The sequence below is a fragment of the Siphateles boraxobius genome, unplaced genomic scaffold (genome assembly GCF_051911475.1).
Source record: "Siphateles boraxobius isolate OS27281-9 unplaced genomic scaffold, OSU_SipBor_1 30, whole genome shotgun sequence".
NCBI classification, from domain to species: domain Eukaryota; kingdom Metazoa; phylum Chordata; class Actinopteri; order Cypriniformes; family Leuciscidae; genus Siphateles; species Siphateles boraxobius.
In genome coordinates, this window is record NW_027508920.1 from 1,525,137 (window position 1) to 1,669,315 (window position 144,179).

At 40.4% G+C, this 144,179-nt stretch overlaps 2 protein-coding genes and 2 long non-coding RNA genes across 5 annotated transcripts in view; 2 read left to right on the top strand and 2 right to left on the bottom strand.

The window, feature by feature from the left end:
* Positions 1-11,573: 11,573 nt before the first annotated feature.
* LOC143757400 (uncharacterized) lies at positions 11,574-11,974 on the bottom strand. The gene is made up of 3 exons (XR_013210498.1): positions 11,840-11,974; positions 11,707-11,724; positions 11,574-11,625 (listed from the first exon to the last, which is right to left on the bottom strand). It is a non-coding gene; the product is annotated as an uncharacterized LOC143757400 (long non-coding RNA).
* A 22,662-nt stretch (positions 11,975-34,636) lies between these two features.
* Positions 34,637-111,395, top strand: LOC143757180 (putative G-protein coupled receptor 149). The gene is made up of 4 exons (XM_077248129.1): positions 34,637-35,874; positions 36,957-37,140; positions 37,404-37,843; positions 109,653-111,395. The coding sequence occupies exons 1-4, from the start codon at positions 34,936-34,938 to the stop codon at positions 110,241-110,243; spliced, it is 2,154 nt and encodes a 717-aa protein (XP_077104244.1). The 5' UTR covers positions 34,637-34,935; the 3' UTR covers positions 110,244-111,395.
* Positions 111,396-111,953: 558 nt separating this feature from the next.
* LOC143757199 (uncharacterized) lies at positions 111,954-114,098 on the bottom strand. Its single transcript, XR_013210439.1, has 2 exons — positions 113,991-114,098; positions 111,954-113,890 (listed from the first exon to the last, which is right to left on the bottom strand). It is a non-coding gene; the product is annotated as an uncharacterized LOC143757199 (long non-coding RNA).
* A 29,594-nt stretch (positions 114,099-143,692) lies between these two features.
* LOC143757190 (uncharacterized) overlaps positions 143,693-144,179 on the top strand; it is a 4,996-nt gene continuing 4,509 nt past the window's right edge. For both annotated transcript variants that reach the window (XM_077248155.1, XM_077248154.1), the window contains exon 1: positions 143,693-143,926. In XM_077248155.1, coding sequence (XP_077104270.1) covers positions 143,921-143,926 — 6 coding nt within the window. In that variant the 5' untranslated portion in view covers positions 143,693-143,920. The remainder of the gene's footprint in view (positions 143,927-144,179) is intronic.

Sequence of the window (144,179 nt, forward strand, 5' to 3'; positions counted from 1 at the left end):
CTTAAAAAATTTAAATATTTCCACGATTTAATTACTAACATGTAAAAATTAGGGAAGAAAACGTGTGCTTTTTCCTCAAAGGGCTTTTCCATTAAAAACAACTGTTTATCTAGGCCTATCCCACCTAAATCTTTCAATATAGACAACCCAAATGTAACCCATCGTAAAGGAGCAGAACAATACAAAAGCCTCTGTAAAGTTTGTAATCTCATTGCTAGTATTTTTGACTCTATATGTATTAGTCCTTGACCTCCCTCAGCCACAGGAAGGTAAAGTATACCTAGAGCTGTCGCGATAGTCAATATATCGACTTATCGCACGATATATGGAAATGAACGCGATCATTTTTGGTGCCGCGATAGATTGCAACTGATTATTTGTTTTATTATTAAAAATAATAATTAGATTCATTTTTACATTAAAATGAATGTCACCAACATTTTAGATGCTCGCGCTGCCTCTGTCATCTTGTCTGCACTCTGTGTCGGAGGCGGGGCTCAGGCAGCGTGTCCACACACACACACAGAGAGAGAGAGTGGACACCATCAGGTGAAGAGAAGGCGTGAATCAACTGCATTTTAAAGTGTTCTGTTTCGTGACATCTGCAGCGAGCCAGTCAGGAAGAACGAGTCCAACATGGAATTGATTTCAAAGGCGCAATCTTCAGCTCCGGTGTGGGAACATTTTGGCTTTAAGCCAAACGAGAGAGGAGAGCTAATTAACGTGAACGAGCCGGTATGTCGACTGTGTTTTAAAACAGTAGCAACGAAAAGAGGCAACACAACAAACTTAAAATCGCACCTAAAACATAACCATCCCACCCAGTTTTTCAACCTGGGAACAACAACTGCAGCTGGAGTTGGAGAGGGGCCTTCTTCCAGACAGTTATCTGTTGCAGATGCCTTTTCCCGACAGTGCAAATATAAACGTGACAGCGCGAAATGGCGTACACTCACGGATAGCGTAACTCGTTATATAGCCAAAGAGATGCAGCCATTATACACGGTCGAAAAACCAGCATTTAAAAATATGCTCGAAACTTTTGACAAACAGTACGAATTGCCAAAGAAAACGTACATCTCCCAAACTGCCATTCCATCCTTGTACAATAAAGTAAAAGACGATATTCTGAAGGAGATAAAAGACATCTTCTTTTACTCTGCCACTACAGATATGTGGTCAAGCTCAAATATGACACCTTATATGAGCTTGACCATACACTACATAACTGCTGACTGGACTCTGCAGTCAAAGTGTTTAGAGACCAGATACATACCCCAGAACCACACTGCGAATGTGCTTGCTGAAGCCCTTCAGTTTGCTTTAGCAGACTGGGAATTGGATGAGCGCAAAATGGCCTGTATAACTACAGACAACGGTGCTAACATTGTGGCTGCAATACGTAATCTTGGCTGGCCATGGCTCAATTGCTTTGGACACAACCTCCATTTGGCCGTTTCCCATGGACTGGACAGTGACAAGGATCGCACAACACGTGCCATGGGACTTTGTAGGAATCTTGTCAACACCTTCAACCTGAGCTGGCTAAAGAAGAGAGACCTGAGGAAGGCACAGACTGAAACCAATGTCCCCCAACACAATCTAGTTCTGGTGAGTGATGATACCGGTAACTTGTTATACAACACAAAATATTTAGGGTTTATATAAACTTAATTTAAAGGGTTTTTATTATTTATTACTTACTTTGGGGCCTGTTTGTATGTATTAAATAATTGGTTACATTATAATAACCATATTATTATTTGTTAACTACCACTATATAGTAGTACTTATTTGAGAAGTACTACTAACACTATAAAAATATTGTTGGTTTAACTTAAATAAATAAGTAACCTGGTTGCCTTAAAAAAATTTAAGTTCATTGAAATTGAAAAATTTAGTTAATACAATGAGGCAGATTGATTTAACCATCAGAAACTCAAACTATTATGTTATCTGAACCCCATAAATTATCTAAGTTGATTTGATAAAAGAAAAAAAATTGTGATTACATTTTTTTTTACAGTGTAGTAAAAGTAGCATTTGTTAAATAATGTTAGACAAAAATACACAAAAAAAAAATGTTATATTTTCCACAGGATGTCGCCACACGATGGGGTACCAAGCACAAAATGATCGAGAGGGTGCTAGAGCAACTCCCAGCCATAAGACGCGTCCTAGTTGAAGATCGAAAACATGGCCACCTCAACCCAACCTGGCAGGATGTTTCTGTGTTGGAATCCATTAATGCAGCAATGAAGCCAGTGGCTGATTTCACGGATGTCCTCTCAGGGGAAAAATATGTCACTGTGTCCTCAGTAAAGCCTGTGTTGGAACTTCTTAAAGGTGAACTTTTATCACCAGACCCCAATGACACTGCACTGACAGCAAACATAAAGGCAAACATGTGCAGGGTGTTGAAAGAGAAATACAGCCCACCTGAAATCCAAAACCTTCTGACAAAGGCCACCATCTTGGATCCAAGGTATCGTGGTACCATGGAGGATGCGGAGGTCTTGGATGATGTAAAAGAAAAGCTATTGCAAGAACTACTAGACATGAACGAGGAAGAAGGAAAAGGAGAATGTGCCAGTGGTGAGAACTGTGTTGAAACTGCAGGGGGAAATGAAGGATCTGAATCTGGACCTCCAGCAAGCAAGAAGAAGAGGCTGTGTGACCTTCTCCAGCACAGAAGAAACCTACTTGCAAGTCACCAGACTCAGGCATCGGTTCCAAAAAGAGTGCAGGCTGATGTGGAGCTGACCAGGTTCCTCCAGGAAGAACCAGTTCATGCATCATCTGATCCCTTAATGTGGTGGCGTGATAACCACAGAAGATTTCCCCTAGTAGCCAAGTTAGCACAAAAATACATGTGCATTTGTGCAACAAGCACCAGCTCAGAAAGACTGTTTAGCACAGCTGGTAACATTGTTACCCCTGTAAGATCCTGCCTTAAGCCCCACAAGGTAAACATGTTGGTGTTCCTTTCTCGGAATCTGCTAAACAATTAAAAAACAATTTGGCAGCAGAAATGTCCTGTTGATGGATCTGTGCCTTTGTGTGAAACACTTTAAAAGTTTAAATCGACATATTACTTTTTTTTTTATCTAGTTCTTGATACCTTGCACTTTTTTGTTAATGAAAGTGTATTTATTTACTTGTTTTATTTATTTGGGATATATTTTTTTCACATTTCACAATGTCTAAATATTGAATAGAATAAGAATAAAATGTTCTTTGTTCTTTGAAACAGTGTACTTGCATTATTATGCTATTATATTGTCATTATGTAATCAGTGGCATAAAATGGTCTGAAAATTACAATAATATCGTTTAGCGCAATTAATTTTGGTGCAATATATCGCATAACAAAAAGTAGTTATCGTGACAGCTCTAAGTATACCAGGAATAAGCCAATGGTAACCGTTCCAAAAAAAATCCACAAAAGCTTTTTGAATGGTAATAAGCAACTCGAGGATTTCGGAGGATTTAAAACAGTTACTCTGTGCCATAGCATTGAGGCAGCCAGATTATTGATAATCAAGCTCCTCCCTCTGAAAGAGAGCTGTGGGAGAAGCCATCGCCATTTCTGTAATCTATCGATCACCCGATTTGCTAATCCCTCCCAATTCTTTTCAGTGTATTGGGCTGTCCCCAAAAAAACACCAAGTACTTTAAATCCATCTTGAACCCATTTACACTGTTGTGGCAAGTGAGGTGGTCCTATATCCACCCAGTCTCCCGACAAAAAGGATGCACATTTATCCCAGTTAATACGAGCAGATGTAGCATTCTGAAACTTGTTCAAACTAGAAATAAGTTTAGTAACATCATCAGTGCTCTTGATTATTACTGTCACATCATCTGCGTACGCTGTAAGTTTCACCGGGGCTACTTCTGGGAAACCTGGGACACCAATACCACACAACTGTTTCCTCAGCATAACTAGCAGAGGTTCAATGGAGATAGAGTACAGAAGACCAGACAGAGGACATCCTTGTCTTATTCCCCTAGTCACAGAGAAAGGTCTAGTTAAAGACCCATTAATTTGTAACATACTGTAAATGTGACTGTACAGTAGCTTGACAAGAGAAATGAAATTGGCACCAAAACCAAAAGCTTCAAGGGTCTTGAACAAATAAAGATGGTCCACCCTGTCGAAAGCTTTTTCCTGATCCAAGGAGAGGAAGCCAATGTCCAATTTGTGCCTTTGTGCAACTGAAATAATGTCTCTTACGAGAAAAAGATTATCGAAAATTGTACGTTTAGGGACACAAAATGACTGATCTTCATGGATTACATTGGACATATATTTTTTAAGTCTATTAGTTAGTGTTTTGATAAAATTTTTAAATCAACACAGATCAGTGACACTGGTCGCCAGTTTTTAAGGAACCCAAGATCTCCTTTTTTTGGGATCAATGTTATGATTGCCCTCCGACAACTCAATGGAAGTTTCCCTCGATTAAAGCTTTCCAGGAAGACTGCATACAAGTCCTCTCCAATCAAATCCCAGCAGGCACGATAGAATTCCGATGAAAGACCGTCCAGACCATGCGACTTCCCAGGGCTCAGCTCCTGGACGGCACGAGAAAGTTCAGAAAAGGATATAGGGTTCTCAAGGATATGTTGATCTTCCTCTGATAACTGTGGTAAATCACACAGAAGTTGTTCTGCTGCTGATCTATCACATAGTTCAGCACAGTAGAGGTCCTCATAAAAGGAAAGTGCATGAGTGCGGATATCTTGCTGGTCAGTTGTCACACCAGCCTGTGGTAAATTCAGTTTATGGAAGTACTAATGTTCTCTTGGTTTTTTTTCCAGACCAAAGAAGCATGCAGAGGGAGTGTCCATTTCATTTAATTGAGAATATCTGGTCCTTAAGAGAGCTGCTTTTCCTTGCTCCTCCAACAAAGTCTTTAGAAGGAATTTATTCCTCTCAATGGAATCAACAGTCACCATGGTCACTTTGTCTCAGAATGTCTTCTTCAAGAGATCTCATTTTTTCTCTGAGAGTTCTGGTGTTATGGGCAGTATATTGTTGGCAAAACAACTTAATATGCACTTTGCCTATGTCCCACCACTGACTTAATAAAGGAAAACTACATCTCTCCTCTCTCCAAGATTGCCAAAAAAAGCCAAAAGAGTGAGTAAAAGAGTGATCCTGTAATAATCTGTTGTTAAAGGGCCAGTGTGATTTGTGAGTTTTAGAAGACAGGACAGAAACAGCCACGGAGATATAATGATGGTCAGATAGAAAAGATGGTACTATTAGGCTGTTATAAAACCTACCACTATTACTCTTTGCAACGTAAAATCGGTCAAGTCTCGCTCCAGACAAAGAATTTGAGTTAACTTTTAACCAGGTATACTGTTTAACCCCAGGAAAACTATCTCTCCATATATCAACAAGATCATGATAACCAATAACATTTTTTAAAACTTCTGCAGAACTTGGGTGAGGTTCATCGTGATTCCTATCTAAATCAGGGTTTATAGTGCAGTTAAAATCACCTCCAACTACCACAACATTATCCTGTGGCCACTGTGACAAGGCACCTGACAACTTTTCAAAAAATATCTTACGCTCTTGTCCAACATTTGGAGCATATACATTAAAAAAAGAAAACCCTATTTGTCCAACCATAATATCTGCTCTTAAAAGTCGACCAGGTATTATCTCAAACATAACTGGTTGATTAAAGACACATGGAGAAAAAAGTATAGCAACACCAGCACTAAGATTAGTCCCGTGGCTCATTAAAATATTTCCCTTCCAATCACAATTCCACTGTGTCTGATTCTGTAAGTCAGAATGAGCCTCTTGAAGCATAATAATTTCTGCCTTTTTAAGTTGCAAATAATTAAACAGAGCAAGTCTCTTTGTTGTGTCCCGACATCCATTGATGTTAAAAGATCCAATATTTATGGGTGCCATGGATAAGATAATGTTAAGGTATCCAGAAACCCAAAATAATAAACTGACAATCATGACCCCTATAGTCTTTGAACCGAGCTTTTAATCTTTTTTTTAACAGTGCTCAGGTATTTTTTGAGCCTGTAGCGTTTAGGCTGATCAAGCTCCTCCAGTGTTGCCTTTCTTATTGCCATTGTACATGAATCAACGAAGAGCTGTAAATCTGGGAAGTATTTCTCAAGTTTTGGTTTTCGCTGGTTAAAGGTATTGTCCAAAAAATTATTAATTTGACTAACATTATAATAAGGATGCTTTAATTTAAAAATGTGACCATTCTCTGCAGACCCTCCGTGAGAATTTGCAATAGTAAGATTTTCTGCTATATCAGAAGTGTCACCTTCAGAATCCATCTCACTTCCTTCTATCAATACACCAGCATCACCCTGAGACAGGCTAAATCCTGATGCCTGCGAATCGACCAACTCTCCGCCAGGCATCACAACCTCAGCCCGCTCTACTGGCCGCTCCGGTTCACCGATTTCGCCGGCGAGATCTGCGTCAGCGCGCTCTACTTCAGCCCGCACTGTGCTGTCATTTACACTTACAACGGTATTCACGGAAGAATGTGTCAAATCGTCAACATGCTCGTTCGTTATAGGCTCGTTAGCACTTTCTCCATCTTCAGAGAGAGAAGGCGCTTCAATTACCTTATCAATTCTGTCACTGCTAGCACCTTCATTATTTACTGGAGCAGAAGGCAAATGTTCCGTAGAATGATTAAGCTCATTCACATTAGTGTTAGCCTCATCATTCATTGAACATACCAGTTTTGTATGACCGTACTTCCCACAAGTAGAACACCTCATTGATTCAGTACTGATATAAATGGTATAATCTTTACCTAGCACAGTGGTTTTAGCTGACGTATTCAAGGATTTAAATTCAGAATCATGAAAGTCTGACGTCTAAATGACATCACATGTTTGAGTTCTGGATTTTTTAATCCTAAAGGGATCATTTTAATCGGCCCCACTAGTTTACCATAGCGTCCTAACAAACCCTCGAGTGAATCTTTAGAAATGAATGGGGGGACATTCGAAAGGATAACCTTCTTGGAAGGACTCGACAACAGCAGAACTGATAGAAAAGTATCTCTAACGGATAAACCATATTCGACTAGATGCTGAACCAAAGAGACTTCTTTCAAAAAGACAACAACAGCCTTGTTCATCCTTGATGCGGACACACCAATTTCGCTGCTAATCACAACTAGAGAATCCTCAACTGTTATGGACTCATCAGGTAGACATTTGCACCCATGTTGAGTGGTTAAAGTAACACAACCATCTGAATTTGTTCCCATTTTCCACCCTTAGGTGAAAAAACCGGCGACAATTAAATGAACACTAAACCAAAATATCTAAACAAAATAAAGAGAAAAGGGAAAAAAACTAACAACTCACTCAAACACGCCGCAACTCGCTCAGCCGCTCCTCAGACGCCCGCACATGCGCATGCGCACACGCAGAGAGAGAAGGAGAGAGAGAGAGAGAGAGAGAGAGAGAGACAGAGAGAGAGAGAGAGAGAGAGAGAGAGAGACCCAGCTAACAAAAAAACGTCCCCAGAACGTCCCCTGAACGTCCCCCACGACGGGACGTCGCGGGGGACGTTCGCGGGACGTTCGCAGGACTTCGCGGGGGACGTTCACGGGACGTCCCGAGGGACCTTCGCGGGACGTTTAGAAAACTTTCGGGGACCTTTACGGAACGTTCACTAGAAGTCCTTTTAACATCTTAACACCCTTTTATAGTGTAGCATTAGTCTGATAACACAAAATTGAACAACCAAGGAAACACACAACAAGGAATATCAGGAAACAAAAATACTTTTATTTTCATAAACAAAAAAAGTGCGTGTGTGTGTTTGCGTGTCCAGTTGCCAGGTTTCCAGCTGAAACGCGTTACTCCTCCACATCTGATTCCACCCGTAAGCTTGGAACCTAAAACAAATTAACAAAATTTAAACATTTAGGTTTTATTTTAAATACAGCTATTTTTACATAATTTAAATATTTTAAATGGGCTACAGGGGATCATTGTGCCCTAGGCTAGAAGTGATTTTATTCACGAACACATTGTGCTGTTATAGCCTACTTTGTTTTACGGTGTCATTGACAGTGTAATTATATATTTAAGTAATATTAATTAAGTACATGTACTTACTATAGTGTTAGGGTAGGATTAGGGTTTGGTTGAGGGTTAGTTGCATGTAATTAGGCTATGCATAATTAACTGTTAATACTATTGTAAGTACATGTAACAAGGACACTGTAAAATAAAGTGTTACCGCATCGTACCCACTGTCTGTTTGCATACACACACGACACAAGCCCAGCATCATAGAGATTTATGAATTCTGAGAGTCTCCTGGTACTGAGTACAAATTCATGCTTTCATTTTGCGTGCTCTTTACACACATAAATTACCTTTTACTTGCCGATACACAACTTTTTTAGTATAGCCTACGCACTTTTTTAGCATATACACACTCAACTATAAATTAGTTTGCAAAATAAGTCATCTTCAAAAATGCTTAAAGATCATACAATTTTACCTTATTTTTTTATATATCATATTAACAAGGACAACAGGTCTATATTTGTCAAGTTGCAAGACATGCATGAATATATAGGCAAACATTATATTTGATTAGACACATCGCAATTCACAGAATCATCTTGCTCAAACACTTTTGGAGCACCCAGGTGAAAAAGACGTATATAAATGTATTAAAAATGTACTTGAGTATGTTTTTAGTAAAATACACTTTTTGCCAGGGTTGATATTGTCCCCACCACTTTTTAAAACATCTCGCGGCACGGATACAAATACAATACAAATAAATAATTGTATGTAGCCTACTGTACGGGAGGTTTTTTTTTTTTTTTGGTGGTGTAAATATATTTATTCTGAAGCAATATTTTCAGATTTTACATACTTAAATCTTCGTATTTGTGATGTTTACCCCAGTGTGTTATTTATTTTTATAAAGAGAACTTTTATTACCTTATTAAATGTATGTATCATCTTTCATGTCAAATTCTTACATTTGATCAATAAATTCAGTTATAATAAGTAGACACTGGGCTGTTACATCAAATTAAATAATTCGCACTGCAAAATTACAACTGCAATAAATAATGTTATGAGATTGATGTTTTAAATAAATGTTTGAATATACAAATAAAAAAAATGCAATACTTAAACATGAAACTAAACCGCCAATAGGTGGCGGCAAGTGACCGTCTTAATTAGTGAGTCATTGAGTCATTCATACAAAAGATTCCTTCAAAATGCTGAATTAAAGCCCTGCATAAACCCGCTTACAAGAGTAAAAGACTGCAGGCTGCACCGTCTTTGCTAATTGGTAAGTGCATTATACAAGTATAATTTAGTAAGTACATTATAAAAGTAAACTGGTGTTGATGTCATGTTAGTCTGTTACATAATTATATCAAAAATAAAAGTTTACAAACGTTTACACTGACAGTCTGACAACCTGAGACGTGTCAGATAAGCTGGGTAGCAGGCAGTTAGCTGAAAAGAGTAGCAAAATTCAAGGCCCGAAATTTGAAATTGCAGTGACGGATTTGAGAAGTTGCAAGTGCCTAATTGAGGTTGTACTGCGATTAAAGGCAAATATATATTACAAGTTTGTGCGTGTCATTGTATTTCTGTGAATGGCATTTTACACATTTGTGACTATTTGTCTGCAGCTTCAAATTCAGAATACAGGTTTGTGACTTTTGTCTGCGAGTGCAAATTTCAACATTCAACTTCAGATTTTAATTTTACAGGTTTTCACATTGGAGCTGTGAGTGTAAATGTTCACGTACAAGTATGAATATTTATTGTACAAGTTCTCAAATTCACATCTACGTGCTCTCGAGTTTTGATACTCTTTTAAAATTAGGCCTACTTATATTGTGAGTTTTTGGTCAAAATCCTCTTACCTGAACATTTTTCTTTGCTTTCTCACGATGTGGAGCATGCTTAAGGTTCACGGCTATCATATCTTCCACACTCTGGGTCTTGTGGTGTGGATACACCTTACTGCAGGCACCTTCAAGTAATAGTTCACAGTAATTATAAATAGATCACAGACACATGTAGAAAGTATTATTCTCGATAGTATTAAAAATCCATCATGTTCTCATAACAGACCATTACTACTAATATTTATATGCAAAGTTTGAAGGAATATTTCAATCAAAGAGAATGAATCTATCACATTCCACTTGCGCTTTTTGCAACCTTGGAGACAGGATCTCTTGAGTAATGTTTTGAACTTACGTATGATCACATCATTGATCAGCAGTTGCTGAAATGCCCGTTTTCCTTTTCTCCCTTTGTAGCTGTATTCAGCCCAAAGGGAATTCTCTCCGATTTTTTTTAGCATTCTTCTAGTGCCATCCCCCAAACTGCCTGCACTCTGAAGACAAAGATATCGAATCTACAAACAACAACAATCAGTTATCAAAGAACAGTGCCAAGAAATTGCAGCATAACATAAAACAGCATTTGTTTCAGCACATACAATCTTCTTGCGAAACTCAACAGCTTTCAGCTTTTCGCACAGCTCTTCCAATTCCTCCACTGACTTGCATGGCTCCTCTAGCACCTCGAATAGGTCCAAGGCAGAGGTGCTTGGCTGGCTCACAGACTGCAGTCCAATTGCTGTTTTAATATCGGCATGGATTTGGTCAAGTTTCAGCAGTATTCTCCTCTCCAAACCATCAAATAGCTGAGAGATATCTGTGAAAACATTGTGAATACATTCTCTCTCTCTCTCTGATTTTTTTCTCAATTTTAGTAATTATAGCCATTCAGCATTACAGTATAATTAAAATCTATCAATTTTAACATTTATTTAATAAACCATCTTCAAATAACACTATTGTAATCAATGTCACAAAAAAGGCCTATACAAAAAAGGCCTACGCCCTTCAAAATATTATTATTATTATATTATTATATGAAGGCAAATATACTCATATATATATATATATATATATATATATATATATATATATATATATATATATATATATATATATATTAGCAAATGGCAAAAAGTCAAATTGAATAGAGCTGATTAAAATTAAATAAAGTGTGACTGTTAGAATCACAATGCTTGTACATATCTATCCAGGTCATCTGTATATATGTGTATAAAGTCTTTCTTCATACCTTGAATCTGCTGGCTTGTAGAACTGGACTGTGGCTGGAGTGTTGAAGCTGATGGAACTGTAACCACATCAATCAAAAAGTGCATTTATTTGATCAATATGAAAGTTGAAACCGTTATAATGTGAATTATTACTACATTTTTTGTACTGTAAATGTAAATTACTAAATGTAATTAATTTATGTGATGGCAAAGCTGAATTAGTATAGTCTTCATGATCCTTCAGAAATCATTAATATGCTGATTTGCTGCTCAAGAAGCATTTATTATTATGAATGCTGTAAAGAGTTGTGTTGCTGTTTTATTTAATTTAGTTTTAAAAAAGCCCCAACCTTAAACTTCTTTCTATAACTACTCAGTTACTGAAAAATTAAAACTCAAAATGTACTCACAGGAAGGAGCATTGGGCAACATCAAACCAGATTGTTTTTGTTTTTTTCTTTTTGGCTGCAGCTCCTCATCTAAGGTAAAAAAAAAAGAACTTGAGTAAAAAAGACATAACATTGTTTAAACCTATAAAAACTAAATAACAGTGGTCTTACCTTCATCAGTCTCCACAGCTGAAGAAAACAAAAAACAAACAAACAAACAAAAAAACAGTGACAGCAATCATGTAGGCAATATTGACTTCTCTTCATATATATATTTTTTAAGTGACATTCATTTTCTACTTACACTCAAGTGTAGTTTCTGCTAATGTTGATCTATTTTTTGATTTTTTCTTTTTCTTTGCTTGTAAGCTGGTAATGTCATCTTCCAGACCAAATGGAATAATGAAAATAAAGAATTAGGTTATATAGTTAAATATATTCTCCTTTTAAAAATCCTCACTGATATTTAAAACCCATTTTTTTGGTATGAGCACACCACAGTGAATTCACCTGGAGATGACCCACCATTCTCATGAACTGCAAAACAAAATTTTATTAAACATTAATAGAGAACACAAATTTTGGCTTTTCATAATCATTCTCATTTCAGTTATGGTTTATATGCTTACAGCTTTGAGTCTGTTTTGCCCATCTGGGCTGGCTGGGCAAGACTTCTTCCTCTGCAAAAAACAAATTTTAAATATTACCTTTCATAATAAATTAGGGAAGATCTTTAACCTATTTATTATAACATATCTAAATACCTCTAAATCGTCTTGGGGGAATGACTTTTCTCCCCGTATTCCCCCGTATTCTCCCCGAGTCCTCAACATGCGATGTTTCTTGGGCCTTTCTTGACCGAAATCTTGCCAGATCATAATTATCTGCTCACAAAGCAGCATAACTTATAGAAATATTTGATTTTTTTTGTCTTGATTAAAAAGTTTGTATGGTATTATTTTGCATACTTTACCTGTGTCAGAAAATATTCTGACTTGATGTTTGGACCATAGCTTCTTATCTGGTATGGCACATTTTTTTACCATAATACCAGCGTTCACGTGAGGCCAGTAGCAATACAATACCTTTCAGACATAGATGTATTTGTTTTCATTTGGACATTTACAATAAACCTGTTTAATATTTAACATTCATGTTTACATATATGGACACTTAGTCTTACCTCATTATTTAACTCCAACCAGCTGGATGGAGCCACCTCAACTTCATTGTGCTTAATGAAATGAAGCACAACATAGCGCAAATAATCCTGTATAAAATAGAAAAGTTAAAATATAAATTGTTGAAATTTTTATAATTAGCTATTAATAGATCCATAGGACATGCTCTAACCTCGTGAATAAATTATGATTATGGCTGTTATGTATCGGATCCATTTGTTGTTATTGTTCATCCTCCTTGTTTTCTTAAGTTCTAGACATTCTCATTTCATTTTTGTAGTTAAAATGTTCTTCTACAGAAAGGCTCGAGTCTTGTGACATATTTGATGATTTGGTTGTAATGCTCTGTGTCTTTAAATTAAACTAATAAATAACTATGTACATCTTGCAGCAGCCTACAAAGTATGAAGGATAGACACGACAATTCTGATTCCACCCTGGTCTTCCAACATGAATGCCCTCCTCTCAAGTGCCTTTCTGTCAAGGCATCGCATTTGTGAGTGCCTAATGCTAGCGACATACGCTCCATAAAGACGGGAATCACATGGCGTCATCAGATATGGCTGTAAATTGGTGAACACTCTGCATAACATTGTGTTGTCCACCCCTTCTGACACCACCTCACAACATTCTTCAGGGCTTAAAACAAACACATTGTTTGGGCTTTTCAATGACACAACTTTTTCCTTGTTTTCTTGCTTCAGCTTTGATGTTTCCTCCAGACGATTTGCTACTTGAGTTAAGACATTTTTTCCAGAGCGGACCATGTTCTTCATCTGATGTAGATAGTTTTCAAATTTAAACGCACTGCAGTTGTCAAGGCAGCCAAAGTTTTGAGCATCTTCTGAAAGGTGAAGCAACGAATGGACGTTGTACACTAAAAATGTCTCTCCGTATATCTCCCGTCCTTTCTCCACAAAGTATTGCAGTAGTTGGCTGGCATAAGGCCCTTGTGCCTTTGTAAGTTCTGGACTCACTAAGATGCACAGAGCAGTGCTAAAACACAAGAAGTGTTCGTACAGTTGTCCTTATAGTGCTCCCTTCAGAACTATCTTCCCTGTGTATAATGCAAACTGTCTGAATTCGGTTGCTTTCCAACGCTCAATTTCTTGCAACCCCCTTGGCTTTCTGGCAAAGCAGTCAGGAATTGTTTTCTTCAGTGTCACCAGCCTATTGCTTACACGGGCCACGTCTCCTGATGACATGCGGTACTCGGATCTACCTCTTGTCCACAATAGCAGCAACTTTTTCAACCGACCATCCCAGGATCCCTTCTGGGTGCATCTGTCGCACCCATAGTAGCCGGAGAACTGCTTGACACACTTGACCATGGCTTTGGCAGGAGCATCGCAGGTAACACATCTCAGTTGGATGTTTAAATGCTTGCCTTCCCAGGTCAGACCATTCTGCATTAGTTCTGCCAATTCCTGAACTGTGTCACTAATAAAGTCTTGTGTTTTAGGTTTGGATCCAGCAGTGGTGATGCAGAGGGGGAAGATACATGCTGGTGACAAATTAATGGAACAAAGAACTGGCCAGAGGGACACGTTTGAGCTTTTGAATAATGGTAGCCCATCAACGTTTAAGGAGAGGTCCAGTGACTGCAGATGGTCTGTCACAGCTGCAGGATATCTGCTCAGATGCTTTGAGAGCTGATCTGCCACATTAAACTGTACACTCTCAACAGCATCTTTGGTAGTAAGTTCATAATGCTTCTCATTTCCAAAGAGTGTCCTTGCAGTATGGGGGAGTTCTGCATGCCCATGTATTTTGAGGATGCTTAAGAGAGCATCCACAGCATTATGTTTAACTTGAAACATACATGCCCATTTTGAAAGTTCTTCCCTGAGAGTGGTTGTATCTTGTTCGCTATCAGAACTTGACAGGGCTGGATCTGTAAACATGCTAAAATTTTCCTCCTCAAAGAGCTGGTTGTGACTGTCACTATCAGCAATGCTGGCCATCTCAATTGCACTGATCGTTTCCTTGTTGGCTGCTGCCTTTTGTGCCCTTGACACTCTAGCCCAGATTTTATTGTACTGCCTCTTACGCTCTTTTGATGTCATCCATCTACTGTACTGGTGTCTCTGCCAATAATTCAATAAATTACGTTTTTCAGTACATTTCCAGATTTAATCTGTTTTTCCCTTAAACTATCAACCATATAACTTGATTGGTACTGAACTTACCTTTTTGGAGGACATATTGGCCAGAAGTACAAAGGCTGAGAAAACAGATATAAACAATTATATAATTATAATTATAATTATATATTATTTATGTGTATGCATATTATTTATGTGTATGTATATATATAATTATGATATTATAATTATTATATTATAATTATATATATATACATACACATAAATAACTATTTCAAACAAGATAAATTAAAAGATGTAGCCACACTGTTGGCTGTTTTTAACATCATAATACTTATTAAGTTTGATATAAACAATATTAAGTGTTATTTTTTGTGACGTATAGCATTTAAAACTTAGTCATAACACATGGTTTTGTTTTCAGGTAAACAATTTGTAAATTGTTCGTAGTTAGATTTTTTAATGTTTAAAAGTATTATTTAAATATACATTTAAATTTAATTAATTTTAATGTATAATAGGCTAAAGATTTAAAGATAATTCCAAAAAGATATGCATTATTTATACATAAATTCAGACTAAATCAATGTTCTGCACAGTCTACAGTTGTGACCTCAGGAATAGTTCATGAAGTGATCCACATCTTTCTACAAACACGGGAGGTGAATTATTATTCTGATTTGGCCCAAAAGCTACTTGCACTGGTTACTGTTTTTAAGGGCCACTTGAATCATTACTTTTCAGTGTGTTTGCACCATAGACTGTAAAACAGGATACAACCCAGATAGATATAACTCTAATTTCAATTAAACTCCAGTACAATAGGTGGCGGCATGCATTTAGTGTGCTGCCCGCCAGTAAACCCCATGTGATGAACAGGAAGAGCATATGCATACAGGACGGCTGGCAGACGTGTCGCTGGAAGACTGCGGGTAAGATTTTTTTCCTAATTTGAACGTTAAAATGTGTTTAATCGTGACTACAGTAACTTTGCTTTTCTATTATACAATAATCTTTTGACAGGTTAACGTTATTAGTCACAAACTAAGGATGATCTTGCTCACATCGCTCGCGCTAGCTGTAACGACGTTATCTCGCGCACGCGCACGTCACGCAGCGCATATTATATGTATGAAAGGTTAATATATTAATTAATTTAACGTTACTTACCACAGATGTAACTGTATGTCCACCGGTGTCGCGAAGAAAGTGGTGTAATTGACCTGCGACGTACTAACGCTCAAGTTCACTAAAATATGATTTAACTAAATCCTTATATGAACGCGAACAAAATCAAATGATATAACGTTACAAATCAAACAAATCAGTATAGATATAAATCTCGAATAAACTAACTTAACTAATCCTATTCACAAACACGTATGAACACACAACTTAACTAACTTAACGTTAATTAGCTACGAAAATAAACCTTATCTAACTTATCAAACTGTACACTATAACTAATATAAATACTATATATGGTAACTAAAACTTAACCTACAATGAAAACTAAACGAATCAACTAACTTGTCTAAAAATTAAGTACAAAATACACGCAATTTAAATTAGTGATCGACCGATGTATCGGTTTACCGATATTTTTCCCGATATTTAAGCATTTTCCCATAATCGGGAATCGGTTTTGTAATATCGGATTTTCCGATAAACGGCGCCATCTTGTGGCCGTTTTGAGAATTCCGCCATTGCAGCCCGCGTCTGAGGAGATCAGTCAATAACAACTCTGTGCACAGGTAAAGTATATGTTATACTTGCTTTGCTTTAATTATTCAACTTTATTTAACATAACAGACATGCATGCAGAAATGAGATTTGAGACATAAATGCCTGATATAGTTTATTTATGCAGCTTGGTTCTAAAAAATTGAGACGAACTCATTGAGCCACGTAGCGTAATCCGTCATGTCCTTCCCCAATAAAGACGTAACTTTACATTAATTAAATAAAACAGACATGAATGAGTGCATGTTGAAAATAAAAGTGCTGAATTTAATTCTCTATCTGTTGTATTTGCTCACCATTAGTCTCGAAAAAAAAGTTCGTTCATATTGCTGAGCACTCACTGGGTTGATGATCAGGAATGCTCAAGCACGGCCACTGAATGAATTTTTTGACAAGATTATCTTGTTTAAACACCCTAGATTATATTATCATTTACTACATAGCAATTATTTCGCTAATACACATCTAAATATACCGCTTTGTGGAAATTAATTATTTATTATCTGCACGCGCGATCGCGGTTGAGTAACGTATAGCCTAATGTTATAGTTATGTGTAAATGCATAGATAAACAGCACTTTGTCATAAAGCATTTCATGATCTAGACCGACAAAAATATTAATAATAATTAATAACATACTAGTTGGAAAATGCAATGATGTATATGCTGTTTTGTTTGTTACTTTACTGATGTTATAGGCTATTCCAGCTAATATTATGCAGTGAATTAATATTACCCATGAATTATTCCTCACTCTTAGTTTAAACCTATTAAACGGCACATAAACCTTCTAAAACTGTTTAAAATGAATTACATTTCTGCAAAGGTGATATGACTCCCCTGTCAATTATTTTTTCCATATGAAAACATTATGCTTTTAACATTTATTTTGCCTATTGTTAACATTGTTGCTGCTGATGCTTATAAATGATATGTATAATTTAGATATAAATTATATAATGTAATAATATAAATGTTTTTATTGTAATTTGATAACATATCCCCCCCCCCCCCCCCAATATGTTAGAATAGTTTTTGTGCTTTATTTTTTACCTCATCAAAGCTTTTATTTTTAAACAAAGACACTTAGTAACAGTGCACTTTATTTTTTGGACTCAGACCCCTCTATTTATATGTGTATAAATATAAAGGTTTTTTTTTGTATGCAAGGAGGGAGTGATTGTTATAAATAAAATGGTTTGTTCAGTTCATTTGTGTTGTAATAATTGTGCCAAAAACAGAAGTATAACAGTAAATAAATATCGGTTCTGCATATCGGTTATCGGGCACATACACATGCAAATAATCTGTATCGGTATCGGTTATAAAAAATCAATATCAGTCGATCACTAATTTAAATTTAAAAAAAATACGAAAATCTGCTTATATAATCAGGAGCTTGTCTATTTCCACCACCTTCTTTAACCAACAGACGTTTATTCCGTTATTTCAGTTATAAGTATCTCTCGCGAGGCGCATTTAAATTTTTGTATTCAAATGTATTTTATTCCCTCTCTGTCACCTATAACAATACACACAACGAGATATGATTTCATCTTTCCTGTTACAACACAATTCGTTTCCTTTCTAACGTTACATATTAGACAGGCAGAATTTGGTTAAATGGGTTCATTTGAAATGTCACAATTGACAGCAGCATAGCTTTTGGTTTGGCTGAATTTTAATTGTGACAATTCATCAAAGTGCTAGTGTGTTTTTTTTTCTTCTATAAATGGGTTCCCTATTAAAGGGAAGCTTTGCTGTTTATTCCAGACTCAACCTTTTTTGTGAACATACTGATGAATACCGTCATAACAATGGAGGATTGCAGTACAATTGTTTGTTTAGAGAGAGTATTTACACTTAACCTATCAATTGATGCTTATTAATCTAGTTTGTTTCTGTGTTCCAGTCCCTGGTGTCACGGCTTACTTCCTGAAGGATAATGCTTTAGGTAAGCAAATTCAAACGACACACCACTACCCGAAACCTTTCCTTTCTTACTATTTTAATAGCATATTAGGGCTGCAATGGTACATGTATCTGTCTGAACCAAATGGATATGGGGTGTTCAATACGGAACATGAATTTATTACAAATCTTAGCATTTGTTTAACACATATTAGGGCTGAACAATTAATTGCATTGCGATAATATCGCGATATATAATAAACAACCCTCTACGCACCTTGGCAATAGAATCGCAATTGGCTAGTACATTTTTTTTTGTTTACTCGTCAGACTGATATATATAGGTCTATATATATATATATATATATATATATATATATATATATATATAATTCCACCAATGTACACTCTTAACATCAGTTAATCAAGCATTATATTATGATAATCAAGCATTATTTAATGATCGAACTTTAGTAATTAGAACTAACACTCTCGTGAACACACGTGAAGAGTGAAGTTTTAGTTGCATATGCATGCAAGTGATTTACTCGCATTGTAGTGGGTTGATAAAACAAGATTTTTTAACCGCAAAGGCTGCGATTTACAGTCTGGTATATGATGCTTCTGAAATAAAACTCAGAAAGATGTGATGAATTGTTTTTGTAAATATGACACCTTATACATCATGTACAGTCTGTATAAGTGTATGATTTAACTTTTCCCCATGGTCTAGTGTTAAAAAAATAAAAAAATTGCAATATCGAATTTTAATACTTGTAGAATTGCAATTATTAAAAAAAACTCAATACATATCGTATCGGCACCCAAATATCGTGATAGTATCGAATCGGGAGATAGGTGTATTGTCCTAGCCCTAGTGGTGCATGATGATATATCGGCCGATATGGTCAATTTCTTACACAATATGGTTCCGATGTCAAAATAGGGCCAATGTGAACAGGCCGATAATCATTCCTGTGTATTTGACGTGTGTGTAGATTAGGGCTGCACCCAGCCCTAATTTATATATAAATTTAATGTAAGCATAACATTATATTTATAATATAGCCATTGCTGCTGATATGGCGCTAAATCATACATAAATATAGATTGTGCTGCATTTTAAAATCTGGTCACTTTGGACCTACAGAATCTGGATACTATTCTGAAATGATTTGTATTCACACAATGCAAGTCAGACCAATGTGGTAATGCATGAGAAATAATTCATTATTTGGACAACTGTTCTTTAAGGACACTTTTACAGCAGTACTTTTGGTGTTTGACATAAAAAAATATTTCAACCCTTTTCTGTGAAGTATGCCGAACAATTTGTATCTGTATTGACAATATTCAGTTTGACGTTTGTAGTTTATACATTTTTCAAAATGTTTCAAATGGACAGTCACATTTTTTTATTTTTTATCAAGCTTGTATTCTTGTAAAAAAAAAATTGTTTTTTTGAGAAAATAAGAAATTTCGGCTCAGATTATTCTGGGTTTTTAAAAAATGATAATCATATATTTCCACCCATTATTATGCATGAAACTGTTATTCATATTATGATTATTATTTTGGGACAAAAAAGACCTTATGTTGCAGCCTGACCAACAGTTTGTTAGTTTAAATGATGGGTGTAGAATGTGAAATTGCTCAAGTTTACATGAGGATGCATGTTTTACCTGTATCTTTTTCATTTTTCTTTTCCAGCAATTTCAGCATTTGAATGTTCCCATCCTTTTTGGCCGCCTCTCCTGCACTTGCTGTTTGGAAGTCATTCCTTGGATCTGATTCAGCAACTGTCATTCTACATTTCTGTTTTCATTCGATTTGCTTACATTTTGAACACTTAGCATTAATAAATATTTTCTATTTGGGCTATAGTTGTACATTTCAAGCTTGTTTTTCCTTGATTTAATGTGTTTGTGTGGATATTTGTTATGCAACAATTATCTATTTCACAGTACTTCATAAACATGGGCGGCGCTAGGGAGGGGCTAGCAGGTGCTTCAGCACCCCCAAGAAAGACCATAGCACCCCCAATAATTATTTCTGGAAGCAACATATCTCCTTATTTCAACATATGCTGGGACATTCTAATCTGCATTAAGCCAAGTGTTCTTATAATGGTTTTCTATGGGAGGAAAATGGTTAATGTGTAAGCTAATTAAACACGTTGCGTTTATTTCTGGGCTCATCTGTTTTTTTGTAGTATAACCTACTTTATTATGATTTTAGTATCATAATGATTAATAAATGCATGCACAATTATCCGTGAACTTGATAAACGTTGCAGATATGTTTAAATATGCACAAAAAATGCCTTTCAACGTGCAAAATTCAGAATTAAATGAATTTGCAGCAATTTGTACAAATAGAGAGTCTGTAGGCCTACTACTGTATACGTGTTGTAGCCATTGAATAAGAGCATTTAGTTTCATATTTGTTCAAATATTATAATGTTTTTTTTCCCCATGTTATGAAAAGTGAACAGCATGAGTAAGATAGGATATGCAATATATCGGGAGACATGAAGTGGGTCATTCATGATTTTGACTCATTAGCCTACGTTGTGTTTTGAAGAAAGCCTTTCTTTAAAGTGAATTTCGTTTTGTATAAATTGTATCTTAATTAAAAAAAAAAAATTTAATCAACCAATTGCCTGGATTTAATAAGCAAATATAGCAGACAATATAATCATGACATGGAGGCGTCAGCGCGGTCACTTGCATTGCACTGAACTTGAGCGCATCTCATCATAAATTAACTGAAATATGCCTCACAGACATGAGAAATATAGAAAGCTTGCAACTAAATCTTTAAACGAAACTATTCCAAACGAAAAGTAATAGGCTACTCTCTGATTATGTTGCACACGCACATATGTCGAAATAACGAGATATTATGTTGAAATAATAAATCTTTAAATATATTTGATTGAATGCTGAATGTTGTGCTTATTCAATTTAGTAAAATTAAAACTTTAGTTGTGATAATTAAAATGATTGAATATTAAATATTGAAGTTTTGCTCATTTAATAATAGTATATACAATATAGGCTATATAATTGCGCAGCTCCCCCTGTCAATGATCTAGCACCCCCTCAGCACCTGCGTTAAAAATTATCTGGCAAAGACTCTGAATGAGAAAACACATTAGCATTGTCATATATATATATTTTTTTAATCAGTTAATCTATAACTGCACAATGGTGGATACTTCCACTATTGCCTGAATATGTGTGCACTATGATTTTAGATTATGCAACACATTAACTGACTGTATTTAAAAGTCATATAGTAATGGTCATGGAAATTATTTAATGAAAACAATTACAATGTATCTTACCTTTTATTCATTTTAAATAGTGGAATTATTACAAATCAGGTTTAGTTGGATCATTGTAATACAATCATCAGTTATAAACCAATCTTAAGAAACATGATTTGTTCCATATAACTTTTTTATTAGTAAAGCCATATCCACAAATAGCCATGTTTTCTTTATATTTTTACTATGGTTTATTTGCACTAAAACCATATGTCAAAATGCAAAAAACAAAACAATTTCTCCGCATAGTGGACGTCCTTGGAATGTCCCCCAACCAACGTTATAAACAGGACCAAATGCGAACGTCCTCGGAACGTCCTCCAGCCAACGTTATAAACCGGACCAAATGCGGACCTAAGAAGACGTTCGCAACGTCCGGGGGACGTCCCCTGTTAGCTGGGGGGAGAGAGAGAGAGAGAGAGAGAGAGAGAGAGAGAGAGAGAGCACGTTCCCTCTCGCGTCTGTTACTGAAATGACCGTATTCACAGTAATAGGCGAACACACCTTTTTTTTGGCGGCTGGCTTGACCGTGTGTTTTCAAACCGCGGCTGGCTTGACCGCAGTCATTTAGACGGAATGCCCCGATAGTGATCTTCATTCTCTCTTATGATCGAATTATGCAATAAAATATGCAAATGTGTTTACAATTAGTTGCACGCACACATACTCCTCAAAATCCTTAGTTGACAACACTTGATTTTAACTATTATTTACATTGAACAAGCACATCTGCACATTCTCTCTCCATTAGAGGTTTTCCAACTTCCCGGAAAGTTTTTGAACAGTCCAAATCACGAACACATGCGGGGGTGTTTGGAAGAGTCCATTTCCAAAGGGGACTTTTTACAGTTTTGTAACAAATAAAATTATGTCGCAGAAGAAGTTGTTTTTAATTAAAGAAAAGTTTCGGTTTTTACATATATTTGAAAAGTTTACTATCAAATTTTTTTAAACTTTAAAAAAAAAGCTGTATAAAGTTAAAATACAAAGGTGATTCGTACATTTTTACTACGTTATCAGAAAATGTTAGAGAAAGTTTTTTCTTTTTTTAAATTATGTATCTTTACAGACCTAAAAGCATGATGCTTCAAAGTATGAAATAGAAGTTTTTGAACATATATACGATTTTGAACATTTATAAATGTGTGTGTGTTGCTAAAGCAGAAGTCTATTTTCTTTTAAATAAAGATTTACCTTTTATTTATGCTTTTATTTCTTTAAAACAGTCTGATGACATGCATTATTTCTGTGATTAATTGATTAATGTTGCGAGGGGGTTTCCTCACACGTGTAAAAAGCGTTTTAGATGTGTTTGTTTGTGACAAACAGATTGTATTTACTTAGACTTTTTAAATGTATTTAACATTTTAAATGTTTTTTCTTCTGACCAACTTACATTTCATATGAATTACCTGAGGCATTTAACAACCACATATAGGGAATGCATGTTGATTAGTAAGTTTCAGGGATAGTGCAAACATGCAATGTTCGAGAAAGCTCATATTGTTGTAATCTTTCAGAGGTCTCTGTCACCCACAAACGTAAAACTTTGTGTTGGGAATATCCAGGCATAGCTTTACTAAAAGAAACTTTATGGAAGTCATTTTCAAACTGTGAGTATGTTTTATATTATATATAACATATTTTATATATTAATATTATGGTTCCATGTTGCTTTAAAGTCAAAGGCAGTTGCTTTACCTTTTTAACTAACACCTCAACAAATTAAAGAAACATTTGAGCTAAGGAGCTAATCCCAAATAAACAGATAATGGACCGTTCACAATCAACAATATGTTAGATATTACTTAGTATGACACTGTTCACATCTTGTTTCTCAGACTGTATGTGTTTTAGGTGAAAACTTTTCTTTGAGAGCTGTCAACATTCAGTGTTTATAGGAATAAATGACCATTAAGAATTTAAGTGATAGTCTTTCTGTTTGAGAATGTTTGACTATCTATGACTATCCCTCTATCTATGATGCTGAATCACAAAATGTATTAACACGAAAATTAAGTGCATGCTGTTTTAGACTTCAACTATTAATCACGTCTGACTATTGCACTGAGAGATATATTCATTAAAGCTTGAGTTAAGTTAGAATCAAACATATCTTCATACCAATTGTGTTCTGACACAATGACAGACAAAAATTGTTCTAACAATTATTTTTGTTTTATAAATACACTTTTCTTATTTCTACAAATATCTGTGCTAAATATGGAGTTAATACACAATGAAAACGAGAATAATGCTACCAAATACGTCTGACACAATGTTTTTAAGAATAAGCAGTGTTTTAAAATACAGATGTTTTTTCTTTTGACAAAACTACAATTCAAATGATCTCACCCCCGTGGTGTTTAACATCCAAGAGCTGAAGCAGTTCTTTATGCAAAAGTCAGTTTTGTAATGCAAACACATTTGAGGGTTAACGTTACCTGTCCTTGTAAAGACTATGGATAAAATTCTAAGATAATGTTTGCACAAAAGTAAACTCTAGAGGTCAACTTGCTAAAAGTAAATACAGCATGAGACAATTAAAAAGAATATAGAAAAGCCACTTGTGATCAGTTTTGAATGTTTGTAACCGACATTTTATATACTAGCCGATTACACTGTTTACATCTTGTTTCTTTTTATTTTTGTACAGTGTGCAAAAACTATAATGGACAAACATGTTCATATAGGAATTTATGAAAAAACACGTACAAATATAGCATAAAGAGCATTAAATGGCCGTCCTTCTACAGAAGTATTTAAGACTAAACAAATCATATTTCTTTTACAACATCTTTCTGCCATGTCTACGAAACATCGACATTAAAGATGAGTATTGCTGTTGTTCTGTTACCTATAAAACTATTACACTTCAAACTCGCCTAACTATTACACTTGAAAATGTGCATTTCACAGCACAGTCGTAGATACACAGTTTTGTTGTGTATGTTACTAAACAACAGTTACGATAATGAATTATAAATAAGAGGGGGTTTTTTTAAGTGAAAGGTGGGATTATTCATTTTTATTCTGTCCATACCAAAACTTTGACACCAGAGTTTTAGATCTGATCCAGAAAACCGACGTTGTGTTTTATGTCTTAATAATTTGTTTTTCTTTTTATGAAAACATGTGGTAAGCAGCTTTGGCCTCATCAGCAGAATGCAAAAATGTTTTAACAATATTGTAAATTTCAATTGTTAGATAAATTATCTACCTATTATATCTAACTATAAACAGATATGTGAAACAAGCTCAATCGCATTAGAGTGGATTCCTGTTTTGAACATTGTTATTGAACCGCATGATTAACAGTGCTACCCAGCAAGCAATAGCCGTCATTTCACCGTCTCAGTTAAATATAGACCCCATATAGTCCAGCTATGTGTAACCCATTTGTAGCCAAAATAACATTGAATCTGGTTACACGTCATTTTTTCCAAAATAACTTGCGAGGATATTCAATCATATAAGCAAAGTCAACTGTGATTACAACAAGGTGTTTGGTTTCATTTCTTTGACATGTTTTTATGTGAAGGCTGTGCGTAACCGTCAGACCGGCTATTGTAGCCCAAATATAGTCAAAACTGATTAATTGTAGTTTTGTGGCCAGGCAGCGCATGAGATGGTTGATATCCCATCATGTTCACGTTGGTAATATCTACAAGATGCAAGGGTTATTTCATTAAATGGTCGAATGTATTGACGATTTAGCTCTGAATTGGACGGGCTATGTGCAATCTGCTTTTAGCCCACCCGGGGAAATCGAGGCAATCATTGGTCTGTGCTCAACGGCTTGGCTATAGCCCTGATTTAGACCAGCGATTAGTATAGCCAAAATAGTCTTACAATAGTTTTCGCATGCGCAGCTTCATGTTTGCTGTCACACATAACATGTATACACAATCTACGATATTATTTGACTGTCTTTAATTTAAAATGAAATAAAAATGGAATTACATTTCTCAACCGCTAGATGGCAACAGCCCTACTGAGACATAACTACTGGCACCGCGGGACTTGATAGTTAGTAGAGATAACTGTTCTCGAGATCACTCCATAAACATTTCCACCATTTTGAAACATTTTAAACGAGACAGAGCATAGCATTCATTTACTGTCGGTCGAAGAGAAGAGGTAAAATAAAGTCCTAACTTACTTTTGTCTTGTAAGTATCTGTGTTTTCGTTTTGACGTGTGCTCATTTTGTAACTAAATTATGAGTTATCATGTGTTGTTAGAATCGTTATGGAGATAAAGCCAACAATTAATTGTTGTTTTAAAAAAAGGTTTTGGTTTGTACTTTTTATTTTGTCATTCTTAATATTTGTATTATCTTAATTTGTTGATGTTCCATATTTTATTTGGTCATTTTTATGTTTTGATCTTTTGGTTTGTACTTTTTATTTTGTCATTCTTAATATTTGTATTATCTAAATTTGTTGATGTTCCATATTTTATTTGGTCATTTTTATGTTTTGATCTTTTTGTACGTTGTCTAAGTCATTAATGTACTTTTTCTAAATAAAACTTTTATATTGAATTTGTTTTGATGGATTGTCATTTATGAGAACCTGTTATATTTGAGTGAAAAATGATTTTAATCCTTTAGCCATCATTTTGTTGTCTATTAGACACATGTAGTCTTTCAATAGTCGTCTAATTGATGACTAGTCTATTCTTGAGGTCTGGTTAGACGTCTATTAGATTTTCACTGACAGCCCGAATTCCGCCTTATTTTAGACGTCTGGGCTGTGTTTTGACGGCTATTAGACGTCTTTTAGACGTAAAATTGCTAGCAGGATAGTGTTCTTGGCCTCATCAAAGTTTACACCGGAGCATACCGACTCTGAAACAAGACCAAATATTAGCATGTAACATTTTGAACATTTAGTTTTTTATGCATCTTTGTTTGGATCTCTTCTTGTTTGGATGCACCTTGTTTGGATCTCTTCTGAAACACTGTTCTACTGAAATTGTTTACCATTGTTTAAAGGTGCAATGTGTGAAAATTTTGAGTATCTATTAACAGAAATGCAATATGCCATCCATAACTATGTGTTCAGTGGTGTATAAAGAACTTACTTAATAAACCGTAATGGTTTTATTACCTTAGAATGAGGCTTTTATATCTACATAGGCGCGGGAATCCCCTTCTATGAAGGTCGACATATTGTGACGTCATGTTTCTACCGTAACCGACAGCGAACAAACAGCGTTACAGAGCGCGTTTCGTCACTACCTTGAAAGAGAAGCCGCAGAAAGCTAGAAGCTAGCCATAAACACCGTGAGTAGTGACTTTTCCCTTGTCAGTGGTGTAAAATATGTAGTTGGATTGTTTCATGTAACTTAATTCTTCTCCCTCGCTGTGTTATGGCTTTGCTATGTGGGGATAAATGTGCTGGTTACGTTCGTGAGACAGCTGATTAGCACTCTTGTCATTGACCGTAAAACAGTTACAGGAATCACCAACCCGTCGATCTTGGAAGCATTTTAAGTCGATCGAGTTTCCAAAATCAGAGAAAAAAAGCTATTGTGTGTAGTAAATGGTGTCTAGGGGATGCGAGGCGCGCGCCCTGTTACAATCACGTTATTTTTGCCGCACGCACCTTTGGGCTCATGCGGACGCATCCAGTATAAACAAGGCTTAACGCTTTAACCAGCTCAGCCACAGTAACAGCTCATATTAGCCATCTAAACTTTTACTACCCTATTAGAAAAAATATATAGTTGCATAGTTTCATGTGGTTCTTCTCCCTCGCTGTATTATGGGTTTGCTATGTGGGGGGAAATGTGCTGGTTACGTTCGTGAGACAATCAGCTGATTACTATTATTATATTATATATTAAGACCCTTGATCCTCACCTGACTATGGCTTTGTAAACTTTATCCATGATGTGGTTTATAATGGACTGTGGTACAGAAACTTTGTTTACTCTGGCTATTCTCTGCTGTCTCAGACGACGATGTTTGTCCCGTTTGAGACACGGTAGCTTCTTCGAAAGGGAGGGGTGAGTGGTGGGCTGAGCCCTTAGTGTAAACTCGCAACCGAACCGCTAGATGTCGCTAAAAGTCACACACTGCACCTTTAACATCACCATTATCAATCTATTGCAGTGTGTCTATTTTCCTTACGCTTTGAAAAACAAACTTTGAAAACAACTATGTTTTCTTAGAATGTCATCAGCCGTAGAAATATCTTGCGTATGTCTCTCACACACCTATCGCAGGGGTTTCCTGCATCACCTAATCTACAGCAAAAGAAAACATTTACAAGAGTTGTGAAATGTGCGTTAAATTGAAATCTAAAGTGACCCTCAAAATCTGTGTATGCAACAAAATACAGTGCATCCGTGTACGATGATTTATCTGAAAATTACTTTTGTCACTTTGTTTGAAGAAAAAAACTTAAATCAACTGGTGGTTAAAAACAACTTCTTCTGCGACATAATTTTATTTGTTACAAAACTGTAAAAAGTCCCCTTTGGAAATGGACTCTTCCAAACACCCCCGCATGTGTTCGTGATTTGGACTGTTCAAAAACTTTCCGGGAAGTTGGAAAACCTCTAATGGAGAGAGAATGTGCAGATGTGCTTGTTCAATGTAAATAATAGTTAAAATCAAGTGTTGTCAACTAAGGATTTTGAGGAGTATGTGTGTGCGTGCAACTAATTGTAAACACATTTGTGCATAATACGATCATACGAGAGAATGAAGATCGCTATCGAGGCATTCCGTCTAAATGCGTGAAGTTGGCCCCCCACCCAACGCAAAACGTCGTCAAACTATACTCAATCGTTTGTGCTCCGTTTGTGCTGTAAAAAGTTTCGTTTGTGCTGTTTCGGTTTTTTAGATATTGTAAAAGAATATTTTTAGGTCATTCTGAGGTCACTCAGCCCCCCACATGCTCCAAATTCACCCAAAATAGGCTCGTTCGTTTGTGCTTCGTTTGTGCTGGTTTGTGCCGGTACAATTTTCGTTTGTGCTGCGTTGGGTTTTAAAATATCGGAAAATTGAATTATAGACGATGACGTCACCAGCCCCCCCACATGCTCCAAATTCACCCAAAATAGACGCAATCGTTTGTGCTCCGTTTGTGCTGGTTTGTGCTGTAAAAAGTTTCGTTTGAGCTGCTTCAGTTTTTTAGATATTAAAATAATATTAGGTGGTCATTTTGAGGTCACTCAGCCCCCCACATGCTACAAATTCACCCAAAATAGTCTCGTTCGTTTGTGCTGGTTTGTGCCGGTAAAATTTTCATTTGTGCTGTGTCGGGTTTTAAAATATCAAAAATTGAATTATAGACGATGACGTCACCAGCCCCCCACATGCTCCAAATTCCCCCAAAATAGTCTCGTTCGTTTGTGCTCCGTTTGTGCTGGTTTGTGCGGTAAAAGGTTTCGTTTGAGCTGCTTCAGTTTTTTAGATATTAAAATAATATTAGGTGGTCATTCTGAGGTCACTAAGCCCCCAAGAGGCCAAGAGAACAGCAAAACTATCCACTATATATCCCCGTTAATTACGTGTTTACTGAGGCGATCAAAAATGAAACAGTGTTAGTGAATTTTACAGATACTGATGAATTTCATGTGTTCATCTTGATAATAAAACATTAAGCATGATGTGTGTGTGTGTGTGTGTGTGTGTGTGTGTGTGTGTGTGTGTGTGTGTGTGTGTGTGTGTGTGTGTGTGTGTGTGTGTGTGTGTGTGTGTGTGTGTGTGTGTGTGTGTAATTATTTCTTTAGACAAGGACAGAAGATCCGACCAGCTTAAAAAAAGTTGGAAACCATCACAGAAATTCTAATGGTTTCTATTAAAATACCAATAGGAACCATTGGCTTTTACCATTTAAACCACTACAGAATTCTTTTTTGTAGTATGTTTGGGTATATATTCCATAAGTATTTAATGCCCCCACCAATAGAACCCAACACATATCAGTAGAGACCCACAGAGACTACTATAATTCCCAATACAACCAATAAAATTCCCATGAAAACCATTAAATCCAATAAAATTTCTGTAATGGTTTCTGTATTTTTTTTTTTTTTAGCAGGGCAGTATCATGTGTGAAAGCATTATCTTGTTTCACGAGTTCACACGTACATGAAATCTAAAGTTGTATTTATGCGTATCTGGCTTGCTGTCCGGGGGAATTTTGCCCGAACCCAGAATACTCCCCCCTATACTGGGGTAGACCCAGCCTAGTGTGAGGTGATGGGGTGGTGGAGGGATACTGAGACACTTGTCATGAGACAGGAGGTGAGGAAAAGCTTTGTTTATACCGCCTTCTGCTTGAGCTGATTGGCTGATTACCTGAACATGCTCCTCCATGAACTTTGTTACATAAAACTTAATTTAGCTGAGGGAAGCAGAACTCTATAACTTGTTAACTGGTGGGACTGATATTTTTGTATGTTGAAAAGGATGTGCTTGTGTAACTGGTTGTACTTGTATAATGTAGCAGAGGGTTTTTTGAAGTTTCTGTCTTTGATGCATGTTTTTATGTAACAATGTTCATATGTTCTCTAATTAATAATAAAAATAAAAATAAACATTTGGCAGAGGGTGTGCTTTGGGTACATCATGCAGAAGGCTTAGACAAAGTGTTCATTAAATGGTATGGTTTTTATTCAGAAATATTATTTTCTCCAGTCTTTGGTGAAAGGCGATTTCTTTTTTTCTTTTTTTTTTATAATAACGCCAATCCAAACACCGACTACTACAAACCACGGTGTTGCCATGGTTTGGCTTCACTTTTATAAGAAATACAGCCGCCAGGTTTGAAACCTGTCAACACTGGATTGGGCTGTCAAAGCAGTCAGCCAGATGGTTCACTACAGGAGTGAACCAGTGTGTTTGCTTCAGACGTCATTTTCACGTGACTAGTGACGTAATGATACAAGCTCCGAACCATTGGTTCATTGCAAGGACCGTTCGAGTTTGAAGCAAGCTTCGGAGCGTCGGTGTCAGACGTAACATCACTATCTGAAGCCATTTCTGGCCAGGTCTCCTTAGTAACCAGAAGTGTTTTCATTGTGTTCCCCGGAGATTGCCTTACACGGCTCTATGCCTGTTTTAATTTTTTTTTTTTAATATATGTTTTATGTAAAATGTAACATTTTACAAATAATGTGCGAAAGTTAAATACTTACAGATCAACATTTTTAAAAAATGTATCTTTCTGTAATTAACATTTTTTAAATATTGTTTTCTATGTTTTAATAATAACATTTTTGATAACTTTAAGAAAATGCAATTTAAACACTTTCATTGATGTTTTAAGGTTTTAACATTTTACAAATCTATGAACGTTAAAGTACAACTTTTCTTCAAATGTATGTTAGAAAATAAAACTATTTGCATGATACAATTTTAATACATGTTTTAATTCTAGAACATGTTTGCAATTCATACTCTTTAACATTTAACTTAACATTTAACATTTTATAAATATTGTTTTCTATGTTTTAAAACTAATACATTTTGCAATTTAAACTTTTTTTCAATGATGTTTTAACGTATTACAAATGTATAAAACGCGAAGCTGGATAATAAGAGTTTTGGTTCTCTTTCAACAAGCGGAATTGTAAAAGAGTAAAGGCCTTTTTTAATACTATTTTAAACATGTACTTTAAATATGATGTGTTTGAAACAGTTTAAAAAATATATGTTTTATGTAAAATGTAATAGTTTTACAAATACTGTGTGAAGGTAAAAGATATATGGATCAACTTTTTTTTTTAAATGTATCTTTTGTAATTAACATTTTTAAAATGTTGTTTTCTATGTTTTAATACTAACACATTTTGATAACTTTAAGAAAATGCAATTTAAACTTTTTCATTGATGTTTTAACATTTTGAACATTTTACAAGTGTATGAACGTTAAAGACGTGTATTTTAACTTTGTACAACGTTTTTTAATACCTTTAAACACAAGTTAATTGTAAAAGTACAACTTTTCTTCAAACGTATGTTAGAAAATAAAACTATTTGCGTGATATAATTTTAATTCTAGAACATGTATGCAACTCATGCTTTTAAAATGTATGTGCTTTAACGATACACATTGTTTTAATGTATTTTTATATGTGATTGTGAAAAGTACAACTTCAAATGTAAATGTGAAAGACCTCTTTTAAAATAAAACACACTGATCTGACCTCTGACTATGGCTTTTATTATACATTTTCTTTAAAAAGATTAAAATATATTGTTATTAATTGTTTTTTTCATCATTTTGAACATTTTTTACATTGAGCCCTAGTGATCGTCGGAGATTTTCCACGCTTAATCTGTTCAGACCATAGACATCATATAGGTAGACGCCCTATCGACCGCTACTGCCTATTGGCACGGACGAGAATTGGAGCCGCCATCTTAAATCGGTCACCCGCTCCGCTCAGTGTAATCTGAATGGCAGGTGAAATGAGCTGTCAGCGCATTAAATTAATCATATTTCACTGAATACTGAACTGATTTTCACGCGTTTTTTTTTTGCTGCAAAGGTCATTCATGTAGCTATGATAGAGGACACATGGTTCGGCGTATTTTAATATCCATAGTAGGCTTAACAGTAATATAATATTCTGATATAAGATATAAAGTGACCAGACACATTATGTGTGATGAAGGATATAATGTATTTTATAAATCACACACTATAAATATAATAAAGAAGCAGAAACAGATAGTTGCAGTAAAGTAAGATATTTTAATAAGTTGAAGAAACAATTTATGATTTGTGACACGCACATACACACGAACAGACACACAAACAAACACGAACAGACAGACACACACACACACACACACACACACTCTCTCTCTCTCTCTCTCTCTCTCTCTCTCTCTCTCTCTCTCTCACACACACACACACAGAACGCAGCCACCGAATCCACCGAACGCAGCCACCTGTAATAAAAATTGAGAAGAAGATTTTCAACGTGTTTGCATCAGAAATTTTTAAAAATTAATTTCGGACAACATTAAGCCTATACCTTTTTTATTGTATGTGGATGTGGGAGGGGAAAATGTCGAGACTAAAGCCCTATTCGGATTAACTTTACAAGGGTAGATGGAGTAAGTTAATAATGTAATTTTACCACAGGACTTCTGTAATATCAATAGCCAAATCGCTTGTGATAAGATATAGGTTATCAATAACACTAGAAGTTGGAGGGCTAACTCAATTTGCGCATCGCTGTCATGCGTGTATTACATTGCTTCCTGATATCTTGTGCGCAAACACAAATAACCTATACAACAGGGCAGTTGAATGCTTATCTGATAACCTAGAAGCTCTTGTAATTATTACTTTAACAGTTAACGTTACCCCACCTCTCCATGCCGGGTGAACACCGGCTGATGCATTAAGTTAAACAGCATTTCGCAACGATTTCAGGACAGTAATAGCAAATATCCTTGCTCCTTCTCGATTATCTGGTAATATTCTATTCACAAAATACAACCAATAGTACAGTAATGTTAAGACTTACTTGTGAAAAGCCCTATTTTCGATGGTCCGGCGATTAGAACAGGAAAATGCTACACAATGCTCTGGCATCTTATCTGCTGCCACGCAACGAAACTAGGAGTATGACCGGTTCAAGATGGCGGCCGCATTTCTCGGTGCTCAGCGGCCAATAGGGCATCTAGTCTCTATATAATATCTATGGTTCAGACCAAACGGGGAGGAAGGGGAGGAGTTAGTGTGGGAAGAAATTCCAAGCACAGGTGTACAGGGCCGGAAGTGGGGGGGAGGGGAGGGCTGAGTATCTCGGGGATTTCCCACGGTCACGTGACCAATCCGGAAGGGGCGTGGTCTAGCGTGGGAAATACCCACGGCGTCATAAACGGGGAGGGGCGGGGCTTTATGGGGGGCAATAAAACTGTCAGTTTGACGAAAGCTGCCCTTATAACTCTCTCTTATATACATCTACTGAACCCTAAATCACAGCTAAATAAAATGATAAGCTATCTTTATGTGAACAATAGAGCAAAAGACAGATTTTGTATGAATTACATTATATTTGTGGTGAAAACATATTCAACTGGTTGGCTTGTACTTTCACATCATATTGGAAAAAAAGTAAAAGCAATATTTATTTAAAAAACAACACTTACATAGAATTCCCTTATCATTTATGAAAAAATAATCATTAAAAGGACATGCCCAGAAGTCCCTGCATGACACATCACATTTTCTTATTATTTTTGTTATCATTTAGGCATATTATGCTTTTTTATGTATTACATGCCATGCTGTTAATGTATATAGCATTGCTTTGTGGTTGTGTGTGTTACTGTGATGATGTTCTATTTGTATAGCAACACTGTGGGCTGTAGTCTACATGATATAGCTACTGTTTATAGAAAGGACTAATTTGATGAAATTTTATCATATGTATTATTATAGTGGTTATTGGTATATTTAAAAAAGTATAAAGTAGGCTAGCCTACAAAAAAAATGTGGGCATAGTTATTAAATATATTATTATGAATTACACCATGGCGTCCCGTTTCTGGCAACCTCAGCTGCCCTATTTCCCCGTACATTTAACAAGATTATTTCATAGCATAAATTATGTGTTCAAACGATACAAGCTTACGTAAGTATGCCTACGAAGTAATAGGGCTACTAATGACATATACGTAGCCTATGATGTATTTGTAGCGCTGCCACTCTAATTGAGCTATTCTAGTAACAAACGTATAGCTATACAATATTTGATTTTAGACAAAGCGCACGTTCCTCGTTCAGCAGTGACAGATGAAGGAAGGTGGCTCCACCCCTGTACTAATAATTCCCTTCTGAGAGCTCATACTGAATAGATGTGCTGCACGAGCCATAATCAACCTACGCGCGGGCGACACATCTATCCAAACATGCTCTGAGAGCAAACCACGTCACAATCGTGCAAGTAACTGTTTAAACGAAAAAATGGTTCCTTTATGCATTGCATTTGTTGAGCACAAGTGCATAAAGACCAACGGATGGGAGACTATATGCACTTCGTGGCGCGCTGTCGCTGGAGGAAACTTTCACGCGCTGGGTCTGATCATCGGATCATCTTAGAGGGAATGAGACGAGTAAAGTCAGGAAGGTTAGACTGAAGGAAAATGTCGGCGACACGTGCCTCACCTTTTCCGAACAAAACCAGCCAATATGAGGACGTGGACGCGGTCGAGGGCAACTGGCACCTTCTCTTTGGTTTATCCTTCGCCATCGCCACTGTCACTTGCTTGGGAGTTTTGTACTCGCTTATGTCGCTGCTCAGGATGAGGACTAAGTCTTCCCTCTGTCTGATAGTAGCATCTTTATCCATAGACGACCTGATCAGCGTCCTGTCGCTAACGCTCTTCATGATCTTGCACTGGAGGAAAGGAGACGTGAACCGGTCGGGCGCTATGTGCACCCTGTCCGGAGTCCTGTATGTTTTCCAAGGATTGTCAAGCAATATGAAAGCCTGTCTCCTAGTTGCTTACACTTTCTACGTAACAAAGCGCTTTGGAGTGTATCAAACCCATAACCGACCTCTCTGGGTGTTTGTGGCAGTGTTGGCGGTTTGGACGGTGAGTCTCACGGTCAGCGTACTGCCCGTGTGCGGCTGGGGCCGCTTCGCCCCCGCTTCTCTCGGTTGTCTCCCGGAGAACGACAGCCTGTACGTGTGTCTTCTGTTCTCTGTTTACTCACTGTGTTTCTGTGGGCTGTTTGTTTGTTCGGTTCCTCTCCTCTACCAGCTCATGTGCTCCACGGAAGCCCTGAGAACATTTTACCCGAGCTATTTTGAAATTGCTGGGTCGGCGCCGCTGTGTGAGATCCCCTCTCTGTCACGGGATAGCTTGGATAAAAGTTTGGGAGCCTACAATGAATTCAACTCAAACATTAACAGTTTTAAGAACAAAACGGAGACGTATTCACTGCCATATACTCCAACAACTGGTAATTTCCAGAAAGATGGAGCTCAGAGTGCACGTTATTCCCCTGTGTTTTTCTCTCAAAAGCGCTTCTCGATGATTCTTGCTATGGCTCGAATGGTTCTGTGGATGCCAATGATGGTGAGTGCTATAAAAGCAGTTCATACATTTTCACTTGAAACATCATTTAATTGACCTCAAAAGTGTCTCAGTCAGACAAATATAGACAGAAAAAATGCATTATACAGTAAATTATTGTTACACTGCTAAAACGAAACGGTAGCCTACAGAAGGCCCCATTTTGGGTTCCTCTAGACAAGAAAAATAACATTGTTGACCAACATTTTTTTTTTAATGATATTCACACATAGTCTTTAATATTTGGTCTACTGATCAATCCCATCCCATTAGTAGTAAAGTATGGGTTCTTATTTACTTATTTAATGTCTAGAGAAACTACTTAGACTTTTACATAACAACCATTTTAATTGTCAAACTTAGACAAAAAGACAAAAACAAATGTATCACTATTTAGTTTGCACAACAGCTTTAAATAAATATTATGGAATAATAAATAATATTATTTGTTATCAGTATCATAATGCATGTTATGGTTTATTGTTGATTATTGTGACGAAAAGCTGAAATAAAACAACATTTAAACATTGGTTTTTCGTATCAGGTATTAGACAAAAAAGATATCACCATATCTTTGGATTTCTGCTTCAGACTGCTACACTGACAGCTACAACTCTGGAGAACCTCAACCTAGCATTGTATACTCAAGGAACCAATAAATATTTTAAGTGCCTCAGAGCCTTTGCAGGCCCCTTACAATGGAGCTACTAGAAGAACCATTGACAATCAGCTTTAGAGTTCTATCAGGAATTTATGGGTTTCATCATGTAAGTTCCTCAGAAAACTGGCCTTTTAAAGAGTGCCTTTAGATTCTCATAAAAGTTCTGCTATTTTGGGAATCTGAGAAACCCCATAAAGTGCCTCAGGTATCTTTTCATATTTACAGTGTGTAAGAAAAACTTTTCACCAGCTTAAAACGTCCCGTTGAACTGGATTCATGGATATATTTCCTGTTTTAACCTGTCACTGTAAATGTTTATTTTCACTTATTTTTCTCTCTTCATTATTATTTGGTTTGTTCAAAAATGCTGGAATTATTGGTTATTCACCTTTATTTTTTCCACTGGCATACATTACCCTTGCAGACCCAGATCCTGGTGAGTCACGCTGTTCACATGCACAGCTCGTCCTTGGAGACTTTCTGTTTTTTCCTGACCTTGCTCTCCACGGCGGTCACCCCTGTGTTCGTGTTTTCGGAACGTTGGATCCATCTGCCGTGTGGCTGCTTCATCAACTGTCGCCAAGGCTTAAATTCTGAGCTTTCCACCGGTTGGTAAACTGATAAAATACTCCATCAGCCTGCCATATTTTTGTTGATTATATTTATTGGTTCATAAAAAGAACCAGGTTGTTCATTTTAAACAATCCATATGAAAATACCTTAGGTTGTACAAATTATGCATATGTGTGTGTATATAAACATACAATATATATATATATATATATATATATATATATCATTTATGTGCGTGTGAGAAACAAAGCAAAATTACATTTCCACATTGCCTTTATCATCTATGTGTTTATTACAGCAACGAAAAGGAGTTTTAAATTCAACCTCTCCTTCCAGCAAGGCTATGGTATTTACAAGATATCCCACGGCAAGTCACCATCCATCGAGAAACCCTCTTTTAACAGTTTATACAGCTGTGATTTCTCTGAAAGCAGAGCCACAGTGCTGGACAGCGGTCAGATTGGTAATTTCAGCACCGCGGCAGCAGAGGACAGCTCCCTCCACAGCGAGCTGCTGCTCGAGGAAAGATTGGACAGCCAACCTCAGAGCTCCACAGAAAGGGACAGGCCATGCAATGTCTCACCGCAGGTTTCAACCTGCGAGGGTGAGGATCTTCACCTCGACAACTTGTCAGTATTTGACATTCCAGAGAGGAGGCTGTCCCACGAGGAGTGTCGTAAAATAGAGTTGACTGACTGGGAGTGGTGCAGGAGTAAATCAGAAAGGACTCCCAGACAGGTAAGGTGACACTTAATTTAATAAATTTCAGGGGTGGAGTTACTTCATTTTTGTTGTGAGGTAACAAGAAAACGATAGGAACAGGTTATTATATCACAGAGTGGACCTCTGAAGATCCACATTCTTGAAATATCAGATAATTTGACCTATGACACTGCAGAATATTTCAGGTGTATTTTTTTTCTTTAATAGTAACTAGACCTTTTTAGACTCATTAACTCAAAACCTTCTTTGAGAATGGTATGTTTTTCAAAATCATTAATACTTTTCTAAGTAATATTGCAATAGGATTTTAAGATTAGGGGTGGGAGATATTGACAAAAATGAATATCTCGATATTTTTTTTCAATATCTCGATATCGATATTCAGACGATATTTTTGCAATCCTTCAAAGAAATGGCAAAGAAGGTCCAATTGGTCTTTTGACTTGCTGCATTTGACCTATTATTGTATAGAATTACTAGTACATAAAGATATGCGACATTATTGATTTAAAGACTCCTAAACCTTTTAAAATAATAAAATATTATTCAATAAGTCTTTATTGTTCTTTTATATTTTTAATATGGGTGTAACGGTTCACAAAATTCACGGTTCGGTTTGATACGATACAGTGGTGTCACGTTTCGGTACGTTTTCGACACAGCAAAAATAAAGAAATGCCATAGAAATTTCCTATTTATTAAAAGAAAAAATAATTTTAAATAAGTGAGTTTTCCTACATCTTGAAACTTTTACTGGGAGTGGTGGCCATTAACGCTATCTTAGGTCCGGGTGCACACTCGATGCTGATAGCACATGGACATTCATCCATTTCCCCACTCTCCCTTCCATAGTTATTTCCCGGTCATTTCATACACTTACACTACACTGTCTTGTCGTTTTGTCCCTGTGTTGTTTGTCTGTGTGGGCATAGTCAGTCTTCCAGCGGGAAAGCACCGGCCAAACCGAACGATTGAGGGGCGGCCGCTTATATGCAATTATTATGTGTTAAGTGTATTATGTGTGAATGGATTATGTGTTTATTATATATATATATATATATATATATATATATATATATATATATATATATAATGGGAATGGATTATTATGGATAATCAAATAGATGAAGTATTTGTATGTGTATTAACTGTTATATGTTCCTGAAATTGGTGTGGCCCAAAAAGGGGCGGGGTTTGGCCTATTTAAGCCAAGGCCAAACCTGAAGTCAGGACTTGTCAGCACAAGTTTCAAAGACAACAACCATAGACTTGCTTTGCTTTTACTGCCAGTAGCCAGGCCACAAGCAGCTGTGTGTCCCGCTCGCAAAGCGAAGCTTATGGGGTTTGGTTATGTGCCTAGAGTAGGGGACAGTGATTTTGACTCTGTGGGAGAGAGTCAGAATGTATATGAGATGACTGCTAATGGACATGCACTAAAATAACTCTTGGACACTGGAAGTTCTCTGTCAATGTTGAAATCATGCTTGTAATAATGTCAATTATGTAAACACTACCTCTGCTCAATGTGTGCATGGGGGTGTAAAGCAGTATCCCACGAGCTGAGGTAATGGTAGAGGTACAGGTACAGGAACAAATGTATTTGCTTAATGTTGCCATAGTGGACAATTTACCAGCTGATATGATTCTAGGAAGAGACTTGCCAGTGTTATATGAACTCTTGCAACCCACTATCAAGGACTCTGAATATTCTGTTGCCACTGCCACTGTTAATTTGTCGTGTCCTGCTCTTACTCGAGCTCAAGCCAGGGCAGGTCTGCAGCTACTGCCAGACTTGGATGGTAGTCTGTTGCAGGGCGGGACTAAAGGCCCTAAAAAGTCACGGTGCCAAAGGCGGCTTGCAAAGTACCTGGGTACCCCAGCCTCTGAAGCCTCGGTGGAGGGCCTTGAAGTTAATGGCTGGAAGGTCCCAGAGAACATAGCACAACTCCAAATGGAAGATGAAACTTTAACCCTTCGGGGTCTAAGGTGTTTTGGGGTCCTTTAGATGTTTTGACATGCACTGACATTTGTGCTTTTTTCAGTTGCTTATAAACATATTAATGACAAATTTGTCATTACATTCTATTTAGCACTAACAGGGCTACCATAATATGTGAGCAACATGTATGTAAATGTTTGTATTTTTGAGAGAATATTGTTTATGCATGGTTATTGAAAAAACTAAAACTTAAAGTTTCTGAAATAAGGCCACAAAACACATACTAAATATGTCTCCACAAGAGACATTTTTGCTACAAAATGATCTGAAAATCATTCTGCCTAATCATTCACATAAAACAATACATTGATTAAAATTTTGTAAGACACTTTTTGTTTGGAAAGGCAATATGCGTGGGGGCGTGATTCACACCTGAGAAGACAATGACCTGTATAATGAGCTGCATCATGAGCCTTTCACACTGGTGTGTCACTGGGTACCAAAGAATGCGAGTACAAAAGAAATTATATATATATATTTTACAATTAGAAATTGTAACCAATTACAAATAGGTTACAATTACAACAACAATTAGAATTTTAACAATATTTCAAGTGTATTCTTTCTTGTTAAAAAGTATACATTTTATCATACGTATTTCAAAGGTATGGATTCATTAGTTTGAATATCGGAAAAATCACTATAATAACATCTTAGTTGATGATTCAATATACCTACTTTATTTTTGACAAAACATCCCATACTATATATTTAACATATGAGCAAAAATTGGCGAACAAAAGCTTATGATGTGGCAGTAGTCTTTTCTTTACAGTAAAAACTTTTTAATCTATCCAAAACTAATCAACGAAATCTTGTCTAAACATTCATATTTAGTCTGTAACATATCATGTTTATGATATATTAGCATATAAATGTTAATCTTGGGGAAATTGTTATGATATATTAGCATATAAATGTTAATCAATGGGGAAAATTCAAAGATAACGTCAGTAGACTATGGAGTGCCGCAAGGATCGGTGTTAGGCCCTCTGCTATTCTCAATATATATGCTCCCACTTGGTAATATTATAAGAAAACATGGAATTAATTTCCACTGTTATGCAAATGGCACTCAATTATATATTTCATCACGGCCAGATGAAAACACTAACTTATCAAATTTGACAGAGTGTCTCAAAGATATAAAATGCTGGATGACGCGTAATTTCCTGCTACTAAATTCAGATAAAACGGAGGTATTACTTATTGGTCCAAAAAACTACCCACAAACTCACTTACAATACAACTTTAATATAGAAGGATGTCCTGTTACTTTATCCACTACAGTAAAAGACCTGGGTGTTATACTAGACCGCAACTTGTCTTTCGAAAATCATGTTTCATATGTTACAAGAACAGCCTTTTTCCACCTTAGAAACATTACAAAACTACGTAACATGCTATCTGTTTCTGATGCAGAAAAGTTAGTTCATGCATTCATGACCTCGAGACTAGATTATTGTAATGCTATATTAGCTGGCTGTCCTGCATCCTCAATAAACAAGCTACAGTTAGTGCAAAATGCAGCTGCTAGAGTTCTTACTAGGTCAAGAAAATATGATCATATAACACCAATTTTATCATCTCTACACTGGTTTCCTATCAAGTTCCGTATCAATTACAAAGTACTATTACTGACCTATAAAGCCCTAAATGGTTTAGCTCCTGTGTATTTAATGGACCTTCTATTGCCCTACAATCCATCGCGTTCTTTAAGATCACTAAATTCGAGGCTTCTGGTCATTCCTAGGATATCTAAGTCCACTAAAGGAGGAAGGGCGTTCTCACATTTAGCTCCAAAACTCTGGAATAGCCTTCCTGATATTGTTCGAGCCTCTGACTCGCTGTCCCAGTTTAAAACTAGATTAAAGACGCATCTCTTTAGCCAAGCATTTACATTATGCTTACCTTTTATACCACTGCTGAATCAGATCAAATGCATTTAATATTATAAAACTTGAAGAGTCTGTAGGTTATTTGTATAGGTTGCATAGTATTTACAGTCATTACGTTCCTGTGTATATTGCGTGAATGACGGGTGGTTGGGTAGATATTGTGTTTTGCGGTAGGTGGTATGCCATACGGAACCGTTGCCACTGAACCTGCTTTAACGACGACAGTGGGGCTCGACAGCCTTAGTCAAACGGGTCGGCGCGTATGGTTGGGCTGCGGAGAGATTGTGAGATTGTGGTTGGGTCTCAGCATCAGGAGGGATGTAGAGGTCAGTAAGCAGGGCTAAGTTGAGTGGGGGACGGAGGGGGGTGACTCTGGGACGCAAGAATCACTGTCTTCATGTTTTTTATCATTTACGCCCGTGTTATGGAAATCATTATGAACAGCAGCTACGCTAATTATTTTCCCTTTTTGCTATTCTGCTGTTATCTCGGGACGCGAGTCCCGAGAAAAACGGCGTTCGTCAGCTCCAGTTTGTATCCAGCCTTTCACGGAGACTTCAGAAACCCCAATCACAAAGCCTGTGAAGAGACGACTCAACACCGGCGATATGGACCCCCTATGGTGGACGGCACTGATCCTCAACAACTCGTCTCAACACCGGCGTGATTACTTGGACTTCCAAAAGATGGAAATGGATAAATATTCTAAATGTTCCGATCCAATCTGACTTTGTAATGCTGCCCGAATCATAAATCATGCACTGTTCCTTCGTTGGCCAGAGGAGAACTGGCCCTCCGACTGAGTCTGGTTTCTCCCAAGGGTTTTTTCTCCATTCTGTCACCTGATGGAGTTTTGGTTCCTTGCCACTGTTGCCTTGGCTTTTGGCTTGCTTAGTTGGGGACATTTAATATTCAATAATATTATTGATCTGCCTTACTTAAGTTGGACGTTGACGCAATTTTCTTTTAGAAACAAACTCTGTTATATTATTTTCATGTTATCACTGTGAAGCTGCTTTGATACAATCTGTGTTGTAAAAAGCGCTATATAAATAAAGGTGACTTGACTTGACTTGACTTAATCTGTAGTTTGTTGCTTATACAAAGACATTTTATTTCAACATATTTCAGTCTATTTTTACTCATCTCAGTAGGCTATAGCAATATAGTTTGGGCGTGTTCATGTAAAAATAACATGTTTACTAATGTAGGTGTGACTCGCGAGTGTGAATGAACGGCACAGATGCGCTGTACAGCTGCAGTAAACAACAGCGCACACGCGTCTGTCATTCATTTATTCATTCACACACAGACACGCAATTCATATTTAAACAGTCTTTTTGCGGTTTACAAACACTATTCAATATCGTGGTTAGAACAAAGCACTTAAGAATAAATAACTTACTACATCAGCTGGATCAGTTGCTCCTCGAAATGAAACTACCAGCACTTCTGAAGTACATTTTCCAGGATTATTACGATAGTATTATTCCTCATAGCAGGTAAAGTACAAGATTCTTATTAAACTTGATGTGTTATATCCAGCTGATGTGGCGTTGGCATGTTTGCATGGCTTGCCTCAGATCATTTGCGTTTGAATAGCAGGCGCTCTCTGTGGGCGTGGTCACATTAACACTTAATAAGCTATAATGAGCTAAAAAGAAAAAGACTGACATCTCTCTCTTTTCATACAGATTACATAAACTGAGAATATTTGTTTTTTATATGAATTAATTAATTTAAAAGAAGAGAATTCAAGCTTCATAAAGAAAAATCTCTCGTGCCTGTGTGACAAGTATTCGCTGAGTTACAGTTCACTTGTCAGAGAAAGGCAAAACTCGCATCATGTTTATTTTTCTTTATTTGACAAAAAGCACAACACTTTGTTTTTATTGTGAGTATACACAAAAAAAAGACACTTAACAGGATTGAATGGTGTATAACACTTATATGTAAGATCAAAATCAACAGAGTATTTTGAGTCTCTTTTGCACTGATAAGAAAAAAAGTGAGCTGGTACCGCCGTCCCCAAGAGGTTTAAACCCTTATTTGTCAAAGCTGAGTGTGGAAAGAATTTGAATCTGTGCAAAAAATAATCTGTAGTGGTGAATGGTGTGTTGAATGTGCGAACGAATAATGTGACTCTTCTGATTGTACCATCTTGTTGTCGTCGTCTTGTTCTGCACCTTGCACACACTGTTCCATGGGGTGGCCACCTGGGCCAACAGAAAACATATGCACGCATTAGCTCACACTTACTGGTACAAATGCACTGCAACACGTGCTATCTGCCAAAAGACGAGTGCTGTGTCCCAGCGGGGCAGGCACCCCTGCAACCCCTCCCTGTCATCTCTTCACCTTTTAGGCGGATCGCCATGGACATTGTCGGACCGTTGGAAAAGAGCAGTGCTGGACATCGCTACATTCTGGTAGTAAACGACTATGCCACAAGGTATCCTGAGGCCTTCCCACTCCGTTCTATCACCACAACCAGGATCATCCATGCCCTGGTTCAACTGTTCTCCAGAGTCGGCATACCTGAAGAGATCCTGGCAGACCAGGGTACGAACTTTATATCACGACTGATGGGGCAGCTGAAAAAGCAGTTGGGCATAAAAGCCATCCGAACAACTCCCTACCACCCTCAGACCGACTTTCTGGTAGAGAGGTTCAATTAAACCCGCAAGAACATGTTGAGAACATAGCCTGGAGAAGTTAGTTGCAGACAAAGGATGACACTGGGACAAGTGGCTACCGTTTGTTCTCTTTGCCTGCCGAGACGTACCCCAAGCATCAATGGGATTGTCACGGTTTGAGCTCCTCTACGGATGGCAGGTACAAGGACCCCAGGACCTGCTGAAGAAAGGCTGGGAGGAGGAACCTTTATCCAAGACGGAGGAGAAAGGCGCCATTGTGCAGTATGTGCTCGAGATGCGAGATAGCCTGGAGCAGTACAGAGAACAAGCCAAAGAGAACCTACAGGAAAAACAATGAGCACAGAAAAGATGGCGTGACCAACACGCCAGGCTACAACAATTCCAACTGGGGCAGAAGGTATTACTGCTGCTGCCAACTTCAACGAGCAAGCTACTGGCTAAATGGCAAGGACCATACAGCATCGTCCGCAAGATGGGGCCAGTCACATATGAAGTTCATCATCCGGACAAGGGCAAGACCAGGCAGACCTACCACGTAAATCTGCTGAAGGAGTGGAAGGGGAAGAGGAATCAGAGGATGCAAACAGGCAACCGTCTGTGGTGAACCTAACACACCTAGAAGACTCCAAGAGGAAAGAGCTGCAGCACCTCCTGAACCAGTTTCCTGCTTTGTTCCGTCAGAGGCCTGGACGAACTGAGCTAACCCACATACCGATCCAACACCATCACGCCAACGTCCTTACCAGGTGCCTGAGAGGCTGGTGGAACCCTTAAAGGAAGAAATCAAGGTGATGAAAGGGCTTGGAGTGATAGAACCTTCAACGAGCGAGTGGAGCAGCCCGATGGTGATTGTACCCAAGAAGAACGGATCCCTGCGTGTCTGCATCGACTTCCTCAAGCTCAACGCCCAATCTAAATTCGATGCATACCCCATGCCAAGAATAGACTATCTTCTGGAGAAAATTGGAAGAGACCAGTACATCACCACGTTAGACCTGTGTAAGGGGTACTGGCAGGTACCCCTCAACCCTCCATCCAGACCCTACTCCGCATTCCGAACACCACTAGGACTATATCAATTCACAGTCCTTCCTTTTGGCCTACACAGGGCACCAGCCACATTCCAAAGGCTGATGGACCGAGTCCTCCAAGGCTGTGAAGACTGCTCTGCGGCGTACCTGGATGACGTGGTAATCAGGGCTTGACATTAACACCTGCCGATAAAACAATAAAACAAAACATCAAATAAAATTCAGGCCTGTCCTCTCTCGCTCTTCAAAGTCATCGCTCCTCCTTTTATGCTTCCGCTCCTCCGTGAGAGATACGAGACCGGTGCATCGCGCAGGTGTCGTTCATCATTAATCACGCCACCGGCCTCGCGCCGTTCTCTCACGTCCCTCTGCCTCATCCTGCTCGCCACAATCACTCTCACGTTCAAGTATTTTTTCAGAATTTGAATTGATGAGCCAAAAATAATTTGTTCTTCTTTGCTCATTGTTGGTCTAATGCAGATATGTTTTTTCTACTCTTTATTATTAATTATTTACTGCTATTGTTGATGATAAGGAGTGTTTACATTTACATTGTATATTTTTTGTCAACCTTACCAGTAGTCATTATTAGGGCCTGAGTACAAAAATGACACAAACTGAAATGTGTTCTTTATGATGAGAGGAACGTTCCCCTCAAATTTTGATGCAAATAAAAGCAACTTTGTCCGAACCATGGCAGGCATTTTTCGTGAGGTTTCGAGACTGACCTACTTTCCATTGCAACTTGTAACAAAGAATTTCCCATCGGGGCTCAATACATTAATTCTGAGTCTGATTCTGATATTTAAACAGACAGTGTTTCTAATGCTATAGGTTTTTTCAGTTTATTTTTGTATCTTTTTTATTAATCTTCTACATCCATGCACCACTTTTATTATTCAATAAGAAGCTACTTTTTTATGTCTTTATCTTAATACATGGTTTTATTTTAAAAAAGGAGCTTTACACACAACCTTTTCAGAGCTAATTATAATGACATGTTTTGTTATTTATTGTTTAATTTATGTTTACATGTATGTAGTCTTGATTTGGGTGTGTACAGTGGTTTTACATTTAAAAGGGTTGTAAATCTAGACAAGGCAAGTTTATTTGTATAGCACATTTCATACACAATGGTAATTCAAAGTGATTTACATAGAAGAAATTAAAATAATCAAAATAAATCAGAATAATTAAAACAGTTTAGAATAAAAGATAAAATACATAAATAATCTAAAGAAATCAGAATAATTAAAAAAAATAAAATACAGTACAAACAGTCGGACGAACAGTGGTACAGTGCTCATTCAGTAAATGCACAGCTAAACAGATGTGTTTTGAGTTTGGATTTGAATGTGACTACTGTAGGAGCACATCTGATCTCTTCTGGAAGCTGGTTCCAGCTGCGGCTGGCATAGTAGCTAAAAGTGGACTCGCCATGCTTAGAGTGAACCCTTGGTGTTTCCAGCTGATGTGATCCTGATGATCTGAGTTATCTGTTGGGTTTATATTCAGTGAGCATATCTCCAATGTATTGAGGTCCTAGGCCATTGAATGATTAAAATAAAATCAATCCTATATGTAACTGGCAGTCAGTGTAAAGACCTGAGGACTGGTGTGATGTGTTCATATTTTCTGGTTCTGCTCAGAATCCTGGCGGCAGCGTTCTGTATGAGCTGTAACTGTCTTATGGTCTTTTTGGGAAGGCCAGTGAGGAGTCCATTACAATAATCCACCCTGCTGGTGATGAAAGCATGCACAAGTTTTTCTAAGTCTTGACTGGAATCAAAGCATCTAATTCTTGCAATATGTTTCAGGTGATAGTATGCTGATTTAGTTATTGCTTTGACATGACTACTGAAACTAAGGTCTGACTCCAGAGACACACCAAGATTCCTGACTTGAATTTTAGTTGTTTGACCGCTAGACTGAAGGTATGCGTTCACCTTGAGAACTTCATCTTTGTTTCCAAACGTAATGACTTCAGTTTTGTGTTTGTTTAACTGAAGAAAGTTCCAATTGTTTACTTCATCAATGCATTGGCAAAGGGAGTCAATGGGGCTGTAATCGTTAGGCGATTGGGCTAAGTAGAGCTGTGTATCGTCTGCATAGCTGTGATAAGCTATTTGGTTCTTTCTCATTATTTGGCTCTTTGGAAGCATATACAGGTTGAATAGGAGTGGCGCAAGAATTGAGCCTTGAAGGACTCCGCATGTCATGGATGTCCACTCAGACTCATGATCTCCTATACTCACATAATAACCTCTCCCTACCAAGTATGACCTGGACCATTTTAGGACTATACCAGAAAGCCCCATCCAGTTTTCCAGCCTGGCAAGAAGTATGTTGTGATCGACAGTGTCAAATGCAGCACTGAGGTTGAGTAGTACCAGCACTGATAATTTGCTTGTATCAGTATTTAAGCAAATATCGTTTATTATCTTTATGAGCGTGTCTCTGTGCTGTGATGCGGTCGGAAACCAGATTGAAAATTGTCAAAGTATCCATTTGATCTTAAGAATTTGTTCAGCTGATTCAAGACAACTTTTTCAATGATCTTGCCTATGAAAGGAAGATTTGAGATCGGTCTATAGTTGTTTAATATGGTCTTATCCAGATTGCTCTTTTTCAGGAGGGGCTTGACAACTGCAGTTTTCAGGAAGTTCGGAAAACTCCCAGAGAGAAGTGAGCAATTTACCACTTCTAGGAGATCTGCTTATAAACACATTTTTGAAAAAAGATGTGGGAAGTGTGTCAAGGGCGCAGGTTGATGTTGTAAGGTGCTGTACGGTTTCTTCCAAAATTTTGCCATCAATTTCTTCGAAATCAGACATAGTGACTACTTTCTCGGGCTGTGGTCTGTTCTGTCTGACCCCAGCGCAACTCAAGGATGAGCTGATCACCTTTCTGATATTATTGATTTTCTCAGAGAAGAAAGAAGCAAACTCACTGCACTTGCTCTCTGAGAGCATTTCACTGGGTATCTGGCTTGGGGGGTTTGTCAATCTCTCTACCGTAGCAAAACGAGTGCGTATGTTGTTTATTTTGCTGTTTATAATATTCGAGAAGAAAGTCTAGCTTTGCCTAGTTCCTTATTGAAAGCATGGATGCTGTCTTTGTAGATGTTATGATGGACTACAAGTTTTGTCTTCCGCCACATGCGCTCTGCTATTCTGCATTGTCTTTTCATATTTTGCACAGCTGTTGAGTTTCTCCAAGGTGCTTTTTGTCTGCCACTCTTCTTCCTGACTTTCACAGGAGCAATATCATCAATTACACTCTTAACTTTTGAGTTAAAAGAATCAAGGAGAAAATCAGCAGATATGCTTGGTGTTAAAGATATAGCCTTCATAAATAGTACACTAGTGTTCTCATTTAAGCATCTCTTCTTGACAGACACAGATCTAGCTTCAATGGCAGGAGAGATCAATATATCAAAGAAAATACAAAAATGATCAGACAGTGCTACATCCTTAATAACAATCGATGAAATGTTTAGACCCTTACTGATAAGTAAATCTAGAGTGTGTCCACGATTATGTGTGGGTCCATGTACATGCTGAGTCAGATCAAAAGTTTTTAAAACAGTTTTGATTTATTTTGCCATATTTGTTTCTGCATTATCTATGTGAATGTTAAAATCTCCAGCAATGGCAAAACAGTAAAACTCTGAGGAAATTGTTGATAACAGTTCTGTAAAGTCCTCAGCAAAGGCTGGAGAGTATTTTGGAGGCATGTAAACAATGATAAGTAAAATGTGTGGATCACCTTTTAACACAATACCCAGATATTCGAAAGACGGGTAATTCCCAAATGATATTTGCTTACATTGATAGACATCTTTAAAAAGACCAGCTAAACCTCCACCTCTTCTGACAGCTCTGCAGACACTCATAAAAGTAAAGTGAGGAGGGGCTGTTTCATTGAGGACTGTTGCACTGCTGCTGTCTTCTAGCCAAGTTTCATTTAGAAACATAACATCCAGGTTGTATGTGGTTATTAAGTCGTTGACTAGAAGTGATTTATTTTTAAGTGTGCGGATGTTTAAAAGTGCTCTTACTTTTTGTCCCCACAGCAATCTTAGTTTGTTGTGTAATTAGGGCTGGGTACCGAGTTCGGTAATTTTTAGGTACCGACCGAATTGCCTCGATACTACCGAGTATCGAAACATGTCTTGTTTTTCGGTACCAAGTTTCGGTACCTAAGTGGTTAATCTTGTTGGTTGGTATCTGGGGGCTTGCAGCAAAAGAGTGGGATAGCTTGGTTCCAGCATACACCAATTGTTCCATTTTCTCTGAGAAGCACAGAAATGGAGATGCTGGAGAGAGGGATAACGTGTCTGGTGAGAGGGGCTGTTGCTCTGGTGTTATCAGAGGCTGTAATATGCTGTCCTGGTTTCCCTGGCTGTTTTCCAGCAAGTCGTCCTTGGGTGCTGAATCTTGGAGCAGTGCTAGTATGTCACAGTCAGTCTGTGGTGAGCTCTGTGGGCAAGGCTCAGCTGAGATTGTGTCCGTGAGCAGAGGTTGTTGTGGCTGCATGGTGTTATCATTGTCCTTGTGTGATGTGTCACCCGTATGTCCATTCAGGTGCTGAAGTGAAGTCCTGTGGTCATTCATACTGTATCCAGGTGTGTGTGTGCCATTCAGGTTGAGTGGATTGGCAAACACTGCAGAAGGATGACGGAGGGAGAAGTAGATATTGTCCTTTAGTGCTCTTGAACCAAGTTTGTTTGGGTGGTGGCCATTCTGTTGAAACAGTTGCCTCTGACTCCAGAAAAGATTGATGTTGTCAATGAAGTTCACTCCTTTTATATTGCAGTTTTTTTGCAGCCATGTATTAAGCCCAAGCAACCGTGAAAACCTGTTTGTTCCTCTTGCTGGGAGTGGTCCACTGATGAATGTTTGAACTTTCAGTCTTTTAAGTATTTCAAAAGGTTCATTGAAATCCTTCTTAAGGAGTTCTGACTGCTCTTTATGAATATCATTCTTCCCAACATGAATGATGAGTCGATTTGCAGTCTTATGCTTCATCAGAATGTTCTGAAGTTCCCTGTTTATATCAGAAGTTGTTGCTTGTGGAAGGCAGCACGTAGTTGTATCCCTGCTACTAATGTTTCTGATTATGGAATCCCCCACTATCAGAGTCCTGGCCTCGGCTGCGCTCTGAGCTGAGTGTCACTGTCTGTTCCACCTTGAGCCCCAGTTAGCATCAGTGTTAGCTACTGGCTGATTCAGTCTGTTTTTGATCACATTCATCAAATTTGGGGATTCCTCATTCATTAATACTTCAAATCTGTTCTCAAGATGTATAGACGGTGGTAGGAGACCAGAGTTTGCAATCCTTGTCAGAGCCGTATCTGGGGTAGAGGATGCTACTGCGGAAATATGTGATGCTCGTGACAATCTGATGTCTCTCGTGCCTTTGGGTCTCGCTCCCTGTTTGTGCCATCGATTTGTAAGTCGATCGGCTTGTTTCTCTACACTCAGTATGGCCTGTCGAGGAGCACTAGATTCATGGGACTCACCGGCTGTATGCTGAAGGCGTCAATGACGAAGCTCTGTTGTGTGTTCCGTCTGGTTTGGTGGTCCCGCAATTTACTTTGTTTCAAGAACTGCAATCCTTTGTAAAAGTCTGTGGCAGTTAGAGCAGCAAGTAGATTCCAGAAGAGGCATTTTCTTATCCTTATAAATGTAGGCAGTTGTGTTTTCTCTTCCCCGGAATGTAAGCTTTCAGTGGGAGGCTGGTCGAATAAAAGAATTCTGCTTTTTTTTGTAATCCACGCGTTTGAGCACTGTGCTGATTTGCTGAAGTTAAAATTAGGTGATAAAAGGAAATAAAATATAAAAGCGATAGAGCAAAGCGCGGAGCAGTAAGCGAGTGCGTCCGAACAGTAGCTGAGCAGGAAGTGAGTTCAAGTCTAGTTCAAGTAAATTTTAGCATGCCATAGTCAACATTAATCAGGTAATTTCACAACAACAAAAATGTGGCTAATAAAAATGCTGTGTGGCTAGTAACTTTGGAAAACGTCTCGGGTTATGACTATAACCCTTGTTCCCTGAGAAGGGAACGAGACACTGCGTCGTTGAAAACGACTCTTTGGGGACGCTCCCTTAGCGTGCGCCTCTGAAGTATGAATGAAACTAATCCAATCCTGATTGGTGTTGCGTCTTGACGTAACATGTGACGGCATTACCGGATGCATAAAAGAGATGCTGACACACACACACACTAGCCTCGCGATGAAGCAAGACGCTCTAAGGCCTCTAGGGGCGTGGCAGGACGATGCAGTTTCTCGTTCCCTTCTCAGGGAACAAGGGTTATAGTCATAACCCGAGACGTTCCCTTTCGAGGGAACTCGCACTGCGTCATTGAAAACGACTCTTTTGGGAACGAATGCCCACTAGGCCACGAACCGAAATAGGCGTGCCCTTGAGTGAAACAGATTCAGGCACTCAGCTAGGACGAGAGCACATGTGCGCCAGGCGTACTAGGGAGGTGCAGACTATAGAACCAAAGGAAAGTGTGCGGGTAGCCCAACCGGCTGCCTCACAGATCTCCTGGAGGGGAACTCCCGAGAGGAGGACCCAAGAGGACGCCATGCCTCTAGTCGAATGAGCCCTTATGGCCAGAGGTGAAGGCAAATTGTGCACCTCGTAAGCCGAGGCAATAGCCTGAACAATCCAATTACTAATAGTTTGCTTGGATGCCGGGAGCCCTCTCCTAGGTGAACCAAAACACACTAACTGTTGGTCTGACCTCCTCCAAAAAGAGGACCTCTCGAGGTAAATACTCAAAGCTCTGAAGGGGCAGAGCAAATGAAGCTTCTCTTCTTCTGCCAACACATGAGGTGGAGGATGGAATGCCTGCAGGATCGTAGACCTAGCCGTATTAGCAGGCACCTTAGGCACATAGCCCGGTCTCGGGGTGCAAAAAGGCCTTAACCCTGCGAGGGGCAAACTCCAAGCAAGCTGGTGTCACTGCCAGGGCTTGGAGATCTCCCACCCTCTTAAGAGAGGTGATGGCTAAGAGAAAGACCAATTTGTATGTAAGATCTTTAGGCGAAGCCGACTGAAGAGGTTCGAAGGGGGCCAGGGATAACCCTTCCAGAACCACTGCCAGGTCCCAGGCAGGAACCCTGGACCTGGTTGTCGGTCTCATCCTCCAAGTACCACAGAGAAAAGGAATGACCAGCTGGTGCCTCCCCAGAGGCCCATCACTTAATGGCGGGTGGAAAGCCGCAATGGCAGCCACATGCACCTTAAGCATGGAAGGGGAGAGACCCGCAGAGAAACGATCTTGAAGAAACTCCAGAACTGAAGCCACCGGGCAGTTAACTGGGTCTAAATCATGTTCTCTACACCAAATGATAAATACATTCCACTTGAGGCCATATAATCTCCTAGTAGACAGAGCCCTAGAGCTAAGTATGGTTTCAACCACCCCGGCTGATAGACCAGCATTTAGGTACTGAACCCCCTCAGAGGCCAGACCCACAGTTTCCACAGCTCTGGGTGAGGGTGGAAGATTGTGCCCTCCGCCTGAGATAACAGATCCCTCCTCAGAGGAATCTGCCATGGCGGAGCTATCAGGAGTGAAATTATGTCTGAAAACCATACTCGGGTCGGCCACATTGGGGCAACAAGAAGTAGACTGATGCCCTCCTGACGGACCCTCTCCAGGACTCCCGGAAGCAGAGCTATCGGGGGAAATGCGTACAGGCGAAGCCTCGGCCAGGCCTGTACCATGGCATCCTACCCCAGTGGGGCTGGATGTGAGAGGGAGAACCAAAGTGGGCAGTGGGACGTCTCTCGAGACGCGAATAGATCCACTTCCATGGGTCGAAACCTCTCCCATATCAACTTCACCACATCTGGATGAAGTCTCCATTCCCCGGGCCTCAGCCCCTGCCTCGACAGGATGTCTGCTCCCTGATTCTGAATCCCCGGAATATACATTGCTCTGATAGACGGTATTTTCCCTTGGGACCAAAGAATAACCTGATGCGCCAGTCTGCACAGAGGGCGCGATCTGAGTCCCCCTTGTCAGTTCAGATAAGCTACCACTGATGTATTGTCCGATCGTACTAGGACATGGTAACACTTGATGTCTGGAAGGAAGCTCCTCAGAGCCCTGAACACAGCCAACATCTCTAGACAATTTATGTGCCAAAAATGATGATGGTCCTGCCACAGACCCCTGGCAAAGCAGGCATCTGGCGAAACGGTTTTCCGGCGACATGACTCTCCTAACACTGGCCCTTGGGACAGGAACCAAGGTTTCTTCCATATTATTAGAGAACGAAGGCATCTGCGCATTACTCTGATCGTACGGAATGGATTCCCCTTGGGGGAAAACCCCTTGGCTTTCAGCCACCACTGAAGGGGCCTCATGTGTAGAAGGCACAAAGGTATAATGTTGGATGCCGCTGCCATGAGACCCAGCAGTCTTTGAAATTTCTTTATAGTGATGGCCTGGCCTAGCTTTAACTTGGACACCATCGCCAGAATGGACTTGATACGTGCAGGAGACATGCGTGCCTGCATCGCAGTCGAGTTTTACACCACGCCCAGAAAGGTTGTGCTCTGGGACGGTTCTAACACACTCTTCTTTGTGTTGAGTCTCAACCCCAATTTTTTAATGTGGCCAAGGACGACATCTCGATGCCGAACTAACATTTCTCGAGACTGGGCCCGAATGAGCCAGTCGTCGATATAATTCAGTATGCGGATGCCCTGAAGTCTTAGTGGAGCAAGTGCTGCATCCATACATTTGGTAAATGTGCGGGGAGAGAGTGCTTGTCCGAACGGAAGAACCCGATATTGGTAAGTTTCGCCCCCTAAAGCGAACCTCAGGAACCTCCTGTGACATGGAAGGATGGATACATGAAAATAGGCGTCTTTTAGATCTATCGTGACAGACCGGTCCTCGGATCTGATCTGACTCACGATGACAGGAATAGTAAGCATTTTGAACCTGAACTTCCTCAGAGACCGGTTCAAAACCCTGAGATCTAGAATTGGCCTCAACCCCCCATCCTTCTTTGGAACTATAAAGTACCGGCTGTAAAATCCGGACTCCCTGTCTGAATGAGGAACACGTTCTATGGCCTCCTTTAGCACCAGAGATTGCACTTCTGGTTCCATTACCTGAGCCTGCTCTGGAACCACTGTAGTCTGCACCACCCCAGAAAATTTGGGGGGGCGGTGCCTGAACTGCAGTCTGTACCCTGACTTTATTATATGCAGGACCCATGCAGATATGTTGGGAAGATGATACCATGCCTCTACAAAATCTACTAAGGGAACCAGCCTCTCGAGACTGGCCTCTGATGTTTTTTGAGCACCCTTCTAGACCCCCTGAAGCGGAAGACCGGCAGGCTGTAGTCAATATGGTTTTCTTGACCATAACTGATGCTCGTTTTTTATTCTTTGAGAAAAATGACACGGAGTGCGTTTGCTGGAAGATGATGAGGCCCGAAGCGTCACCGACGGTGGGCAACTCACATCGTTTCCTTGAGGGCTCCGCTGCGAGAACAACCATCGGTTGCTCTGCAACGGAGGGGACAGCCCTCAGAGATCCCACCACCCTGGCTAGGACCTCTTTCCTGAAGCCCTCCTAGCCTGAAGGACGTCCCTCAGATCGCCCCTCTGGCTGGAGGGCTTCTGCTGGGAGCACTTCCTCTGTTGCCAAGCTCCCGGAGGAGGGGCTCTAAAGGAAACGCTGTCCCTTTGCTCCGCGCGGTGTGAGGAGCTGGCTGATGGCTGGCGCTGATCTCCTTGGCCCACCGTACTCGATTTGGACTTAGATTTACGGGGGAGGAACTGCTGGAACGCCGCAGATTGCTTCTTCGCCTCCTGAAACCTGTCGACGACCGATGTAACGGCGTCGCCGAACAGGCCAGAAGACGAGAGCGGCGCATCCAGCAAAACGGATTTGTCTTGCTCTTTTAATCCTGACAATTCAGCCACAGATGCCTCTCCGTGGCCACCTGGAGAGCTGCCATAGAGCGGCCAATGGCGCGGGCCGTCTCTTTAGTGGCCCGGAGAGACAAATCTGTAGCCTTACGCAACTCCGCGATATCCTCTGGAGTTGGCCCCTCCCCTCGTCCAAATCTTTCAGGAGGTCGGCCTGGTATGCCAGCAAAATGGCCATAGAGTGCAGACATGAACCAGCCCGACCTGCCGCCATGTAAGCCCTGCCTATTAAAGCAGATGTATCTCTGCAGGGCTTACTAGGCAGCGCCGAGGTATTTTAAGGGAAGATGCCGCCTCAGGAGAGAGGTATCCAGCTAACGCCTCTTCTACTTTAGGCATCCTCCCATAACCCATATCCCGTGCCCCCAAAACATGGATTGGAGACACGGGACGAATGCGGTTTATCCCACGATCATGAGATCTCTTTGTGGAGATCGTGGCAAACGGCAAACCCCGGCGCTGAGGCTGTGACCTGTGCCGCAGGAAACGCTTGTCTAATTTGCTTTTGACTTACCTTCCCTGCTCATCTTGTGGCCAGCTGATGTTAAGTCTGGCCACGGCACGAGTCACAACCTCCACCAGCTCCTAATATGCTTGGCTGTGAACTGGCGCGCCTAACTCATGGTCATCCACCTCGATGCTGAGCACATCCACCTCCTCGGAAGCAGAGAGCTCAAGCATCGGGACCTGGTCGTGGGCAGAAGAAGCCGCAACGCGGGCTTCTGCACCACTCACATGGGCTTCGGGATCCTCAGATGAAGAATGAGAAAGTGCCGTAGCAGTCTCATTCTAATCTGCAAGATCCCACTGCGAACCCCACGATCTGAGTCGCCGCGCCGCCTAAACAGACGCGGGACCAGAACCGCAGGGAACGTGAGCCTGACCGTGCTCATCAAAGCACCCCAGCCGGGAGCGCAGCACTCTCATGGGTAGTGCTTCACAGTCTGCACAGGCAGCTCCCTCGAGAGCTGCCTGGGCGTGCTGCGCTCCCAAACAGTTCACACACAAAACATGCGTGTCCCCATCCGTAATGAAACGAGGACAGGGGTGCACACACTTCTTGAACTGTTCGCTGGCCATGATATATAATCAGACAAACAACACCAAATAAGACAGACAGTCGTAACATAGAGCGCTTGCTGAAGAGTGAAAGCTAGTGTGTGTGTGTGTCAGCGTCTCTTTTATGCATCCGGTAATGCCGTCACATGTTACGTCACGACGCAACACCAATCAGGATTGGATTAGTTTCATTCATACTTCAGAGGCGCACGCTAAGGGAGCGTCCCCAAAGAGTCGTTTTCAACGACGCAGTGCGAGTTCCCTCGAAAGGGAACCTAATGGCTAGTACAATTAAAATTGTCATGATTCCTGTCTTGTGTTTCCCTTGTCTTGTGTGGACTTTTATTATTTCCTGTTTTGTGCCATGTTTTTGTAGTCCTTTGTAGTTTTTCCTGTTGATTAGTTAATGATTGTTCCCAGGTGTGTCTTGTTTCCTAATTACTTAGTTAGGCTTGTTTGTCCCTCTATATTTTTAGCCCTTTTGTTTCACTTGTTACTTTGTCAGTTGTAGTAAGTGTAATGGTTGCCTCTGTGATTCCCCTGGTTTTGTTCCTTTGTTCTTCAAGTTCTGTGTTCTGTTTTATGTGTTACTTTATTAAATAACCCTCCGTTTAGATCCTCGTCTTCCCTTGTTTTCCTCAGCTCATTACAAAAATTACCCCCTGATTTACTCACCCTCATGCCATTCTGACATTCTTCTTTCAGACGAATACAATCGGAGTTCTATTATAAAATGTCCTGGCTAATCCAAGCTTTATAATGGCAGTGAATGGGACTCCAAAATAATATAACTAGCTTCCGGCAGTTATAATATATAATAGCTAGTTATAATAACTAGTTTCCGGCAGATGACTGTACGTATACTGCGCAAGTCGACTTGCGCCACAAGAGCTGACGATTGGATGGATTCACTTTTTTTGGCTTTAAATTTTGACCTCCCATTCACTGCCATAATAAAGCTTGGAAGAGCCAATTGTATTAGTCTGAAAGAAGAATGTCATATATACCTTGGATGGCTTGAGGGTGAGTATATCATGGGGTAATTTTAATTTTTGGGTGAACTATCCTTTTAAAACTCATCTTTGATCACCAACATGACATGTAAAAAAAAATCCTGTGATTTTTTTTATTCCTGCCTTAAAATAGCTTGAATGTAACTACACCCTTGCTTCATTTAGTATGGGTCCATGATTATGCAAATTAGCCCCGCCTCCACTTACTCGCTCAGATTGTTGCACGTTGTTTCTCTCAACTTTTCTGTAGTAAAAGTTGCACAATGGCAAGTGTAAATACTGGTTTATCCTGTTAACCGTTGCCAGAGCGCCGGCGCACTGAAGCGTTTTTTCCACCCACTAGTTTAATTTTTATGAATGGATTTAACGTGAAAGAATATCATTAATCTTGGCAAACTATATATCATTTTTAAGGTCTAAGCCTCGAGCATCGATGATAGAGCACTGTTTTTCGTCGAAAAGCTTATAACGAATGTATTTCTTGCATTTATGTAAGCAGTACACATCAAAACACACGTGATGAAAAACGGAGTACTTACCAGTATTGTCGTAATAACGAGCCACACACGCATCCACCACTAAAAGTTCCAGATTGAATGGAAAGCTGAGGGTCCACTGAATAACATCCTATGGAGAATTTTTAGTCCAAAGAAACAATAACGTTGTAATATCGATGGTTATTCCTTTGTTTACACCGCGTTTCTTCAGGGTGAAGTATCATGCTTGTTGGTTATGCAATAACCAACAAGGTAGCAGAACGTTATATAGGTGTGTTGCTTAGAGTGTAATGAGCAAATTAAGACCGCGCACACACACACACAAACAAAGATAGGCAATATCTAATTCAAAATAGCCAAAAACTGCAGTCAGTTTTTTTGACGTCATGATATGCCTATCCTATCATTTTGTCTTTACAACGAAAGCCAATGAAAGAATCAAAATTATATGACTGATAGAAAATGTAGCCAATCAGTGCACGAGTCCAACGATACCCGGGAAGTACATATTAGTCACTCGAGTAATGCCGAGTTCAGACTGCACGATTTTAGCCCCGATTTCGGCTTGCAGACAGGTTTTGAGAAATCGCAGACAAATGCTCGAAATCACAGGCAAATCGGTGCTCGTTCACGCGAGTGACAATCACGCAGTGTGAATGAGCAAAGACGCGATCTGAGAGAATCGCCGACGAGTCACCGACGCCTGTGAGATATTTGACATGCTAACTATCTGGACCTGTCAGCGATTCACAATCCTGCTGTGAGAAAAGTGTTCTGACTGAAAACTACATCGGCGATGACCGACAGCCAATGAGAGAGCAAGATACAGGACAGCAGGATGTTCAGGGAGGAGTTATAGACCAGAATATCAGTATTTTAATAGATAGGCCTATATTTACAATTATATCAAACAGAAACAAAGCACAAACATTTGCATGAGCAGCAGCAACAGCTGGACATTTGTAAAATTATTTATTTACCCCCAATAGGCTTGGGCGGTATCCAAATTTTGATACCGTCAAACCTCCTCCCTATTTTACCGGGGTATACGATATTACCGTGACTAATTAAAAATTATGACATAAGGCTCAGACAGCGTCACCAAACTGTTGGCTTGTGCCTACACCGTTCAGAAACTGAATACCAGATCGGGCAAAAAAAAAAAAAAAATCAAGGCCAACCCGTGCATGTTGTGTCCAATCCCGGCTGACGGCATTAAATGTAATTATGAGCCAGAGCCCTATTTAGACTCGACTATTTTAAATACGTGGGCCGTTATAATATGGTGGCGCCAAATAATTTTTTAACCCAGGTGCTGAGGGGGTGGTAGATATTTATATTTTGAGCAAAAATGGGAAACTTAATAATATTTAATTATTTTAAATATGAAATTAAAGTATTCATTTTATTAATTAATTTAAATTAAATTAACAAGCAACAAGTGCATTTGTAAATCCGGTGACACGCGTGCGTCAATTGATTTTTATTAATACAACTTTTCTGACGATCGCCATCTCCTGGTGAACGCGAATATATAGAGAGAAATGCAAATCATGGATTACATAATCAGAAGGTATAGGCTAGCCTTTTTCTTTTCGTTTTGAATTGTTTCCTTTAAAGAAATTAACGATTGATATCTCCGTAGTGAACGCGCCTATAGAGAGAAATGCACATCCTCTCCCTTCTCTCTCTCTCTCCTCCACACTGTCACTTGATGACAACTACATAAGCATTTTAGGTATTGAATAAATTATATTTATATATTATATATAAGTGCCGGTAATGACGGTATTGAAACTGATAAAGTTGCTATTTTAAGACCCCGCGGTATACGATATTACCGTAATACCGCCCAACCCTAACCCCCAACTCTCTTTGCAAAACACAGTCCTTGCTCCCCTCGTCTTCCCAACCATTTCCTCCTGCATAAACTGTTTATTTTTCTCATTTTTGCTGCAAATCACCGCACAGACAATTTGGATCGCAATCTTCTTGTAGGCTATCATTTTTAATTACAAATTCAGTGTCGCGCGAGAACTCCGGTCTCACGCACGCGTGATCTTCCATTATTTCCTTATCACTTCTCGCGTTTGTTTGGTTGTGAAACGTAGTTTGCGGACCAGGGAGAAGTTGTCGGCGATTCTTTCTTTTGTAAAGTCATGCAGCGTGAAACCTCCTGTCGCCGATCCATCGTTCAGTGTGAACACACCAGCAACTGAATGTTACCCCAGATAGTCACGCAGTGTGAAAACAACAGTGACACAATTATTTTGAAAATCATGCAGTCTGAACTCGGCATAAGATGTTTTTTTTAATTTGAATCCGGCGCTCTCCATTCTCACTTGAGGAGCTAACCTGCGACGTAGGCTGTGACGACACACCTGTCATTTGACAGCTAACACTCGACGGGTCAACATCTGTTTTCGCGTCTTACTTACTGGCCGGATTCTGTCATAAAATGGATCATCAAAATAAGTTTTTTTTCTGCTGAAGATGTTTTATTTGAGATCACTCGAAGCAGCGATGATGAAATTGAGGAGAGTGAAGACAGCGACGAGCGCGCTATGTTTGAGGACGGAAAAGATGATCCAATTTTATATCGGTGAGTTGCTATACATAATATGTAACATGCACACATTGTGTGTGTGTGTGTGTGTGTGTGTGTGTGTGTGTGTGTGTGTGTGTGTGTGTGTGTGTGTGTGTGTGTGTGTGTGTGTGTGTGTGTGTGTGAGTGAGTGAGTGTCTGTTTGTTTTCCCATTTCTTTTATAATGTAAATCCATTGCAGTCTGAAAAGATTATGCTATTTATTTGTATTTATTTATTTATGTATTTATTTATTTGTATATATATTTATTTATATTTATATATATTGGACAATTGTAACGTTGTTTAGTTTTTTCTGTAATTTTCTCCTAGCACACACACTGCAAAAATTACCGGAACAACTAAACACCTGTACAATTGTCCTATACAGTATAAATATAAATAGACTGACAATTTTTCTGTAATTTTTCCTAGCACACTCTCACACACACACTATATGTGTGTGTGTGTGTGTGTGTGTGTGTGTGTGTGTGTGTGTGTGTGTGTGTGTGTGTGTGTGTGTGTGTGTGTGTGTGTGTGTGTGTGTGTGTGTGTGTGTGTGTGTGTGTGTGTGTGTGTGTGTGCGTGCAACCAGCTGTATGAATGCTGTCTAATGAGGAGGCGGCAGTGGTTCAGTGGTTCATGTAGGTTGTCTTCAAACCGAAAGGTTGGTGGTTCGATCCCCGGTTCCAAGTGTCGAGGTGTCCATGAGCAAGACACCTAATCCCAGCTGCTCCCGACGAGCTGGATGGCGCCTTGCATGGTAGTTGCACCCATCAGTTTGGTAGTTGGTTGAATGGGCGACCAGCAGTATGAATGCTGTCTTAACGACTGCCCATCAGTTTGGTAGTTGCTTGAATGGCCAGCCATATAAAAACTATAAAGAATTATTTACTTGACATGCGGTGCTAATTATCTTTCCATTCTTTCCGATTGACATAGAAACAATTCAGAGAACGTCTCGTTGAGGAACTTACTGTGTTGGTGCGTGCAGAGATGTATAAAGTATTAGAGACCCAGACTTGAGTAAAAGTACAAGCGCTCTATCAAAAAAGTGACTTGAGTAGAAGTTGAAGTGCACTTTAAGCACAACACTTAAGTGGAAGTACTAAAGTATTCAAAAAATTGTACTTAAGTATTGCAAGTAGTTTATTTTAAAATTTACTTCTCAAGTACTGAAAGTAAAAGTACAAGTAATGTGTTATGTAGTTATTAAGGTAGGGCTGCAACAACTAATCGATAAAATCGATTATAATCGATTATGAAAATCGTTGTCAACGAATGTCATTATCGATTAGTTGGTCTGCTTACGTCACGGGGAGCGTTTACTGGTACGCACACACACGCAAGGTCTCTCTCCCTCAGGCGCTCTGCCGAGCGCGCGCGCTACACGGTTTGGAGCAGTCTCTTCGATCTGTCTCGCATGCGCGCTCTTGCTTGCGCGCTCTAGATTTCGGGAGTTTGAACTAATTCGCGGGCATCAGGGAGCCGCAATCAATATGCGGGAGACTCCCGGGACTTCCGGGATCTTGGGATGTCTGTATTTTGTCTCGAGCATCAGGTTGTGCAATCAGTTCGCTCGCAACGTAAGTGATGGATTAAAATAGCGCTACCGCAGAAATAGGTTAAATTAAAACGGTCTTTACAAAGCGAAGCACTAAATATAAAGGCAGTTAATAACAGCAGCAGTAAAATATTGTTTTTTAGTCACTGTACTCAGTGGTTTTCAGCGAATGCTTGTGCACTAATGCATAATTTCTCCTGTCCTTTACTCAAGCCTGTTAGCTTGCTGGGTAACGTTACCTCCATTCCGTTCTCTTTTTATAGCATTTGTCTACTAAGTTTTAATTGTTTTTCAAACGCGATCTACTGCGGCTCTACATTCACACAATTGTTTTCAGTCTTTCTATATTTATTTAATCAATTTATCCTTATATTATTCTTTTATATATTATATATAATATATATTATATTCTTTATCCTTATATTCCTTATATATAATTAATTTTAAATAAAAATTAAATGAATTATATATTTTAGATGTTTTTAGTTTGTTTTTAGTTCAGATATTCACATCTGAACAACATGTCTGTGTAAATTTGTTTTAACAAAAATTGTGTTAAAACATAATATGTTGGATATCATTTTTTTAACAATAATCATGTTTGTCAACTTGCCATCAGCAATTATCATTAAAAACAATGCAAATATTGATATTAGTAAAACTCAATGTGTGGCTTTTGCACTTTTTAAAGTACACTTTTACACATAAATACCCTGATTTACGGTTTTATTTAGTTATAATAAAAAAAAAATCTAATTTAATTTCTATCCGATTAATCGATTAATCGGAAAAATAATCGTCCGATTAATCGATTATCAAAATAATCGTTAGTTGCAGCCCTATATTAAGGGACTGTTCGTTATTTATTTAAGGGGCCACCGGAGGAGTTTCGAGATCTGTTGTCAAAAAAGACTTGACCCTCCCTTCGCCAGCAATAATTTTTTCTATGACCCTCCAAAATGATTGTGAAAAAATGCATGACCCTCCCCGATAATTTATTGAGTTCTGTATTCGTTTACGCTTGGTAAAGATGTTCAGAAGCCATTTTTATTTTTACAACTATGACAAACGACAAACCTCTGCGTACGTTACACATCACACTCCACGTTTATGGTGGCCATTTCAGTAGATTTTACTCACATTGTTGTGGAAACAAAATAAGCAACAATTCCTGCATACTACTCATCTATCGTTAACGTTAACTAGTAACGTTATTCACATGAAATATAACAATGAGACCCAGGACCGGCGAGTGCACTTCTGCCGCTCTAGGCGAAAAACAATTGTGCCGCCCCTCTATTTGCAACGTATACCAGCAACAACACACAAAGACCAATATGCCATATACATATAACGCAAAACCAGCAACAACACACAGAGACCAATATGCCATATACATATAACGCAAAACCAGCAACAACACACAAAGACCAATAAGCCATAGCCTATACATATAACGCAAAACCAGCAACAACACTCAAAGACCAATAAGCCATATACATATAACGCAAAACCAGCAACAACACACAAAGACCAATATGCCATATACATATAACGCAAAACCAGCAACAACACACAAAGACCAATAAGCCATAGGCCTACATATAACGCAAATAGTGCGCAACGCTCGTGTGCGCAAAATGTCAACAATATTAAAGTTTATGCAGGAGGCAAATGCCTGCTGGCCTTTTTCTTTAAGCAGTCATGACAGGACTTTTCCAAATAATCACATTTCACCTCCTCAAATTACTGTTGCAAATCTCTTTACACCACTTTCGTATGTGCGTAAAACACACACAAATGAAAAGTCCGCAAGCACATTATATCATCAGCAGGTTAAGCATCTTAAATAATGACTAAAGAGCAAATGAAGCTTAACTTACATTTCAGAAACACGCACGGCAGGCCTTCATCGCAGCAAAGGTCTTAACTGCATCCTCTATTTCGATTCTCTGTGCCAGTTCATGTTCTATGGAGATTGTTGCCAGTCCATTAAGTCTGTTCCCTGTTCACAAAACGTTCCCCATTCAAAGCAATCGGGACGTCACATATGAAACAGCCAGCCACCGCTGTCAGCGAGTCGCCGTATTCAAGCACCGAGGGCGCGCGCGCCGTGCCCATACCTCCGGTTCAGTTTCCCGAGCCCACGGCACGAAGTGCGGCGATCGGAACCCACAGGACATTCTGCCCCTAGCTGTACATGTGACGAAGTGACGAAATGAAATAAACTAAATGACTCGAATGACTCAAGAGAGTCAGTAAAATGATCCGAACTTCCCATCACCCAGTCATGACTCGTGAGAGCAAGGGCGCGCCGTCGCTATGGGGCGGCGGCAGCTCAGTAAATCATATATATATAACCTATTTTGTGAATTGTTCATTCCCGGTTGGCACACATTTTGCCGCCCTTACAAAAGTGCCGCTCTAGGCAATTGCCTAGTTCGCCTACGCGCCGGCCCTGATGAGACCATTCAACAAAGCACAGTGACAGCGGGTATAACAAGTTCAACACATTTACTGGTTGCTATGGACTCGTCACTAGGCTTCCTCAGTCATTATATATTTTAGCATAATAGATATTACCTTTAAGCTGCCGAAGCTGAACATTATCCAAAACTCCATTTCTCAGACGAAAAAGCTGTTGTTTGCACAATTTCAAATCACCGGGACCGAAAGGATTTTTGAAGAGTTGCCTACGTATTGGCGCCAGAAATCACTTTCGCTCTTTGCTGTGCCCTCTCAATGGTTTTCAAACTTTTTTCTAGAGCGACCACTGATTGATTGTACGTGGGTCATGTGACATGTGGAGTATTTATTTTACATGTATTTGAAAGATTTTTCAGTGTAATTTTACTCAAAGTTGATATCATCAATAATATTAATATGAAAACAGATTTAATTTTTTTTTTCTTAAATCACTGGCCCATTTTTTAATCCTCGCGACTCACCCGAGGGTCGCGCGCAGTCTCACCACTCGAAACCCGGCTCAGACGCATCTGCTAGCGATGGAGAGGGGGGACTGAGGGAGCTACATGGAGCTACATTGGAAATATGCACTGAACAAGCCACTTTGAAATTTTGCTGTTTTCATGAATACAAAAGTTAAGTGACCCTCCCCCTAGACTAAAAAAAAGTTGGATGACCCTCCCCTCAACAAAGAAAAAAAAGGCATGACCCTCCCCTATTTTCCTCCGGTGGCCCCTTCCATAAATACCGAACGGTCCCTAAAGAAAGCAGTTAAAAGTTTGAACATATTGTTTATATTATTTCAAATCTTTAACCTAAAGGACACTCACCATTCCTTTGGCTGTAGCAGCAGTACAAGAACAGGAATGTACAAGAGCACCTTAAAACACTGAGATTAAAGCAGAACTAAGTAACTCTTTTACCTTAACCGAACAGCTTTGGAGTCATTGTAATGTTTATATTACTGATTTCGTGTTGAATGGTGGTCGTCTCGCACCCCCCTGGTGCCTGTGAGCCGCAAAACCACCCTTGCAACTTTGGGCCGGCGGGCTCGCCGAGGTAACGAATTGCTTTACGGCACTGCACGCGTACACGCCCCCATCCAGGATACGGCTAGCTATAAAAACAACTATCGTCCCATGGCAAAGCTGGCATATAAGAAGCAGAAAGCTAGAAAAGCATTGTCTGAGGAACAGAGAAAGAGGAAATGGCAGACTGACCGAGCGAGGAGTCAGACACAAGTAAACATCGGACCTGCGTTTTCAGAATAGTGAAAAAAAACGAAGAAAGCGCGGTCGGAAGAGTCTAGAAAAAGGTAACGAGAATCTGACAGCACGAGGAACCGGACAAGAGTCCCACTCACTCAGTCTTTCACTGTTAAAGTTGATTCCTGCGATTATCATGAGAACAGTTGTCAATATCTCACATAATTATCAGGACATAAATAAGTCTACATGTTGTAAATAGTGTAAATGAGCGCAATTTGCAAACTATTATGATAAATTGCAATAATCATGTTGTCACAGTAGACGCATTCTCTGTTCCTTCTCGTCTCGTGTTTATGTTGTGGTATGAATGCACGTGTGTAGTGGGCGTGAGTGTATGACATCACCTGATCCGCTTCAGCTGATCCTCATTCACTTCACCAGCTGCAATCAATCTCACCACTCTACTTATACTTACCGCTGTTCTATCATCCTTGTCAGATCGTTGTTTGATGTCGTTCGTGTTGGTGTTCCGGTGTCCAGTTCCTGCCTTGTGTTCCTGTTCTTCGTCTTCGTCGCTGGGTTTCGTCTGCCGTCTCACCGTCACCGCACCTCTTCACTTCATCACGGATCCTTACCACCGAAGTCCCTGTGTCACCTTTTCACATCTGCCTGTACTGCCTCATTTTCATCATTAAATCATTGTTTGCTTGCTATTGCTTCCAGTCGTTCATCACTCAACATGACACATGTCTAACAACATCATAACGGACATTGTTACGAAATCAGGGCTCTCAAGTGTCACGCATTGAGCGTGACAGTCACTCATTTTGGTCTTTTGTCACGCTCTCCCGCCACACATTGTATTTCTCACGCTGAAAAACTATTTGTAATATATTTAATATGCCAAAACTCTGGCCGCGCTGCTCTCCCTGTGGAACCGGCAGGAATCAAGCGCGTCTCCTCTGGTGTTGTTCGTCGAGCTACACAATAGCCAATCAGAAAATAGCACTATTGTATCTGGGTACAGACTGATCTCATGAAATGGCGTATGTATGACACGCCAATTCGTATTTCCATTTTTGGCGTGCTATCAACACGCATAATCGCTTTTCAGCGTGTTTATCAACGCCTTTGACTTAACGTTATATTACTGTATTATGTACATATAGATATATGACCTACCCCAACCCCGTCCCTAAACCTACCCGTCACTGGGGTTAATACCATTTATGAGTGTTCTCCTACCATCCTAGGAAAAAAAAGATCGCTCCACAGATGTAGATATAGATTTTGCTTCGTTTCGCTCAGACATTTAACGGCGTACACATACACGCGGAATCACTCGGACATTTAATGGCGCAGACATACACGCAAAAGATTTCGGCGTGGACATACACGCGGATAGCTCAAAATGCGTATAGATAACACGCCACTTGACTTGAAAGTGGCGTGTATGTTTACGAAAAGTCATGATGTCATGTTGCTGGGTAAGATTTAACACAACAATCAATGACAAAAATGTATCTGTCGGCTGGATGTCACTCTTGCCTGTCTTCAAAACTTGAGAGCCCTGCGAAATAATGTGACGTACATGATACACTTTATTGGTGTCATCTGGCATTTAGGCTCAGGTCAGCCTAACGCGGTAGGCTACTTTATTATTATGAAGTGCAGAGGCCGTGAGTGCAGATACGCTCTGCGTGAGTGGTGTTTACGACAGTAACGTTAAATACAAGTACTCTACAGCGACTCTAGGGATCGCTGTTTGACAAAAACAGAAATCCTGCATAGTGCCGCTTTAACTCTTTGTAAACAAAAACAGATCAAGTATGTCCCTTCCCCCTTTAAGGCATCTCTCCCTTCTCTTCCCTGTGCCTTATTTCTCCACAGCTTATTGGGTATTTTTCTGCATGTTACAGCGATCTCTGAAAGCTTATGTCAGGGAGTTCCTGGAATTTCACATGAAATGGGTCTTCATGTGTTCCATATATGGACTAAATGTGCATAGGGCGCCCTCAATATTTGGCAAAATCTGCACGAGCTAAAAGCCCTGAGGGACACTGTTTGGTCAAGCGCTTTCATGGCGACTACACAGGAGTTTTATTTTTAATGGGAGCGGCGCTCATAATTCATATTAAAGGTATCGACTCATTTTTTCATTACATAACTCCTGATACAAATTAAGACATAACTGTCACTATAAGTTTCTCAGAATAGAATAGTGGTCAAATACTAAAACTTGAGTCTACTATCTTTTTAATGATGTATAGTTTGTCAAGGTATTAACATTAAATCTAATAGTAACTTTGAACTATTTAAACAAAGAATGATTCAGTGCGTCAGCGTCCTCGCACATTCTATATGAATTGTCTTTCACTTCGACAAATGAAAACGGAGTAAAAGTATTAAACTCATCGAAAATATGTACTGAAGTAGACGTGGAAGTAGGAGAAAATAATAATACTCTAGTAGAGTACAGATAAAACCTTTTAGTACTTAAGTACGGTAGTGAAGTAGTTCTACTTCGTTACTATACATCTCTGTCTTGCCATCACCCCTCCCTTCGACAACGCGACCCTTAAGACGTTGTTCTGGATCGGGGCCAACTACCACCATCCTTGAGAGCACCCTGCCCCGATCCAGAACACAGCCAGACCCAGAGCCGGATTTCCCACCTTCGACGGCGAAGAATACGCGTGAGCCCCCCGCAGAAGTAGAGGGACTACCTGCTGCGACGAGTGAGCCAGAGCTCGAGGATAAGAGGACAGAGCTTATCATCGCCCTGGAAGACTAACCCCAGTGGCAGGGAACAGAAACAGAGGACTGGCTTATTGACTTCAGTGAGGAGGTATCAACTCCCACCTCATCCCACCCAGTACCTGATTCATCATTACTGTTTAAAGACAGCACGGAGAACGTTATAGACTGCAATTTTTCTGTTAAGCCTTCATCATCGCTGCTTCCAGACCACATTAGAGACTATATGGACTGTGATTTATTAATTTCATTGACGATGAAATTCTCACTGTGATCCTGTCAAGTTTCATGTTACCACTATCACTGCAAAGTTCAGCCAGTCCTCCAGCCCCACCACCACCATAGGTTTACAGCCCTGTGACGTTGAGCCGCAGGTCGTGCAAAAACCAGCGGCGCCAATGCAAGAGGATACTGCGGCTCCTCCTCCGGCCTCTGTTCCCTTCGCTTCATCTCAGCCCATAGACCTGTCAGCTCAGCCTTGGCTCCTCCCACCTTCAGCTCCACCAGAGACCCTCGGCCTTACGGGTCCACTGGGTCCCTCATCCCACCGGTCACCCACTTGGTCAGTTGTCACTCTACTTCCATCACTTCTGTATCACCTCTGTCACACTGGCTCCGCCTCAGCCCTCGGGTACTCTGGATTCGCCTCCGACGCAGCATCGCCTAGGTCTGCAGTGCCAGTGATGTCGCTTAGTTCCATCGGCCTCAGCTCCTTCGGTTGTCCCCCAGATGTCGGCAGCCTTAACAACATCTTGGCACCTCCCCACCTCGACTCCACTGTGGGCTGTCGGCACTGGTGAGCTCTGTGTCTGTGCCATCGGACTACCTCCATCTTCGTCCACTTGCCACCATTCCTCTGTCACTGCCTCCTGCCACCATCCCTTCACCACATCCTCCTGCCAACCCTTCGCCACCTCCAGAGCCCCCACCTTCCACCTCCTTGTCTGCTGTTACGGCGCGAGGTTGCGCTTTTTCAGAGGGGGCATAATGTCACAGTTATGTTCAGTTTGTTTTAGTTTTCAGGGACATTCAGTTTGTTTGCATTAGTCACATGTCTTCTTTTGTTAGATTTTCCTGCCACTCCTTTGTTACCATGTTTGTTTCAGTTGTATATCGTTAATTACCTTTAATTGTGTCAGTACTTAAGTTCCTCCTTTTCCTCTGTTTGTTATCCGGTCACTCTTATATAAGGACTGTTTACACGATACTGGTTTCAAATAAAAACATAAAACTTTTTATGCATTTTGGTCATTCATTTACACGACAATGGCGTTTTGGGTGCCTGAAACCACAAACTTTTGAAAACGGGTTTCAAAGTGCAAGTGCAAGGGTGAACAACAAAAACCCGAATCTCTGAAGACGATGAGGTCATGCACATGCGTATTACGTGTTCAGTCTATAGTGTTTCATCGGCATCTATTGGCCTGGCAGCAGAATAAAGCGTTTTTAGTCGTTTTGCGGATCCATGTAAATGGGGATCGTTTTGACAATGGTGTCGTCTGTGCGTGAAAAACTCAAAGGAAAAACGTCTCCAATTTAAGCATATTGTTGTCGTGTAAACGTAACCTTAGTTTGTGTTGCTTTACCTGTTTGCCTGTTATTTGGATTCTTCTTATGATTAAAAATTTGTGTTGGAACTCTCGTCTTCATCTTCATCTGTTTGCCTGCAACCACCTGTGACACCTGGTGCCCATGATTGTTTTTCTTCTGGCACTTCTGAATTATGCTGAGAACATTAAACTAGATATTAACCACCACTGCAACCTGAAATTGTTATTATTAAATATTTTTATCACTTCAAGACATCTGTATTGTCTATATCTCTGATTTATTTAATGTTTGCAAGGGCAAATCATAAAGCTCAGATACACACTGCTCTGCATGAGCTGGACAGTGCTGGAATTGAAAGGATTATAAATATTGAGTGATAATGGAGCTGATTAATTAATAACAGAAAATAAATGGCTCCATGCCTTCCAAAACAGAGATTTATCAATCCATGCAAAAAGGCATTCAATTAAAATGACAATAGTGTTAATGACTAAAAAATCCCTCCAGCTGGTCAAATTATTATGTAGATTATTTTCATCACTACAAACAAACAAATAAACCTTTTCTGAGTATTTCCACATTAACTTTATTGTCTCAGAAAAATAATGCACACCGTAGAGACATTTACATGATGTTTTGCTGTTTTACTGTTAAAAGCGCTTTATAAATGAAGGTGACTTGACTTGACTTGACTAAGAATTGCCTTGCTGGCTTGTTAAGGCATGGCCTCACCAGTTCACTGTTTCAGTATTGCTTATGGGTCAACTGCAATGGGTCACATCAGATTTAAGTAACATAGTAACGTTTACCTACCCACCCTCGTCCGGAATGCAGAATCCCTGACAGCATTCAAAAGACAACTGAAAACTCATCTCTTCCGTGAGCACTTAACATAGAAAAAAAAAAAAAAAAAAAAAAAAAAACCTTTTTCTTGAAATCTTCGCTTGTCTGGTTTATGCTACTCTGAGCAATGTTTGAACTTTGTATTCTGAGCACTTCTTGCGTTGTTTTTGCCTCTCCATGATGACTCGCTTGGTTTAATCCTCAAATGTAAGTCGCTTTGGATGAAAGCGTCTGCTAAATGACTAAATGTAAATGTAAATGTTTAGGTCTAGTGGTATGAGTGTGTGTAGTGAGCCATGTTTTCAGCTGGAGTTGTTGGTCTGCATGGAAATGCAGTGAGATGGGAAGCATTCCATGTCTTTCCGTCACTAAGAACGTATGCATCCATCCCAAGTCTTTTGGCAACCGTGAGAGCATCAGTAAACTTTCTATGTCCCTCAGGAGCATACAACAAAATAGACAGCCTTGTGCGCATTTGCCTGCCATAGAGGCAGAAGCGACACATGCAAACGTGTCAACACCCCTCATAAACGCGATAACACAACAAATGTAATCATCAGATTATTGTACTATTTCTCTTGCGAGGCTGTGACTGTGAGGAATAATCCTGGGACATTTACCTCAGAAAATGTGCTGGTTTATTTTCATTTTGGAAGCGCGACGGATCTAGCCGAGAATTGTGAGTAGCCTAAGTTTTTTATTCTTGTGCTTTGTTCTAATCGCGATATGGAATAGTGTCTGTAAATGCAAAAAGACTGTTTAAATTTGAATCACGTTTCTGTGTGTGAATGAATTAACGGCACAGATGGGCGCTGTTGTTTATGTTACAGATGAAATATGAAAGACAACATTTCATAGTTTTGGATAGATTATAAAGTTTTTATTCTAAAATATCAAATAAGCTTTTTTTATCCAGTTTCTGCTCATGTTAAATATATAGTAGGCTATGTTCTGTCAAAAATAAACTCATCAACTAAGATGTTATTATAGTGTTTGTTCCAATGTAAGCTATATCAAACTAATGAATCCTTAACTTTAAAATACTTTTAAAAAGAATACTTTATAAGAAATTTATGGGAAAAGACCATTTTCTTTTCAAGATTTTTCCAACTTTGAACAAATTCTGTAGAATGGCCCATATAGCCTATTTGAACTGGATTTGTCTCCAGGAATGAATAAAAATGTGCTTTTGACTTTCATTTATATTTGGATTATATATATACACTCCCGTTCAAAAGTTTGGGGTTGGTACGATTTTTAATGTTTTTAAAAGAAGTCACTTATGCTCACCAATGCTGTATTTATTTCATTAAAAATATAACAAAAAAACAGTAATATAGTGAAATATTATTACAATTTAAAGTAACTGCTTTCATTATTTCATATTTCATATTTCATCATTACTCCAGTCTTCAGTCACATATGATTATGATCAATGTTGAAAACAGTTGTGTACCACTTTTCTGAACAGAAAGTTAAAAAACAACAGCATTTATTTGAAATATAATCTTTTGAAACATTATAAATGTCTTTACTGTCACCTTTGCAGAGGTATAGAGAAATTCAGTGCTAATAATAAACTGTGCTAGGCCTATATTGAATCATTTGTAGTATAAATATTGTCGTGTTTGTGTAATATTATGTGATTAGAACTTTTTGAATATATTTTTCATTGATTATAGATTTATTATCTCCGCAGATTTATTATTTTGTAGTTATCTCGTTAAACATGGTTGTAATGGTATAGGGCTAGGAGTATATAAGTTTTACTTCTTCCTACCTCCTTTTGTGCATGTAAATAGAAGTCTTTAAGTTTTTGAAAGTATGGAGTTTTTACTTTGATGTTCATTTGTTTTGTTTTTCTATTATTAGTTTCTTTGATTGAGATAAATATGAATTAAACAAACAAATAAATAAATAAATAAAATACATAAATAAAATTGATTTCCCCCCAAAAATAAAATAAAAATACTTACTGACCCCAAAGTTTTGAACGGTAGTGTTACAAAAGATTCTATTTCAGACTGTTCTTTTGAACTTTACCTCAGAAGTGCTGGTATTTCGAGAAGCAACAGATTCAGCTGAGCTGAGGAATACTGTAGTAAGTTTTTTTCATTCTCAAGTGAATCGCGTTTCTGCAGAGATGCGCTCTTTACCACAACTCGCAAAAAGACAGTTTAAATTTGACTCGCTGTGTGTGAATGAATGATCCGCTTTTAGCAAACTATATTGCTATACTGAGATGAGTAAAAATCGACTGAAATATGTTGAAATAAAATGTATTTGTATAAGCAACGTATTAAACTGCAAATTAACATTTATATTTCTTATATAAACGAAAGACCAATGTAACCTTTTTAATAAAAAATATATTTACAAGGTAGATGTAAACAAACTATTAAAACGTAAATATAAGCCTTTTCTTTAAATAATTTTTATTGAGTTTTATTATTGACAAATTTGTAGAGGATACATATTCCAAAACTGAAAATACAGTATGAGAATTAACTGCACAATTACTAGACATGGAAAAATATTTAAAAAATTAGATGCTTCCAACTGTGAACCAATTTGGTAGAATATATATATACACACACACATATATATTGCTCTTGCATTCTTTCTTGTGGCTCAGTGACACACCTGAATGAATGGCTCATTAAGTATGCGGGCCCCATTGTCTCCTCAGGTGTGAACCACTAAATATACATGATGTACATACATGTTGCTCACGTATTATGGTAGCCCTGTTTGTGCTAAATAGAGTGCAATTACACCTTTGCCATCAATATGTTTATAAGCAAATGAAAAAAGCAGAAATGTCAGGGCATGTCAGAACATCTCAAGGACCCCAAAAACCCCTTAGACCCCAGAGGGTTAAACAACTGACAAAGCAACAAGAGTAACATAAGGGCTATGTTATATACACAGGGGCTAACAAGATAATAAGGTATTACAAGACACACCTAGAGGAGACAATCAAGGGGCAGGATGAAGCTTCAGCCTCTATGCGGGTATACAAATTAAGGGTGATTGTATATAGGTTGTTGGAGCAAGGTAAATCAAGAGATTTTAGGTAGAGTGTCAATGGTCCATTTGGGTGATAGTTGGCGGAAATGCACTTATGTGTTTGTGATCCACCGTAAAACAAGAAGAATAAAAAGATAATCAATGGAAAAGAATGGCTGCATCCGAAATTGCATACTTCCCTACCATATAGTAGGTGAAAAACAGTTTGTTACGAAATAAGTATGTCCGAATTCACAAGGCAAAAGGGGCGTGGCTTGGCCGCAATGGAGTAAGCTGTGTTCGACATGTGCTCCCGTTAAGCCTCTATTTCAACCGATAAACGTAACGTGTAATACTTCTCATACAACAGTAAAAAAATACTAAACTCCATCGGATAGTGGAACAAATCCACGGCGGTGCCCTGATGGACACGAGGCTTAAGAAATTTAAGTATACTGGATCCTCCAAAACAAGGCCCAATACCTCCTCGAACCAGAGTACTGTCAAGAGCCCAACTAAAGTGACCCCGCCCTCACCTGCTTCGGGAGAGATGGACGTTGAAGGCTTGAAATCAGAAATCCTTCTTTCTTTAAAAGCGGACATCTCAACGGTGATAAAGACAGAGCTGAAAAATGCCCTCGCTGATGACTTCGAAATGCTCAAGAACGAGTTGAAGGCGGTGAAAACGGAGATAATAAACAACACTGCGGCGCTGAAGTCTGAGATTGACCAGGTGAAAGTTAACATTAAGGAGTTAGAGGGGGGGCTATCAGCATGGTCAGATGAAGTGGCTACTTTACAAAAAACTATGAGTGAGATGAAGGCAGAAATGGCTGAACTGAAAACGAAGTGTGAGGATATGGAAGGGCGGATGAGGAGATGCAACATAAGAATCACTGGAGTACCCGAAACTCCCGAACTCCAGCACTACAACCTCTGTATCAAAGTTGCTAACTGATGTGCTACAGTTGGATATAAAGAGCCTTAAAGGGTAACTACTGGACCTATCTACGAACTGATACTACTCTGCCAGACTTTTATTTTATTTTATTTACTGTATGTTTGTTTTTGTGTTTTTGTGTCTTTGGGTTTCATTTATGGTTCTCACCTCTCTGTATACACAATATGGCCATATAAAAAATACAAGAGGTTATGATGGTTGCCCTGCTAACTTCATAAGTTGGAATGTTAAATCACTTAATCATCCAGTGAAACTTAAAAATGTTTTCTCACACCTAAAACAGCTCAGTGCAGATATTGCATTCTTACAGGAGACCCATATACGTTCTGGTGATAGCTCTCGCCTGGTTAGGGGATGGGCTGGACAGGTGTATCAATCCAATTTCTGCTCTAAGGCTAGGGGTGTTGCTATTATGATAAGCAAAAATGTACAGTTCATGGCATCTCATGTGCAAACTGACTCTACAGGGCGATATGTCATTGTGGTAGGGAAATTATACTCGCTCCCAGTTATTTTAGCCTGTATTTACGCCCCGAACTGGGATGACTCTACATTCTTCACCAATTTTTTTTCTCGCTTACCAGACTTGTCATCACATCATCTTATACTTGGCAGTGACATTAACTGTGCACTTTCTCCTCTTTTAGATAGGAGTATTTCTAAGAGGGCATCCCTGACGAAGTCAGCTTACTCTATTCAGCTCTTCCTGAAGACCTATGGTGTAGCGGATGTGTGGCGGTTTCCTAACCCCACCTCAAGGGCGTACTCTTACTTTTCCCCGGTGCATAAGACATATTCGCATATTGATTACTTTTTCCTGAATAAAAGAATTCTGCATCTCACAAAAGAAAGTGATTACGGGGCAATGGTCATCTCGGATCATGGTCCCTTAATCATGAAAATGTACATTGCAAATACACAATCTACATATCGTTCATGGCAGTTTAACCCTCTGCTTCTGTCAGAACATGAGTTTACTAAGTTCATATCGTCTGAAATTAAAATGTTTCTCGACATTTGATACCAATCTTTCATTTGAAAGTCACGTGTCTAGTGTCTTTAAAACCGCATTTTTCCATCTTAAAAATATATCTAAATTACGTCATATGCTCTCATTGACAAATGCGGAACAGCTAGTTCATGCGTTCCTGACATCAAGGCTAGATTATTGTAATGCTCTACTGGGTGGTTGCCCTGCACGCTTAATAAACAAACTACAGCTAGTTCAAAACGCAGCCGCTAGAGTTCTTACCAGAACCAGGAAGTACGACCATATTAGCCCGGTTCTGTCAACACTGCATTGGCTCCCTATTAAACATCGTATAAATTTTAAAATATTGCTGATTACTTACAAAGCACTAAATGGTTTAGCTTCCCAGCACTTGAGCGAGCTCTTAACGCATTATAGTCCTTCACGTCTATTGCGATCTCAAAGTTCTGGCCAGTTGATAATACCTAGAATATCTAAATCGACTGCTGGCGGTAGATCCTTTTCCTATTTAGCACCAAAACCTTGGAACAATCTTCCTAACATTGTCTGGGAAGCAGACACAGTCTGTCAGTTCAAAGCTAGACTAAAAACACATTTCTTTGACCTAGCATTCACATAACACTCTACAGACTTCTATAGTTCAATATTAGGCTGCTTAGATTAGGTCTGCCGGAACTGGGAACACTTCCCTTAAATCCTGATGTACTCGTTACATCATAAGAAGAATGGCATCTACGCTAATTTTAGTGTCTTTGTTTATCCCGAGGTTTTCCCGCAGCCTGCCGGATCCAGGCCGTTTTCAGATCTGACGAAGGACTTTCGCCTGGACCTGATGACAATGCAGTGCTGAAGTGCCAACTAGCCTCTCCCTATGGAGGATCCCTATACCACTCTACCGATAAAGCATTGTGGAATTTTTCGGTTCGCGTACCTACCCAAAGTGATAAGATAAAATAAAATTCTGCATCAAAATTTATAGACAAGACAAGTAGTTTGTTTAGGCATGGTTTGTAAGGAATTACAAACCTGCGCACATATATTCAAACGCACATAACTATAGAATAAATTCTTAATGCGCATGTGAACGCCATCAGCGTCTATCACAGGTTCACGTTTAAAGTCTGTTTAGAGAGAACGGTGTCGTCTTAGCGGCCCCTTATTTAATAACAAATGATCATTTAGACGGAAGTGAATCAATCAAAACTAACTTTAGCTGGAAAATTTTTTTTTCAAGAACCAATATAAAACTAAACCAATCTCTGTTACCTTAAATTATATGTTTATCTCTGTAAAGCTGATTTGAAACAATCTACATTGTTAAAAGCGCTAGATAAATGAGGATGACTTGACTTGGATGACTTGACATCAATCAAATCCCAGGGATGTCACCATCTACTGTTTGGGAGTCGGTAAAGGCATATCTAAGGGGTCAAATTATTTCATACTGTGCAAACAAAAACAGGGCTAACACTGAGCGTATTAAAAAATTAACCGATGAGTTATTAGAGTTAGACAGGCTGCATAGCCACTCCCCATTAGCAGATGAAATTAAGAAACGCTTGTCATTACAGACAGAGTTTGATCTCCTTTCCACCCGACATGCTGAATAACTTATTTCCAAATGAAGACATGGTCATTATGAACATGGGGAAAAGTCCGGCCGAGCACTTGCTCACCAGCTGCGCCAAAGAACTGCTAATCAAACCATTCCTGAAATGAATGACGAATGTGGTTTAAGATGCACTGACAATGAGAAAATCAATTCCTGCTTCAGGAAATTCTACCAGTTATTATATACTTCAGATGTGCCCACCAACCCTGCTGTCCTGGAAGACTTTTTTAAATCCCTGAAAATGCCTTCTGTAGAGGTGTAGAATTCTCGGCTGAACTGGAAAGGGATTTCTAAGATAAGGATATAGTGTCAGCAATCGGTGCCATGCAAAGTGGCAAATCTCCAGGGCCAGATGGCTTCTCAACCGAATTTTTCAAAATGTTTTCTGACCAGTTATGTCCTTTGTTATTGTAAGTATTTGAAGAATCTTTAGCCACCAATTCTTTGCCCCCAGCCATGCGTCAAGCAGTTGTCTCTTTATTACTTAAAAAGGATAAAAATCCCCTTAATTGCAGTTCATACCGCCCTGTTTCATTGCTGAATACAGATCTTGGCGCGTCGCCTTGAAAACATTATCCCCTCTATTATTTCGTCTGACCAGACCGAATTTATTAAAAATCGTTATTCATTTTTCAACATCAGGCGTCTATTTAATATCCTTTATTGTCCCACTCTGCCCGATCCTGGGAATATTGAGTGGATGCTGTCACTCGACGCTGAAAAAGCGTTTTATAGGGTGGAGTGGGACTATCTTTTCAAGACTTTAGTAGCGTTTAATTTTGGCCCTAAATTCATTTTCTGGATCAGACTCCTATACACGCTCCCAGTGGCTGCAGTACGCACCAATAATAACTTATCCTCCTACTTTGAACTGGGGCGGGGCACGAGGCAGGGGTGTCCTCTTTCACCACTTTTGTTTGCTGTTGCACTTGAGCCACTAGCATTAGCCCTGAAGCAATGCCCCACCATCAAGGGGATACATCGGGCGGGTTCGGAGCATAAAGTGTCACTTTATGCGGATGACATGTTATTATTTATATCGGACCCCCTCTCAAGTCTTCCTGAATTATCTATTTTACTCACAAAGTTCAGAAGAATATCTGGTTATAAAGTTAACCTTCAGAAAAGTGAACTTATGCCTATCTCTTCTGTAGACAGATCATATATTGGGTCAATCCCTTTTAAATTTAGTCCTAAAAAAATAAAATATTTAGGTATATGGGTCACACGTAACCACAAGGATCTTTTTAAGGCTAATTATCATCCCCTCTTAAGTAACCTTAAACAAGACCTGGAGTTCTGGGACCCTCTGCCTCTCTCCTTAGGAGGGAGGATCAATACGATTAAGATGAATATTCTCCCTACGTTTTTATATTTATTTCAATGTCTTCCTATCTAACAAAATCTTTTTTTTCCAATTTAAACAGTCAGATTTCATCCTTTATATGGCATAAAAGGCAGCCCAGAATTAATAAAAATATATTACAGAGGTCACGTGCAATGGGAGGTATGGCACTTCTAAATTTTATGTATTACCATTGGGCTTCTAATATAAGAGCACTGCTGTATTGGTTGAGAAATGATTGCACGGATGTCAATAGTACTGAATGGATGGTGTTAGAGAGGGCATCCATTGGATCTACCTCCCCTGCAGCTTTATTATGTTCCAAATTACCTTTCAAACAGCCTATCTCAGCCTTCACCACTAATCCAGTTGTTATCCATTCAATTAAAACCTGGAACCAGTTTAGAAGGACCTTTAATCTCACTATTACGGGACATTGTTGAGGAATCACGAGGAAGACAATGAGGAACAGGAGAACAGGAATTTATTAAACGAAAACTCAGCAGTAGTAGTGTTTGCAGGCGGCCAGGGCGGAGCAGGACGTACAGGCGGCCAGGGCGGAGCAGGACGTGCAGGCGGCCAGGGCGGAGCAGGACGTGCAGGCAGCCAGGGCGGAGCTGGCAGTTCAGGGGACCAGGAAGGAGTAGCTTGCCAGGGCGGAGCTGACTGTACAGTCGACCATGGCGGAGAGGACCCTTCGGCTGCCACGGCGGAGAGGACCTTTCGGGCGGCCACGGCGGAGAGGACCCTTTGGGCGGCCACGGCGGAGAGGAGTAGGCAGGGCCAGGAGCTTGGGCGGTGCCGGCAGGGTCAGGAGCTTGAGTGGCGCCGGCAGGGCAAGGAGTATGGAGACGGCCTCTGGGCTGACAGGAGGCTCAGGAAGGACCTCCGGGCATTGTGGGACGCGGGAAGTCCTCCTCCTCCGTCTCCGAGAGCGAGAGGGCGCTGGGCTGGACGGGACCAGTGGTGAGGGCGCTGGGCTGGACGGGACCAGCGGTGAGGGCTCTGGGTTGGACGGGACCAGCGGTGAGGGCTCGGGGCTGGACGGGACCAGTGGTGAGGGCTCTGTGAGAAAGTCTATTAAATCCAACTCCGTCGGGTCCTAGACAAGGACCGTAACGGAGGGTTCAGGAGGTAGTGTTCCAGATCGGAGATCATGGAGTGCCATGAACCAGGGTGACATTGAAACCAATAGAATTTCTGTGATGGTTACCAACTTTTTTTTAAGCTGGTCTGATCTTCTGTCCTTGTCTAAAGAAATAATTACACACACACATCATGCTTAATGTTTTATTATCAAGGTGAACACATGAAATTCATCAGTATCTGTAAACTCGGTAAGCACGTAATAAACGGGGCGTTAACATATAAGCCTACTTGCATTTTATGGTTGTCAGCTTTGTTGCATTAGATTTACTTCACCAGGAGATGGTGCTGCAATTTCTGTCTGAATGAAGCTTCGAGTAATGAACCATTTTCAACACAATTGTATCAGAAAGCAATAATGCTTCGAAGCGCTTCATTTGGCCATCTCTAGTTATGGGACGTTGTTGAGGAATCACGAGGAAGACGATGAGGAACAGGAGAACAGGAATTTATTCAACGAAAACTCAGTAGTAGCAACACACATCATAATACGAATGGTATACATCAACGAGAACGGACCAGGAATAGGGAGAAACTGAGGGCTTAAATAACACAGGGAGACAAAGGAACACAATTGGGGCACAGGTGACACAGATGAAGATAATCAACTAGACACAGGTGAATTAACTGAGGACAAACGAGGAGCGGGAAAACTGAACAGGACTAAACCAAAACACTAAGAAAAAGGGGGAAACACAGAGTCACACCGTTACACTCACTGATCTTTCACTTGTTACACCATTGATAAAGAATCATATGTTTGTCCCATCAATGATAGAGGAAGCTTTTAATGTGTGGGCAAGAAATGGAATAGGTACATTATCTGACCTCTACATTGATAATAGGTTTGCCACTTTTATACAATTGTAACAGAAATATGGTCTTCATAAATCACATTTCTTCAGGTGTTTATAGCTTAGAGGTTTTGTGGCTTCTAACTTTCCCGTTGAGTCCTTCTGAATCTCTGCTTGAAACAATTTTAAAATGTAAAGTTAACATAAAACAAGAAATAGGCAGAATTTACACATAACTCAATACACATGACATGAATAGTCTCGATAGCCTTAGAATCAAATGGGAAACAGACCTAGATGAAATGATTCCAGAAGAAATATGTCAAAAAATTATACAGCGAATCTACTCTTCCTCTATATGCCTCAGACACACTGTAGTTCAGTTTAAAATAGTGCACCGTCTTCATTGGACAAAGGATAGATTGTCTAAGTTTAAGACGGGTATTGACCCTTCGTGTGATTGGTGCAGGCAGGCTCCTGCCACACTGCTGCACATCTTTTGGATATGCCCTAAGCTACACAATTTTTGGCAGTCTATCTTTGAGGCATTCTCTGGAATATGTGGAAGAACAATACACCCATCTCCTCTGATTTCACTGTTTGGTGTGGCTCCAGTGGATGCCACCTTTTCTGGATGCCACCTGAGCATGATGGCCTTCTGCTCTTTGTTGGCTAGGACAGGGGCTCCCAAAGTAGGGGTCGCGACTCGTCGGTTGGTTTGTGCGTTTGTTTGTACCCCCTTTATTATTATTATTATTATTATTATTATTATTATTATTTATTGATGCTGTATTTTTCTTTTATTTACCTAGATATTTTAAATATATATGTATGAATCTGCAGACTCATATTTGAATATGTCGGGATGTATGGAAATTTGCTAGGGGTCCAGTACTTGCGGGTGGGGGGCACTGGGGAGTTGGTTGGTTTGTTTGTCTGGACAGGAACTAGATTTGTCTATTTCAAGTGTGAATTGTATTTCTTTTGTTTGTTATATTTGAAAAATAAAAGAGACCTTGATCAAAAGAGTAGGTAAAAAATGCACGGATGACCAGCCTACGAGATTTTGAAGTGTGCATACGATGGACACTTTACTATCCCATGAGGCCACGGGAGAGGCTTTATGAATGACAGTAAAGCGATGTAACGGATGCTGGTAGGTCACATGATAATGACAACATGGCAAAAAGTAGTACGTCCAGATAACATTCATACTACACACATTCATTCTATACAGAACATACTTTTTTCAGCAGTCGCGGAGTATTAAAAAAAAGTAACTATGCGATTTCGGATGCAAACAGGATGAAAAAATACAAAAGGAATACAAAGATAGAACAGGGGTGGATAGAACAGGAAACAGGAAGCATAACAAATGTGCAAGGGCAAACATAGAGAACATTTGACAGATATAAATGTAAGCTAAAATTAAGTTTCAGTTAATTGCAATTAACATGCAGTTTTGTGTCCAACATTACAAACACAACATTACATTCAGTCTGCACTTAAAGGGTTAGTTCACCCAAAAATGAAAATGATGTCATTAATGACTCACCCTCATGTCGTTCCAAGCCCGTAAGACCTCCCTTCATCTTCGGAACACAGTTTAAGATATTTTAGATTCAGTCCGAGAGCTTTTTGTCCCTCCATTGAAAATCAATGTGCGGTATACTGTCCTTGTCCAGAAAGGCAATAAAGACATCATCAAAGTAGTCCACGTGACCTCAGTGGGTTAGTTAGAATTTTTTGAAGCATGGAAAATACATTTTGTTCCAAAAATAACAAAAACGATGACTTTATTCAGCATTGTATTCTCTTCCAGTTCTGTTGTAAATCCGCGTTCATGAGGCCAGTGACACTGCTGACGTAAGACGCTGCTGACGTGTTATCTGGTGCGTCCGTGTATTCGGGTTCAAAAAAATGCAAGTCTTCCCCTGTGTCGAAATCCTTAGACATGTTTGCAAAGATTGTTTTGTTTACAGCGTGCGTCTCCCTCAGACTGTAAACGAAGCTCGGGCGCACCAGATAACACGTCAGCTCGTCTTACGTCTGTAGTAGATAAGAGACACTACCTGTCAAAATGATTGATTGACAGGCGGGCGTGGTTATCCTTTGATCTTCCCCCGCCCCTTCCGGTTCCTCCCCTTCATGTCCCGCCCCTTCCGGTTCCTCCCCTTCCTATTACCTTTGACCTAGTTCCGCCCCTTCCTGTTACCTTTGACCTAGTTTCCGCCCCTTCCGGTTACACTTTCTGTCAAAATGATGGATGGTTACCTTTGACCTACTTCCGCCCCTTGCGGTTACACTCTCTGTCAAAATGATGGATGTGTGACAGTTTGATCGTTTGAAGTTCATTTGATCAAGGAAAGGGAGGTATTGGCCTTTGATGTTAACATAAGCTTTGATGTTACAGTTACAAAGTGATGTGACAATTAGTTTGTACGAGAAAAAGTGTGACAGTTAGTTTGATTGTTTGAAGTTGGTGTTTTGGTCACCGCATCCCTGAGCTTTATCAATGGCAGCTGTGAAAGTGATAAGAAAAAATGCTGGAAGTTTATCTGTTCTGTAAAAGAATATAAAATAAAACCTCACACAAAAAGTGTTAAATAAATGTAGAACTATTCACTGAACCAAGCATTTCAGTTTAAATAAAATGGTGAACGTTTATCTGTTCTGTAAAAGTCACAAAGATATTGCAAACAGTCCAATGTTTGAATGATATCACACTGCCTCAAAAAACATAGCGAGCGCGCGTCTATGTATGTGTGTGTGTGTGTGTGTGTGTGTGTGTGTGTGTGTGTGTGTCACAGCAGGAATTCACCTCCCTCCGCATTGCTGAGGACCTTGGAAGTTTATCTCACACAAAAGTTAAAAAAGCATTATGTTCATTTAAATGAAATGATTATAAAATTTACATTTAGTCATTCACAAATATTTGACTCTGATTCAAGTTGAAAAACCATGCTGTTCAATTAAAAGTATATAAATTAAACAAAAATAAAATCATCTTACTGTTTCACCATGGTTGAAAAAAACCCACAAGTGTTTCCCCTGAAGTCTTTTCTCTCTGTCACACCAGCATGTGGCTGGCCTGGTATCTGTTTTTGTGACACGTTCCTGAGCCCATTGAAAAGCATTGTGTTCCTTTATAAGTGTATAATATAAAATAATAATCATATATAAAATAAATAGTTTACTAATTGTTGTTCATTTAAAATCTTACTAAATTACTGAAGTTGAAAATCATGCTGTTCATTAAAAAATCTTACTAAATTACTGAAGTTGAAAAGCATTCTGTTCATTTAAAATAAATAATTTATAAATTTACTGTACCAATTATGTTAGATTTAGATAAAAAATAAAATCATCTTACATTTTCACCAGGGTTGAAGTAGCTCCTATCACATAGATGTCCATATTGACCATTTAAAGTTGAAAAGAACCCCAGAGTATTTCTCTCTCACACCAGCGTTTGACAGTCAGAGGGGTGTGTTCAGTGATCAGAATGAGACTGTGAATGTTTTGCTAAAGTTATTTCTTAGTGTATAAGCATTAAAAGTTTTAAATAGTTTCAAACTTATTCAATGAATTCATAAAAAACAAATATGCTATCGATGGTCTCTGGGGTAAAACTTGACTATATTTTTTTTTATTTATCAGGGTGCATGTAAAGAACTTAGAAATTTGCGGCTCTCACAAGTTATCTCACACATTGTGTGAAATGTTTAATAATTCCTCAAGTAGTATCTGAGAGAAAATCCCCACATAGGCCTATCTGTAGTGAGAGAGCAACAATGAAGACTTTTAGAATCTGTGATGCCTCAGGCCGAGCCCCATTGATAGCCTGCTTATATGCTCCTTCCGATCACCAGCACATCTTCAGAGAAATACGTTACTTTACAATAATGTTAGCTTCAGGATATAGGGTGACAGAGCAGATGAGCCTCTGTGCACCATGCAATGTTAGTCTGCTAACGCCTTTCCAGAGCCAAAGTTTTGTTCGTACTAAATTTATTTCAAAGCATAATCGTAAAAGTTTAAATATCTTTTAAAAATGAAAAGATTGTTTAAATGAAATCTTTACAGTTTTAATACATTCATATCTTTTAGAAGATTACTGTAATGATTTTTGTTATAATTAGTATAATTGTTATTAATATAGCCATAATGATTTTTTGTACTGTAACAGCAAATTCTACCCTGTACACCTAAACACGACCATCACAGAAAACTGCATTTTTACATTGTTTTTTACATACTGTTCTGCACTCTCACACACTAAGTTGGTTCCATAAAATCAAATAAAGTATATAACTCAATGTATAATGACAAAATTTATTCAAACAATTTAACCTTAGTTTTAGCTAAATTAATATATATATAAAAAGTATATATATATATATATATATATATATATATATATATATATATATATATATATATATATAAATATAAAATATAAAAACTCCTTACATTTTCATAGAACTGAAGAAGTAGTAGAAACTAACAATAAAAAAAACCAAATAGTTTAAGATGTCATAAACAAAAACCCTCCCAGATCCTTCAGGGATAAACTACAGGGTGAGATGAAGCTTCACACCCTCACAGAGACGAGAGGAGTGACAGGCCAGATGAGCCTCTGGGGTCACAATGCCCCAGCATATGCAAAGTTAGTCTGCTTTCCACTGTTTTATTCATATTAAACTCATTTAAAAGCATAATCTTAAAATTTTAAATGAGATCTTTTCAAATTAATAGACCGTTTAAATCAAACCTGTAAAGTTTTATTAAAATCGTATCTTCTATTTATCTTCTACTTCTGTGTGATATAAATGAATTTCATAAATTTAACCTAAGGTATTATTTTTTTACTAAACATCGTTTGTTCAAAAAAAGAAATAATTTTTTTTATAAATCAAGAACTGTGCTTTGGCGTCTTAGATCTTATTTCAAACAGTATTTTTGTCCATGCGACATGAAACATGGTGTCAAAATGTTTTTGTTGTTTTAAAAGAAATCCCAGGACTCTACATTGCTCTTATTTAGATTAAGTTGTATCATTTAGAAAATCACCACACATGTTCAGAGACGCGATGTGCCTCTGTGGTCCATGAGTAATAAGTAAAGTTTGTCTTGAAGGATATTTAATTTTACTCATCTTAATTCAAAGCATGATCTTACTTTTTCAAAATATATTTCTTTCGCGCTGTGCCTCTGTGGTCCATGAGTAATAAGTAAAGTTTGTCTTGAAGGATATTTAATTTTACTCATCTTAATTCAAAGCATGATCTTACTTTTTCTACGGTAGCTATGCTCTATTGTACGTATAAGATCATTTTTACTTTTCCTGTATCTCCCGAACTATCCTTATTCATTGTGGAAACACACAGGGTGAACCCCTTTACTGAGAGTATACTATCGGTTATCTACTCAAAATATATGTAGAATTTTAAAATGTTAGCCTTTGTTGATGCGACAGGCCACATGAACAGACTTTAGAGAGAGAGGATGATACTAAACCGGGAAGCATGCCCTTTGACCTCCTCGATTTTCTAGGCTTTTTGTCAAATACCCTACAACTTAGTCCTTAATGGTACGCTGTGTAGGAATTTCTCCCAGCTAGCGTTGATATTGTATTTTGCATTCAAACGCATAGTGCTCTCTAGCGTCTCGCTTTTTCAAATGCGTGTTGCAACTACGGTAGCCGTTATGTGACAAGAAGCTATGACAACACGTCTTCCAATAGCACTTCATCGAGTTTAACTATACATATTCTACTGTTATGCTGCCTGTATAATGAATTACACAACCACGAAATGAAAAAGCTTGTAACATCGACTTACCTGTCGAGAAGAAAGCAGACAACTTCTCCTTCATTAGCTCTATCCACCTGGGAAAAGCTATCCCCATATTTACCCTCGTTTTGAATTTGCCGGACACGTCCCCACTTTAAATGAATTTGTATGCTTTATCACGGCTACGAGGATTGCATTATGAAGTACTGTGTAGTGCAACCTTTCAAGCGCCTCTCACTGACCGCTTCAGATGGTTTCAGTCAGCCGGCTCTGAACGAAAAGGTTGGCTAGTTGATGCCAACACACGATGTGAACTCAGTTCTGATTTAAATTTCTAAAAAGCCTCCTTCTGTGGTGATCCCCAGCACCATTCATTTTTCTCACTGAGCAGATCTTTGAGTGGGCGGGTGTAGGATGCAAGATGGGGTAAAAACTTACCGAGGTAATTAGCCATTCCCATCACTCTCCTTACTCCATCCACTCCAGTTGGTTCAGGCATCTCCAAGATCGCCCTGACTTTCTCTGGATCTGGTGCCACACCATCTGCTCCGATTCGGTGCCCCAGAAATATCATGTTGTCAGTTGCAAACACACACTTCTCGTTTAAAGTCAAACCTTCATCTCTCAGTCTCTTAAGGACCCGATGCAGTCTATTATTATGCTGCTGCATGTCCTCTCCATAGACTAAAATGCCGTTCGCATGACACACAACTCCTTCACAATCCTCCAGCATTTGCGGAATGCGACGTTGAAAGTGCTCTGGTACTGATGAGATTCCAAATGGTAGACGATTGAACGCATATCTCCCGAATGGGGTGATAAATGTTGTCAAAAGTGAGCTGTCCTTTGACAAAGGAATTTGCCAGAAGCCGGAGGTAGCGTCCAGTTTTGTAAATATTTTGGCACCAGCAAGCATTGCAAGTGTCTGCTCTACAGCAGGGAGGATGTGACGTTCTCTCCGCACCCACTTATTAAGGTGCGTCAAATCCACACACAACCGTATTTTTCCTTGAGCCTTGGGCACTACCACCATGCCCGCACACCATGGAGTGGGCTGAGTCACTTTAGAAATCAAGTCTAGTCAAGTCATCCTCATTTATATAGCGCTTTTAACAATGTAGATTGTTTCAAAGCAGCTTTACAGAGATAAACATATAATTTAAGGTAACAGAGATTGGTTTGGTTTTATAGTGGTTCTTGAAAAATGTTTTTTCCAGCTAAAGTTAGTTTTGATTGATTCACTTCCATCTAAATGATCATTTGTTATTAAATTAGGGGCAGCTAAGACGACAGCGTTCTCTCTAAACAGACTTTAAACGTGAACCTGTGATAGACGCTGATGGCGTTCACATGCACATTAAGAATTGATTCTATAGTTATGTGCGTTTGAATATATGTGCGCAGGTTTGTAATTCTTACAAACCATGCCTAAACAAACTACTTGTCTATAAATTTTGATGCAGAATTTTTATTTTATCTTATCACTTTGGGTAGGTACGCGAACCGAAAAATTCCACAACGCTTTATCTGTAGAGTGGTATAGGAATCACTCCCATATCCTCCATGCGTTTTAACTCTGCTTGCACCTTATCTCTCATCGGCAGTGGCACACGGCGTGGAGAAGACAGAGCATATGGGACAGCTGTCTCCAACTCGATTTTATATGGCTCCTTTAATTTGCCTAAGCCAGAGAACACTGAGGGGTATTCTGCTATAATATCCTCCTGTTGCTCTTGTACAGTGTGGAGACGCTGTATTAGTGTGAGGACTTCAATTGCAGGGAGCCCTAATAAGGGCTTGGACAGTCCACCAACTACATAAATATCCTGTTCTGTAGTTTTATTCTTGATGCTTAGTCGCCCTTTAAACCGTCCCTTCACATCCAGCCTTTGATTGCCTGGTCCGAACAGCACTTTTTTCAGGTGGCTGCAACACTCCATATTTCTCAATGGACCAAACTGCTGCTTGGAATCGCTGTGACAGCAGCCCCTGTGTCCAATTTGAAAACTGTGTGTTCCTCATTCAGCACAATCAGTTCATTCCATCCATCAGTTCCTTGTTCATACACCTCTCCAAGAAAAGCAAAATCACCATCCTTATAACTCCTACTGCCCCTCTGTTATGTTATGGACCCCTCCAGCTGACCTACATTTTTTTGCAAAATGTCCCTTACGGTGACATCTGCTGCAGTCAGCATCTTTAGCAGGGCAGTCTTTCCAAGGATGATTCTTACTGTTTCCACATCTACCACATCCCAGTGACTGGTTTTCTGTCTTAATTTTAAGTGGCTTTTGTGATCTCCTTTCCTTCTTGTGTATAACCTCAATGTGTCCTATTGGCTGCTCTGCTCCGTGCAGTTTTGGCTATTGTTTTTTCACTTCCGCGCTTTGTCTCACTCTCGTTATTGCTTTCTCTAGCGTTAAATCAGCATCCAACTGTAAACTTTCTGACAACTTGGCATCTCGTATGCCGACCACAATACGGTCTCTTATCAGATCTTCCTTTAGAGCACCAAAATCACATTGCTCAGCGAGTGAATGAACAGCTGTAATAAATGACTCAACGCTCTCTCCTGGCTCTTGATTCCGCTTGTTGAATCGCGCTCGTTCAAAGATAACATTCCTCTTGCTAACGCAATGCTTGTTAAAAGCCTCCGTAACGTCAGCATATGATTTCTTCTGAGCATCGGTCAATGGTAACACATACAGTATATCTTCGGCATCATCTCCCGCCGCATACATGAAAGTGTTCACCTGATATTCCTCTGTCTGTTTATCCAAACCGGATGCGATTCTGTAGCGCTCAAAACGCTTCATCCATCTTAGCCATTCACTTGTATTAGTAAAGTCGAACTTGCCGGGCATAGCTAGCTGTGAGGCTAACATCGGTGGGGCTGGCGCTTCTCTATCCATTTTCCCCTTATGTCACCGGTATTACTCCCTTTTTAGGTTCAGTTCGCTTCTGACACCATGTTGTGTTATCTTCACAATGACAAACCAGGAATGGTCGTGATACTCAGAATAACTCTTTACTCAGGAAGTCACATCATAACCTGTGTCCCCACTTATCTTCCCGTACTACAACAGTTCCCTTAAACATAGTTCCCATTACAGAACACACAGCAGCCCAGTGGCCAATAACCATGAGGGAAGACCTTCTTTCCCAGGCGAACAGGACAATTTGGCACCCCCGTCCCAAACTATGGGCCCTCCATGTGTGGCTTAAAGTAGGGTTCTGGTTCCTGGTTGAGCACCAGACGGAGAACACTGACCACTTAAGAGCATAGAGGCATCTCGTAGATGGAGCTTTAGCCTCGCTAATTGTGCTCAGGACTCTCGCTGGGAGGTCCGCAAGCTCCCATCGAGATCAGAACTAGTTCCGCCATCCTTCTTATGATGTACCAAGTACATAAGGGTTTATGGGAAGTGTTCCCGGTTCCAGCTGATCTAAACTATGCAGCCTAACATTATTATTGAGTACTGTTCTCTGAGGTCCACTTATTATGATATCATATTTTTACTTCAAAAAACATTTTAATTTAAAAGTAATAGGCTATTTTCTGTCCTGTTTTGACCCCCCTCATCGAAACACACGGTTCGAATAGGTGTGGCGGATTGTAGACTCGGAAGTAAACGCCCATTGGAATGATTGGTCATCAGTTTTGCTGTTCAATGCACCTGTCAGTACACGTGTGGGATTGTTTTTAAAACTTCAGATGTTTAGCAGCGGGTGAAATTCAGTCATATAGGTTAAAAACGCATACTTACTCAGTACAGGTCAAACGATCTGTAATAATGTCAATAGTGACCATGAAATAAAAACAGTTACTCAGTGTGGTGCGATATTACTGTCAGGTCCAAAATACTCGGTACAACATCGTCTTTTAATTTCAATCTTTCTGAAAATCCTGTGTCGAGTTGTTCCTTGTTTGTAAATGAATCTGCAGTGAAATAAAGTGAACAAACGACCAAGTTCTTACTGACGCAGTTTCGAACTTTAAAGATAAAGATAATCCACTCCTTCCTATTGTTTGGATCAGAAGACAAGTCAAGTCAAGTCTTACAGTTTTACAGTGATAATAGGAAATTAAAGAAACAGAGATTGTTTTCGCTTCACAGCAGCTCTAGAATAAAGTTATTATCTAGCTTAAAGTTGATTGATTCACTTCTGTCGCAACGATCATTAGTTATTAACTTAGGAGCCACTTACATGACACCCTTCTAACCGAAAAACCCTTGATGTGCCCCGGCCGCTCATTTGCACAAAACAGAAGGTAATGCAAAGGCTGTGTTTTTTCACAATTTGGCACAGCACAGCGTTTTATTGTCTTCAGAGCTATTCTTTACCGTTTGGTTTTTGCATTGAACTGTGTTTACGTCTCTCATTATTTACCTACTACATGGCATGCACGAATCGGTGGGCGGGGCTAATTAAGCAGCAAGCAGGCGAGCAGAGGGGGAGGGGAGGGGTGCGACCAAAGTTTGAGGACCACTGCTCTAGGGGCTTTCGAATGTACCAGACAAACCTCTTCATAGTTCCTAGAACAAATGGCGGAAGTAACCAATTTTTGGCGTGTTTGCACTGCATGAACTGGGAACGAATTTGGTTCTAGGAACTCCTTTTGAGAGAACTAAATTAGCTCCTACTTCAGAACCCAGCACAATAGGAACTACCAGTGATGCAAGTGTATGCTGATTGGCCTGTTACACGCGAAACTTAAAAAAAAAAAAAATGCTGTGTACACAGTTTATAGCCTATATATTTACTCGACAAACTAACTACGAACACAGTTTATAGCCTATATATTTACTCGACAAACTCTACGAACATGGAAAACAGTGATAGATGGGCCTCTCAACCTTTATGCTAAGGAGAAAATCCAATGTAACTTTGAGGGGACCAGGTGAAACATGATTATGTTTTTCTGCTCAGCTAGCGACATTGAGCATCAACCACACTGCAAACTCTATAATACTTTTTCATATACTGTCTACTTTCTGTGTATAACAGTTCTATCTAATAACGTATTAGACAAGACTGTTAGACAGATCGTAAACTAAAGAAGACGGAGAATGTGAGCGTTGTGTGCTCAGGCTCTGGTGTTTGCAGCGCCGTCAAAATAAATGTCCGCCGTGCCATCAAAATAAAAGTTACACCAACAAGCGCTGCTTATGTCACTTCAGAGTTCCTACTGGCAGTACGAATGCAACCAGAAAAATGTTCCTGAGGGAACAGAAGTTTAGTCTTCTGGGGTGGGTTGGATGATCATCTCTTCAAACAGCTACCAGTGGAATCTACCACCTGTATCCTGAAACAATATGTAGAATATGTACTGTGGCTGAGTGGCTCCTCCTTCACAGTAGTCAAAGTGGATGAAGACATCATTGCCCCTCCGTCGCAGCCTCCCCAGCCCACTCCAGTCCTGCTGGTGCCATCGGTCTTCATCTCAGAGACACCACCTGCCTTGGAATTCCTCCCTAGTCCCTCTCCACCTCACATGCCAGAACTAACCAAAAGTCAAGAGCCAGACCCTGAACTCAGACAGCCCCTTACCCCACCCATCACAGTCACAGAGCCAGAGCCCACCATGAGTCAAGAGTCAGAGTCAGCACCCAACAAGGTGCTCAATCACACCGCATCTGCCTCAGTTCTCTGGCACCCTGGCTCAAACCAGGCCGCTCTTCACTACACCTCCGCCTTGGCCTACAGGCCCTACAGTTTTACTCATTGAGAGAGATTTATTCGTGCGGGAATAATTACCTAAAAATCTTTTTTACCTAAAAATCTAATAGTCTTGCACACATCATGTACAGTTAGTCTAAGCTGTGCATTAACTTGAACAGCTATTATGGGACTGGCTTGATGCAGCGCAGGAGGTGCAGATAACTTTGAAAAATGTTCTTGACCCATAAGAAACTTTAATTAATGCTGTAATGTAAAAAAACATTGAAATAAAAGCCTGTACAAATACTAGAAATCGTAAGATAATGGAAATAATTGGGAATCATGTTGCAAATAGTATATATTTTATTGATGTATTAGAACTTTTATGTAATTTTAGTCATTTGGCTGTTTCCTTATAAAGGTACAGACATTTTTTCGTCATGTGTTTTTTTATATTTTTTATATTATGTCATTACGTTGCTGTCTTCCTGTCAGCCAATAGCTGCATTGCTGATCATGGTTTCGAGTATCGATGTATCTGGCCTTTCCATTGAACCCAAGAACGTGCAATAAGACAACTTAGTCCAGGTATTTTAAACAAATCCACAAATATGTTTGAACCAAATTAGCCAGAGATCAGTTATCATGATTAGAAGATCCAGCATCTGTCACATCTGTACATCTCAGATGTATTATGTTAGGTAGAATGGACCCCTGGCCTGATCTCAACTACTGATAACAGACTACTTACCCGCTCTTACCTAGTAGATCTCCTTGTGATTCTCCAGCGATTTTATTTCCCTTGAGCTTCAGGAGCATTTCTGCTCAACACTTGAGTGCGAAGAATTTCACTGAACGACAGGAGCATTTCTGCTCAGCACTTGAGTGTGACAAGTTCACTGAGCTTCAGGAGCATTACTGCTCAACACCTGAGTGTGATAAACTCACTGAGCTTCAGGAGCATTTCTGCTCAACACTTGAGTGCGAGGAACTTCACTGAGCACCAGGAGCATTTCTGCTCAGCACTGCGTGTGATGAATTCACTGAGCTACCTGTGATGGACTCACTGAGCTACAGGAGCATTGCTGCTCAACACCTGAGTGCGATGAACTTCACTGAGTTTCAGGAGCAATTCTGCTCAACATGAAGAGTGATGATTTCACTGACTTGCAGGCGCAAGGCGACCATGAGTCGCAGTCACTTTTAGAAGGCTCACTGGGGTTAAACGCATTTCTGCGGGCCCCTGGGGCCGCTGAGTCCCAGTGTTTGTCCAAGGGTAGTCCGCTCGGTTTACCCAAACACTGGCGGAAAAATAAAACCGGGGGGAGGGAGTGATCGTGCCACTCCAAGAGCATCTCATCCATTCCTGGGCGGCCCGCTCCGGAATGCTTTCGCTGTCGCTTGCCACCTGGCTTGGCAGCGCCTGGAGCGGGCTGGGCGTCTCTACTGTGGCCGGCTCCCTGCTGAGGCCTGGGTGGAGGCTGCTGCGGAGGGCCAGCAGGAGCGGCGGCCGGAGAACGCCCACAGCGACGAGCAGGCGGAGGAGCTGCCACCGGCGGCGGGTGGAGGCAGCAGCTGGCCACCGGGGCAGGATGTGCCGGATGACCTCCGTCTGCGCTTGAGCGGCAGAGAACTGTTTGATGCAGTTCTCCACCGCGTCGCCGACCAGCCCAACCTGGGAAATTGGGGAGACCAGGAACCGAACCTTGTCCGCATCCGCCATACCAACCAGGCTGAGCCAACGAAGGCGCTACTGGACCACCAAGGTGGACATCGCCAGACCGATCACGCACGCTACGACACCCGTACCCCGGAGGGTGAGGTCGGATGCAGTGCGGTGCTCACCTATGAGCGCACGGTCTGGATTACCCTCGTGCATGCCATGGGTGCCCTAGCCTGCAGCAACGCCATGGCACGCAAGAGGAAGGGGCTTGCCCACAGGCTTTGTAAGCTCTGCCCGTCGGAACGGACGAAACTCACAGGCCTTAGGGGGGAGACGAGGATCCCCCCAAAAGGCAGCGGCCGCCGGACACAGGTGCACCTGTGTCGACAGACCGCTCCAATGGAGGGACACCTCGCAACTCTTCACCGTTCCTCCATCAAGGGTAATGAGGGGGAAAAGCTATTCAGGCAGTTTCTGGCAGAGAAAGATGCTGTTCACCACCTGATAAGCTCTCCATGCATTTCGGGAAAGAAAGGCACTGGGGCGGCGAGCTGAGAACCAGCGCGGCCCGCCCCAAGATACCAAACTCCAGATTCCAACCGAGACTGAACGGGACACGGTGGAGGTTCCACTCGAGCCGGCAGCCTCGGCGGCCCGTTTCAGCATAGCTGATAATTCTGGATCCGGCTCGGGCAACATTGAACTCCCGGAGGGAGACAATGCAGCCGAGTCATCATCTCTAGAAGTCAGCTCACCCTCCGATGCTGCAATCGGCGTCCTGTCCTCCAGGGGAGCCCCGAGTGAAACCGCTGGCCCACCCATTACAGATGGACCAGCAGACAACACAGGAGGCTCCAGTGGTTGCAGTGGAAGGGAGGAGTGAGGAGCCCACAGGGAATGGTTACCGGGCGGGACATCCAACACTATCCTCCGGTCACCCATCCCACACAGCACCCGAGGGTGGGGCATGGTAATGGGGACTCGCTCTCCGCGAACGAAGGCGAGTCTCGCCCTCAACACTGCGACAGTCATGTTCCCACAGTGAAAACATGAGCTGTCCACAAAAGCTGTCTCAGCGTGCTGTAAGCCAAACACGTGACACAACAGTTGTGACCATCAGAGAGAGACAGGGAACGACCGCACCCAGAAACGCACGGGCGGAATGACATCTTGAAAAAGACGCAAACGCACCCGTGTTGCTCTTTCAGAAAATAGGACCGTCACCAGTGCCGGAGCATACAGGGGAATGACCGCGGCAACACTGAACAGAGAACTGAAACAGTGAAGCACTCAATTTTCCGCCCTCTAACCAGCCATCAACACACACAAACATTTAGAAATTTGTTGCTGTTAAAACAGCAGTTGAGAGCTCAAAGCTCGCGATCACCGCTGCACTCGCGCTGTAGAACACCAGCACTGGGAGAGTCTTCCTGAAGAACACCGACACACTCGCTCGTTGTAGACAACAGCACTCTCAGAGACCTCAAACGATCGGCTCCGAAGCGAAAGGCAACTAGTGCGTGCATCCACTTCCGTATTTATACCCGCGCCGCGGGGGCGGAGTGTGTGATGCGAATCACGCACGCCAATTACATTGGCTCGTTCAATAGTACTCGAAGATGATAGGCTCCCTAGCGTGATCCCATTTCAGTCGCGTCGACTACGTCCGACGTTATCGACTGAAAGGGAACCAGAAACATCATTCAACTTCGAGTGATCGTGGCGGTGAGGAAGGAGACCCATTAGAGTGCATTTGTCAGAGTGAAAGACAATACATATAGAATGTGCGAGGACGCCGACGCACTGAATCGTTCTTTGTTTTTAACCGTTACATTTAGATTTAATGTTATTATCTTGACAATACATCATTAAAAAAATATAAGACTCAAGTTTAAGTATTTGACCACTATTTGATTCTGAGAAACTTATAGTGACAGTTATGTCTTAATTTGTGTTAGGAGTTATGTAATGAAAAAATGAGTCGATACCTTTAATATGAATTATGAGCGTCAGCCGCTCCCATTAAAAATAAAACTCCTGTGTAGTCGCCATGAAAGCACTTGACCAAACAGCGTTCCTCAGGGCTTTTAGCTCGTGCAGGTTTTGCCAAATATTGATCAATTTTCATAGGTTTATGTCAGATTTCTATAGAGAGGAAAAATATTTATTGAATTTATACCCAAAATGGGCCGATGTAATCATTATGAGCGCTGGATACTCTGATATACTGTGTTTTCAATCCATACTGGCAGCCTGAGGGCGCCCAGTGCACATTTAGTCCATATATGGAACACATGAAGAAGAGCCACATCATGTGACATTCCAGGAACTCCCTGATATAAACAAAGCTTTCAGATATCACTGTAACATGCAGATAAATACCCAATAAGCTGTGGAGAAAAAAGGCACAAGCAGGGAAGAGAAGGGTGAGATGCTTTACTACATAATACAATACTTTTACTTTTACTTTCAGTACTTGAGTAGTAAATTAAAAAGAAAACTACTTGCATCATAAAAAGTCTGAGGCTTTTTTTGCATTTGCCATTTTCTCTGTCTGCTTTTCTGCATCAACTCTGATGTGGTTATTTTCCTTCATTGCACCAGTGCCTCTAACTCATCCGGTGGATAAACTCATATGCAAGTCATACCTTTTCCCCAGTCACACTGTGTCTGACCTCTGATAAGCGTTATTTCATTTGAATGATGTTTTGGGCAAAGCCTGTTGGAGGCACACATCTTATTGTTGACATCTCATTTCTCAGCCTTTATAATGTAACGAGAGAGAAGTAATTAAAGGAGGAAGGGAGAGATCCTTATCTACGGCTGCTGTGCTGAATGGTCAGATGAAATCAGCTCAAAATGCTTGAATTATTCACAGTCTTCAGTCAAGCATGACATTTCAATCTTTTACGCAGCCTCCTTGCCGATTGTCACTCTTTATTATGAAATGATAATGACAACTCCAATAAACTCAATTTCTCTGTAGTGTGACGTTATATGACTGAAGTTGCTGAACGGAGAAAGATGGCCCAATGGAGCTATGGGTGTTTGATTTGATTTGATTTATTTATTTGACAGGGACAATGCAAACAAACATAGTGTCAAAACCAAGCATGTCACTGATGTGTTGCATATAAAGTTTATAGCTATTGCTAATTTTCAACTCCTGTCCCTAGAAGGGCTTTTACACACAATAAAATTTACATGATTAACTACTTCAATAAAAAAAAAATAATAATAATAATAATAATTAATAATAATAATAATACAAAAAAATAATAATAATATAAACGTATACATATCATATACAACTTTTATAATAATTAAAAATGAGTACACTTTTGGTTTATTTTTAACCAGTTTTTAAGCCTGGAATTGAACATCTTAGAGTCAGGCACAGTCTTGATTTCAAGAGGTAATGATTTTTCAGAGTTTAGAACTCTTCACAGAGAACCTGGTCCTGCAGTATGGTATTTTACAGTCGTGATTTGTGGAGCTCCTAGTGACTCGGATTTTGTCCTGTTTCTTAATAAATGTACTTAGTGGCTCAGGTGCCAAATGATTAATGCACTTATAAATTAGTTTAAGAAAGGAAAAATTGCTAAAGCTATCAAAATTCATTAAATTATATTTCTTAAAGATGCTGCAATGATGATAACGTAATGGTTTTTTATCCAAAAGTTTTATTGCTCGATTATATAAAGAACCTATGCGTTTGATTGCAGTGGGAGCGGCTTGTGCCCATGTTGTCATGCAATATGATATATGAGAAAATATCATAGCATGCATGTACAGCAGGGCTGCCTGACTTGGTATGTAGCTTCTAATTAGTTTAAAACAATTGAGATTACTTTGTAATGTTTTTAGGATTTTCTTTATATGTTTTTCAAATTTAAGTTGAGGATCTAAAACTAATCCTAAATATTTAAATTCTGTAACTGGATGAATTTCTTTATTTTGTAACTTAATATTAAATCTTCCTTTTATATCTATTTTTTAAATGGAAAAACACATGGAAACTGTTTTTGAGAAATTTAAAACTAACTGATTTTGAATGAGCCACTGTTTAATGTCAGACATACTAGTGGACAGTACAGCTGCAGCCTGCTCAGGTGACTTGGCGGGTACATAAAGAACTGCATCATCCGCATAGAGCTGACATCTGGCACCTGAGCAGTGCAGAGGTAAGTCATTGATAAAGAGACTAAACAGCAAAGGGCCAAGTATAGAGCCCTGTGGAATGCCCATTTTTATGTTTGAAAGTGCAGATACCTTTTGATCAACTTTAACACACTGCACTCTAGAGTGGAGATAAGATGTAAACCACAATACTGCCTCGTTTGAAAAATTAAAATTTAACATTTTGGATAAAAGCAAACTATGATTGACCATATCGAATGCTTTTGTAAGGTCGATAAATACGGCTCCTAGCACATTACCTTTGTCTAGGGACTTTTTTACATTTTCAATTAAACAGCAGTTTGCTATTTCTGTCGAGTAACCTGGTCAAAACCCAAACTGGTGACAATGGAGGAGCTGTCTGGCTTCTAAATGGTCCACCAGTTGCACTACTACTACTTTTTCAATTATTTTTGATAAAACCGGTAAAATCGATATAGGGCGATAGTTGCTCATAGAGTTTTGGTTACAACCTTTAAACACAGGGATAATTATTCCTTTCTTCCATGCACTGGGAAATGTACTGGTTCTTATGGAGAGATTAATAAGATGGGTCAATGGTTTGACGAGAACATCTTTATAATTTTTAAGAAAACAATTATTCATCATAAAAATGTCATTTGACTTGGAATTTGAAAGTTTATTAATTATTTCTGCAACTTTTGCTTCCGACACCTCTTTAATATAAAATAAATCTGTTGAGGTGTCTCTCAATGAAAGATGAAAAGGATTAACGGGCTGGAAATCTTTTGATAATTGTTCAACTGCCTGTACAAAATAGGAGTTGAATTCATCAGCCATAGTGGCACGATCGGTTATACTATTGCCATTGATATTAATTTCTGTGATCTTTTTATGTTTATTTGATTTGTTAGTCAAATTGTTTAAATGCTTCCATAGTGAGTTATTTGTGCCTTTGGAACTATCAATTAAATTAGTGTAATATGTTACTTTTGCTTTCCGCAACTCAAATACAACTTTATTCCTTAAACCTTTATAAATCAAGAAATCTGTGTTGAGTTTAGATCTTAAAGATGTTTTCAAGGCTAAATCTCGCTTCTTCATGAGAATCCGTAATTCCTTATTTATCCAAGGCACCGTATAATCCTTTTTTTTTCAATTTGATTTGCTTTGTAAATTTTTCCATCAGACATGTACTAGCTGTAGTCAGGGAATTACAACATTCCTCTACATCATCTAGTGTCAAAATTTGTCCCCAGTTTATATTTTTAAGTTCTCTTTCAAATTGTGCAGTTTTACATTTAGGAAGAATGAAATGTGTTTTCTCATGATCAGATTTACCAAAGTACTGTAGGCGCTTCTTCGTCAGTTTCCTAACAGTCAAAGTCATGTTATGGTCAGAGAGTCCGGTAATCAAATTATAAGTCCTTGTAATTCGTTCTGGTCTATTAGTAAATGCCAAATCAATGAGGGTCTTAGTCTGTCTTGTTATACTTGTAGGTCCTTCAATCATTTGTCTATAGTTAAATTTTGTCATAAGTGCTTTAAGTTTATGTTTACATTTTTTATCAGACCAACAAATATTGGTATAATATGTTTATGGTCCTTGACGTAATTTGACCAGAGCTTTTGTTCTCAACGGGGCTGATATATACACAGGGCTCATTAACTCATGACATGTCTGGTAAAATGGAATTACATTCATCAGCCTGCTTTTTAAATGCCATTGACTTTGTGTATTTTTTTACCTTTGAAATAATTCTGATAATTTTATGTCTCCACGTCCAGATTATCATCCTGTGAGACAGATTTTATACTCATTAAACATCATTGCACTGGACCACATTGATAAAATGTGTTGCAATATACATTGACAATGTACAAGCTGATTTTATGATGGAAGAATGTGATGGGTAGTTCCTGTAATGGGTAGTTGCAGCACCGCTCAGATCTTTGTCACATTCTGTATAAACTGTAGCAGGGGCATTAGGTACCTATACTTTTTGAAGGGGGCACCAGTGCCAGTCCTGGGCTTGATTGGTGCCTTTAGGCAAGATAGAGAAAAGAGAAAAAAAACACTCAGTTGTTCTTTATATACGCTTAAGGCAGGATGTAGGGCTAGCATGAAATTGTATCTGGGTTGAAATCCCAAGTTTGTATATATTTTTCTAGTTAAACAAGCAAATTGTAATTTAATATGAACCGGACAATTATATTGTCTTTCAGCATGTCTTTCTATTGAAAAAAAGTAATGAGTTTGGAGCAACATGAGTGTGGGTAGATAATGACAGAATTTATAGTTTAGAAAATAATCTGCAGATGGTGCTACTTTTTTTCTAATTATGTTTACTGAATTTTCATTATAATACAAATAAAACAAGACATCACAAAAAAATACAATAAAATAAAGGAACACCAATATGTCAGGTGTGTGAGAGAAAGGACCCAAATGCGCTGTAGCAGTTTAACAGTCTTTAATCAACTCAGGAAGCTGTCCACAGGAAAGATAAAAGAACAGTATATTGCAGTCAATAATAAATGTTGAACATAAATTGCCAGCAGAGTGGACTGAAGAGATGAAACGTAAATCCCCCTTCTAGGGCAGCGTAGCGCAGAAAGAGACTGTGGTCCCGGGAGTAGAACTGACGGCTTTGGATACCTCGGGATACCAGAGCATAGAGGATGGCTGGAAACTAGCGCCGGTCTCTGCAATAGTTTGAGCTGGGTAGAGTTCAGTGTGCGGGCAACAGCATACACAGAGAAATACCTGCAGCTGGTTATCTTCGAGCAGTAACACCTTGACAACCGGACAGGACAGGACAAGACAGGACCGAGAGGTAAGCACGCGATGATTCTTCAAGTGGGTACATGAATAATCTGGCGACAAGACAGGGGAAAAGGAGGACTAGAAGCAAACACAATTAGAGGGAAAGGGGGAGCAGGTGTGGGAATGATTAGTGCGATGCCGGGATAGAGTAGGGACAGCTTAGAGTGATGAGAGAGTGTGTAATGAGTGTATGCTTAACGAGCGGTAAGTGAGAGACCACGAGAGGGAGACATAGAAAAGAGAAAGATACCAGGATCATGATAGTACCCTCCCCTCAACGAGCGCCCCCTGGCGCTCCAGTGGGAGAGGAGTAGCGAGAACGGAGGAAGTCATCGATGAGCGAGGGGTCCAGGACATCCCGGGAGGAGACCCAACTTCTCTCCTCAGGACCGTACCCCTCCCAGTCGACTAAAAACTTGTGTCCCCGACCACGACGGCGCATGTCTAACAACTTACGTACCCTGTAGACCGGGGACCCTTCGACAAGAACGGGGGGACACGCAGAACGAGAGGGCGCACGGACGACAGGTTTGATACAGGAGACATGAAAGACCGGATGGACACGACGCAGATTAGAGGGGAAGCAGAAGCTTGAATGCGACAGGACTAATGATTCTGATGATACGGAATGGACCGATGAACCGCGGGGCCAGTTTACGAGACTCGGACTTGAGAGGTAAATTTGAAGTGGAAAGCCACACTCTTCGCCCGCAAGTGTAGCGTGGACTCTTAACACGACGCCTGTTTGCAGCGATGCTCATGCGTCTCCTAGAACGACAAAGAGCTGATCTTACCCTCCTCCATGTACGTTTGCAACGACTGATAAACGCTTGTACTGACGGGACATTAGATTCGGAGTCCTGGGACGAGAACAAAGGGGGTTGGTAACCTAGGCAACAGTGAAAAGGCGAAAGACCTGTGGCAGAAGATGGGAGAGAATTGTGCGCATATTCTGCCCAGGAGACTTGCTCGGACCAGGATGCGGGATTGCGATGGGCGAGACTGCGGAGGATGCGACCGACAATTTGATTGGCTCGTTCGGCTTGACCGTTTGTCTGAGGGTGAAAGCCAGAGGAAAGACTGGCAGAAGCCCCGATCAAACGGCAGAATTCTTTCCAAAACTGCGAGGCGAACTGCGGCCCCCTATCTGAGACGATATCGGAGGGAAGGCCGTGAAGTTTAAAAACATGATCGACTACGACTTGGGCGGTCTCTTTGGCAGAGGGGAGCTTTGCAAGCGGAATGAAATGTGCGGACTTAGAAAAACGGTCAACGACAGTAAGGATGACTGTGTTGCCTGCCGAAGAAGGGAGTCCGGTGATAAAATCGAGAGCGATATGGGACCAAGGACGTGAGGGAACGGGCAAGGGCCGGAGCAAACCGGACGGGGGTGAATTGCCCGCCTTGGTCTGGGCGCAAACGACACAGGAAGTGATAAAACGTTGTGTGTCACGTTCAAGGGTGGGCCACCAGAAGCGCTGACGGATCGAAGCGAGAGTACCCCGCACGCCGGGATGGGCGACCAATTTAGAAGAATGTCGCCACTGGAGGACAACTAAACGCGCAACGACTGGGACAAAGAGGCGGTCCTTAGGGCAGTTGCACGGAGAAGCGACGTGTGAGAGAGAGCGTTTAACCAATTTCTCGATTCCCCAGACCGTAGCGCCCACTACTCGGCCAGGAGAAATAATCCTCTCCTTGGTAGAGGTGGTGGCTGAGGAGTCGAAAAGGCAAGAGAGCGCGTCAGGCTTAATATTCTTGGCTCCAGGACGGTAGGAGATGGTGAAATCAAAGCGTGTAAAAAACAGTGCCCAACGGGCTTGACGTGCGTTCAATCTCTTGGCAGAGATAGAATATTCCAAATTTCTATGATCCGTCCAAACAATGAAAGGGACGGGGGCTCCCTCTAACCATTGACACCACTCCTCTAAGGCTAAACGGATGGCAAGAAATTCGCGATTTCCAACATCATAGTTTCGTTCAATAGGGGTGAGGCGATGAGAGAAAAAGCACACGGAACGCTGGAACGCTGAGAAAGAATCACCCCGACCCCCACTTCAGAAGCGTCAACCTCGACTATAAATTGTCTAGCGACGTCGGGGGTAAAAGAATCGGCGCGGTGGTGAAAAGGGTCTTGAGATAGTCAAACGCTTTCTGTGCGGGTTCTGACCAAGTAAACCTAGACTTGACAGAAGTCAGAGCAGAAAGTGGAGCAGCAATTTGACTAAAATTGCGTATAAAGCGATGATAAAAATTGGCAAAGCCGAGGAATCGTTGGAGCGTGACACGAGAATCAGGAATGGGCCAATCAATAACTGCCTGGACCTTAGCTGGGTCCATATTAACTCCCTCCTCCAAAATGACCCAACCAAAGAAGGTGACCGAGGGCGTATGGAAAGAACATTTCTCTGCCTTATCATAGAGACGATTCTCTAGTAAACGCTGGAGGACGTGAAGGACGTGCTGGACATGGACCTGGAGAGAGGGTGAGTAAATCAATATGTCGTCTATATAAACGAAAACAAAGATATTGAGCATATCGCGAAGAACGTCATTTACAAGGGCTTGAAAGACGGCGGTAGCGTTGACCAGACCGAACGGAAGGTCCCGATATTCGAAGTGACCTAGGGGCGTATTAAAAGCGGTCTTACACTCGTCCCCCTCCCTAATACGAACGAGATGATAAGCTTTGCGGAGGTCGAGTTTAGTGAAGATCCTTGCTCCCTGCAAGACTTCAAAGGCTGATGACACCAGTGGTAAGGGGTAGCGATTCTTAACAGTGATGTCATTCAGCCCACGATAGTCTATGCAGGGACGCAAGGAGCCGTCCTTCTTAACAAAGAAGAATCCCGCACCGGTGGGAGACGAGGAGGGAACAATAGTACCGGCGTTAAGGGAATCGGAGAGATAATTCTCGAGAGCTTTGCGTTCTGCGGCGGACAAGGAGTATAGCCTTCCCCGCGGGGGTGTGGTGCCCGGAAGAAGGTCTATACCGCAGTCCTACTGCCGATGAGGGGGGACAGAAGTGGCCCGGGAACGACTGAAGACCTCTCGCAAATCGTGATACTCCTCAGGAACGCCTGACAAATCACCTGGCTCCTCCTGAAAAACAGGGACAGAAGAAACAGGAGGGACAGCAGAGACAAGACAATCAACATGGCAGGACAATTTCCAAGACAAAATAGTGCCATTAGACCAATCGATCTGGGGGTTATGTTGAACTAACCAGGCGTGTCCTAAAACTACTGGTGAAAAGGGAGAATGAAAAATTAAAAAAGAACCTGTCTCTCTATGATTCCCCGACACAGTGAGGGACAGGGGAACTGTTTCCTTCTGTAACCCAGGAAGGGAACTGCCATCTAGGGCAAATAGGGGGGTGGAGTCTTTTAAGTCTATGAGGGGAATACCTTGTTCAAGGGCCCATGCTTCATCGACGAAATTTCCCTCCGCCCCCGAATCAATCAAGGCCGTGCAGGAGACTGAAGAGCTGGGCCAGCGGAGAAAAACGGGTAGAGAAGTACAGGATCTAGATGGAGAGACCGAGGAAGTAATGCTCGCCAGTAACCCTCCGCCTACTGACGAGCTCTGGCTTTTACCGGACATGCGGAGACGAAGTGACCAGCCGAAGCGCAGTACATGCAGACATGGTTGGCTATCCTCCGCTCGCGTTCCTTGACGGAGATGCGTAATTCACCAAGCTGCATTGGCTCGGACTCAGGAGCGGCTGGGGGCGGAGGAAAGGCAGCCAATGGAGTAGAGAGCAGCGCTGCCTCCAGGCTGCGGGCTCGTCAACGCCGATCAAAGCGTTTCTCAACACGGATGGCCAGGCCGATTAAGGGGTCGAGACGGGTTGGTACCTCACAAACGAAGATCTCGTCCTTTAGCTCCTAGTTGAGTCCCTCCAGGAATCAAGCCACCAGTGCCGGTTCGTTCCAACCGCAAGTAGTAGACAAGGTGCGAAACTCGATAGCAAAGTCTGCTGCGGAGCGTCTTCCCTGGCGAAGAGTTGACAGGACACGTGAAGCCTCCTCTCCATGGACTGAGGGATCGAAGACGCGAATCATCTCCTCCTTGAAGAGAGAAAAATTGTGGACGCAGTCCGCCTCTGCTTCCCAGTTGACCGCTCCCCACTCGCGTGCTCGCCCGGTAAGGAGAGAGAGAACATAGGCCACCTTGGCACGATCCTTGGCATATGTAGAGGGCTGCAGAGAAAACACTACCTCGCATTTGGGTGATAAAGGGGCGGCATTGAGTGGGCTCACCCGAGTAGCAAGGGGGGTTGTTAATCCGCGGCTCGGGTGGTTCGCGAATCTCCCGAGATGCAGGAGGATCGGGGCGGAGATTGTGAAGCTGTAGTGAGAGATCCGATACCTGGGCAGCCAAGGACTCAACAGCCTGTCTTGCGGCAGACAACTCCTCCTGATGTCTGCTCAGCATAGCGCCCTGGAGCTCCATAGCAGTCTGGAATGGATTGCCACTCGCTGGGTCCATGCTTTGGCCAGATTATTCTGTCAGGTGTGTGAGAGAAAGGACCCAAATGCGCTGTAGCAGTTTAACAGTCTTTAATCAACTTAGGAAGCTGTCCATAGGAAAGATAAAAGAACAGTATATTGCAGTCAATAATAAATGTTGAACATAAATTGCCAGCAGAGTGGACTGAAGAGATGAAACGTAAATCCCCCTTCTAGGACAGCGTAGCGCAGAAAGAGACTGTGGTCCCGAGAGGAGAACTGCAGGCTTTGGATACCTAGGGATACCAGAGCATAGAGGATGGCTGGAAACCGGCGCCGGTCTCTGCAATAGTTTGAGCTGGGTAGAGTTCAGAGTGCGAGCAACAGCATACACAGAGAAATACCTGCAGCTGGTTATTTTCGAGCAGTAACACCTTGACAACCGGACAGGACAGGACAAGACAGGACCGAGAGGTAAGCACGCGATGATTCTTCAAGTGGGTACATGAATAATCTGGCGACAAGACAGGGGAAAATGAGGACTAGAAGAAGCAAATACAATTAGAGGGAAAGGGGGAGCAGGTGTGGGAATGATTAGTGCGATGCCGGGATAGAGTAGGGACAGCTGAGAGTGATGAGAGAATGTGTAATGAGTGTATGCTTAGCGAGCGGTGAGTGAGAGACCACGAGAGGGAGACAGAGAAAAGAGAAAGATACCAGGATCATGACACAATACCTCAGATTGGTATATAACACAGAACGACACCATAATAACACAGATTACAGATTAAAAACAAAACAATAACATATTTCAAAAAAATGCAGAAGAGGAAAAAGTTTCAATGTTTCGAGAGTTATACAAATACAATATTCCTTATAATATAATAAGACGAATATGAGTTCCCAAATAGTCCAGATAACTCAAGGGGAATCAACTCAAAATTAACCTTATGCCAACCTTTAAGAGATGGAGATTTATCACTGATCCAATTAAGTAAAATATTTTTTCTGGCAGCAAAGGATAGAATATTACAATTTCTTATTAGCATATGAAACAATGCATCCATTAGGGATACCCAACACCAGTGAGACTGGGTCAAAATCCAACTGAATATTAAAGATCTTTTCCCTTTCCCCCAGAACCAAATACCACTGCAGTATGTTACATGACCACAGAGTCATGTGTTAAAATACCTATTTTAGTTTTACATTGTAAACACATAGAGAGGGGTTAAAAAATATCTGCTGTTAGGGGAAATATGGAAATTGTGTTTCTGTTGTACATATACAAACAGATATTTTCTTAACATAAGACCAAATGTCATCCCATGTTTCATCATCAATGTTAGTAGCTAACTCTTCTTCCCATTTAGTTTTAATACTCTGTGTATCAGCAGAAAAGATTGAACGAAGGTGCTATTTAATTGGAATTACCAAATTTAGACGTGAATGGGGGATTTCTAAATGATAATTGTGCAGTTTATTGATGCATAAAACTTTAAAATAATTACAAATAGTTACGTTTAAATTACAAATTATGTTCAAATTTACATAATTTATGGCCCAATTGAACATCTTTGCTTCTATCCATTTAAAGGCACACTAAGTAAGATTTTTGGATCAAAACATAGCTATCTATACCAATTAGATCTATAAACCTAACCACTTGAACAATGTTATATATTTTGATGATTTGTGTACTTACATTATCCCAACTGTGTGTAAGAATGTTTAAATCCAGAGAAAAAAAAGCACTTTTAACCTGGACACGGACCGTGTCTTTGCGTTGCCTATCAATGACATCATACAGAACGCATATCTGACCATTTTTAAGTTAGCCTACATAGGTAAAACACAGTGGTATCCGTTAGCGTGTAAAACTTATAACAGCCCTTTTAGACTGGGGCCAAAACGCCACCATAACTCGCTGATAATAATTTAAGTCTCATGTGTGCAATTAAAGTTCCAAAGACCTGTGTCTTATTATTTAATATGTATACTTTTTGTTCAGAACTGCTGCATTAAATATATATTATATTGTGTAATATGTTACAGTGAAATAATGCGTTGTCCAAAAAGCTTACATATAAAATTGTGGACAGTGATATTCATTTAATTAGCAATACTCTGCTGCTACCATTTATTCATCATTACTGTTCACCGTAACAATTCCTTTAATTATGTAAATACTAATACGTTTATTACATTATTACAGATGCATCTCAAAATTTTTTAATATTGTGGAAAAGGTCATTGTGCTGCACCACCAGAACAAAACTGACAGATTAAATTCTCAGGAAACCTTTGCAGGTGTCAGGATTCCATCCCCACCACGTTCATCATCACCTCCCACTCATTCTCTCTCGCCGCCCACTCAGCCTTTCTCCCGTTCATTATCCCCAGACTACTAATCACAGTCACCTGTATCCCATCACCAGAACTTCCTATATACGTGCACTCTCCCTGCAGTTACTTGTCTGGTCTCGTCATTTTATGACTCACAGACTCCCTGAACACTTACCTGTCCACTTACCTGAGACGCGATCACTTCCCATCTGCAAGCCAAAACCTTCTTCCCCGATCTTCCATCATCGATATCTGCAAGAAAGAGAGAAAAGAGGACTATTACTATTCAGCTAAGCATCACTGATTGTTCTGTGTTGTTGTTACTCACCTTTTGTCTCCGACTTGATTCATTCTGCAATTAAAGCATTTAACTCACCATCTTGTCTGATTCGTCTGTGATTCCTGACAGCAGGTGTTTTGAGTTGATTAGCTGATTAGAGATCTTGTCAGGTCGTTTAAAAAATTCTTTGTTCTAAAATTCTAATACATTTTGAGATAGGCGTACTGGAGTTTTGATTTCCATGAGCTGTAAGCCCTTATCATCAAGATTAAAACAATAAAAGGCTTGAAATATTTTACTTTTTATGTAATGAATGTAGAATAAATTAAAGATTTACTTTTTAAATTAAGTATGGGGGGAAATAACTTGTTGACGATATTGATGCATTTGTACTTGGAATTGTTGTCATCACAGTGGATTCACATGCAACACTTTTCCGCGTTTCGTCTGACGCTGCTTCTGAATCTCTCCGCTCGGTGAGGTTTACTGTTAGTGTTCCGTATAAAAAACTTTGTAATGTCCATAATAACTTAAGCTAGTTAGCCAGTAAGCTTGTTACGACGCCGGTGAAACATACAACAGCCGGATCACAAAACCAGTCTTAAGTAGCATGGGTATATTTGTGGGAATAGCCAACAATACATGGTATGGGTCAAAATTATCCATTTTTCTTTTATGCCAAAAATCATTAGGATATTAAGTAAAGATCATGTTCCATGAAGATATTTTTTAAATTTCCACCGTAAATGTATAAAACATTTATTTTTGTGAGTGAATGCAGCACAATCGCGAACATAAATGGACAACTTTTCTCAATGTTTCGATTTTTTTGCACCCTCAGATTCCAGATTTTCAAATAGTTGTATCTCAGCCAAATATTGTCCTATCCTAACAAACCATTAATCAATGGAAAGCTTATTTATTCAGCTTTCGTGTGATGTATAAATCTCAATTTCAATGACCCAAATGTGACTGGTTTTGTCATCCAGGGTCACAGTTAGTCTTTTTGTTTAAATCTCGTTTTCTTGATTTACAGCGAGTACAATATTTACCGTGCCTAATATCGATCTAGCTCACTGCAGTGTGCAACAAGTGTCTCATATAGTAGCAGCCGAGAGAACACACAGGGTAGCATTATAACAACTTTCAACACACTCAAATGTATCTAATATGATAAAACAGCGCTGCGTTACCCCACTTACACATGACCGGAAAAAGCGGAAGAAATGGCGTCTGCGGTATAATAAAAGCTGTGTTTCGTGCTTGTCTCTCATTAGCAATTGCTCCAGCAGCTTCGTTCCGCTCCAACGGCTTTCGTACCATTAATAAATCTTTAACACATTACCGGTCATCCATGAATATGATTTCTGCCCGAGTCCCATCGTATTCTCCACCGGCTGTAGAGGTGAGGACAACAATTCTCATGATTCCGCGAAATCAAGCTACGCCTTTGTTTAGAATGATGACCTCTAGTGGCGAAAAGTTACATAGTGTGCCTTTAACTTGTACTACTCAAATTGTACTACTCAACTTGTACGACTCAAAACAAAAAGTTTTCAGTTGATTTTCTTCAGTAATTAAATGGAGGACCTTATCACTGTAACTATTTCAATATTTTAATAAATTTTCCTGGTTTTTGCTAGCACATGGTTTGACTTGAGTTGACAGCATGTCTATTTGTCTTTTTATTTCTAAACAGAGATCCACGGCTGGGTTGGCCATTCCATTATGTGCCTTCCAGGGCACCGTTTCCCTCCATGCCCCCACGGGCAAAACACTGTCCCTCTCCACCTATGAAGTCAGCAGCGATGGCCTAAAGATCTCCTCCAACAATGCGAAGAAAGTTGAGGTGTACCGTTCAAAATCGGTGGGTCATGAACCTAGTGCAGAAGAGCCCAACTCCAGCACTGGGGGTGGGGGAGTTGGAGACACAAATGTAAAAATCCACTTGGAAGTTCTGGAGATCTGCGACAATGAAGAGGCAATGGACAGCGTCTCTATTGTCTCCAATATCAGCCAGTCATCCACACATACGCGCTCGCCTTCGCTACGCTACTCTCGTCGTGAGAACCGCTTTGTGTCATGTGACCTTGGCGAAACAGCCTCATACTCCCTGTTGATCCCCACGAGTAACCGGGACACGGACAACATCAACATCCACATTCCGGATACGGTAGAAGCGCACAGACAGAACAGCCGGAGACAGCACCAGGAGGCTGGAGGTTACCAGGAAGAGATACAGCTGCTCAATGAAGCCTATAGGAGGCACGCAGGTGATCAGGGGAACTGACATAACCAGATATACTAGGCTATGCCAATGGGCTGAGAGGTCCCAGGTATAAAAGTATAGAATGTTTGGATGAAAGATTGTGACAAAAGTTCATAGTGTTGCAAGTTCAGGGTAGACTGAAGCACCCAGACCTAAAAATCGGATTACCATCGAAGCACAACTAGAGTAGCAGCTTGATCAGAGGTAGTAATGTGAAAATCCAGATCAATGAACCACAAGAGAGGCATTAATCTGCCAAGCTGTCTATAGTAAGCAATTGTGGGATAAAAAAAATTGTCTGGAAGCATGATGAGATATTTTAAATGGTTTTACAATTAAAATTCAAGGTTAGCATGCCACACGAATAGCTGTAGGTTTGGAAAGGGGAGTGATGTATCTGCCAAAGTGCAACTAAAATGTGCTCAGAGGTGCAACAAATCTCAAGATGAGACACAGCTTTTTTGTGGTTTGTTCAGATTTGCCCACAATTTCAAGCCTCAGTGAGGATAGATCAGGGGGTTACGGCGGTAATGGTGACTCTTGGATGGTTTGAAGTGGGGCTACCATGGTATGAATGAAGCCCTGGAGAATAAGACTGAAGTCCTTGAGTGGTTGAAGGTGATATGAAATAAAGGTTATTGGGTACAAAGAAGGAGGAATGGACTCACTTCTCTGATGTTCTTTCATTTATTGAATACAAATATAAGTGCATAGACATAGGGGCTTGAGGAGAGGGTTGAATAGAGAAGGATAAATAATGTGTATTTTCGTCTTTTGAGATGGACAAAGAACGGGTTTCCAAGGGTGTGTGAAGAAAGAAAAAAAGCTAAAATGTAATTTTAGTATTCTAGATCAGTCATATTCTAGAAATGAAATGCTGAAATAAAACTTGCCAAATGTGTACATCGCTAATCATTGTTTTAAAAAAAAAAAATTATTATGTTGTTCTGCATAACACATTCAATGTGTATTTATTTACAATGTTATCTATTGTGTGGGACTGTTTAAAGGTATATTCTGGGTTCAACACAAATTAAGTGAAATCGACAGCACTTGTGGCGCAATGTTGATTGCCAAATAAATAAATGTAATGTTTTGTAATGTACATTTTTAAATACTCAGCCATAAGATGTAAACAAAATATGTTAGGATTATTAAAGTAAAGCAAGTTAAGCAGTGTGAAAAAATTCTGTTAAAAAAAGACTTCTGTTTAAATTTATATCCAATTTTAAAACTTTGTTGCCATGCCAACATACCTAAAACCCTAAAATGACTGCAAAAATGTCTAGAACAACACGGAAGCTCAAATAATACACACATTTAAAAGAAAAATTATTGTTAGTCCTTTTTTTTAAAATACAACCTTCACATATGCGTCTAAATCTAAAAAAAAATATTAAAAAAATATGCGTCTTCACATATGCGTCCAAAATTGGGCTCTATTCACTTTCATTGGAAGAGCTTCACAGTAAGCTGGATTATTTTTTTCTTTATTTTATTTTTTCAAAGGAAAACTAGGAAAGTGTGGAAATTATTAAAGGTGCAGTGTGTGATTTTTAGCGGCGTCTAGTGGTGAGGTTACGAATTGCAACCAACAAAAGTTACGGTGGCCGACAGGAAAATATGTCATCGTCTGAGACAGCAGAGAGTAGCCAGTTCAGCAATGAGGTGTTGTGGAAATTCTTTCAACACCTTATACAACAGTTGAAGAACAAATGAAGATCTCGAAAGTTATAAGTATACGTATTTATTTCTTGCAAGAAAGGCAGTTCACACACAGACAGAGTCTGACATGAGAAGGGCAAAAGTCTTCTCTTTTCACAGAGTTTATATACCCAAAAGATCACCCCTCCTCTGAAGATCTTTGGACTAAGGCCCCTGCACGTGGACAGTTTTCAGTTCCCCTACCCTTATCAATGCATCTCCACAGTCAGCACAAATGTCACTTTAAGAAACACCTAACCAAACATGTCTCGCTCTTGATGCACTCTAAATTATCTATTGCTAAGAAAAACTAATCATTCTGTCCCCTTGCACTGTCCCTTTGACCTCTTTGCAAAGAAAACACTTGAATTATTTGCAAAGAATATTAATGCATCCTGCAACTTCCTCAACACATCTATGTTTTGTAAAACACACAAGCAGATATAAGTTTCAAAAGATACATTCAAAAGAAATTTCCATTACATTCCACCCCTTTTTCATATCTTGAAAATAAAAACAAAACAGAAATTTCATTTATAAAAGTAATCATAATACAAAAATAAGAAATGAAGTAAAAGAAATGAAAGAAAAAAAAAACACCACACTATTTGATTAAGTAAAAGAAAATAGATGAAAGAAAACACCACACTATTTGATATTCATCCATCGTCATGGTTTGCCGGTCCGACCTTTCCCATAACATTTTCATTAGTCAAACTCATGAGCATTTACTTCCACACTATCCAAAACCTCAGCAACGTGAATTTCTGTATTAATCAGGTTTCGTGGCCTGAATTTTCTCATCGTTACATATTCACCACCCAGGTCTATTTCCATCAGCCTATTTGTTGCAATCCTGGAAATTATTGATTTAGTACAAGAAATTACACACGGTATTGAAATTAATACTATCAGACTTATACCCAGTACAGGCGCACCTATGGATTTTAACCACCTGGACCACCCTTCTAGCCCCAAAAACCACTCATCCAGAAAGCTTCCCATATCGTGTGGAGTGGCTATGGTGTCTTTCATGTGTTGGATAATATCTGACACATTTTTATGCATATCAGGTAAATTGAAACAGCATGATGTCCCCAGCATTTTACAAACTCCGCCTTTTTCTGCGGTAATCATGTCCAAGACAAGCCTATTCTGGATTACAGCTTCTCTAATTCCGTGTAATTCTTCATTTAACAAATTTAAAGCATCTTCAGTATCGTTAGCTAGTTTTAAAACCTGCCATGCTAACCCATTAATCTTTAACAGACTTGCAGCAGTTCCTCCCCCTGGTAAGAAAGACCATCCTGTCATTGCTACTCTGCTAGTCCATGGGTCCCATAGCTTTGTTCTTTGATACATCATAGGCATACTCTTTGACACTGCTCTTTTCTCCCTGCGGTTGTGATTGGGTTGTTGTTTACCATCTGTCCTGTATATACTGGTACCTACGTCTAAAAGGGCTGGATAACAGCATCCAATCCAATCTTGGGGTAAAGAGTGATATGCAGTTTGTCTCAACATACCCACACTGTAGCAGCGGTGCTGTCATTAAACGAACTCTTTGTTAAAGCGCAATCAATGCCTTTTCCCTCTATTTCACATCCTTTATCTGTCAGGTCTACTTCCGTATGACAATAAGATCGTCCAAGCTTTATCAGTCTTTTCCCGTCTACTTCTTTCCCTCCTTTTCTACACATATATATATCTCCAACCTGCGGCTTTACTGCCCATACATTCTTTTTTCCACCTGTGTAATGCTCCGTCGGATTTGTACAGCCGACATCCCTTTCTTCACTACTTCTATTTTTCATTACCTCTGTCATTCTCAATGTTTCCCACATTCCACACGAAATTAACCCCTTTAATTCGTTCAGGTGTTGGCTCTTTAACGGATGTGCTTTCCAAGTTCTATCCATCTGTGGACACCACCAACACGATTCTGTTATCTCCAGCGCTTGTCTCTGCAAAACATTCAACATACAGGCTTTGTTACCCTCACATTGTGCTCTAGCATGCAGAACTGTTCTATCTTTATGGTCTAGCCCAAATTGGTGTTCTAACCATTGTTCTTCTTCTTCGTCTATGTAGTGTTTTGTAGTATGAAGCACAAGACCAGAGTAATTCCTTCTAGGCTTTTTTATTCAACACATGTTCAACTCAACTCCACACACTGCTTCTTATTCTTTCTCAGTCGCACTTCAACACTTAAGCATTACACTGCCACCTTGTGGTTAACTATGAAAACCACATTCCCCTCTTACTTGAAAGATTCTTCATATCACAGATTAGTGTTCAGAACCAAACCTTTTGTTTGTTTAAAGTAACAAAAATCACATCACATTACTGTGTACTGTTATTAACTTTACCACAACTTAACCAATGTAATTGACATTGTTTTACTAATTCTAATGTACAGTTTTATGTATTTACGTAACTAGGCTATAACTGTTCACAACATATCCACCACAGGATGCATGTTTTTTTTTTCCATGTACACTTCACTGTAAGTCATATTCCTTCAACCACGCTGGCATTCTACGCACTCTACTACTCTTCCTAAGATTAAATGTCACTGGTGGTTGCAAGCTCTCATTCTGTAAAGCGAGTAACAGGTAACAGGACCTGTAAAGCGAGTTAATTTAGAAACATTCCATTTCTTTTTGTCACTCAGCACAAAGGTACTCTTTCCGATTTGCTGCTCAATGCTCAGGGGTGGTGAGAACTGAGAAACACCCTTTCTCACATGCCCAGGTTGTTTCACTCTCACCTGGTCTCCTGGTTTGAAAGTGTGGTACTTGGCACCACGTCTTTTGTCAGTGTACTTTTTACTCTTGAGCTGTTTGTTACTCACAGTCTCTTTCACTTGAGCACATTTGTCACTCTTGGGGCCAACAGGAAAAACATTCAGCTTTGTACGCATTTTGCGATGATGAAGAAGCTCAGAAGGTGAAACGGCTGTAGTACTGTGTGGGGTAGCTCTGTAGCTTTGCAAGAACTCAGTCACTGCATGTTTCCATGGTTTCCCCATCTGTTCCGCAGAAAGGATGCATTCTTTCAGGACTCTATTCCACCTCTCCACAGCGCCATTGCCTTGAGGATAATACACGCTACTACGCATGTGACTTATTCCTCTCTCCTTTAAGAATGCTGCAAACACACTGGAGGTGAATTGAGGCCCGTTGTCAGTCACCACACACTGGGGATTTCCCTCTCTACTGAACACTGATTGGAGGAATGATGTGACCACTTCAGCAGTGATTTGGAGAAAACGCTACCTCAGGCCACTTACTATGATAGTCCACCAGACAAATGGCAAAACGACAGTCAGAAGGTCCTCTCTCAAACGGTCCAACGATATCGATCGCTAGTTTCTGCCATGGTTCAGACGGCAGACTGACAGGGTGAAGAGGAGCCGGTGCTGTTTTAGCCGATTTGTCATTCAGTTGGCATGTTAAGCAGGAAGAAACAGCCGACTGCACGTGAGCATCCATCTGAGGCCACCAGAATAATTCACGCAGCCGCTGTTTCGTTTGAACAATTCCTTGGTGTGTCTCATGTGCCAGGCTTATCATTTTAAAGCGCAATGTAGAAGGAACAAGAACACGATGTTCGCCTCTCCTCACTAGCACGCCATCCACACACAGTTCATCACGAATACGAAAGAAGGGGACCAGAACAGAATCCAGGTCACAGGATTTTTTCGGCCAGCCCTGCCCGATTCGCAAGCGCAGCTGGGTTAACTCTGGACAGGCTTCCGAAGCAGCTATGAAATTCTCAGCAGACAATGTAGGCAGCCCAGTAACGAAAGCAACCATTTCTGGTTCCACAGCACTATCATTTCCTGTTGGTAGTGGCAGCCTGGACAGACAATCTGCAGCACAATTAAGACGTCCAGGTCGGTAGATGACATCATATGTGTAGCAAAGCAAACGTGCCGACCACCGGGCGACCCGCATACCGGCCCGGCCAATTCCTTTGGTTGCCAACAGTGTAGTGAGCGCAGAATGATCAGTTCTGAGCGTAAAGTGTCGACCCCACAGATACGGCCGCCACTTTTCTACGGCCCAGACACAAGCCAACGCCTCCTTCTCGACCGTAGAGTATTTCCTTTGGCTGCAGTAAGGGTTCTGGAAGCAAACGCTACAGTCCTTTCAACACGGTCTGGGTGTATTTGTGTCAAAACCCCACCCAAGCCATAGTCAGAAGCGTCAGTCGACACTATAGTGGGAAGGGACGGGTCAAACAACGCAAGCACTTGACTTCCAGAAAGCAGGTCTTTCAGCTCTTTGAAGCTGCGTTCAGCAGACACAGTCCAGGCAAACTTAATATCTGACGTATCTCTAAGTAGCGCACGCAACGAATCAGCAACAGATGCAAAGTTCGGCAAAAACTTGCTGTACCATGAAATCAGTCCCAGAAATGAGCGCAAGGAAGCAACATCGTGCGGCGCAGGAGCCTCAATGATCGCAGACTTGTGTTCCTCATCTGGGAAAATTCCATGTTTGGAAACAATGTGTCCAAGGAACTTTAAGGATGACTGGCTGAACGTACACTTGTCCCGGTTCAGTTGTAGTCCTGCGTCTGTCAAGCGCTGCATGACTGAGCGCAGCGTCGTATCGTGACTTTCCTGGGTGGCACCATACACTATGATATCATCCAGGTAGTTCCTTACCCCATGTATGCCTTTCAGGACAGTTTCCATCATCTTTTGAAACGCCGATGGCGCGGAAGCAAGGCCGTACGGAACCCGGCAGTACCTGAAGAGACCATCATGTGTAATAAAAGCTGTGATGTCCCGGCAGTCCTCGTGTAAGGTAAGCTGATGGTAAGCAGCCGCTAAATCAATTGTAGTGAACACTGATGAGCCGCTTAGTTCACTCAAAAGTTCATCTATATGTGGCAGAGGATGGCTGTCAACAATCAGGGCCTTGTTTGGCTCACGCAGATCAACACAGAGACGTATTTTACCTCCTTTCTTCGTGGTGACAACAATAGGTGAAATCCACGGGGAAGAATCGATTTTCTCAATTATGCCATTTTGCAATAACGAGTCGAGTTCTGCAGAAACAGCTTGTCGCACAGAGAATGGAAGTCGACGAAGCTTCTGTCGAACTGGAGTAGCGTCAGGTTTAACTGTAGGCTTATGAACAAACCCTTTCACGCTCCCCACAGAAGTAACTGGAGCAGGAATAGTTTCACCAACAACTGCATGTAGTTCGTCAGGCGCAGTAACAGTACCAAAATGAAAAGAACAGTTCAAAGCTCGAATTAAGTCCATGCCCATCAAAGCAGAGCCACCTTTCACAACGTAAAAACAAGCAGTGGTTACCTTTTTATTCAGTGAGACGTCCGCATGTAAGCATCCTAGCACAGGAATATCTTCTTTCAAGTACGTGACCAGTTTCACTTTAGGAGCGGTAAGAGAACAATCCGAAAAGTGTCGTTTGTACACGACTGCAGGCAGGATTGATACCGAAGAGCCCGTATCCACGACTAATTCAGTCTCAACGGAAGCACCATTTGGCGTCGTAACATAAACATTGCATAAAAGTTTGTCTGTAAAAGTATTCACAGTTTCAGTCAAAAGAACGACCACTTCAGGGACCACTTCCCGAACATCATTAGAAGAACGGCAAACTTTAGAAAAATGTCCGGTCTTACCACAAGTACGGCATTTGGCTCGAGCGGCTGGGCAATCGGCAGCATTAGCCAGATGATTTGTAGCTCCGCAACGGTAACATGTGCGACTCACCCGCCGTGTAGTATCAGCCACAGGTTTTGCTCTGTTAGAATGTTCAGCACGCTTCTTCCGATGAAAGGGTTTAGAAGCCACGGCCTGAACTGAACTTTGTGCCGTGAGCATGTCCGAATTCGAGAGCGCTTGTTCCACCTGACACGCAATAACAATAGCCGTGTCCAGGGTCAGTGTTGGTTCCAGCAGGAGTCTGTCTCGCACTGCTGGGGCATACGATCGTTCGACCAGCTGATCGCGCAACATTTCACTCTCCAGAGCACCATAAGCACATGATGAAGATAATTCCCGCAAAGCAGACAGGAACTGTGAAATGGTCTCGTCAGAGCGTTGAGAACGCTGGCGAAAGCGATGTCGAGCGACCACAACATTCACCTTTGGAACAAAATGATCCTCCAATGCTGTCATTGCCTCTGCAAATGTAGTTCCAGTATTAGGCAACGTGTAAAACAGCCTCTGGCCTTCAGTACCCAAGCTGTGTAGTAGAATAGCACGTTTCCTGGCATCAGGCCATGAGTCTCCTGTAGCATTAATAGCAAGCAAGTAATTTTCTAACATTTTCCGCCAGGTAACAAAAGGAATCGCAGGCTCTCCACTGCATGGCAGAAAAGATGCAGGCGTAGGCACAGAAACCATCATCGCCAATTTGTAGTGTTTTGTAGTATGAAGCACAAGACCAGAGTAATTCCTTCGAGGCTTTTTTATTCAACACATGTTCAACTCAACTCCACACACTGCTTCTTATTCTTTCTCAGTCGCACTTCAACACTTAAGCATTACACTGCCACCTTGTGGTTAACTATGAACACCACAGTCTACACCTTTGTCATTTATCATTGAGTCAAATTTCCCTCCATTTTCAGGTTGCTCAAGCATTGTTATAGTAAATGGGACATACGTGCCTTTTCCTGAAGTCCACCATACACAAAAATATGTACCTCCCCAGTCACCATCTCCCCAATTTCCTGTAGTCAGAGTAACCTTCAATTTTACATTATGATTTTCGATTAGTTCCTCAAATTTCATTTTATAAACCATCTGGGGATCACCATGACCAAATTTAGAGGTATATATCACTTTTCCCTGCATTTTTTAACAGCCCGTTCTTTATGGCTTCTTGGTTAACCCCCATAAACATCTTTCCAGGCACATGGCTTCTTACAAAAATACATAGCCTTTCCCCACTCTCTAATAGCTTCTTCCTGTGCATACCCTGATGCTGAGATGGGGTCACATATTATTGTGAGTTTAGATCCTTTCCCTTTTGTCATACCCAATTGGACACCTTCCTGTCCGAATACCTGGAGGCACCCACTAATTAAAGAGGATAACTTTTAGTAACATATTGCCACCTGGTATTACCACGCCAGGCCAAGAAATGTTCTTGTGAAAATGCTATGAGTCCTGTTTCCCTATGTATCGTTGGTCTCAGGGCAGGTCTAGTAGATATTATTAGACAGTTAACTGCAATGCCCACTCCGTCAAAACACCACAGAGTTCTTGACGCGGTACGTACTACTCCTAAAATTGCAGAATCGTCCTGTACTATTGATTCGTCCTCTCTCCAATGACGATGGTCTTCTAGTGAGTAACCGACAGGCTGACAAGCAACTTTGGTTAGTCTGGCACCTGTTTCGTACTCGTCAGCTGTGAATGGGATCCTCCTTCCGTTGCAGCTACCGCATGAGCTGGCACCGTTGCAGCTACCGCAGGAGCTGGCACTTTTCGACAGTGCGTCCCATGGATCCACGGCACCTTCTCTGCGACCTTCACAGCAGTGTGAGTGACCAGTAGCACCTGGTATGGTCCTTGCCACCTCTTTTGTTTCCAGTGCTTCCTTCTAAAGTCCTTGATGACCACGAAATCTCCAGGCCGGATGGAATGCAGAGGTCCGTCTGCCACCTCCGGTACAGCTGCCTTTACCTGTCGAGATATATCAGAGAAAACCTTATCCAGTTCAACACAATAATTCAGCATATCTTTTTCACACAAAGCAGTGTCAGACAATGTTCTTTGATCGTGTGGTTCCCAGCCCATATGTGGTGGTCTCCCAAAGAGGATTTCAAACGGGGAGAGATTTACCCTCCCTCTGTGTCTCATTCTCATGTGTGTGAGTGCTATGGGCAGTGCTTTTGTCCATGACAAATTCGTTTCTTCACATATTTTAGACAATTTTGTCTTGAGGGTCTGGTTCTCCCTCTCTATAGCTCCCGCTGATTCCGGATGGTAGGAAGTATGGTACTTCCATGACACCCCTAAATATTTTTCTACTGCGGAAATGGCCTGATTCACAAAATGTGTTCCATTATCACTAGAAATTTTACCTGGTATTCCCCACCTGGGAACAATTTCTTGTAGTAGAAGCTTAGCCACCCCTTTGCTGTCTGGGTGCTTTGTTGGCATTGCTCCGACCCATTTGGAAAACATGTCTACTGCGACCACACAGTATTTTTTCCCTTCACTTGGTGTTAATTCAATGTAGTCAATCATGACGTGACTAAAAGGTTTGTCTGGGCTGGGATGCCCCACTAGTTTCATTGCCTGACCCTTACCCACATTATTTGTTGCACAAATCATGCATCTGCTGCAATACTCCTGGGCCACTGTGGAAAAACCTTTTGTAAACCAGTTATTTTGCATACATTTCAGCATCCCTCCTTTTGACGTGTGGTCCAATCCATGCGTCAACTTAGCAAAAGCTGAAAAGAAATGTTTAGGTAAACATGGTTTGTCATCAGGTCCCCTCCAGATACCTGCAATGTAAGTAGCCCCTGCCTGCTTCCATTGTTTCTTGTCAATATCAGAGCTAAATTGTTGCATGGCTTGAACTGTACCCAGAGGTTCTGGGCGCACAGCCAATTTAACTGCACGAGTCACAGAAAGAGGAAGCAGGACTGCAGCTTTTGCAGCTAAATCAGCTTTTCTGTTACCCTCTGAGACCTCGTCTCGGCCTGTAGTGTGAGCCTGGCATTTGCAAACAGCAATGGCAGAGGGGAGTAGAAGAGCATCCAACAAATCTTTTACCAAGGAATGATTCAGGATCGGCTTACCATCAGCTTTCATGAACTTCCTGTGTTTCCATAATGCCCCAAAATCATGCACAACACCAAAAGCATACCTGGAGTCCGTGTAAATGGTGACACGTTTGTCCTCAGCCAGGGTACATGCAGTTGTGAGTGCTACCAACTCCGCCCCCTGAGCTGAAAAGGAAGGAGGCAAAGCTTCCTGAGCCAGAATATCAGTAGATGAGACCACAGCAAACCCAGCTCTATTTTTGCCAAACTCGTCCCGACTCGATGAGCCATCCACGAATAGGATGAGATCGGGGTTCATCAAAGCCTCACTCTGCAAATCCACTCTGGGGTTGCAAACTTCCTCCAGAACACTAATACAACAATGGGGCTCCCCCTCCCCCTCAATGGGGAGAAGTGTAGCTGGATTTAGCACTGTGCATCGTTTGACATGAACATTTGGCATTTCTAGCAACACAAAATTGTACCTCAACCATCGTGCTGTTGATAGATGTGATGTCTTTTGTTCTAGCAAAATCATGGCCACAGCGTGAGGGACTAATAAAGTCAATTCCCCAAACCCCACAAACTCATTTGAAGCCATGACAGCTTTTTCAGCAGCAGCTACTGCTCTCAGACAGGGAGGAAGTCCCTGTGCAACACTGTCCAGTCTGGAGGAGAAATAGGCCACTGGGCGCAGTTTTCCTCCATGCTCCTGTAATAAGACTGAAACCATATGCCCTTTTCTTTCATCCACAGTTTGTGTGAAAGGTCGGCTTGGGTCCGGTATCCCAAGAGTAGGGGCAGTTTGCAAAGCATGTTTCAAATCAACAAAAGCCTGCTCAGCCTCAGGAGTCCATGTCAACGTATCTTTTGCAGCCATACTGTTACCATAAATCATTTTGAGTTCATCTGAGATGAACGTTCTACAATATGATGTCATACCCAAAAAAGACATCATTTGTTTCTTTGTTATAGGTTTTGGAATATTCTGAATGGCTGTCACTCTTTTGTCTGAGAGTGACTTCCCTTCAGCTGACAGGACGTGTCCTAAAAATACGACAGATGTCTGTGCCACAGACCCTTTGCAAGGGTTAACCTTGTGACCCTGCTCAGCCAAATGTGTCAACAGAGCCATTGTTGCAACTTTGCATACTTCCACTGACGGACAGCATAGCAAAATATCGTCGACGTATTGCAACAAAGCGACGCCTTCCGGCAGGTATAATGGCTCTAAGCTTCGTTTCAGCGCTTTGTTATAAATTGTTGGGCTTTCGCAATACCCTTGACACAATCTTGTAAACGTATACGGTTTTCCATTGAAATTGAAAGCGAACCAGAATTGAGAGTCTTTATCAACTGGTACACTGAAGAAGGCATTTGAAATGTCTACCACAGTGTAACAGACTGTCTTGGGCGGAATTTGAGACAGTATTGTATACGGATTTGGCACGTTCGGAGCTCTGGCCTGTACAGCGCTGTTGACCGCTTGGAGATCCTGGACGAATCTCCATTCAGTCGGCTTCCCGCTATCCCTGATTTTCTTTACTGGGAAAATAGGTGTTCTGACAGGTGAATCTGGACACGGCACAATCACGCCCTTTTCCAGTAATGAATTAAATACTGGAGTGATACCATCAATAGCCTCTTGTTTTAGAGCATATTGCATCTTCTTAGGTCTGTAATCACTTTTTGGAGTGATTTTAACAGGGTCACACCCTTTAATCAGACCTACGTCGTATTTGTCACGTGCCCAGAGTCCCTGTGGAACTGCTTCTAAACCCTAAGGAATAGACATTTCCTCATTTTTGGTCATTGTATTATCACACAACACTTCAACAGTCCTAATCCCCTTTATTTGTTTTCTTAGTGGCTGTTTGTAAAACCCTGTGCTCTCAGATTGCCACACATTCTTGTCAGTGGCTGGAAACCAGTCTGTTAATGAGTCACACTGTTTCACAAAAGGCCCCAAATCTTGCCACTCAGCAGTGTGTGGTTTTGCAAGAGAGATGTGTGGGACGGCCCCCACCACATCATACAGTGCAAGCTGACTATCAGTCAATTCAATCTTTACAACACACCACTTATCTGACCAGAATAGCTCTGAGGACTGCAGTTCCTCAATCTCTATTTCAGTCCATTTTTCAGCAAAAATTTCATCTGGCTCACTGCTGACGTGACATGTACAATGCAAATCACTTTCTTCCATGAAATCATGGTTAGGAGACATCCTATTTGTGGCTTTGCTTTTTAGCCCACTTTGAGGAGTGCTCCATTCAAACACATACAATATTTCAGCAGGCATTTGTATCATAGTCATATCAGCAGTGAGGCCATTGTCATCACAGTACAAATTCAACTTCAGCTTACACATTAAATCTCTGCCCAGCAGATTACACGGACAAGTTTTTGTCACAAGAAAAGCGTGCGCAAATAAGTGATCACCAATCTGACAAGATAAATCTGTAGTATATGGTTCCCTCACCAGATGCCCTGTGGCACTCCTGGAGGTTGCCCATTTACCAGATAATACAGTTAAATCAGGCAATTCTGTATGCTTAATTACGGAGTTTGTTGCTCCTGAATCAATTAAAAACTTAACTTTTCTGCCCTCAACCTTTACTTCAATCATTGGTAATCTAGCAGATGCTTTATACATTTGTACAGTGTTTGCAAGCAAGATTTCTTCATTGCAAGAAGCAGAAATAGAAATGAGATTAGACATATTTACCACCTGGGAGTCAGACCTCTCACCGTCGCTCCCCTCCCCCTCTCAATCTCCTTGCTTCTCTGGTTGTTGATGTTGCTGAACTCCTTTTTGCCTTGGAGGATATGGACAGTCATTTTTCCAATGTCCCTGTTGTCCGCAGTTAAAACAGGCTTCAGAGTCTATTGCGGGTCTGTTACCCACTCCTCGTCCTTTTCCTCCTCGCCTTCTTCCTCTTTTACCTCCATCTCCACCTCTTCTCGGATGATTTTCCATCATCAAACTTCCCATTTTCAGCAGAGCAAGTTGAGTGTCTTTGTCAGTCTTTTTCTGCTTAGTCTTGGCTTGATCTCTTAGCAGCTGTTGTTGATGGGTTGCGTGTCGTCGGATTTCTTCCAGGCGCGCTTGATGATAGCCCACGCAAGATGTTTTCACCTTTTTCCCTATTTCAGGGTCCAGGCCATCTAGGAAAACAGTTTTTAAATATTCTTCATACGTACTTATGCCGGGCGGGACCACAGCTCCCTCGGCTGGTGGACCTGGTTCAGTCAAACCACTGCACTGGTCAAATACTGCTTTCAGTCTTTGAAAAAAATCTTCGGTGTCCTCTCCGTCTTTCTGCTTACACGCTCTGATCTTGTCGGTGTGGACGTGAGTTGGAAAAGCTGTTGCAAGTGAGGTTTTTAGCGCGTTGATTTTGCCCACATAGGCAGCGTTGCCCGCGTCCTCCCAGATTGGGTTCACCAAGCGTGCGTTTGTGGGCCAGCGCCCAGTCATTTTTGACAGCTTGGTAGGACCATGTTTCAGTTTCAAAAGTCTTATCAGTTCATCAATGGTTGGTCTGAATTCTTTGCAGAATGCTTCAATTTCCTCACCCAGTTGTTTTCCTCCTGCGTCCAGTTCAGACAAATGACAGGCTGCTTCTTTGATGTCCGCCTGTGTCCATGGTCTGTGGATCAGGATTGGACCTTCGTGTCCCGCGACTTCGATCATGGGTGCTCTGATCATCATCTCCTCATACTCCTCATCTTCCTCCTCCGCTGTGTTCCAATCGTCCTCCGCATTCAGGATCAGGAATCTTTTTCCTGAATCACCTCTTGTCAATGATCTGGTTTGGGGTCTAATAACTCCTTTACCTCGACCTGTCCTTGGTGGTTTTTCCTGGAGCCCTCTTTTGAGTCCTCCTTTTGTCTGTGATTTAGAATCAGCAAAACTTTGTGTTGGAGGAGCATAGGCAGGAGGGGCAGAGGGAAAAGTACCTGAAGCTGTCAGGTTTGGATATACGGGTGTTGACTTGTCCTCTTTTTTGTCATCTTCGTCAGGGTCTTGTCCTCCAGCCGCCTCTGGCTGTCTTTGCGGTTCATTGTCAACTGGCAGTTGCGGTTGGTAGGGGGAGCGGTGAGCCGGACAGCGGTCATCCTCAGCCAGGCGGGTTTTTATGCATCTCATTTCCTCGGAAGAATAAGAAACAGAGTTTAGTAAAGTTTTTCTGACCTCTTCTGCCTTTTCATTTTTATTATCTGCATTTCCTAATGGTGCTAATGCTGCATTTATCTGTTTTCTTTGTCTGATAATTGCCTCATTTAACCATATATCTATAATTTGACCATCGAGGTCATAATCATCTTTTTCTTTTCTTTTTGGACTTGTTTTTGTCCAATTTTCTTTAGTCTTTTGCAGATGGCTTACACTCAAACCCCCATTAAACCCATATTTTTTAATCATTTGTGGTATCCTGTGATGCCACCATGTTCCATTTTTCTTTGTCATAGAACTATAATTTCCTTTCGAGAAATTCACTGTCTCCAACGACTTTTTACTATTACTACTACCCATTTTTTACATTAATTAGCCTTTTTCCAGAGTATACCGTTCCGGAAATTTTCCGGTGTGGCCACCACACCCTGCCTAGTAGTCCGTCACTACTTGGTCTTTACTTTGAGACTTTCCCAGTGCGGCCACCGCACCCCGCCAATAATCGTCACTATTGGTCTTTACTGAGACTCCCACGTCTCACTGGCCCTTTTGGGAAATGTGCACGTCTCACTGGCCCTTTTAGAAATATCTTATTAATGTAAAAAATGTTTCTCACCGTGCTTTTTGCAGCGTGATTTCTTTTAATCAAGATCGCGTCCACCTAGGCCTTCCGTGGTGTCCACAATTCTCCCGTCCCTCAAAGTTGGGGGTTTGGAGCCATAGACTTTTTGTCTTTGGGGTGATCAGTCAATTGTTTCTCCCACGGAGGTCATCAGTTTTGCGATCCCATCCTCGTCGCCAGATTGTTGTGGAAATTCTTTCAACACCTTATACAACAGTTGAAGAACAAATGAAGATCTCGAAAGTTATAAGTATACGTATTTATTTCTTGCAGGAAAGGCAGTTCACACACAGACAGAGTCTGACATGAGAAGGGCAAAAGTCTTCTCTTTTCACAGAGTTTATATACCCAAAAGATCACCCCTCCTCTGAAGATCTTTGGACTAAGGCCCCTGCACGTGGACAGTTTTCAGTTCCCCTACCCTTATCAATGCATCTCCACAGTCAGCACAAATGTCACTTTAAGAAACACCTAACCAAACATGTCTCGCTCTTGATGCACTCTAAATTATCTATTGCTAAGAAAAACTAATCATTCTGTCCCCTTGCACTGTCCCTTTGACCTCTTTGCAAAAAAAACACTATTGAATTATTTGCAAAGAATATTAATGCATCCTGCAACTTCCTCAACACATCTATGTTTTGTAAAACACACAAGCAGATATAAGTTTCAAAAGATACATTCAAAAGAAATTTCCATTACAGAGGTTTCTTTAAAATTAAGACATTATGTTTACTTAAAGTAACAACAGGTAGTTTTTTGCTCTGGGGCTCCCCCTACAGTTGGGAAACAGTATTGTCCTCTACTACTGTCGTAAACTGTCATCCTACATGCACGTGCATTTGTTGACAACCATGATAGCCCTGAACACTGTAGGAGGAGGTCACATGCAGGTGTTCTCGCGTGTGTGAAATGTCTTCATCCCAGGTACAGTGGCATATATTTCAGCATGTCATATGAATATAATTTCATGTGTAGGCATGTGCCGGTATCAAATTTTCATGCTGCGATTAATTGATTGAGCTTTTATCACGGTATACGGTATTATCACGATATTTTAATTGCACAAGAGAAACAGACGGATTGGGGGTATCTAAAAAAAACTTGCATCACAATGTGTAATTGTGATTGTCAAAACATTAATTTTATTTTTTAGTGACAACATGTTATAATGTTTACATGGTACAGTTACTGAGGCTACTGTTTGTATTATTGCTTAACACAATTTTCATGATTTCAATTAAATTCTTGGATTTAATTTCAATCTTGATTCAATATTGACTCATTTGGATAAATATTAGGTAGGCTACAGTAGATAGCCTGCATTTAATTTTTTCTCAAGAAAAAATATATCTCACATAATGCTGTAAACATACAGAGAGAAATTAAATATAATGCATGCAATATAAATATAATAATAATATAAATATAAAAATGTAATATGCCGTAATTTTCATTATAATAACAATTATATAATGACAAGTAAACATATATTAAAATATGTAATATAGTGCACATATTTAGCAAAATACTCCTCTCTATAGCTATTTTCTTATAGTCAACTAACATTAAATGGCTTTCCTGAGGTAAATGTAACGTTCTGTGACATAATTGTTCTCCTGCAGTGTTATTGACCTCTTTCCGTGGTTGAAAAACACTGATTGATCGAAAGTACGTATACCTTTCGGTGGGTTGTACTGTATCTTTAATAAAAAGTAACAGATGATCTGTTTACTTGAACTGAGGCGCGCGATCTGTCACGTCATTTACAAGCACCAAAACAGTATTTTAATGTCTGAATTTCGTTATAAAACCTGAGAGCTGATATTTTTTTCATATCAAAAGTAACCTGCTCTGTCTAGTCTGTCAGTGTCAGTGTCCTCTTTGCTCCGCGATTTTTCTCTGCGTGAGAAAATGGATGTGTGGCGCGAGACCGTGTGAAAGTGTCAATTGCGTGAGTCTCAAGCTGCTGAATGCGTGAGAGTTGGCAGCCATGCGGGGGATAAATAGTCGGCAGCGTTCCTCCTTCCGCCGTGCTACTTTTCCATGTGAGGATTGTTTACATTAGACTAGAGTGCACACTGCATTCACACAGTGCTTCTACATGTGATGTGGGGATTGTTTACATCAAAGTGCGCACGTGTTTTGCGCAGCATATACGCATTGTTTTTTTAAGCGGTTGATGGAAAATAAGCTGATGCGTTCTAAAAATCTAAATTCGGATCTATTATTTTTCACGGTATTTCGAAGTCCCCGCGATAACAATATCGTGCATATTCATTACCGCGATTTATCGCATTACCGAATACCGGCACATGTCTATTCATGTGTTTTATTTTTTTTATAACGACAAATGATCGTGATGATCATTTTTACAAGCCAGCGTCATTATAGTAGCCTAGTCTATTGGTTACCGTTTTTCTGAATCTATATGATACTTCAATGCAATCACACAGAAGTATTGCACAAGAACAACATGAGGGTGGAAATTAGTCATCCGAAAAAATTGCGACAAGAATCCCGTTTGCCTCTGTATCTAGCAATAATCGGAAATTACACAATCAAGTAACTTTACACATGTAACAAATGAGAAGCTATGAACTCAATGATAATATTATTATCTTCCTCCTTTGTTTGTACATGTTGAGTAGACTACACTTTTTAGGTCAAACATTTGCTATTTGCATTTCATCGATTGCAAAGTTCCAATCAGAACGAGAATGCTAAAAGAACGAGAATAGCGTTTACTAGCTACCAGATTGATAATTCGCTACTCTACTATCATTACTTCATTCATGAAGATAAACGGAGGATAAAATAGCTTCCATAACATAATCAGGCAGCCAAAAAAAACAAAGAGATAGTATGCACGCAATATACTTACTGGTCCAAAAGCATGACAGCCAAGTCAGCATCTGTCGGGAACCCCTCCTCCTCTTTCAGCTCACGCCAGCGAGAAAAAGCTGGCCCAATGTTGATCCTCGTTTTATGCGATCACTTTCTCTTTTTCTCTTTTTGCTTTCCTCCGACAAAACCTTTGCTTTCTTTTTTCTCTGTGCTGCTTTGGCCATGACTGTATAAAATTTGGCTCGCACGTCCGACTTTAAGGAAGTGGGGGTGGTGGTGGAAGTGACGTATATGCCGTAAAGCAGTCGAATTATGTAGTTCTCTTTGTTCGCCGGATACTACCAGAAACCCGAAGTTTAAAAGTACAATTAAAAACGCTACAGACCCCGTCAGGCTATGGCAGACGTGTCATTCAAACTATTGTAAGTCGATGTACCATCACAAGAGACTTGGAAATGTATTATGAAGGTTGAAAAGTTACCTGTTGTTACTTTAATTATTCAGTAAAACTATATATTATTGTGAATATTACTTTTACTTGTTCATCATTCTGTCAGTGTTTTATTCGCTGAACTAAGCTTGCTTCCTTGCAAGAAGAGCAACATAGTAACGAAATGCGCTTGTCCGTTTAGGGCTACGATAGAAACATGACGACACAATATGTCGACCTTCTAGTCGGGGCTGCCCGCGGTTATGGAGATATAAATGTCTCATTCTAAGGTAACAAAAACATAATGGTTCATTATGCAAGGTCTTTATACACCACTGAAAACATAGTTATGGATCTTATATTGCATTTCTGTCAATAGATCCTCAGAAATATTACACATTGCACCTTTAATTAATATTATGCCAAAAATACTGTCAAAAAAGCTTGATTTACATTAAGCCAGCAATTTCCTTCAGTTGCAATCTTAGTATGAGTGTATATGTAAATGCTGATAGCTGTATTTATGCTTGCTTCTGTATGTGGGTATTTGTATATCTTTGTTGTACTAAAGCCCTGAACTTACGTTCTGCTTACATTCCCGACTTGACTGTTGAAAAAAGCAAGAGAGATTCTGTCAATGGAAAATTCCACAAATGTAGATGTGAGTTTGATGCATGGGTCTATTTTATGTGTTAATGTGTATGCAAGTGTGCTCATTTTTGAACCACTTTGAATCCTTTCCCCAATTTTCAGTGCACTGCATTTGCAATCAGAAATGTGACCCTGGCCACTTGCTTGCATTTAATACTGGCATAAATTCAGCTCTGAAATGGAACATTCATGGATGATTCAATAGATCCCAGTAAAATGCAGGCATGATTACGCTGTTTTTCATTTGAGCTCTGCCATATCAGTGTGTTGAACAACTATATAAAAATGTGAAAATTAAATACAAAGGCCATTCGTGGAGACTCGTGTTGCTCTAATAATTATTTATAATTTACTGTAGACATTATTTCTTATTATTTTCAAATGTTAAATCAATGTGTTTTTAAATATATGTATATTCAGAATAGTAGATTATTTGTCTTAGCCTTGTGTTGTCAAACAACAAAATAGCTGAGGCTTAATGCTACAAAATATTTTCATCAGGAAGAGGAGGATGATGATGAAACCACTCTTAATATTAATGAGAACGGACGAAGACTGCTAGAACACAGGTTCTAAATACACAGAGCAAACAAAGGACCTTAATTAGATAATGACCAGGACACAGGTTAAAGAAAAGACTAATCAAACAGATTGGGAAAACTAGGTCACAGGGAAACACAGAGCATACATGTAACAGTCTTGGAGAAAGTGTTTAATAATTGGAAATGATGATTAAAGCTGAGAAGAAAAATTGTCATATAGCCTAAGTGTTCATTTAAAGGAGCCGCATGTAGGATTGTGGCCAAAACTGGTACTGCAATTGTTACAGGTACCGGCTGGCACCACGTAAACAGCGTATAACTCTCTCTGGAAACAGGAGAAATAAGTGAGACAGGGAAAACTCTGTGTCCGTTTTTCATCTCGCTCAGCAGAAAGAGATTTATTAAACATCCACAATTTAAATCCTTCTCTATGAAATAAACACAACTTCAAAATACAATACAATTTGTCTTTTCTTCATCTTTCAGCAAATACTGAGTTACAAGTTTTGTTTGATTAAATAAATCAAAATGACAATAACCACTGTTATCCTGTAACCGGTCTCTTTTCAGCTTAAAATAAAACATAGCTTATGTTACCACTTACATATGGTTCCTAAATGTATTTTCCATTTCACTAAAATCATTTTTTTCCCTCTTTCACAATGCATGAGGTGGCAGATTTTTAACTTGTTTCTCTCTTACTACTTTTAGATTAATAACATCTGTTTCCAACATTTGCTTTTCACATTTTACACAATATCATACATTTCCGAACTATTAAACTTTACAAAAATGTTCAAGGAGCTAAAAATAAAACTCTGTCCGACGTGACCTTGATAACAACAGGTGACGTTGTCAGCGCGACAATGCGGCTAACGTTAAATGGACATATATGTCCACATATGCATCAAACAGGCTTATATCACAGACATTGAAACATTCAGTGACATGTAAACATATTACACTTCAAGTATTTAGCTTCATTTACTATTTCACCAACCTGGAAACAGGAGAAATAAGGGACCTTTCGGTATTTATGGAAGGGGCCACCGGAGGAAAATAGGGGAGGGTAATTTCGTTTTTTTCTTTGGTGAGGGGAGGGTCATCCAACTTTTTTTTAGTCTAGGGGGAGGGTCACTCAACTTTTGTATTTATGAAAACATCTAAATTTTAAAGTGGCTTTTTCGGTGCATATTTTCAATGTAGCTCCATGTAGCTCCCTCAGTCCCCCCCTCTCCATCGCTAGCAGATGGGTCTGACCCAGCAAAAATCGCACCATCCCCCAACCCATTAATGCCTAACACCTGACCCCACTCCAACAATCACAGTAGGCTCTTGTGAACGCGCTTTATTTCAAAATGGATCACAACATTCTGAGGACGAAAGTACGGACCGCTAGCTGGAAGCACAAAAACATAACTTCAGTGAAGTGTATAACGTTATAGCGTTTTATTTTTATATTGTTCATACATTTCTTTCTTGAATGCTACTGTTATACATCTCCTATAGCTGGAAAAAAATAATAAAGCAGTTTGTTTATAGTTGTTTAAGCAGTTTATATGTTGTGTATCTTTTTTCTTATTTTTAATAACAAAGATAAAATATAATTTTAAATATTTTGGATTTTTATCTTCGCCCACTTTGGCCTAAATGTCTGCCATTCTTCTTTATTATATATTTTGTAACCAATACGTTTTGTTTTTGAAGCTGGAATGTAGCTGACTAGCTCAAAGGTTTCACGTTGCCTAGCAACAATTCTTTTAAAGCTTCAAACCAACAGCAGAAACTCTAGGAACATAAACCATGTCAAATGTAGACAAATACCTGGTCGAATTTCTGGCAACTTTCAAATTTCTGACCCAACTCGGCCTCTGGGACTTGAAGGTGGTGTACTGGTGTGCATCCACAGTAGCTGCAGGCACTGCCCTGTGCTGGCAGGTCGTAATCCTCGCATTCTTCACACTTCAGGCCTCTGCACACCACGTTTATCCTTCATTTCCTTTTTTTCTTGAACGGTATGGGGAGTAAAGTAATTGCCTGAGCCTCGCGCTGTGGGTTTCGAGTGGTGACACTGCGCGCGACCCTCGGGTGAGTCGCGAGAATTAAAAAAAAAGGTTTGCCAGTGATTTTTTAAAACTGTTTTTAAATCCGTTTTAATATGAATATTATTGATGATATTAACTTCCAATAGAATTACACTGAAAAATCTTTCAAATACATGCAAAATAAATACTCCACGTGTCACATGACCCCCGTACAATCAATCAGTGGTCGCTCTAGAAAAAGTTTGAAAACTATCGAGAGGGCACGGCACTGGGCACTAGCAGCAAAGCCCGAATGTGATTTCTGGCGCCAATACGTAGGCAACTCTTCAAATATCCTTTCGGTCCCGGTGATTTGAAATTGTGCAACGGACATGAGAAGGAATGAGTAAACGTTATGCAAACTCCCAAATTGACGCTCGTGTCTCCAAATGGAGTTTTGGATAATGTTCAGCTTCGGCAGCTTTTAAAGGTAATACCTATGCTAAAATATACAATGACTGAGCAAATGTGTTGAATTTGTTATACCCACTGTGCTTTGTTGAATGGTCTCAATGTTGTTATATTTCATGGGAATACAAACGTTAGATGAGTAGTATGCAGGAAGTGTTGCTTATTGTGTTTCCACAACAATGTGAGTATTATAATCTACTGAATTGGCCACCATAAACGTGGAGTGTAATGTAACATACGCAGAGGTTTGTCATAGTTGTAAACAAACAATGGCTTCTGAACATCTTTACCAAGCGCAAACCAGTACAGAAATCAATAAATTATCGGGGAGGGTCATGCATTTTTTCACAATCATTTTGGAGGGTCATAGAAAAATTTATTGCTGGCTAAGGGAGGGTCAAGTCTTTTTTGACAACAAATCTCAAAACTCCTCCGGTGGCCCCTTAAATAAAAAACGAACAGTCCCTAAGTGAGACAGGGAAAACTCTGCATCCGTTTTTCATCTCGCTCAGCAGAAAGAGAAAGACCGCAAAGCGAAACAACTGACGTAAAGTCGCCCTCTAGAGCAAAGTAAACGCCAACCTGACCCCTGCTGGTGAACTCCACTATTACTCCTGATTTTTATGCAAACATTATAGTGCAATAATGCTGGAAACAGTTTAATTACCCCTGAAAAAAAATCCGCAAACATTAGTTATACAATTACAGAAACTACCACAAATGTGATAACACTTTAGTGGGCATCACACGCTCCCTGACAGAAAAAAAAATGGCTACTGACATTTCCAAAAATCTTTATCTCAAAACACTGTTTAACAATTTCAACTCTTAACCTTGATTCCCAAATCTCTATTCAACAAACAAGCATAGTAGATGGAATGTATGTGGCTGGTGCTTGGTACGGGTATGGCATATATGGTGTCTGCAAGTAATGGAGTGGTTGTGAATATTGCATACAAAAAAGGTGGGACGTATGGAAAGAGTGAGTGTACAGGTGTAGTGTGAGGAGATGCTTCTATAACTGGCATATAGGGTGCTGTGCATCCAGTAACTGAGTTAACTTTGGCGTGTGACTGGACTGATGGTTCACCTAATGACTCATAAGTGAGGAAAAGGCATGGCCTTCTATCACGGGCAGACCTTCTAACGTCTGACTGAAGGTGTTTCTCAATGTCAAGGAAGGATCCTCGGAAGCCGTTATTTCGAGGATGCTACGTCATCGACATCCGTCGAAGGACTGTTCCAATGTCGAGGATCCACAGAATTTCAACCAACGACTGAGTCCTTCGTTCGAAAAATATCCATACACAGGAAAGGATGCATATGTGTAGCCTTCGCGCTCTCAAATCACCGACAATCCTATGCGCCAGCATTGCTATCATGTTCAAAAAATAAAAAATGTCAAACGTTAGCGGAGTCGGAACAATAACGGGGCACTATGCTTGTACATGTAAGTTACCATACATTTGTTATAACTGTTGTACATATAAGTAAAGTTTAACGTTTAAGTGCCAGTACAAATTACTACCTTATTGATATTACAAATTATACAAAAATATACAAATTACGTTATTGATGGCTAACTGAACCGGACCTTTCATTTAGCTTGGTTGCCGTCACCGGCATTTCTTTTATAAATAACTAGTTAAGTTGTACAAAGTAATTTAACATGATTAGCAGAAGAGAATTCTTTTAAAAGCATTGAAAATCGTACTGGCCCCAAACTTTTGAACGGCAGTGTACATCACAACTTTTTGATCTTCTTGAATTTTTGCAGCGCCAAAAGCGGACCTTTTCACTGACGTAATGACGCAATGACGTGCACTTGCTAGCCTGTTCCATTTACGTGTTCTCCGAATGCTAAAGAGGAGCCTCGCCTAGCCTCTGAAGTAAATGACTTCGAAGGATCAATCCTGCCAAGGAAGTATCCTTGACATTGAGAAACGGCTTGATTGTGGTCTACAGGAGGGGTCAAAGGTCGAGCTTCTGAGTCGGAGTCTTCGTGTCCATCGTTTTGCTCCTCTTCCACAGGTTCAGTGAGTAAACGTAAGTCTACATCAGCGTAGTGTCTCTCCTCAGTAGGATTTGGTAAGTGTCCAGGTACAGTGTGACTTTCTCTCCTTACAGGTGTTGCTTCTGACCTTCTAATCTCTGGATACCCAAGTTGCTCCTGGTAGATAACCCATAGATAGAATAGATAACTATTCTCTGTCCTTTCGATCGGTGTTCCTAACCAGTATCTCGAGCCGAAATCATCATCTCAATCACTCCCACTGTCATCACTCGTGTCTGCTTGCCTTTGAGTGCCTGTCATTCTCTCTTGGTTTTGTCTTCCATGTGTTTTCTTCTCAGGAATCGGGGTGGTGTCAGACAGAGTAGCTTCGATAGGTAAGTCGTTCACCAGCAACAGGAGATTGCGGTGCAGTGTCCTGCTTTTCTGTTTGTTTCCACTTTCAGGGCAGACAATGTACACTGGGTTCTCCCCAAGTTGACGTTCAACTATGTATATCGTCTTCTCCCAGTATGCTCTTAACTTTCCTGGTCCTCTACGTTCACTGAGGTTCCGGACCAGAACTCTGTCCCCTGGTTGCAGTACCACTTCTCTAGCCTTCTTGTCATACATCATTTTTCCCCTTGCACTGGACTTTTTGCTATTCTCGCCAGCAATGTGGTAGGCTTCGGACATCCTTTTAGCCCATTTCTCTGCAAATCCTCGAGGTGAGTATGGTTCCCTTTCTTCCCCCAATCCAAACAGCAAGTCGACTGGGAGATGTGGATGACGACTGTAGAGGAGAAAAAATGGTGAGTAGCCGGTAGCTCATGTCTGGTACAATTGTATGCGTGTATAACATGCGGGAGGTGATCCTTCCACCGTAGTTTCTCACTATCAGTCAATGTTCTTAACATCTAGAGTATGGTGCGGTTCAACCGCTCAGCTGGGTTGCCTTGTGGGTGGTAGGGCGACGTCCACGAGTGGCCAACCCCTGACAACCGCTGTAGTGACTGGAACTGTTTGTTCTCAAATCCACGACCCTGGTCGTGATGTAATTTGAACGGATATCCAAACCGGGGTATGAAGTCGTTGAAGATGCGCTCAGCAGCTGTTTTCCCGCTCTTGTTTTTTGTGGGGTATGCCTGGGCAAATCTTGTGAAATGATCAATCACTACTAGAATATATTCATATCTCCCAAAACTGGTTTCCAGATGCAAGTAGTCAATACACACAAGCTCTAAAGGGAAGTTAGATGTGATGCTGCCCAAAGGAGCTCGAGTGTGTGACGTGGGTTTCTTAAACTTGATACAGGGACATTTTCGGGTAACGTAGTCTTCAATTTCTTTAGCCATGAAGGGCCAGTAAAATCTTTCCAGAGCCAGATGGAGTACTCTTTCTGTGCCTACATGACCCATTTCATTATGCAATTACTTCAGAGCTAACTGCCTGTGTTTCAGAGGGAGGACTAACTGCTTTTGCTGGTTCGTCCTTCTATAAAGGATGCCGTCTGCTGCCTTACTCCCCTCCCACGTAGCACGCACTGCCTCATTCGAGAGTTCCTCTGTACAAACATCCTCTTATTTTCCCATGTCCAAGGGAAGCCGAGACAGCGTGTCTGCATCCACATTTGCTTTTCCAGGCCTGTACTTGATGCCGAACCGGAAACTGAGAGTTCTCCCACCCAACGATGACCAACAGCGTTGAGTTTTGCTGTACTCATGACATAGGTCAGGGGATTGTTGTCCGTGTACACCGTGAAATGAGGAGCATAGTGCAGGTAATCCCGGAACTTTTCACACACAGCCCATTTCAGTGCGAGGAACTCCAGTTTTCCACTGTGCAGGTGATAGTTACGCTCAGCCGGAGTCAAAGTCCTGGAGCCTCTCCTTCCGATGAGTTTGGCTAGTCGTTCCCTTTTGCTCTGAGGTCCTGAGTGCATGGAGTGGTCGTCTGTTTTGCTTGTTGCTGTTTCTTTTCTGTTATTTTGTCTTTTGTTTGTCTTTTGTCAGCCTTTCATTTCCAGGTTGATCAGTATGACAAGTGTAAGGTTGGGACGATCGCTGAGACCCGGTCACTGTTTGTCCCTTGGCAGGGACCGGCTCCAGTTTCCCTGACGTGTTGGTCTCTTTAGACAGCCCACTGCCCGGTGCCCTTCTTCGCCATGGTGGAAACAGTGAGGACAGTTGGGACGATTTGTCTCCACACACTTGTCACAGCCATATGGTTTCTCTCTCCTGCGGTCTCCTCTGCCTTTCCTGTTGTGGCTGAACTGTCCTGCCCCCTGTGTCTGCATTGACTGTCTCATGTGCTCCACCATACTTGTAAGTTGTTCAAGTTTTTCCGTTAACTGCTGGATCGTATCTGTTTTTGGCATCTTCTCCTTTACACTAAGACACTGTGTAGCGTTGACGTCAGACTGAGCACTGTGCACATTTGTTAGTCTTTGGTGGGTGGCGGGACCTATCCTTCGATGTCTTTCACTTTCATCACACATTATTTTCTTCATCTGTTTCAGGATCGCCTCATCCGATACTCTGGCGTCCACAAGCAATGGCTTCAGCTCTCTGCGGACATCATCATGTTTATGACCCAGACCCTGATACACGGTGTGGAGAAACACATCCTGCACTGTGTTACTTTGCTCACCCAGGTGGGAATGGAGGAAAGCTTTTAGCTCTTCTACAGTCAAATTGTCCTTATTCATTAGCATATCTTTAAACGTTCCCGGCTTGATGACTCGGAGGACGGCTCTTACAACCTCTGCATCACTGAACTGCTCCTTTAAACCGCCTTCCATCTGCCGACAGACACTGTTAAAGCTGAGATCTGACCCCTGGTCGCCAATCTGACCCCACTGAATCTTCAATTCCCTGCGATGAAGCTAAGACAACTCTCTTAAGGAGAGCAACTTGTCATGTGTCATGTGTCATGTTACTGGTGTCGAGTTTTCACTTAAACATCTGGTGCCTGCTAGATTACTACTCTGTGAGGTGAGTCCTATATTTACAGATGACTGGGGTTCAAACTGTGGAGTGGGTGTGTGTTTGTACTGCCTCATTTTCTTACTTAGCTCCTCATAAGTGGCAAGTATTTTCTGTAGCTCTGTGTCATGTGTGTCACTAGCCGTGGAAAGTGCCCTGTGGGTTGCACTAGCAATCCCAAAATCGATAGGATTACAATCATCAGGTGGGTTAACATTACCACTAGCATGACTTACATACCCACTGCCCGATACATCAATTGCTACAGCAACTTGTGAGACATGACCCTGAATGACTGTGTCGATTACCTCCCTTAAGTTTAATAAATGTGCCATCCCAGAATCCTCCAACTCCAGTAAAGGCTCACTGGACATGAAACTACAAATGTACTCAAAACAACCCTCCTCATCTGTTGACTGAACACGAGACTCGTCCCTTCCCGGCACCGGACTTGGCAATCTGGAACAGTTCATCTGCAGAGATAGTAAGCAGGATCTTTTTGATGTCCCACACCAACCTTTTCCTCTCAACATCCGCCATACTGCTTCCAAATTCCTCCTACTGGGTCACAAAAGTCCAGGATCACAATTCATGCTCTGTTCTTGATGAGTGGTGATTTCAGCACTGCACCGACATTCTTCTTTATTCTTTGCAGGTAACCTCTTCCTCAGCAGCCAGAATCAATAACATCTGTTGATCTTCTTCCCCAGCTGCAGCTCGCTGGTTGCATCAGTTCACTCTTGGTCCACGGTTGCAGTATTACTGGGTCAGCTTCCGACCACCAGGTGGGAGTGATCCCGGACGAGCCTCCAATAAACTGTTACAGGTACCGGCTGGCACCACGTAAACCTTCGTATATGCTCTCGCTGGAAACAGGAGAAATAAGTGAGACAGGGAAAACTCTGCGTCCGTTTTTCATCTCGCTCAGCAGAAAGAGAGACAAGGATTTATTAAACATCCACAATTTAAATCCTTCTCTATGAAATAAACACAACTTCAAAATACAATACAATTTGTCTTTTCTTCATCTTTCAGCAAATACTGAGTTACAAGTTTTGTTTGATTAAATAAATCAAAATGACAATAACCACTGTTATCCTGTAACCGGTCTCTTTTCAGCTTAAAATAAAACATAGCTTATGTTACCACTTACATATGGTTCCTAAATGTATTTTCCATTTCACTAAAATAATTTTTTTCCCTCTTTCACAATGCATGAGCTGGCAGATTTTTAACTTGTTTCTCTCTTACCACTTTTAGATTAATAACATCTGTTTCCAACATTTGCTTTTCACATTTTACACAATATCATACATTTCCAAACTATTAAACTTTACAAAAATGTTCAAGTAGCTAAAAATAAAACTCTGTCCGACGTGACCTTGATAACAACAGATGACGTTATCAGCGCGAAAATGGATCTAACGTTATAGGTACATATATGTCCACATATGCATCAAACAGGCTTATATCACGGACATTGAAACATTCAGTGACATGTGTAAACATATTACACTTCAAGTATTTAGCTTCATTTACTATTTCACCAACCTGGAAACAGGAGAAATAAGTGAGACAGGGAAAATTCTGCGTCCGTTTGTTATCTCGCTCAGCAGAAAGAGAAAGACCGCAAAGCGAAACAACTGACGTAAAGTCGTCCTCTTGAGCAAAGTAAACGCCAACCTGACCCCTGCTGGTGAACTCCACTATTACTCCTGATTTTTCAACAAACATTATAGTGCAATAATGCTGGAAACAGGTTAATAACCCCTGAACAAAAATCTGCAAACATTAGTTATACAATTACAGAAACTACCAAAAATGTGATAACACTTTAGTGGGCATCACACAATCACCTTCAACTTACTGTAGAGCGGTGTATCCCCTTCCCCTCCTCCCTGACTCGAGGTTGCCAGATAGGCTGCAGGATCCAGCAGGAACGTAGGCTGCTACAGAAGCTTCCAATGGCAAGTGATGAATCCTACACAGTAAGTTTTGTTTTCTGTTAATTATGTTTATGCTTCAAATGAGAGATGTTTTGCAAAGTAATTATATATCGCAAAAATGTACTAATGGCGATTAGCCAAATATAATCGTAAAGATGTACGCTCGTATGTGACAGTACATTGTTAGAACAGTAGCTGTTAGTATAACTTTTAACGGTAGTTATCTGTCATTAACGTAAGTACAAGCACAAGCACAAGCCTCGGTCACTGTGTGTAATCGATATCAAAGATACAGCTATTCATTTAGCTGACGCTATAAGTGAAAGCGACCAGCTGTATTTTTTAACTTACCCTGCAGTACACGTCCATAACGCTAAAATATGTGATCTGAAAGATTACATGTCAGTCTATTATTTTTGGCTGTAGAACTTGCATGATAAACAAGTAGGCTACAAAACATTCCAAGTGGGACGCATTATTCACATCATAGGCTACAATGTGCTTTTCATTGGTGTTATGGACGTTAGAAAAAGTTATTTTAAAGTGGAATTGCGCTTCCAATTCAATGACCCACCTCCTCCATATGAGCTAACGTAATGTTACTTTGCACGAACATGCATAACTTTGTTCGACTGTTATGAATATTTGAAATGTCCATTTACATCAAGTACAAGTTAGCCAAACATATTTGAATCTTACCTGTCCAGGAGAAAATTAGCAACGTTGGCGTCTGTCTTCAAATTCTTCTCCGTTTTCAACCGTCTCCATCTTTCAAAGGCATCTCCTATACAGATCATTGTTTTATTTCAGACTTTGTCACGAAGTATTTCTGATTCATAACAAGTTTTTTTTTTGGTTTCGCAACGTTAGAATTTTTTTTTATCTGATTCTGACACATTTGTAGCTGCAGCTGTGGTAACTAGAGCAGAGCTGGCAACCCGGATGCCGCAACACTACTGACTTCGTGATTGGTAGATAGGTGGAGGGTGGTACCAAAACACAACATGACAACATAAACATCAGTTGAGGGCTCCAACTTCACTTTTTAAATGACAATATCCTGGCCGGACTACTGTTGTCAGTGGTATAAGTATTTGAAATGAACATGATTTCTTAATGTCTAGTGATATATCAGGGCCATTTTATGATTAATTGAAATACATTTCTAACATACAACTCCTTTAATATCCTCATATTATAGTAAAAAAAAAATATTATTGTAATAAATGTGCACTTGTATTGTACTTAAAATCTTAAAAGTATTTTTTTAAACTGCACTTGCAGATAATATAGTATTAACAAAAATAAAAGGGCACTTAAGTGTACAAATTTAAAGGTATAGTTCATCCAAAAATGAAAATTGTGTCATAATTTACTTACCCTCAAGTTGTTCCAAACCTGTATGAGTTCACAAACGAAACAAAACAACTTGAATTGCTCTGTTTGTAAGAGAGGCATGTTGCATTGTCTTGGAACTGTTGCATGTTTTGAGGTTTTGCGAGTAGAGTATAGAGAAAAGGACCCATAGTTTGAGAGAATGTGTGCATAGGCGTAATTTGAGGGTGGGACGGGTGGGACATGTCCCCACCACTTTTTGCCAGGGTGGATTGTGTCCCCACCACTTTTGAAACATCTCGCGGCACGGATGTACCAAACAAATAAATAAAACATCTCCAGTTAACTCTAGTAGAACATTCATTTCGTTTGTTTGTTAAATTAGAGGCGATCCGAAATGTGTTGTTTTTGAAATCAAGTGACCAAGTGCTCGTTGCTTCTGCTATCAGCGGATACAGTGTTCTGTTGTGACTCGCGCACAGTCATACGGACGCGCGCTTCAATCCGTTGCAGAGAGAATCTTTATTCGTTACGGTGAAATCACAAAACATAATGCACAAAAACGTGTCCCTGCTTGATATACAACCACTAATAAACAATCGGTTTTAATGAGGGGGGGAAAAAACTATACTTAGTGTGGATTAGAACCCAGAACCTCTGGCATGCTTGGCATTAGTTCTGCCACTGGACCATTGTAGTCGTAGAGATAACAGTCGGATCAGATCTAATTCAACGACAAATTCAACACAACTGTACTATTGTATATTCTATACTATATACCATCCCCCCTCCCACACACACACACACACCTGTCCCACACACTTTTTAAAACAAAGTTACGCCACTGAATGTGTGTAAGCAAACTGTAAAAAAAACTGTAATATAAATTAGCTATAATAATACATTTACATTTAATTGCAAATAAATACCTGAAGTGCCTGAAAACATTACATTCTGTTATTCCTTTAAAGTTTACTTTTTTTGATAGCATGCTAAAGTGTACTTCTTTTTCACAATTGGGTACATTTAACAGCATATTTTTCTTTTCTTTGAACTGTAGAATATTTTAGTGAATTGTGTTATCAAAACTATGTTTTTAATAATCTGGGTTAATAAGTGAAGAAGAAAAAAATAATTTAAAAAATAAACCAACTTTGAGTAACATTAATAAAATGTGTGACATCTAGCCCTGCACCCATTTAATACTTATTTCCACATTCAGAATCCTTGCATGGATTTCCCTGAAAGACTCTTTTACAAGTACTTTTATTATCCAAAGGACTCTCTAAATCTTTCTGAAATATATTAAATATTATCACGTCTCAGGCAAATTTTCCCCTGCCTCTTTTGGACCTGCAGACTTTGGTTGCTGAAGCCACAGGTCATTGGAGGGACTGCGGCTGATTTGGAGTCACCCATCACAAGTTCACAGCAGAGCTGCTCTTAAGGAAATGAGTTTGTGAGCAGCTTTGTTATTCTTCTTAGCAGGGATAGCACCAGTTGCTAACAGTCTAGAACAGTGGATCTTAACCAGGGGGTCAGGGCCCACTAGGGGGCATCACTATGACTTAAAATTATATAAAATAAGACAAAACAAGCATTAAAATGGGCTAAAACAACTCAAATTAAGATGCTTCCATCATGTTAATTCCCCTAATCAACAACTGATTTTTTCTTTGAAGAACCATTGCTCACTGTCTTGGAAAACATGGGTATTGTGGTAGCCTATTAATAAAATCTTAAAGTGCCCCTTTTATGCTATTTTAAAAGGTCCTAATTTTGTTTTGGAGGTCTCCTACAACAGGTTTACATGCATAACAAGTAAAAATTGCACATCACCACCACATTGTTCAATGATTCTCAAACGACTCGATGGATTAATCAGTCTCTTTAAATCCTTCCTTTCCAAGAGCCTGCTCTGATCTGTTCGGCCTGATGGCCCATTCTATTGTGATTGGTCTACCGCGTACAGCGCCTAACTGTCATTACCATAAATGGCCATCAGCTCTGTCCGGAGTCTTTTAGTTCAGCGATTGAACTGTAAAAACAGTAACGATGACATTGATTGTACCATATCTGAGCGCGAGTCCAATTATGAAACATTTGGAATAACTAGTTCAACGACTTCAACAGGACGTTTCTCAGTGATGGAAGCTCAAGCCTGTCCGCTTGATGTGGAAGAACCAATGAGGTTCATTATTGTGTGTTATATGCAGCACATTTGAGGTTCTGCCAGAGCCAATGAGGTTTGTTCCTGCACATCAAGCAAGTACAGTTGACCTTCTGTTTATGTTCGCTGATCAATGTTTATGTAACCCCTCCACCCGGGTCCTGCGTGAGAGTCAGGCCCTCTAACAAGGAGGCTAAAGACTGCAGCCTCTAGCGTCCGTAGTCTCACAATGTGGGTGCCTTGGAGACAAAAAGCTCTAGAACTTATGTTTCAAAAAGATAATGAAAGTGAAAGTGATGGCAAAGAATGGTAACCCATACTTGGAATTTGACCTCTGCATTTAACCCATCCAAGTAAGAGCACACACATAAGGAGCAGAGTAGTGAACACACACACACTGCAAACGTGGATACACACACCCGGAGCAGCGGGCAGCCTTGAGTGGCGCCCGGGGAGCGATTGGGGTTTAGGTGCCTTGCTCAAGGACACCTCAGTCATATTCCTGCCGGTACTGGAATCGAACCAGCAACCTTTGGGTCACCAGTCCAACTCTGTTACCATTAGGCCATAATCAATGCTAACAAGAGAGAGAAAAGAAGTTTCCGCAGGATAAGTCCTTCGCACATTCCCCACGCAGTTCTACAACGCCACAGGGTTCTAATTAGCTCCCTGCCTTTTGTTAAAACAGTCGCTGTTTCAGCTCCTTGTTAATTCCTGCCTGTATGCTCTGCTGCCTTTAAACAAGACACCATTGACAATATGAGCAGAGGCCAATTAGAGTATAAGCATTAGGACAATAGCCTAAATGCCGCGGACTTCCGTTCTGATGCTTCCGGACTCTTCAGCCAGCTTCAGTACTTCCGGTTCACGTTAGCGTTTGCTGTAGCTATGTCGTCTTTTACGCGATCGCTGCAGGACCTGCCGAGGATAACGGCAAACGATGTACATAGGATCATCCAGGCCACATCAAAGACACCAACGTCAAAAAAAGACAAAGGTTTTAAATTGTATGTGTCCAGCTATATAAACAACTATGAAGGTAAGTTAACAAGCCTCTGTTTTGAGTTAACGATGAATATTTTAGCTCCTTGGCTCTTTACTAGCCAAAGTTAGCACAGTGAGGAAGCAAAATTAATAACTTTAGCAGAGTGATAGGTTAACGGCATGAATATTTTGTGTTTCTGAAATGCAATACCCTAACCTCTATGTTAATCAAAGTTTCAAACAAGGAGTCAGGAGAGGTCACGGTTAGGTCGCAGTGCTTCAGATCTGAGGAAAAGCCAGAAGCCTCA

Bases quoted from the DNA above. Each gene is read 5' to 3' on its own strand.
- LOC143757180 (XM_077248129.1), top strand. From the start codon at position 34,936: ATGTCGGCGACACGTGCCTCACCTTTTCCGAACAAAACCAGCCAATAT. The intron at 37,141-37,403 runs GTTGGTAAACTG...TGTTTATTACAG, and splicing joins AAATTCTGAGCTTTCCACCG to CAACGAAAAGGAGTTTTAAA. The intron at 37,844-109,652 runs GTAAGGTGACAC...ATTTCTAAACAG, and splicing joins CAGAAAGGACTCCCAGACAG to AGATCCACGGCTGGGTTGGC.